Source organism: Perca flavescens, chromosome 16, assembly GCF_004354835.1.
Source record: "Perca flavescens isolate YP-PL-M2 chromosome 16, PFLA_1.0, whole genome shotgun sequence".
Lineage (NCBI taxonomy): Eukaryota > Metazoa > Chordata > Actinopteri > Perciformes > Percidae > Perca > Perca flavescens.
Window position 1 is genome coordinate 24,352,299 of NC_041346.1, and position 144,179 is coordinate 24,496,477.

A 144,179-nucleotide genomic window follows, 5' to 3' on the forward strand; every position below is an offset into this window, starting at 1 on the left:
ATTGAAAGGAATGGCTGAGCCCTTGTTAGTCGGTCCGTCATGCAGCACCACAGATTCATGTTGATCACATGTGTCCAAAGACTCATGATCAATTTGAGAGTAAAATCAATACGAGCTGAGTCTCCCAGCTCTGCCTCCCTAAACATTGGGCTCTGCAGGCGAAGAGATCAATGACCACACCAGAGGCAGGTGCATGGTCCAATTACACCTGCGTTGCAGCAAGCATCCATCTTGCTAGTTGGCATGCACACAGGAGCATTAATCCCCTTCACAAAAATCTCACACAAACACAGTGATGGGAGGAGAGAGAGAGAGAGAGAGAGAGAGAGAGAGAGAGAGAGAGACCCTAGTGCTTGAGACTCCCAGTCTCATCTGCCCCTCCCCCATTTTTTGTAGCCTACAGCCAGGCAGCTGTCCTCTACAGATGTAAAAAGATGCTAGCACGCAAACCAGCAGTTGATATATGTCAAATCAAGACCACAGTACAACAATAATTTACAGTACGCATGCTAAAATATGTATTAGCGACAGTGTGCCTGTGAATATTTATTTTGCACAGCACAGACATTTGTCATTGCTGCATTGTGCAATGTTCAGATTTTGATGAAATAATACTGGCATTGAAAATATCTATATATTTCCAGCAGTAATTTGTCATCATTAAATACTAAAATCTTTTGAGCAAATAAAAGAAGATATTTGTTGAGTATTGATTGATTTTGTTTTAGCACTTTGTTATGCTTTTTATGCAGCTCCTTTTTATATACTTCACAATTATTCACAAATAAGCACTTTGTGATTAACTGAATCAGTTGATTGCACAATGCTTTGTCAGTCATTGCTACTAAGACCAGTATGGGTTGTTAAATAAATAAAAAAAATAATTCAGCATTAATGCAGCATGCCAGCAGATATACTCTCATCTAGCTTGGGGTGTCAAACTGTTACGATTACTCTATAAAGTCTCTGCCTCTCTATTATTTCAGGAGGCTGCACAGTGAACAGAGTAAATCAACTTAACCCTGCAGAGCTGCTTTTTGACAACACATCATTTTTTTCATTTTACAGGAGGAAGTTGCGGGTCTCTTCCTGACATCTTTATTTATCAGTGCGGTCTTTGAACACAGTGCCTGCCTGAGTCAGATTTGTGTTGACAGATCCACATCGTGTTAGAATATATGATTTTAATATATATATATTGCTCCAACTGGACACTGAGTGAATGAATTGTATTCCATCTTTCCAAACGCACTCACTATTCTCTTTTGTGTGATTGTGTTTATTTGATGTGTTTGAGAACAAAGCAGAACAAAATTGTTTTGAGATGAATTTGAATGCACATTTTTGATGTGCGTACACAACCCAGCCCTAACTTGATTCCCAAAAGCATGTAATATTAAACTGCACCAACACTTTTCTGAATGACTCTGACACAATACGCTCAGCTTCTCCAGCTCCTTCAAAAAGGCAGCGCAGTCAAATCAGTGTTATGATGAGTGGGAAGGGCACTGTAGACTGCTCATTTTGAATTAGAATTTCTAATGTAATTTGAACAAGCATCTGCAGGCTTCATCTGGATTTCTTTCTTTGTTTGATTTAGTTGCAGTGGTATAAGAAAAGTAATTGTTTGCAAATGAATTTGAGGCCTAATGTAGAACAGAATTCCATCCAAACATCATTAGGTCTGAGTTTTCTCCTATCTATTCCAGGCGAAGCCAGGCAGTGACTATGAATGAGTAATTTGCATCACATTGGGCATCATTAGCAGCCCTTATGAATCTTGAGACAGTGGGTGTTGCTACTTTTTTTGATGACACAAGCACCGTCTTTCTCCCCCAAACTCTGCAGGCAGGAAAAGAAGCAGTAACTTCTGTGACAAATAAAAGGTCTTTTCTCAAGATCTAATTTCAGCATGTGAATAATTAATTATAGTAAATATGGTAAATAGGCTGCTAATGTTAAAGTAACACCCATTTTGTGTAATTGGCCCCTTGCTCAGCTCAACCCCCCCCCACCCCCCTAAGCTACTGTTGCAATGTCTTTTAAGTTTCCCACTGTAGCATGACTTGTGTGCAGTTTACAGTGGCAGATTTACCATTCCGTTTTTGGAATAATAGTTCCCGGATTTCAAACGGAGGTAAAACAAATAAATGTTGCTGGCTGAAATTACAACAATAAGAAGCAGATTTAAGCTCTAGCTAACCGGCTGTTTAGCTGGGCCTGTCCTTCAACATCCTGTCGGCTTCTTCTAACGTAAATTGAATCATCACCAGCTAAATTATTCAGTTGTTGAGAAGACACAGAGGCTTCGATCTGGGCACTTCTCAGATTGGACAGATAGTCTAGCTAGCTGTCTGGATTTACCATGCAGAGATCTGAGTAGCAGTTAACCACAGTCTTCATAAATTGACTGGAGTTGACTGGGCTAAATGAGTGAAATCCCGCAGAATTTCCAACGCAATGGAGCAATCCCCAAAGTGGAACGTTGAGGCTATAGACTATACAAAAGGTAATGGTAGACACACTTTCTTGAGAGCCATTTTGATTTGAAATTTAGGGATGGCCTCACCTGCTTGGAAGTCCATATAACCAGGTTGGCTCCTGTCCTTGTGTATTTTCTGGAGCTACAAAGCTGGCTGTGGGAGATCCAATACTATTCTGTTGTTATCAGAATGAACGGCTGGTTGGAGCCAAAAGTGCAGGTTTGTGCCTCATTTATCTCACAATGCAGGGCAGCTGCTACATAAAGCCACTGCTTAATTCCTTCCTTACAATTCTTTTCTTTTTTGATTTTGGAAAAGCTAAAAATCCTCATGTTAAGAAATCCAAAGCTTGGTGACAAACTCTGTTCGATGGAGGATTTTTGCAAACAGTAAGTTGTCGTAATTAAGTTTGGAGACAAATGTCCCTGTGTTAATATGTGGTGGAAACTCTGTTTTTAGATAAATAAAAAGTCAATTGTATAGTACATTTTATTGCAGAAAACCCTATTGTATGTATGTGGCCTCCTAACAGTCTGTCTTCTGCAAATACTCTCTCTGTGGCTGTCATGATAAGTAAACTGAACTGTTAGGATATCAAAATTGGGATGAGACCATCCTGTTATTGATTAACTAGCAGGTAAAGTAAAACTTGCCTCTTTTAAAAAACAGCCTACACCAGGAGCAAGGATACTACAACTATTGGCGAAGACACAGGGTCAGGAGCAGAGAAAGGAATCCCATCCCACTAACACAGAAATAACAGTACTTACTTTTGTGTTTCGTGCCAAATATTCAACATGTTTCCAATTCATCCCAGATGTTTACATCATATCCCCAACACACACTGACAGAAAGAGAGACATCAACACTTTTCTTTAGCCAAGCAATGGGGCATTTGGCAAGGATGGAGAAGATGAGGGTTTGCCTGGAGTTAGAGTGGACAGGCTATTCTCTGCCTCGGGGTAACTTGAGATTTCCTTCTACTGTAGATGCTCCAGCTTTTATCCAAGTAGTCTAGGAAGCTGCGTTTCCCCACAGGAGGATACTCTGCCTTCATTAAGCTCGATTGTCTGCTAATGTTGCTTTCAGCTGGCTAATATAGGCAGGTTACATTCCACTGGCGAATAGTTCACACTGCCTGGAGTTCTGCTTGGGATTGATAGAACTGTGATCTAGAAGATACTCTATGAATAAAAACTGAGGCTTCCTCTTTTCTGCCCAATAGGTGTATGTTATTGAACTGCTGAACTTGCGGCCGGTAAAGTTGTAGTGCTATGTATCAGTAGAAAATGATAGGTCTGACAACACCACCCTCTGGCTTTCTCTCCGACTCCATCAACAGCAAAAACTGGTCAACAAATGGTGAGTTGTGGCAGTTTAGGGATGGGGTGGAAGGGGGGTTGGGGGATGACAGCCAGGATATGGGGAAAGAGATGAACTGTAATGATACAAAAACAACCATTCTGGTTTATAGGATATACAGCCTTGAGAGCATTTCTTTGCCTGACATACTTTTTACCTTTTGACATCTCTGATCTGTGTTTCCTCTTGCGGTCCATTAGTCATAAAAGTCACCGGGAGTGCTTTTCTGCAAGGCATGCTGAGCCAATTAGGTATCACTACCTTCATAGCTAAATAAAACTTTTATAACTCTTGACACTGGGCGTCAGCCAGGGTTTGAGAAGGATTTGTCCGGAACTAAAAGTGCTTCAATTTGTCCCGTGGAGAGAGACAGAGAGATGCTAAAGTAACACCTCAAAAAGCCTTCATTAGGCAATTTACTATGCCCAGTCTATTCTCTGGGCTCAGCAAAGCATCTTCACAACATCAGCAGCCTGGGCAAGTTAACGTCTGAAACTGACAAAAAAAGCTTCTTTCTATTTTTACATGTAGCTGCCATGCTTTTCAGGTCACAAAAATTGAATTCATTGTAACTCAGCTGTTTTCCCTTTTATTTAAAAATGTCCAACAATTTATAAATTATAAATCTAGATTCAACTTCTTTTTGTATTAATTAAAGTATCATAAATCTTGGCTATAACATCTTGGTTCCCCGAGACATGAAAAAAACCTACATCAGGAGAAAGGACAAAAATGTTATCCAACCACACACACAGATGCCTCAGAAAATCACAGCAAGTGATAGAATATAAAAGAGGAGTGAAAGAAAATTGTTGGTTGGTTTAAAAAAAAAAAACTACAGATAGGGAAAGTAAACAAAGAGTCAGAGAAAAGAGGAGAATATGCAGTTCAAGACAGAGAGTGGGGATTTAAATTCAGCAAAAACAATACATGTTCACTGAAAGACGAAAATGAGAGCCAGAGGAAGTGGAGGAGGATGGAGGGACGGCATGCGCAAAGATAATGGGGAGGAGAGGTGAGTGACAGGAGTAGATGATGTCACTGGGAGCACATCTCTACCTTTTCCTCTTCTTTTTCCAAAAAGTGACAGATTTGCAAACACACCCACACACCTACGCACAAAAAGCCAAGACAGGGATGAAATTAAGAATGGTGGAATGGTGAGAGTAAAAACAAAGACCATATCCACATCCTCACCCGTTTTATAAAGTAACAACTTGAAGGGCACGTGGAGGGCGCAGACCTCTGCCAAAGCCGTGCCCCCTGATCTCGTAATTCCAACGAAAGTGAAAAATTATTTGTGTATGTAAATTTCATGGGTTCTTCCTTGGCCCATGCACGCTACACCCTTCCACCAAGGTTAATGGAAATCGGACCAGTAGCTTTTCTGTAATCCTGCTGACAGGCAGACAAACAAACAAGCCGAACCAAAAACACAACCACCTTGGCGGAGGCAATACATGTGACATATACAAGTTGTTAATCAGTCTCTTTCTGTCTCAGCAACCTTTTGTATCTCTTTCTCTATTTTATTTTTATTCTTTTCTGCCTTTGTTCATTTTTTTATTATATTCCCATAAACGAAAGGACCATATCAGAAGTAGCCTACATTGACTGGAGTACACACTGTATTCCAGGTAACAGCTGTAATACGTCTGTGGGCTGTGTTTTCATTAAGGGTAGTTGTTTGGCAGCTTATAGTCTTGGAAATCAGTGTCTGTGAATGCTCCAACAAGGGGACTTTTCAAAGCACTCAAAACTGATAACATACCTCATACTGTGATGGATTATCTATTAAAAGCCATTTTTAATTCATCTCTAGGTTAATGAGGTTCTCTGAAGTGCTGAAATGAAACCAATGTCTGGAAACAAATGGCTGCCTGGAAGGAGTGAAATCAATCGAAAAACTTCTGGTATGCTTTGGAAATTGGTCGACAGCAATGTTGTGTGTGATGTGTAATGAATGGTCTTTAACATCCAAATCCACCAGTATGGACCTTTATTTGACTACTTCAATAAAGAAAAAACATTGGGCGTCTCGCTCTGTCTCGTTTCCTTTTTTTCTTGTTTTCTTGTTGTTGTTTGTCTAATTCAGCATCTCTAATTAGAAGGGGGATTAGATAGCGAGGATAATGTGTTATCACCAGCTTCTGTCTGCCCATGCCTTTATTGGCTCTGCTCATCATTACGGCTCACGGAAGAGTGGGGAGACAAATCTAAGCATTGGTGGATTAACACTGCCCCAGAGAAACTGGGGAGCTTAAGCAGGGTACGGCTAATACCGCCGCACAAATGTGAGTGTAATGTGAAAGTTATTATGATCCTCAACCTACAGTAACCAGCTCTGGGACGTCGGCTGACCTCATCGGCAGAGGAAGTCCAATAACTTAGAGGTCCATGACGTTTGACTGGAGGAGGATTTGGAACATGGTGGGCTAGGCGTGATGGTCGCTGAATTTGAAATCTTTTTTTCACATCCTCATATCATGACAAATTAAATGGCCTGTGGACCGAAACTGCAACTAGCCCCTGACAGCTGTTTTGGCAATGTCTCATGATCCAATGTCTCATGTTCAGTCACAGGTTTCATACAGAGACTTTAATCTGTATGAAACATTGAGTTTCTTGGCCACAGGCCTAGAGTAACACTGAGACATGGCTGTGTGTGTGTGTGTGTGTGTGTGTGTGTGTGTGTGTGTGTGTGTGTGTGTGTGTGTGTGTGTGGTGTTCTTCCGCCTCTCCCTCTTCCTCTCTGTCTCTGTGCGTGTTTATGCCATCGTGCTGCAATTCTGCCATCTGTCCTAGCTGAGAATCAGGTACTGAATGCTTTGTGACTTGGCTTTCGGCTAATTCCATGTTCCCCAGCCTCATTCTCTCTCTGAGGCCAATTTATGCCTAAATGAGCCCAATTGAAAGGATACTGGCACTGAGCTGCACAGGTCCAATTTGCATCCTGGAACCAAGGAGTGTCAAAATGACGATACTGCAAACTCCCACTGTCACTACTGAGCCAAAATGACAGCATTTTGTAGTCTATTTGCTTCCATTTTCTTTCCCTTCCTCCAGAAACGAGAAAGACAATTGAAGCACAAGAAATGAATGAAAGGTGGTGCTCAGTGAGGACTCAAACAGCGGTTTACCTATTACGGTAAATAACTAACACAATATTAATAGTATCAAGCTGTGATCATGAAACCTGGTTGCCTGAGCATCCTTGGTGCCAAATACAGTATTTATTTCCTTTTGTGTCCCAGCCCATCCTCTACTGGACACTTGCAGTGTTATCGCAGCACAACATCATTAATAATGCACTGACTGAAAGAGCCATGTGGGCTGCAGTACAAAAGCTATTTCCGTGTCAAAGCAAATACACTGATCTGTCTTTTATTTGCAGCAACAACAAAAAAAGGCGAGCACACAGTAGTTATGAGCCTTCGACGTTTGGTTTGTTTGTTACAGGAGATGATAAATAACCTAAACTAAAAGAGCTCACACAGACAAAGGCAGAAATAAATACAGATATTGACATCAATATGAAGACTGTCTTGCATTTTTACAGGCGTATCGTCAATGCAGATTCATAGTTCTGGCAGTAAATCACACCCTCACAGTACGCTGCTCCGTTAGTTACTGCCACCTACGTATAAGACCCTGTTGGAGTTTATGGCTCCTGCAGCCAGTTGTCGTGTTACACAGCAGCTCAGCTGTGTTCACTGCTCTCTGTAATGAGTGGTACCACACCTCTCTCCACTGATCTATCGTAATATATGACATCACACGCCCTCCTCTCATTCCCTCTAGATCCAATTTCCATCCTGTGTAACCCCAGGGTATCTGACAGCCGTGCAACTAACTCCCACAGTCCTGTGCAAATCATTTCGCCCCCTTTCGTCTTCCCATTGACTTTGGCATTAATGAGTGGATGCCAGCACATTGCATCAGCCGCTGTGGACATAATCAAGGAGAAATTGTAAATTATAGAAAGAGGAGGAAAGACAAAAGTGGATTTATGGGAGAAATGAAATGAGTCAAAAAAAGACAGATGACTGGAGGACATGCCTATGTCCAGAGTGATGCATTAATTGCAGAACAGGCTGCTGCTGCTGTTATTATTGCTGTGTACTCCAAGTGCATTGGTGAATCAATCCCCTTTAACCCTCCCTCCTTTTTACACATTTGTTTTCTGAGTGAGACAGATTGTACATATGATATTTAACATACAGGCGTTCACACGTTGTAATACTTTATGTCCACATACAGACAATATAAAACAAAGACGTGGTTGTCGTTCAGAAATAACCTGATCACAGATGTATAATTTGTGAGCAATGTAAACTCACCGAGGGCACCTGAAGCAGAATTTCCTTGTCTGTATTCTGTTCACACACGCTTGTCACTTTCTTGCCGAGAGTTCGATGAGTAGAACGATACCACTCTCAATTTAATGACTTTCATTCAGCAAAAAATGTCTTCCAACCCCAAATGTCCTCATAAGACAGGCTGTGTTATCATTCATATTACAATCAATATTAAAGTAAAGAAATAAATTCAACTCCACGTCTTGCAACTCTCATACTCCTTTGACAGTTGCTGCAATGTAGGATGCTTTGCTGAGAACATCCTCATAACAGTGTTTGTGATGTCTGAGAGCCCGCTGTAAAAAATTCTCATGGTCACAGCCTTCACTCGCCAAGCTCAAATTGAGTTTAATTCCATCCTGTCAGCAGTTGCACCCCAGTGAGGGCTGTAGCTACCAGCTACTGCAGGAGACGTGGCTCCCATAATGATCCCCCCCAGACTGCTGCAGGGTTTTGCTCTCCTCAAAACAAATACAGAATCCCCCTACTAAAGATGGGCGCAGGGTGCAGAGGAGGCCTAACGGTTGTGAATGAACATGATGCCAAGCTATGTATCCAGACTGTTTGTGAAACCCTAACAAGCAATTCTTAGACAGGTGGAATCCTGCAAATTGCCATAAGGAGCTTGTATAGTAAAGCATCCAGAGCGTCCAGCCTGGAAAAATCCTCTTTTCCAGGCATCTGGGTGTAGGTTAACACATTGTCCTCAAATTTTCCTCCAAACTGGGCCCCAACGTAATTAGTATTCACAGCGGACAATCTGCTTTGTTTTCGATCCTCAGAGGTCATACATCATTTTTCACTTGTTCTAGAAACTGCTAATTCACCCTGTATCCTAAGTAAAATTGCCCGACCTATACACATTCCCTAACATATTTTGTATTGCTATTAAAACGCAGTAGAGTGATGTCTGTGTTTTGAAGTGGTTAGTGAGATATCAAACTGAGTTTTCAGCTGTCAGAGCTGTTTCTGCGTGAGACTCTATAGTTGCCAACAGCACACCTGTGCTGGCACTCGGTATCATCTACCTGTCAGACAGGCAAGACTGCACCCTTCTTTGAAAAACTGAATTTAACAGTTAATGACAACAACAAATGGTAAGGAGGTGTGGAAAGGCATAGAGAAGCATCTGGATTTTGATGATAGTCTGCCACTTTATGACAAGTGAGTGGTCGACTGGATTCCTAGTTGAATGTTAGCACCGTAATTAGTTAAGGAAAAGCATATGCTCATGATACTTATCCCCTTTTTTCTTATGGAGTTACAGAAGAAGGGAGTCAAAAAAGCAAATGTGCGTGTATTTGCAATAAAGCAGGAAAGATATATCTTCTTGACTTATCATCTATAGAAAATATGGATATGTGTGTGTCAAAAGAAACCGAGAAAGGCAGCTATTTGTAAAAAATAAATAAAAAAATAGATATGCGTTAAAGCAGGATTTGGAGGGTTGTAGATTCAGGTGCATTTACTGTAAGAGCAGGAGACTGAACTGAAAGAGGAATAAAAGTGGAACCAAATCAATTTAGCGTAAATAAGTGCATTAAAGAATCTGAATCTGACTGTACTGAGGTGCTTTTATCTTATTTGCCTCTGATCTCATTAAATTTATATCCAAATCATCCGGTATCTGATGCCTAAAGAATGAATGTAACCTAAATTACCGTAAAGTATACCACAGGTGTATTTTCTTATCACCATTAATGCCTGTAAAGATTCTAAACCCATGATTTATTTGCCACAATGAAGCGCTACTGTCTGTTGTAGGTGTGCCTTACCTGCTTGAAGTCATATAGACTTATATTGTTTGTTCAAAACTAAATTAAACAGCTTGTCATACTGTTGCCTTGATTAATGTAATACATCATGTTGAACAGCATGTGGCTTCTGCTTTTGCCATATCGTCTTTAATAAACACAGATGTTGACTCGGTTCCTTTTATATGAGGGCTTGTGTTGTGGTTTGACGCCAGATTTGTGTGTTATTCCCGTTGATCACTGAGTAAATCAAAACGACATGACATCACATTATAACGCTTCCCGAGCAGCATGGCCAGACTAACCTGCTGGGGGACAAAAAATGAGATGTTGGTGGGAACCTATTAACCTCTGTTACTGCCATTCTCTTTTTGTATGCTGCAATACTACCTGGCCTCCAGTTTGCTTAATAGTAGGAATTTGCACATACATTTTGAAATATGAAATCAACGTTTGCGTCTGTATCCTCAGCAGGAAGGCAAGCGGGTTCTCAGTGGGTGTTTGGCTCGGCAATAATTTAGCTTCGCCGCCTATTCTGTTTGTGATTGTCATGGACAGAATCTCAGGGTGCGGGAGGGGGTGGAGAATGTCTGGTACTGGGACCTGAGCATTGCATGTCTGCTTTTTGCGGATGATTTGGTTTCTTTCGGCTCCATCGACTTGTGACCTCCTGGGCACTGGGAAGGTTTGGGATGAGAGTCAGGAGCTAGAAGTCTGAGGCTATAATACTCTGCTGAAAAACTGTGAAACAGCTCACCCTGAGTGGGGAGTAAGTTGCTGCCCCAAGTAAAGGAGTTCAATTATCTCAGGGTCGAATCTATTAACTCAGTAGGCCAACCAACAACCGTCCGGTTGAACCGACTCTCGTAAAAGAGTTGGTTGTCCCATCACTAGAGTTAACGACCTGTCTAAAGAGGTCAGACATCCGAGGGGAACTCGGAGAAGGAACGCTCTTCTTTTTTGTGGAATGGAGTCCGTTGAGGTGGTTCACTTAAGGTTCTGACAAGGATTTCTCCTGGACGCATTCCTTTAGAGGATGTCTGGGCTACCCTGTTTAGCCTTCTCCCTCTGTGACCTGGACCTGGACAAAGTGGATGGATAGAATCATCAACCATACAAGAGGAAGATACTCAGTAGCCACAATAGACCAGAATGCAATAGATACCACTGCAAGACACTTCTTTTTGTATTAAGGGCATGCCAGTAATAATAGACACTCACCAATGTATGTGTACTAATTGGCAAGCTCACTTTATTTATATGTTCTTATTCCCACCTTGGAATAAAAGCTTCTTCTTTTCTAGGGATCTTTGAAAGCCTTTAGGGGAACAGGAAATCACAAACTGAAATAGAAGTCGAAGATGGTTGACATAAGTGTGCACCATAGACGCACCCTACCAACACTCATCACAGGAGTGTCACAGCTTGATGATAACTAACAGTGTAAGAATACCGAAGGGTGGATTATTCCTTAAAAACCTAATGCTTCCTGATGCCTGCCTTGGCGCCATTAAAGATGCATCACCCAAGTTTATTTGATCCAGCTCGGTTTTGATGATGAAACATCTTTGTTGTACTTCTAGCAGCGTGTGCTTGGCGTTTCCTGATCCAGCTGTCATTTTGGGTAACGTTTGATGACACCTCGCACAGACAAAAGTAATGTGAAGTCAGCCCTTAAACAGAATCAGTTTGACTGAATCGGGGGTGATGAGAGCCGTGCTGCCGAGGCACAACAGGTAAAGACGTTTTCAGGTTCCAACACTTAGTTCGAGACTAAAGAGGTTTTCTATTTGTTGAGAACCATTGACAGCTTGCTCTATTATTTTCCACATGGTATGAAACATATTGAGTTTAATAGATTTACTCTTTTGCAGAAACTACGAAATAAGTATACTGTAGGAGTGAGAGAAAAAGAGAAACCAGTTGGGAGATGTAAAGCAGTTGAGGGGGAGAAGTTTTCCTCCTGGACTTTATGTAAATACATATATGCATTCTTGTTTGCATTGATGTTGGAGTGTGTGTGTGCGTGCATGCGTGCGTATGTGCATGTGCGTGGGAGAGCCAGCAGTCTGGGCTTCTGCTGGTACCAGGGGAGATGCCTGATGACAGCATTGAGCAGCGTCAACTTAAAACTATTAAATGAATTATTCTCCCCATCACTCAGTCTGGATCTGGACAGTGTAGGACTATAGACCTTTTTCACGGCAGACATGTTGTGATGTGTCATAATAGGAAAAGCACAAGTGTATTCAAAACCATTACTGATGGCTGCATTCCACTTAGGAGAGACCCTGGTATTGTGCATGCTGACTCACTGAAATAGCTTACTGGGACACTTGATGGAATTGAGCCATTATTAAGGTTATCAATTTCAGCTGTGCTTTTCCTACTAGGACAAGTCAACATGTCTGCTGTGAAAAAGGTCCATAGCACAAGCTTGACAAACTGTAGCCAGTCCAGTCTTACTGATGCCAATATAATGCCTATAAAAAGTATTCACCCCCCTTGGATGTTTCACCCTTTTGTTTCTTTTCTACATTAAATCATATAAAATATAATTAGGCTTTTTTTACAAGAATTCACTAAAAATAACTCTTTAATATCAAAGTGAAAACAGATTTTTACAAACTAATGTCAATTAATAAAAAAAATATAAGGTAAAGAAGATGATTGCATAAATATTCATCCCCTTTAAAAGTGACTGACCTAATTCAACAGAAGTCCAGCTAGTTGATGCCAGCAGTGTCACACTTAGTGAAATGGAGATCACCTGAGTTCAGTGTGTCAGTTGATTTTAGTATAAAAAACACCTGTGTCTGGGAGGTCCAATATCTGGTTCATCAATATTCCTACTACAATTGCAACATGAAGAAAAAAAGAACACTCCAAGTAACTCAGAGAAAAGATCATTGAGAAGTACAAGTCTGGCGATGGCTACAAAAAGATTTCCAACTCACTGGACATTCCACTGAGTTCAGTTAAATCCATCATTCAGAAATGGATGGATTTTGGCACTTGTTTAAATCTGCCTAGAGCTGGCCGTCCTCACAAACTGAGTGATCGGGCAAGAAGAAGACTGGTGAGGGAGGCCACCAAGACACCTACGACCACTCTGAAGGAGTTAAAAGCTTCAGTGGCTCAGATGGGAGAGACTGTACGTACAACAACTGTTGCCCGGGTTCTTCACCAGTTGAAGCTGTATGGGAGAGTGGCAAAGAGAAACTCCAAGGTCAATTGGAAGAAGGTTCTTTGGTCTGATGAGACAAAAATTTAGCTTTTTGGCCATCAGACTAGACGCTATGTTTGGCGAACACCAAACACTGCACATCACCACAAACACACCATCTCCACTGTGAAGCATGGTGGTGGCAGCGTCATGCTCTGGGGATGCTTCGCAGCAGCAGGCCCTAGAAGGCTTGTAAAGGTAGAGGGGAACTTGAATGCAGAAAAATAATCGCCAAATCCTGGAGGACAATCTGACTCAATCTGCAAGAGAAACTACAACTTGGGGGAGAAGATTTATTTTCCGGCAAGAAAACGACCCCAAGCATACAGCAAAAGCTACACAGAAATGGTTCAAAGACAACAAGGTGAATGTTGTGGAGTGGCCAAGTCAAAGCCCATATCTCAATCCAATCGAGAATTTGTGGCTGGACTTCAAAAGAGCTGTTCACGCACGATCCCCGAGCAACCTGACAGAGCTTGAGCTGTTTTGCAAGAAGAATGGAGAAAAATAGCAGTGTCCAGATGTGCCAGCCTGATTGAAACAGACTCAGTGCTGTAATTGCAGCCAAAGGTGCATCTACTACTATACTGACATGAAGGGGGTGAATATTTATGCAATCATCTTCTTTATATTTTTAATTAATTGACGTTAGTTTGTAAAAAATCCATCTTCACTTTGATTTTTTTTTTTGTGTGTGCAAATTCCTGTCAAAAAAGCCAAATTATGTTGACCATGATTTCATGTATAAAAGAAACAAAAGGGTGAAACATCCAAGGGGGGTGAATACTTTTTGTAGGCATTGTACATGGAGCACAACAAAAGATACTGCATGTTGACAGTGTATTTCACTTTAGAATAAAGTTATTTTTAGTTGTTTTTATATAGCATGGTCACAATATTTGTTTGCCATTTTTTTAGTTAGGCTCAGGCTCAGTAATTTTACATCATACCTTCATTAGCTTTGTTACTCAAGGTGTAGCCTGCTTCCACAGGAACATGATCTGAACTAATCCTTTTCATGCTTATTATGATGATTCAAACTGCGTAACCAAATACATGGATGCTAATGGAAAATGCATTTTGTGAGGACTGATAATACTGAAAATTGACATAAATCACATAAATGTATGGTAATTGTGCTTAAATAGGAATTTTGTAATACACTAAACTCAATTTAAATGTTATGGGAATTGGGGTTGACACATAATAACATAATACAATCCAATATAACAGCCCTGATGGCTTTGCAAAGCACACTCATCATTTCTCATTGGGATAGAGGTGCTCATTCAAGTCAACTGTGATTGTTGATTTTTGTATTGAAGTGCATCATATAATAAGGTTACCATAGACCCTGAAAAAAGAAGACAAAAAACAAATCATTCACAAGGTTGCAGTTTTCTTTGTGGAGGAAAAGAGCACTCAGAAAAATGATGTTAAATTGCTGTGAGCGACATAACCTCATTATAATTAAATCTTTCTCATAGGATTGGATGAAGATGTTTAGCTGACTGCAAAAATCCTCCTGCAGGCCAAAGATGCTTCACTGGTTTGATTCTCCTTGGCACTGCTGTCTCCACTCGATGTTTAATCAGAGGAAGCTTTTTGACTTGCCGGAAAGGTGTTGATGTTGACAGTGACAGTGATTAATTACCTCCATGTGCTGTGACCTCAGGTGGTACATTCACACTTCCATAATTTCATATTCCCTTTTCTACAAAAATGATATGTATATATATATATATATATTTATTTATTTATTTTGGCGGAATGCGGTGGAGGGGGATGATTCGAGGTGACTCTTATCAATACAAAATCAAGTTTGGGCAAGTTGGTTCCCTGGTGTTTTTCAAAATTGAAACACCAAAAAGAAAGTTATTACAGGGGCTCAGGGACAAAATACAAGAATTGGAGCAGAAAGGGTCAGATATCAACTGGCAGACACACACACACACACAGACACACACACAGACACACACACACACACACACACACACACACACGCCCTGCATTGTAGGAACAGGATTGCAAATCATTTAAATGGCAATTTGTATGACACAGACTAAAGTATCACAGGCACTGAATGTGGTCAAGGCCAGTCCAAGGAGCCAACCAGTGGCTATTTTAGTGGCTATTAGGGTCAGTGTCTCAATCTGCAGAGAGCTACAGAGAAGGGCCTTGGTTCTTCTCTTTTTAATATATAGAACATAAAACACAATGTGTCACATTGTGATATACAAAGCCAGTATTTGTAATCAGTGTGCACATGCAGGGGTATGCATAAGTCTCTCTATGCTAACTCATGCATATGTTTTAGTGGCTGAATTTGCATCAGCAAATGACAAAGCCTGGATTCTATTTGTCATTTCACGAATGATTTAATGGCAAATAAAAGCGCAGGAGAGGAGTGTGAGATCCTGCTGTCGATAGCTTTTGCCAGTATCATGAAATATGCAGTTGAGTTGCACTGAAATAATTTTATCACCTAATTCTGTTAAACATATGCTGATGGAGATCTGGGAGATGTGGTCTCCCAACTGAGAAAATACGGTAGAACTGATGACTGAATCAAACTGACATATTCATAATAATATCTTTCCTTACATTGTCAAAAAAAGAAGCTGATAAATGGTATGCAATAGATGCTATTTTGACTTTAATCTATTCACTGTACAGTATAGACCTTTGAGCAAATTCAGAACTAAGATTTTATGCATATAGTTAAAATTAGTCATGCATATTTTTCCTAAACCAGTTATAAACCAATATGATCCATATTAAATCTAGATAAAAAATATATTGCACATAATTATATACAACTATGATCTCAAATAAGCAACCCATAAAAGAGATAATGAGCCCAAAATGTTTGTTCAAATTACAACTGTTGGCTGAATCCTTAAAATACTAATGCAACCACTCAGCACAGAGCGCACTTGCATGATAAACTGCACAATGTCGGCACTGTCTGCTTTTCACCTCTCCCAAATCCATTAACAACTTCACATTTGTTTCCCAACTGTACTTGACCAATTCATCAGCAAAGATATACACCATCTGGGAGGAGAGGGGAGGGGAACACAGCGGTCCAAAAAATATAAGAAATTGACAGCTAACAGAGCCATATATAAAAAGCTCCCAATTTAATCAGAGCAAACAATATTGATTTCTTTGTTCATCGACCTAGTAAGCCCTCTTCAGTATATATATTTTTTCTTCCTTTTTGTCTCCAAATGTCAAGCCATACAAGATTTTCATCTCCTCCTGCCACTCCACCAACAACCTTTCTCTCTGTGCACTGGAGAATGCTCCTCAGGGAAGTATACCATGATACATGTTCATTTCAATCATTGGCCCGGTATTGTCTTGGCTTCTGCCCCAGCAAGTCCTCCAAACCATACAACAATATAGGTTGTTAATTCCTACCTTTAAATAAGACCCACAGGAGCGTTTTGGTAACAACCTATCCTTCCTTACACGGAATTGGGCACCCTCATACTTCGTTACTTCGTGCTTTGATCCCGTAATAATTACGGGAGGCTACTAGAGGGCGGCGCCACTATAAACTTGAATATGAGTTGTAATTGCTGCTTGAGCAAACAACCTATGAGAGCGTTTTTCGGGGGAGGACAGTGTCTTCTGCCCAGATAAATGAAGGTGTGCTGGTGTAAAAGGTTAAGTAAATTCCCCGTTGTACGTGGTGGCTTGTGAGTGGTTAGTTTCCCTGTGGTTTTAGTAGACGGATGACACTTCAAAACCATGGAAAGCCATTTTCTCAATCATCTTTTTACTGTGCAACCCATTCTAACTCCCAACTCGTTAAATACTGATGCTTGATCAGTGGCTCTCAGCGTCACATACTGATGTAAAAATCTCCCTTTAGCGTAGTATTAACAGCGACAACTGTAGCGTTTGGCATAAAAGACCGAAAATCTGCATGGGGAGATTGGGCTGGGGTGGTGGATAGGTCAAACAAAACAGGACTTTCACACATGAGACTGGGGTTTGTGTCCCGTTCATTAACAATGTATATTTCATATTTTATATATTATTACTGTACATTTGTTTTTATTATATGTTAAAAGTCTTGATAATATATGTTGTTTTTATTTGTTGTTTGTATACCTGGAGTGGTAACAAAAATAATTTCCCCCTGGAATTATTAAAGTATTTCTGATTCTGATTATGATTCCCGCATATCACTGAAATGTACATCTTGTAACCCCACCCACAATCTTTTCCTGAAACCTAACTGTTCTGTACTTCTGCCGCATGTGAGATAAACATAGTCCCGACACAGAGCGTCAAAAAGTGACGCTTGGTCGGGTGCCTTTGAAGTTTGTTACTGACGCAAAGAATCTCCTTTAGCGTCTAGCCCTTTGGTGTCATATTTAGAGAATGTGTTGTACTGCGAGCAATGGGGGTTCTACATGAACTCCGTTCTGCCAAAGTTTGAACAGTTTTGGTTATTTTACGTGAGGCTTTTTGTACCTGTGGTTTTCCCCCGTTGTCTCGCTGGTTTAGAAGTGGGTGAGATGCTGCAAACCTTGCACCAATATGAGTTTAACAACAATTGTGGTTGTTTTTTTTGCTTATGCTGCCAGCACTGTCAATCAAGTTTTTCACCATTAAACTCTTGAAAAATTTCAACAAATATTTTTCCCCCCAACTTTGTTGCTTGCTTTGTAAGCATGCACCCATGCACTTAATCATGCAGTCAGACGGCAGGGTATTTTAGCACAATTTTCACAAAAAAATCTAAAAGTTTGTATACTGAGAATTGCAGCAGGATTGCTCACACAACAGTTTTAGCGAAGAAGTGCATAAGGCTGCAAAACTAAGACACAAAACCAATCGCAGAGCCGACAAGCGAGTTATTTAACTGAATAATTTACCCTGTCCTTGTTTGTCTCTCTTGAATGACATCAAGGGGGGAAAAAGCTGCTCTCACACTGTGTCTAGGAGAAGTAATTAATGCTGTTAATATGGCCCGTCCTTGGCTGCTGTTTGGGTCCTGTACCACACAGGTCTGTTTGACCCTGTCTCTCTACGGGGGGCCGCCAAAGTGTGGAGGAGAGGCCCGCAGCTTCAAAGCTGATACTCCGGGATCCTGAAAATAGAACAGAGCTACTGTATGTGAGTGAAGGGGGGAAAAAAAAGTGCAGGACCATATGCTCTTCCTTCTGGCTGTGAAACAAGATGATCTAATTAAATCAAGTGCTAAGTTTTACATGAGTGGGACAAAGCTTCTCCTGCTGAGAGAAGGTTCAAAGTCGTTAGCTATTCCTTTTGGGCACAGAATTCATCACATCGATTCAATGCCAAGAATTATTCCTTAAAGCAATCTTGCATGTTAAGTTCTCATCCAACTACACGGAAACACAGTATGGAAAATGTGCTATGTATGTTAATTTGGTAAACTTTAATCTTAACTCTTTTTTTTTTTTTAAACATTTTTAATTCCGGAGACATCTGAGAATCTTCTGAGGAACTGAATGTATCGTCATCTCAGCTGTTTGTACCTCTCATGACAATAGCAACGAGGAAGCACATAATTCATTCTCCGCATGCTAAGGATGTCTGCTGACACCTATTTGAATATGATTCTAAATATGAACCAAACTCATGTGTTATTTACCTGCATTTCTGCAGGGAAAACATCACCGGCTGTGTGGCGTATTTACACATCAAACGTCTCCCTCGCTTCCCCGCCACTGCTTTTTCTAGTTTTCCTACGATTCCCCTCCTGTCTACTCTTATCTCTGGTACTACCTCCTCTCAAAAGGACGGAATTATCTTATGATCTTTGTTTTATCAATCTGAAAATAATAATCTTAAAATCATTTGTTATGCTCCACTGTTCAGAATTGAATGAACACAAGCTTACAGAGCAGACGGACACCGCCGATGGCATCCTGAGCTAGCCTCGTGAGACCGTCCTGATCTCGCGAGCTCCAGTTTTCCACTCGCAGATCAGTCTGGCATCTTGAGGTAGAAAAAATTTGGAGCCGTTAGCCAAACGACCGGGCCAATCAGTGTTGGTTTTGAGGTGGGTTAGGTGGTGATAGACAGATGGTTTATCCAATCAGCTAACCAGTATTTTCAGACAGCGGTAGCCCTAATTCTGTTAGCCGCTTCTCTTGGATCTTTCTTTTGGAATATGGTCCGGGAACCTGAAATGGTGCCTTTTATTCCTAAATTCTCGTTACACAAACGGCAAATCTCCTTTACCGACATGTTGCTTGCATGCTGAGCTAACGAGCTATGCTTTGCCTGCAGCAGCAGGGGCGGGCTTGTGGTTGTTTTTTCATACGCTTCGTGTATCTGATTGGTTGATTTGGCCCGTCTATCACCAACATAGGTGATAAACAGATGGTTCATCCAATTAGCTAACCAGTATTTCCACCCCTTCCCAAAAGTTCTCCAACGGAAAGTTTCCAGATGGATATGCCGAGCAAATGCGAAGCAATCCATCTGGCGGAGTCAGGTTAATCCTCCAGCCTCTCTGCACACCCGCGCAGAAGTTGTCACTTAGCTGATTAGACCTGCGTGGGCGGGTACACTTTGCGCTTGACTGACACCTGCCCAACTCTCCTGGCGATCTTTTGAGCTCCTTTTTAGATTCAAATATCAGTGAAATGTATTTGTTTTTAAGTGCTTGGAGGTTTGTGTCCTCAGCAAGCATGGGATTTACCCAATGTCAACCTGAAAACATTTAATCAGCCTTCATAACTGAAACACTTGTGTGGGTGAGCGGCGGGCTTTGAAAAAACAACTTAACTGAAGACATGCCCACAGCCTCCTTTAATCTGGTGATGCAAAAAGCACGTTCCCTGTACACTTAAACTTCCGACGTCCTAGTACAAGTATGCCGTGTACTTCTGAGTATCACTTCTTGGCTATTTTATAGGATGATTCTGTGTGAAATGAATTGTACCGATGTGGGATTTGTTATTACGTTCAAATATTCTTCATAAAGTATTGTTTTACGCGACTCCCGAGAACAAGCCCACGGGTCGTTTGTACAAGCAGCAGTTGTTAGCCCTCTAGTGGCCGTAGTAATTACGATGGGAGATAAGCAGGAAGTCAAGTTTGTCCCGTTTCAAATCCGTTTCAAAAATTAAAAAAAGAATTGGCGAGTCAATTTAACTAAACAACAGAATTACGTCACCTTTTGAGTCACATGCGTCATTACGTCGCGTATGTAAGCACGGAAGTGAACTTAACGAATGTACTGATTTGAATCCAAAATGCTATCTTTTGCTAAACTTAACCAAATAGTTTTGTTGCCTAAACCTAACCAAACTGCGATAGTTTCACACAGTAACAACGTGTTTAAGGATGGAAAAACGCATTTCCTGCCCCCACTAGGGTCTTATTTATGAAACACTGGGTTGTACTAGACGGTAGGATCAAACAACCTGTGTGGTCTTTTGGTTTGGAGGACTTGTTGTGTTTTACATACACAGTTTCATAAAAAAAGTGTGCTTTTAATTTGAGGGGTTTGCTTCACTGGTTGAACAGATTGTCTCACATTTGTGACTTGCTCTGTGCTCCTTATACCTTTTGCATCATCTAATTGGATCAGCTAATGACTTAGGGCCTGCAGCTGTGAGATGGAGGGTGGAGTCCATCGTTACAGCACACTGACAAGATGGCTTGAGGCTGGCATGTTTTTTTTTCTCTGCTTTCATTCTGTCTTTGCTACTAAAATATGACAAAAGGAATCGGAGCTCTTAGACCAGTTTAAAGTGCCCATAATTATGAAAAAAATTAAATAAAAATGTTGTGTCTCTGGTGCTTCCACACACATACAAACATCCATGCTGTTTTGAGTGAGATACGGGTTTCTGAATGTGTCCTGCCTTCAGTCTCTGGGTGAGCTGTTCAAAATCTGCACGGCTTTCTACGTCACTAGCCGAAACGAGGGGCCTAGCATGCTAGCTCGTTCTCAATGGCAAAACACTGCTACAACACACACACAAATTCACCCTAATCTACAACATAAATTGTATAGAACTACTTACATGTCCCTGTTGTGCAGGTATTCCACGCAAAGTTGGAAGTGCGCCCTCGTTTAGAAGAAGTCTCCCGGCTAATCCTACCTTGTACAGGCCGAAGTTGGAGAAACAGCTAGCTAGCTCATGTAATCCTTACCTAGCTACTGCGCATGAGCGACTGACAACAAAGATGGTGCAGAAATTGAGAGGTCTCACTCTGTAGCTAAAACAGAGACCTGACACAGGGTAAAAAGAGGAGCGGCAGCAATGTGCAGTACAACAAAAATATGGTGTTTTTTTTTAATTAAACCATGTAAACCTATTCTGATACAATCTCAAATTACAATTATGAACCTGAAAATGAGCATAATATGGCCACTTTAATGAGTGCAGACTGTCTTCAGTTGATGTGGTTAGATGCATCTGACAGATTAAAGCTGACACAATGCTGTGGATGGTTGTGAGCTCCTTAAATCCATCAGGTGTGTCAAATTACAATCTGCTTAGCAATGTGCGTCGTCACTCCTTGATACAAAATGAGAATGGGAGCCAGAGATCATAGCTGCTAACCATCAAACAACATTTTTGTTTGCGTCAAAAAATGGAGACAGAAGTGTTTTGTAAAGTTTTAATCTCCAGTGTAAAATGATGTAGATAAGGCTCCAATGTAACACAACAGCATACAAACACAGCAAGTGATATTGGAGAGATGCAGCCATGTGTAATGTTTGGGTGGCCAGCCTCTAATCACATTAGAAAAACCAAGCATCTTGAACTTCAGCCACTCCTCAATCTCAAAGTCTATTAGAGCGGAAAAGCCTGTTATTAATATCCCAATATGACAGCCCGTGTTGTAACACTATCTCGTTCTCTCTCCCCTATCTGATTCATATGTAAGTAGGTCAGTGGTGCCGGGGCCCAGCTATGAATGGGCTCTGTTAGCCGTAGATCCACAGGCTCAAAGCAATTACACATTAACACAGGGCTCCGTCCCAAATTTCCCTTTTAACGTATTGACACTTTATCCCTTCCCTAACCAGCCCGGACCACACATTAGCACTCCTTGACATTTAATATGTAGACTTTTATGTACTGTATGTGTGAATTGATATAATACTGATATATGTTAGTAAGTAAGGTTTATTTGTTTGGCACCTTTCACAATTACAGAATCACAAAGTGCTAAACATTTAACACAATTACACAGTATCATGTTTCTAACGTTCCAAGCAATCACAGAATGGGAGAAGCAAGTTGTCAAATAAAAATACGTAACAGCAACTGGGAACAGTTTGCTACCACAACAATGACATCCAGGAAGATATTTACAGTGATTTTAAATCTTGACTGGTTTCCTTTTTAGTTGGGATATCTCGGAAATTGCCTGCAGTTATCTCAGAAAGTGACAGGTCAATAAATCCATGGCACCCATATTCCAACAAACATTCGCCCTACTGTTCCAGCCCGACTCGCTGATGTGCTCATATTATGCGTTTTGCCTTTTACCCTTTCCTTTATTGTGTTATATATCTTTTTTGTGCATGTTATTGGTTTACAAAGTGAAAAAGCCCAAAGTCCACCCCAAAGGGACTAACCATCTCCAACAGAAAACACTGTTCATCAACTGCTCTAAACAGCTCTATTGTAGTCCTGCCTTTACTTCCGTGACAAATGCGCGCCATTTTGCGTCACAATATAACACACGTTATAATGCTCGCCTAGCTGCTAGTGCCCTCAAACCAAGCTAGTTAGAGCGGAGGCCCAAAGAGTTCAGATAGTTATACAGCCATGTCCACAGTGCAGAATTAAAACGTTCCGTATGAAATACTAATTTGTTAACATTTAAATAACTTACCACTCTGAAACGTCTTGCTCCAGTCTAGGTTGCGAAGCTAGTTCGGGTTGTTCTGCCTGTGTTTCGGGATCAGACTCGGGTTCGAACACGTACGGCTGAGCCAAAGCCATAGGTTACCGGCCGGATGGGGTTTGTTTTCGATCACACTAGCTTGTTTGTCAGGGCCCGCCCTACTCTGCTTCTGACTGGCTAGTAGTCCTTACCTAGGTACTGCGCATGTGCGACTCCCAACAAAGATGGGATAGAAGTGAGATGCCTCACTCTGTAGCTAAAACAGAGAGCTTAACACACAGGGTGAAAAGAGGAGCTGCAGCAATGTGCAGTACGACAAATACATGGTGTTTTCTGAAAATTAAACCATGTAAACCTATTCTGGTACAATCTCTAAATATAATTATGAACCTGAAAATGAGCATAATATCAGGTCTTTAATCCAAGTCTTCTTCATTCATCTTTTCTTTAAATTGAAACATTCATCTACAAGGTTTACGACAGACTCAGTCTGTATTTCCTTAGGGTTAGTCTCCCATGTCTGGAAAATTAGTCTTGACAAAGCTGCTGTTCTTTGTTAAAGACTGGCCCTGCCACATTTCTTACAGGATGTGAGTAATGCTCTTACATGTATTTGCAGTAATAAACAATGAATACAATAATACTTCTCTAATAATACTTCACAAAGGAGCCATTCTGCATAATGAGTAGGTTTTACTTTTGATTCTTCAAGTACATTTAGCTGATAAAAAGCATACCTCTGTACTTTTACTTACTAAGAAAAGGATCTGAGTACTTTATAGTTTATCCTCGAGCAGCTCAGATATGCACACTTCAGTGTCTGCTCGATACATTTTGCTCCGCTATAAATTCACTACTTTGCTCCGAGCACATTTACATGTCCAAAAGTGACCTCTTCACACATCCAGAATCTGCTCTTCTAAAATGTTTCACAAGCTTATTACACTTAGGTGCTGTTGTACTTTTGACACATCACCTGTTGACATCATTGGACAGAGCTAAATCCCTACCTGCTGTTATTTCTTTTTTTTCTTCCTCTCTTCGACCCAACTTTGATGCCCCACTTATCACCCCCTGCATTGCAAGTAGGTCTGTGTTTGGATTAGGAATTAGCTTTCACGCTTTGGTTTCTGCTTTACTCACCCAGGATGCTGCCTCAGTAGAATCCATGCATTCTGATCGTCCTATAGCCCTCCTGTAAACACTGCATTAAATATTGATCATGGCATCATGCACAACAACTTTTTTGTTTGCTTCGCTGTGCTAGGCTTAATGTGCACCATGTGAGGTTTACTGCTAATGAGACAGCTGAAGTGCTGCAAGTCATCTTCACCACCAAAGATTTGATCAAAGCTTTACAGATTACAGATATTGAAATTAGTGGTTCACGAGCGGGTTAAAAAGCAGAATTTTGTTTTAATGATCACCGAGGAAGGTTTGCATGAAATACACACAGTGGAAGAGTTAGCACACATCACATTGTACATATATTTGCTGCCTTATCATAATGTGCTGCAGGCAGCGTAGAAAAATGAGCATGGAGTGATAAAAGTAGGCCTATGTACAATAGCTGTCCAAAAATGCCTAGCCAGGAAGATTCTTTAAGCAGTCTTTTTTGTTGTTGTTGGAGGCATAGGCGGATGACTGCGTGTCCTATCACGGATGCAGCCTGGGAACTTTTTTCTTGTGGAGAATCTGTGGAGCAGTTTCACACTATTAAAACATACTGTGGTAATGCAATTACAGTAATAGTAGCCTTACCTGTTATGCAGCAACAGACATCCACTCATTTGTTTAGGGTTTAAATAGTCTAAACCTTCAATATACATTCTCTCTCTCTTTCTCTCTCACACACACACACACACACACACATACACACACACACAGCCAAGAGGTTGTTAACATGAGGACTTTATATATATGTTTAAAAGATGCGGCCGAACACATCCTGAAAGGCTCCATTAAAAGAGCTCATATGTTGTGTAAAATAGCATGTGGTAAATGAATAACCTTTTGACAATAACGTTTGTTTTCCTGTGTGCATGTAAAGAGGGGGCCTCTTACACTTACACACTATGGTATCATTTAACATTTATTTTTTTATTTTAAATAATACAATAAATATACTACAAACGAACATTGGCTTTGGTAGAGTTACAAGTTCATCATTTTGTCTTCACTTCACAATTGTGGACATGACCTTTTACTCATCTGTAGCATGGAAAAAAACAGATGTATCCTGATGAATAAAACGTGGACTGGAGAACATGTCACTCTACAAAATTGCAACAAGAGAAAAAAACTTTACAATTTCATGCATACAGATAGGTTTTAATGCTTCAAAAGACATACAAGAGTGGATGGCCACAGTAAACTTGAATTTATTGACATAAAAACCAATATAACTTCTATCCTCTTATCCTTACACAGGTTTGACAAGACTGTGAAAACAAACAAACAGACAGACAAACGGAAATCTACAAGATAAAACGAAACAAAAACAATGGCAGCATCACTGCTGGTTCTGGAAATTTACAAAAAATTGTTTCTCCTTTTTATTTGAGAGGAAAGTGTTAAATTTGGGTGTACTGCATCACAATGAAAAATAAAGCCAAAGATCTACAAGCATGTTATCTTTAACAGAAACGGTTCAAGTCACATATTTGAAGATACAAAATAAAAATAAAAAAGGAAACAAAACAATCCTATGCATGAAGGGCTGTAAGGATTCTGTGGTAGATACTAGTGGTCATAAGCAGAGAGAGTGCATAGTTTGAACAAAGAGCATAATTACAACGAGGGCAAAGAAAAAAAAATAGTAGACCAACAAGCAACTGTTGACGCTGCATCAGCAAACGCTTTCATCTGGCTAATTTAGTGACCTGCTTCTACTGTGGCAAAATCAAGAAAGTAAATACTTTCCAAGTTGGTTCCCACACAAACAAAACGATTTCAAGCCTCCGTGGCCCTTAAAGCTAAACAAATACCTGAAAACCTTTGGTGGAAAGGGGTTAGGATTTCAAACACCGAAAACAAAACTTTGGACTATATCCTTTTCAGTTGCTTTGGCCCAATCACAACATGTCCACTTCTCAACTCCCATCACGTTGATGTGGCCCAGATGATCCGACAGCAAGAGCTATAATGCAGCACCTTAGAGCAATGAAATGCAAAGCCAACAGCACCATCTTAGTTTCCTCATGTCATTCCAACATTTGGTACAAGTTTCTTATCCGTGCGCTCCGCTGAAGCAGAAGATAACATACGCCGCCGTGCTGCACTGATCTGTGAGTGGATATGTAGAGAAATGGCATTCAAACATCACCAATGGACATAAAAAAAAAAAAAAAAAAAAAAAAAAAAAGGATGCAGCAAAGATCCACCAACGTTGGATGTGGTGGTTACGAGAGTCAAGGGGCTGCTGGTGATGGACTATCATCACCACAAATTTCCTTTCATTCAAACAACACATACTAGAAAAATACATAGCACCACAGAAGAAAGAAATATAGCACCTAGGTTTTGATTTCTTTGTGTTTTCATTTAAATGTGACATCATCTCCCATTGCATAGTCAGATAGATGTGTATTTGAGGGAAAAAACAAACAATAGAAGCTGTTTATTAAGTTAATGATATTACCACTGAGGTGGGTGTTCTGTTCAGAGGGCACAAAAGGAGGAATGTATTCTTTTTTTTTGTGGTTTGTTTGTTACGTAAATCAAACTGTCACATAATATCACAGAGCTTGTTCTCGTCTTTTATTTCCATTCTGTTCTTAAATTACAACAAGGTGTGCTCCACAACTGCAACAAGACAGGACTTCCCAATTAGTTTTTTTTGTTTGTTTTTTTCAATTTACAAGTCGAATTTCCTCAATTTCGATATAGTTCTACAATTTAGGTGTTATCGTCTGCTACCTCAATTCATAAAGTCACATGCATGTTTTGAAGCCAGAAGCAATAAACATTACCAGGAAAAATATACAAAATGTACTTACAAACATAAAAATTATTTATATATATTTATATATATAAGGTCCACTCAGAGGGAATGGGGGAGAGAATTATGCACAAACAAAGCTCCCGTAGTGAATGAGCAAAAAAAACAAAAAACAAAAGACAAGTGGAAAAGAAAGCCAGGGAGATGAGGGAAAACATGAGATCAGAACTTGAGAAAAGAAAAGAGCCAAATAAGATGGAGTCATTGGCAAATACTGCGACCGTCTGGAACGGCTGCAGCTCTCAGGGTCGCCTTCGTTGTTTGGGTAACAAAAACAAAAAAAAAAAGTCTAAATCAAGTGTGATGACATGGGGCTAGGGTTGCATGTGTGTGTGTGCGAGTGTGTTGTGTAGGAGGCGGGATCTGACATCCAGTTTCAAAACGTGCATGTGATGGAGAAGGCACACTGAGGTTTCAAGGTTTTTTCATTTTCCTCTATTCCTATAGAATTTCACTGTATTCTCATTGTACTCATACTTGTTGCTTTATGGAAAAAAAAAAAGTTTTTTTTACAAATAGAATTGTCCTATTCTTTTTCAATTGTTTTTTTTTTTTTTTTCTGAGAAAACAAATATATGCTTTTCTTTCTCCATTTGTTCAGTAAACAGTCTTAGCCGACGAAACAGACAGGGCCCACTTCAAATCCAAACTTCTGCGTGGAGCCGCCAAAATCGTTGAACATGATGTCCACAATTGGCACCTGTTCCACCTTTGGTGTGTTGATCTCAAGTACTGTCTTTTCATAACCCCTTTTCAACTGTGGGAGAAGAGAAAGAAGAAGAAAAAAAAAAAAGACACAGCAGGGAGGGAGAGTTAGTGTGTGAACAAAATATTCTTCAGAAATAAAAAAAAAAAAAAAAAAAAAAAACACATCACACACTTCTGCAGGGCTCTTATTGACCGTGCCACTACAAAGGCAACAGAAACATCATTTTCTGATAGTGTTCATCAAAGGAACCCCGCCGACCTACACACACACACACACACACACACACACACAAACACCTCTTTGACTTACCGCACAGCCATCGACCACGGCGCGGACATAGGGGTTGTTATCGTAGGACATCTCCTCATCGTTGGAGCCCAGGAAGCGGATGGCCTTGTCGTAGTTGTCCTGTTCCTGGTCGTGCCAGGCCACCGACTGGTAGCAGTTGTATGTCATGTTTTGTCTGGCGGCCGCGCTCAGCAGCCGCATGAAAGTCATCTGGACCACGCTGATGGGGTTGCCCTCCGCATCCACGTAGGAGAGCTGCAAAGAGGAACGCAGATGGAGTTGAACATCCAAAACGTAACACCAGGAGAAAGGACCGGTGAAAAAAAAAAAAAAAAAGAAGAGTAAACCGAGAGGACGAATATCCTGAATATCCTATAAAGATTCACCTAACATTCATATCTATACAGTGCAGTGTTTTTGTCTCCTGGGAGCCATGTTGATTACATTTATGACTGATTGGTATTCCTGTTTCACCGATGGGTTTGGATTTCTAGGGTGTTTCTTATTGAAAACAGTGTTAGAAAATGGAGGTGTTATCCAAGGATGCAGAGCTAATAAACTTCCATGCTCTGCCATCAGAGCAAAACTAACAGAACTTCATTTGCAAATTCTGAAAACAATACAGGACAGCATTTTGACCTCATAATTTTTATTATTGTCAAAATAAAAAGGCCAGAACCAACAATGTGTGAGTTTGTCTCTCAATACTCTCCAACTTACCTAGCCTGTGCGTGGCACTCAGCTCCAAGCCCATTCATTCCTACTGACGTTCAAAAATATTTATGTATTTAAAATAATTTCCTTTAACAGTTGGGCACTGTAGATTTAGCAAACGTTACTCCAACAGGAGGACATATTGCATTTGTTTGACTATTTCAACCCGTGGATGAATACATATTTAGTTTAGTTTACTATTGAATATTTACAACAGAATAGTGTATATAGGATTGACTATGTTCACAGTAAAGGAACATGTCAGCCAGTGCAACTGTGTGGCTCACTGATGTTTTTTTTTTTTAAATAGTTTTGGAGCTCTCGTACCATTAGTAGAATCACTTCATAGTTGGTTTTGGCCTTTTCCTAGGGATTTGTTGACAATAGAAAATATTGAATATTATCCGCCTTACGCTTAAGAACTGTAATGTGCAAATATCTACAAATGTCTCCAGGGTGAAGATGAGCGTGGAACAAAGTCCACATTAACAATGGATCAGGTGATGATACTATATGGATTGTAAGAAGGGCTCAGAATATTTCCAAGGTCTAATGCCTGGAAGCTGTGCTGATGTGCAATGCTTAATGTGGAAAAAATATGGCATCAAAGTACAAAAAAAAGCATAACTAAACCCCTCATTTAAATATTGATTTTGTAATTATGTAAAATATGTAAATATGTACCAGTCACGGTACATGAAAATGTAATTATCTTAATAGGAAATATGTTGTAGTAATGATTTCGTTAATTGCCTGCTAATTAACCTAGAATTAACCTAGAATTTAGCTTTTTCAGCCCATGTTACATAAAACAGAGACATGTTCAATTAAGCTGATTATTAGCGCTGTGTAATCCTGACCAATAAGATGGCAGGCTTGGAACCAGTCACGGTTCAGTTGAATGTCCGTACCTGACTATCTACATACCAACCATCAGGAATCCATTAGATCCACACAGTCGCTTCGTCTTTCAGACAAACAGGACTTACTGAGAGTAGCGCGCATGCACACCATGCAGCCAGAGCAGCAGACCGTCTGTGAGTCTGGATGTGGTCTTTCTCGACTTGTTGTTCTTGCACACACACAAACACACACACACACACACACACACACACACAAACACACACACACATGCACGTACAAACCCAGAGAGTGCCGACACTCAAACTTGACATTAACAGATGGAGCTAATCATCTTCTCCATCTATTTGTGCAACAATTTAGCGCCAATGATTGATTAAATTAGCCAATTAATCACAAGATATAAACAATGAAGACTTTGTTCTGGAATATGTCTATGAGTGTCGGCATCGCGGCTCAACTAAGTGCCATGGTTCTGATGTTTTGATCCTCAAGAGTGGCCGGGTAGTCCCATCATGCTTTTCTTGTTTTACCCCGCCACTCTTCATCCCCCCTTTTCCCCCGCCCCCACGCAGCGTGTGGATCCAGCCCGACATCGGCAGGGAAACATTACCTCTTCATCATCACAGCCGCAAGTCAACAGTGACTGAGAACCCAGAAGCCCCTGGGTGGTGACTGAGTGCCTGACCTCTTTGACTCAGAGCTACTCTGCCGGATCTAAGTAATGTTTAAGGGAGACATTGGGAATGTGAGTGCAGCTGAACGGCTGCAGCGGAGGAGAAATGATACTTATTTTTCCCTCCTTGTGGAAGATAGATGACCTGCTGAGGCATGGACTAAAAAAAAAAAAAAAAAATGTCACGTGAAAGAAAGAGAAATGTTAAGTGATGTATTCACTCTCAGGAGTTTTTGTCCAAACTATTAAATCAGCTATGTATGGATATTGCTTCTTGAGTCATGGGAGTGTCAAGGCACACAGTCAATAGGGGATGCTCTCTTAATGTAGCAGAGGTGTCTTAGACTGGATATATAATGAAGAAATTTAAACAGTGAAACAGCAGTACATTGTTTTCCATTTTTTAAACTCCATTAGATGCCAAATTATAAAGCTTCACCGCGGCAAAGCTTGCCTGTACTGTCCACAAACCTCTCCTCCATTTCCTTGTTAAAGCATCAACCATGTTGTTGGACTGTAGGCGAGTGAAGCTCGTGCTGAATCATGCACCACATTAAAGCAACAACAGAAATGCAAGGTGCCACCGCATAAACATAGCAGAACCATGCAGAGCCTCAGGCACACAGAGTCCAGGCCGGAGCCAGGACTCTGGGACCACGGGCAGGGCCACTTACCAGGGAACCTCTCTTGTAGTGACTATACCATGTGCCTGGCGAGTCTTTGGGCCATTTTGCCATTTTGCTCTGTAAAATATAAGAGGCATTCAGGGAAGGGAAAAGGACTTGGGGAAGTCGGGAGTCTGGCTTACCAGTTTACCACGTTTGAATTCACTGAACCAGGAGCCAGGATTCTCCTTTACCCAGGATGTGAGTCTAACCTGGGGGCATGGATCGACAGAGAGGCAGAGGAGGGAAAAACAGCAGTGTTAAAGGAAGGAAACAGATCTGACAGACACACATCCCATCTTCTTCTTTTTTTTTTCTTCTTCCCCTCTTGCTCTTTCTGTTTGACCGCTGATGAGGTCTTCCAGACCTGAAACAGTATCCAGTAAGATCAACCAGACCAACCGGTCCAGTGCAGAAAGTTTTAGTAAGCCATTATGCCATTTTGTACAGTACAATCTGTAGCTGGCAGCTAATTGCTGCTGAAAAATTCATGAGTACACAGTGATTAATTACAAAATGATCGCCTGCAAAGAGCTCTTATAGCGAGGCCTCTATCCCTGCTGTGTAGTGTGAGTGCTGTACAGCCATGGTGCACTAACTTTGTTATGCCATTAAAAGCTGTGGATCGGCCAACAGGGCACAGCTCTAATGATCTCAGCCACGACAATGATGAATTTCTCTATAATTAGGTGGCCCGGTTTGATATGGAACTGTCCTCAATAGCTTAATGCGTTAATGAATGATGAGCCGGAAATCACTTAGTGCTGGGAGATGGCATACATTAGACCCATGCTGCCTCGAAGGTGACCTGCAGTTGTTTTCACTGGGAGGAGTAAATATATTCTTTCTGTGACTTTCTCTTTTTCCAGAATCCATGATAGTGTGTCGGTCTTTGGGACTGTGATTCTGTACAGTGCGTGGACAGTGTAACTATGTGCTCTTATAATAACTGTGCCAATCTAAACGCACGTGGGTGTGTTTGTAGTCTCTACACCAAGACCGTCATCACAGGCTTTTCTTTTCACCCCCGACATAAACCAGAGCAGCCCATCGCCAGCACTCTATAAAAAGTCTGCTTCATTATTCGAAGCTTAAGCTAAATCCTGCTCCTCCGAGGCTTGGTGAGTGTCATCATTAAAATGGCTGTAGCACTGTGCTATTACACAACCCCGACTTGTCAAAGACAGTGTTCCCAATGTTTCACCACCCTGCTACTCTCCTCTCCTCCACACACTCATGCATAATGAAGTGAAAATCTTCTCAACGTGTCTGCCTCCTGCCAAAAGGCTTTACAGTTCCTTAATGGCATTCAATCTAAAATCGGCACTGAAACAATAGTATGGACGAGAAAATGCGTTTGAATGCGGGAGTTGTCTCCCTGTGGTTACCAACTGTCAGAATTAAACTGAGATTAAGCATGTTTATAACTTCGGCCCCTCAGGGGAAATGCAGGGAACCTTGTTGCGTCATCGCCCACGTCTTATTGGTAACAACACGCAAAGTAATCTCATGGAGGCTAATTATATGGGTACATGAGCTACAATAGAGTTACTGTTAAACTAGCGCCGTCTTGAGATGTTCGGGTAATTTATACAGTATATGCACACCGGTTAGTCCCAGATGTGAGGAAAAAAAACAATCATTCACTTATCTGGAGTATTCAGCTAATGTTACTTTACTGTCAATCAAATCCACATTTGGAGGTTGGAAATAGAGGTATTAATACCACATCATCTTGCTAGTGCTAATCCCAACCTTTCCGCTTATTTTTCCTCAACCTGACTGTCCATTGTGCGCGCGCGTGTGCAAGTGTTTGTGTACACGCGGCCAGACTTACCCCTTCAGACTTCTTATCTGGGAAGATGCAGCTCTCGCCACCTGCTGTGAAGTTGCAGTAAACTTTGAAGGAGTCCCGAGAGCAGCCCTGGTTTGGATCAATCCAGTATTCACCTGGAGAAATGGAGACAACAGGAGAGCAATTAGAGAGTGGTATATATGATTTGAAGCCTATACTATTCTCCCTCAGGCCAAGGCAGTGTCTGACATTATATGGCCAGTGCTAAAAGTATCCTGTCTCTACGGCTACACTTTCAGTCTGTGTTGAGCCTATTTCATATTCTGAGATGTTGTACAAATAAAAACTGTTTAATAATGCCTTGCTTGAGGCAAACATAACATAACTTGTGAAATACAATATACAACACAAATCTTAATTAATAGTGTTGTCTATGAAAATCAGCTTTAAAAGGGTGGACACCCAGTGAGAGACATTTAACAAAAATCTGCCTGATAACATCATGCAAAGATGGAACATTTTACAGAAATAGAAATACTTGCATTAAAGGGTAACTCCCATTTTTTTCAACCCTATTTTCCTATGTTTTTGTGTCTAAGTGACTGATGGGAACACCGATCTTTGACATCGGTCCAGTATTAAGCGAGATCGCTGCAGTCGGCAGCGGCAAAACAAGCTACAATGTACTGTAAGTTAATAGGGCAAAAGTTCCCATTTTGCCACTGACAGGCTCAGATTAACATTGATTAACAGGATCCCTTCAGAAATAGACCTTTAAAACATCTTTGAGACCTTTCTGTTTAACCAGAAACAGCTCTGAAGTCGCTAGCACTAAACCCACCAGACTCCATTTAAAAAAGCAATACTTTTAGCGTGTATAGAGCCAACATATGTAAATTGGTAAACTATGCGTTTATTTCAACCAAAACTAGAGTTGTGATGGTTGGAAATGTGGCTTTTCACAGTTTTATTTTGTTTCTGTCGACTTTGAATGAAGTGTATTTTACAATGCTAAAATTACTGTTTATTTACATGGAGTCTGGTGGGTTTTGTGAACACAATTTTGCAGATGTTTTTATGTTTATAAAAAGATCTTACTTTTTAACAGAAAGGTGAACCTCCTTAGAAATCCTTTCCATAATGTTGTCAGACACTTTTGTTTTTTGTGCCTGTCAGTGGCAAAATAAATGCATGTAATGATGATTAGCTGGTTGATTCTAGGGCTGCAACTAATGATTTATTTCATTATAGATAAATCTCTATTGTTATCTAATTTATTCGAGTCGTTTGGTCTATAAAATGCCAGAAAAGACTATCTAAAGCCCAGGGGGACGTCAAGATATTCTGTTTACTATCACATGAAAGACAAGCTGGAACAGGAATTACAATCTGTGGAGAGGAAGGATTAGCCAATAGACCTGTTGGCTCATTTCAGATAGAGTGGAACACAAACCATCGGGGAAATCGGGGTGGCAGAGCTGCAGGTCTTTGCAGGTACGAGCGGGGTTGGTCTGTGTGCCCAGCGGGTGCTTCATCTGCTCAATCTCCAGTTTAAGGGAGTTGAGTGAGCCAAAGATTTCCTCCATGCCGTCGTCGTAGTCCTTGTAGTTGGCATCCGCGGCCGTGTCGTCCATCACCTGGCTGGCATCGATGTTCCTACGAGTTCGGCCCTTCACATTAGACATTATGGGGAGTGGGTGGATGACATCGCCGGGGGGGCCCTGTTATGGAGAGAGACGGATGCCAGTCAGAGATAAGGATGGAGATTATGACTTGGAAGGATAAGACACAAAAAGGATGATCGAGTAGAAAAGTCTTTGACTTACAGGAGGGCCAGGAGGGCCAGTTGTACCAGTCTCTCCCTTTGGTCCAGTTTGACCCTGAGCAGGACAAATTAAAACAATGCTTGACCTTAAGCGACAAATTCTTTCAGAAGTGTCGTTATTGATACTTGTTTCTTATCTGATGGGATGCAGCTGTCAGTAAAACACTTACCGATGAACCTTTAGCTCCTTTGGGACCAGGGGGACCCTAAAGGCACAAAAATGGCAAAGCAATCAATATTGGCTTAGACATTACGCGCTATTTGGTTGCACACATGCTGAAGCACAACACATATGATGAGTCTTACAGGTAATCCGGGAGGACCAATGGGACCAAGTGGACCTGAAGGACCAGCAATACCCTAAAGGAAAAAAAGAGAGCGTGAATCCATAACTGACGTCTGACAATAGGATTTAAATAAGTTTATTCCTGATGCAACAGTTCGGGCTGGGCAATATAACAATATTATATCGACATCGATATATGAGGCTAGATATCGTCTTAAATTTTGGATATCGTGATATGACACAAGTGTTGTCTTTTCCTGGTTTTAAAGGCTGCATTACAGTGATGTCATGTTCTGAACTATACTTACTCGCTGTTTTATTATTTGCCTTTACCCTCATTATTGGTGATTATTTATCAAAACTCTCATTGTGTTGATGTTTTGTGAAAGCCATACAATATTGACGCAATATCGACATTGATGTATTTGGTCAAAAATATCGTGATATTTGATTTTTTTTTTTTTTCATATTGCCCAGCTCTAGCAACAGTATTGACTAGAATGAGGGATGTAAATACTGGTGACTACATTTGTGCCTGTACAAAATAAAAAATAAAAAACACCCCAACGCAGAGGATTATCAAACACTTTCAGTGGGCTGATTATTGGCACAAATACTCTTCTACAGCACTCCCAGTCTGATTTTGGCATACAGAATTTAAAAAAAAAAACAACAAGCGTGGGCTTTTTAACATGACTCCAGTGTAGTTGTACTTACATTGTCTCCTTTGAGACCATGTGATCCTGGTGGACCAGGAAGGCCTCTGTCACCCTTCTCTCCCTGTTCACCTGGGGGTCCGATAAGTCCAATAAGACCCGGATGGCCCTGAGGGTGGAGAACAGCACACAACATCAATATCAATACAACAGTCAATAAACATTAGGGTAATGATTTGATGGGTGGAGGCAAACAACAGATCTAATCAATCTGTTAGGAAATGGGTCCATTAGTCCTAGTATTAAGCTACAGTAATGCTTTACATCCAAACATTCGGCTGGGGAGTTGGCTCACCTTTTCTCCTTTGACACCAGAGTCTCCTTTCAAACCGGGTAAACCAGGAGGACCCTGTGAGAGAGGTGACACATTGGAGATTAAGGGTGTTGAAATGAATCACTGCAGACAGACCATAAATCGATCATTGCCTGCTGATGTTGCTTGCTGATTTTCCAGTCGCTGCTTTTTTTTCCTGTTTGCCTTTTGTCTGTTGTCTGCTGTGTTCAGACTCCGCGACATTCAGGAAGTGTCTTTTTTTAAGAGCAGATACAATAAAAAGGGGACTTCATATTTATATCTGACTGCTCGAATTTGTCGATGAAAACCACGTGTAGCAATATAGAAAAACATTGAGGAGGTGACGCGTCGTGATGCATCGGGACATCAAAGCGATATCAAATCGTTGACTGGATTATCGAAATCAAATCGACTCGTGACACCAGTGAAGATTCACACCACTATTGGAGAGGGGGATTCAGATCAGGTCGCACACATTACTGCATGCGAGATACTTTGGTTCAAAGGGCCAAGAGTCACTTCTACTCACCATTGGTCCGGGAGGTCCGTCCGGGCCTGGAGCACCAGGTAGACCTTGCTCTCCCTGCAAAGAAATACCAATTGGACAGTGTTTATTACCCCCCGGCTCATAAGAAAAAACGCGTTTCTATAAATAGCACGGCTCCTTTATGTTCAACAGTTAATTGAAAACCATCGATGTGCACCTGCTCTGTAAGCTGTTTTAACAATGCCACACAACACCGAGACATGACTGCGATAAATTGCCGTGACGGTACGAAACATTTTACTTACAACTGGGCCAGGGATACCCCTGAGGCCTTCAGAACCGGGCTTGCCAGGTGATCCTTGAGGACCAACAGGACCCGTCTTTCCTTGGGGACCTTCCAAGCCTGACTCTCCCTTTCACACACAAAAACAGCGTACACACAAACCATTAGATTCTTGCTCATTTGTTGGGGGCATGATATTGTTGATGTACTGAGTGAAGAGAAAATGTGCATTTGCTGGATGCATTACCTTGGCTCCCTTCTCTCCTTGTCTTCCCTCAGGTCCCGCTGCTCCAGGGGGGCCCTATTTAAAAAAATATATATAACAGATTAATATTGTGGAATACAAAGAGATAGACAATGATAACATTTTGAAACGACAACGACAAAAGCGCTCAGGACAGAACTTACTCTCTTTCCTGGTGGTCCGGAGGGGCCAGACTCTCCAGTGGGTCCAGGAGAACCCTAGGTTGAATTGTAATTAAATGAAAGTCAAAAAGTATTCATTTTGTGATTTAAATTGAAATTTGTATCCAAAAATAAATCCCTTTCAGCACACAGAGTTGTGGTAGTAACACAATTGGTACACAACACTCACAGCTTGACCGGCCTCTCCATCATCTCCCTTGTCACCAGCTGGACCGTCTAACCCCTGCATAGGAAATGAACAGAGCCTCAGTCATGCTGCATTGCAGCCAAAAAACAAACTGTAAAGAACAGAGTTTGCACAATGCATTCACTCATGCCATACGTACAGCGGGACCGGGCTCTCCAGGGGGGCCAGGGTCACCAGGGAAACCACTCGGCCCCTAAAAAAAAAAAAAATCAATAGAACTTGCATTACTTTCTTTTTTGAGAAAAGAGATGTAGTTTAAGGTCACATATGTCCTTTTGTGAGAGGTGAAAGCGGTGGCGAGAGTGCACTTATTTATAACATAAAATGTATTTTCTGAAGTCGAAGGTGGAAAAAGACCTACTGGGCTGCCTTTGGGACCATCATCTCCAGGGGGACCTTTAGGGCCGGGAGGGCCAGCTGTACCAGCCGGACCGGACTCTCCCTTTTCTCCTCGCTCTCCTCTTGGACCCTGGAACAATACGCAGTAGGTATGTTATTCTAATTCAGAGATGGTTGTAGACAACAAGTTAAAAATGATGAAAGGAAACTTCAAAGCAAACTGTAACAGTCTCATTATACGTTGTGGTCATAAACTGATTTGTAGTCCAGCTATTGACCAACACTGATTCAATTGGTGGTGAAATTATTGTTGGTCCTTTCATCCTTTGTTGGTACTTATTCATCTAAATATTGTGGGAAAGAAAACCAGATTACTCACTGGTGGGCCAACTTCTCCCTGAAGACCGGGCTCTCCTGTTTCACCAGCATCACCCTGAAAAAAGAGAAAGATAGAGAGAGAGAGAGGGAATATTAGAGGGTGAGAGAGGCACATATATTATCAGAAAGTTGATTTGTTGATCCAGTGTGGTTGTAAAATTCCCATCATTTACAGCAGCATCCGCTGTCCTGGCGCCCTTGTCACCCAAATGGGGATAGAAAGAGATGACACAAGAGATTTCAATCCATCAAGTGCAGACAGATTGGGCGCTGACCTCACTCTTCTCCCTGGACCCTGCCTTTATATCTTGTCCTCCTTCCCCTGACTTATTGGATAGTTGCCCTGTTGACTCACCTATACACTGGGCACTATCGTTATTCACTGTCACAAAAGCCTACCATCCTCCCTGTTGGGGTTTTTATTGCAGATGCAGCCTGCCACACCTGTGTAAGGGACAACTATTAGCTTGTGTCATATTTGGGAAACGGGGAGCCAGTGGATCGCACAGCACTGCAGAGCCAATGCCAAGCCATGCAGGGATGTGTTATGATGATGAAGCATGTCCTGAGTCTCTCTAGCATGAACAACAGGATTGCTCTGTATTGTGAAGATCAGCTGATCCTCTAAATTAGTGTCTGGCTGTCTTCCAAACCTCTTTGCTGCTGTCAAGAAATCCACTCTAAGCAGTTGACATGTCTTGTTTAAAAGCATGACTGATCCTCCTGTATTAGGAGCAGGTCTTAATGCAATGTTGCATTAGAGAAGCCCTGCACAGGCCTCAACTCCATCCTTACAACAACCTGCCTATGTTCACCACAGGGCTGCCTGGAAAATCTGCTGACAACAGAGAACAACCAAGAGCATGAAAGACAGGCACTCATCACAGATACAGTATATGAGAGATGAGATGAGATGAGAGAAGAAAAAAAAAGCCTGAGGTCAGTGGCTTGCCAGCTCCCAGGGCTGGCCAATAAAATGCCAGATCAGCTCAAGAGCGATTAGCCAAGAGAGCGCTGTGTTTGTTTGCACAGGAGAAGGACAGGCTATCCTCAGGGACAGTATAAAGGTGATTCTATTGACTGGACCAGATAAAACAAATCACATCATCGCTACGGACAAAAAGTGATGAGAAAGTGCAAAGCGCTGCAGTCCAGCGGCGGCAAAAGCTGCCAAAGCTGGCCTTTCATAATGAAACGGCAGCAACAAATAAGAGATTATATGAGAGCCCCATTTTAATAATGTATTCATCATCTTGCAAGTGCAGTGCCTTTGAGTATTAATTCACACTCTCTCCACCCAGCAACAGTGCTGTAGGGGATGGCAGCCCGTCCACTAGATTTGCTGTGCATCTGTCACTCTGCGATGGGAAAGAAATGATCATGTCCAATTTAAAAGGGTATCACATAAATAGGCTTGGGAAATATTAATGGCAGCAAAAGCCTTTTAAAGAGGTATCATTCACATTCTTTAGCCCAGAGCACTCAAACAAACTGCTAGCACACCCAATCTGTCGCTTCCAAAGTGTTACAAAAACCAGTCAGCCAGACAAAAACTGAATCACGTATATCTTATACAGTAGGGAGGTTCATTGAAACAATACATAATCAGGTGCCATAGTGGTCTGGGATCTATAACACTGAGACATTTTGGGACCTTTATTGTGTTGTCTGCCTCTCTGGTAAAACTGCGTCATCTTTACTTCTCTAGATGTGACTAAATTCACATCTAAAGAGACATGGCACCCAGTGTTTTTGGAACAGGACCAGAGGTGCCATCTGGAACACAAAGGCTGTACAGTAGCATACATTGTCAATTGAAAGAATACTGGTCAGCTGGTTTAGTGGACTCCCATGATAGCCAATAACAACAGCTCCTTACATCTACTTTAAAAGCCAAAGACAATTTCAGTCCATGCTTCTCCAAGCGAAAAAACTGTTCTTCTCTGAGACGTGCAGAACACACGATTATACTGTACTGCAATCCAAATACAGTATTTACATGGGTGAATGTTGTAGGCAATGATCGAGAATGAAATCATGATTTCTGTGTGTAATCATAGTAGTTTGTTTAGACAAATACCTGTGAGGGTAGGGTGCAGACTTCATATCTGATTTTACTGCCTACGTTTTTGTTTACTGAAGTGATTACGTTGTCCATTTACCTAATTGCCTACAGGGTAGATATACTTAGCATCAAATGAAAATAGGCGCAAAACAACATAACCAAAAGGAGTTCATGTGACTTTGGAGATGTCTGTGTTTATACTTACACCAACCAAAAGGAGTGGTGGGTGTAATTTAAAAACATTTCCTGCCAAAAAAAGCCAACAAAATGGTATGATGCTACATAAACTGCTTACACAAAACCTCAGCTGCACCAATTTACTCTCACACCAGACATAGAAGAGATGTTTACCTTTTCTCCAACAGAACCAGGGTTTCCAATGCCACCGGGAGGCCCCTGAGGGCCATCTGCTCCTGGGGGTCCTGAGGGGCCTCTGGGACCAGGGGGGCCGGGTGGACCCTGCACGCAAGAGAGAAATACAGTCTAATGAGCAAGGACCTTTTACATGCAAACTTCCTGTTATGTGATGTATTGAATGATGACAGTCACTTACCATTTGACCAACGTCTCCAGTTTCACCTTTCTCACCAGGTGGACCAGGCAAGCCCTGAGGAGTGTGCAGAGGGTTTAATCATATAGCCTCAGTGCAGTGGTGGAAGGTTTTTTTTTTTTTTCTTAACATGTTCAAAATAAACTAAACTAAAACCACTGCCTCAGTGTTTGTTAATGATAACATTTGACAATAGTTTATATGTTTCGTCCTTACCTGCAGCCCAACTGGCCCTGGAGGTCCGGGGAATCCTCTGGATCCTTCGTCTCCCTTCTGGCCAAACAGACCCTGCTGCCCTCTGGGACCAGGCTCACCATCTGCACCCTGCGACAGATGAAAAGGGGGGGTCCCGATCAGGAGATACAACGGTCGCTGCTACTGTCGGCCTAGCGGATACAGTGGATGAGGCGTTGAGTCATCTGAACACTTGATGCAAAGACGAGACACTTACAGCAGGACCGGGTGCTCCAACGGGTCCTTGCGGGCCGGTGGGACCAGGTGGACCCTGCAGAGAAGAAGGAACACGTCAAAGGGTCAATCAACTCAAAACTGTCAAAACCGATGAATTCACAGTAAAAAAAATAAAATAAAAATGGATCGTACTAAGAATCTCAGGGAGTGAAATGATACATAAATGATTGTACTGTATTTGTGATTTCTGTAAATAAACAACTTACATGCTCTCCTTTGTCCCCCTTGCCTCCTTTCTGGCCTGGCTCTCCAAGCTCTCCCTGTGAAATGACACGATCACAGTGTAAAACCAGGACAGATAAAAAAAACTCACAACTCAAGACAAAACACAACTAAGAGAGGGGAGATGAAAACGTGACAGTGAGTAAATGGTCATCAAACACGCCCCAGGACAGAAACTGACATATTAAAGCACAAAAAAACTCAACTATATCCCACCTTTATATCTTTCCTTAGAGATCTGTCTATGGAAATTTCAATTAAATCTCTCCAAATGACAAATCAGGACAAAAACAGTGGTTATCGTGATGGCTGAGTCACTGGGGCTACGGGCAGCCAAAACAGAATAGATAATTAGTCCTGTCTCAACCTGTTTGCACCATTATTCTCAGAGTGAAGAACCTTGCACCGTTCTTTCAAAGCCTTCACATGCTGTTGGCGTTTGGAGAAATAATGTTAATATCTGCCAAACCCAAAGCAATTTACTTTTGGTTTGAGTCACACAAGGCTCTTTGTGAGGCAGTATTAGTCTTAAAATAAAGGCCTTGGAGTTATTCCTTCCCCATGGATAGGACTTATAATGGGAAAGTGTCTGAATGTGTGTAAACATTAGCTTGCGAGATCCTTTTTATCTGCACGGCAAATACACTCTGTATTCTCTGTGTCCGTGTGCACCGTGGGGACCAGTGTGAGGCCGGTTAAGAACTGAGGCATTCTTCAAAGGATAAGAGATTATCCTCTGAGTATCTCCGAGGCTGATCTTTCTGCAAATGTTTTTTTTTTTTTTTTTTTTTTAGAGCCGATGAGGAGTTGTTCTCGCTTCTGAATACTAAAGGGTCACTTTCACACATTCTGTCATTGCCACAAAATTCCTCCCTATCCTCTGTCTTTTTGTACAGAGGAGTACAAAGCTGCAACGAGGCAGGTTGACCTTATAAAGTTCTGTTCATCTATGAAAACTCTGTTGGACAAATTCCCCTTAGAGCACTTAAGGTCACAGGGAAAGAGACAAGAGAATATCTGGCTTAGAGCTCAACTGTAAAGTTTAGTGTCTTTGTAAGGTGGTAAGTGTGCATGTGGTGTATGTTAGTGTGTGTGTGTGTGTGTGTGTGTGTGTGTGTGTGTGTGTGTGTGTGTGTGAAGCAAAGTGCTCAAAAAGTTGAAAGCTTTACTGGATTTCATCATATCTCTCTTCACGTGGACGGCGAAACAAGACATTAAAAAGTAACCCACCTTGTCTCCGTCCTCTCCAGGTGGTCCAGGAGGTCCTCCAGGTCCTGGCAGACCCACGGGTCCCTGAATACCGTCTCTTCCAGCTGGGCCTTGAGGTCCTTTTTCTCCCTAAAATTTATATTTTTCAGGATGTTGTCAGCCATGCTTGATCTGTAAAATGTGCTATGTTCTAAGACGATGTTCTTACCGGTCCACCTTTCTCTCCTGCAGGCCCTGGGGGTCCCTGGGGGCCAGGGCGTCCAGGAAGACCTGTAGGTCCGGCTGGGCCAGCAGGACCACGCTCACCAGGTGAACCCTACAGCACAGTAATGTTAGTAATCAGAGTAACTGAACGGAAATATCATATTATATGTGTGTGTGTATATTAAGTGTTAACACTGAAACAAAGTCATCACATCAGGCACATTTACCAAATAGGTCAGACCTCTCTTATGTAAGCAGCAAACTGTGCATATCATTATATTATGTAAGAGACTGGAAGAACTGAGGGTGGGAACTTTGCTATGAAGACAATTCCCAGAGGCCAAGGCCGAGACCATGGAAGGTGAGAGCGAGAGTGAGAGAATGAAAGTGACAAAGTGAGGATGCGGATTCAGTAAATTGCACTCACAGCCGGGCCAGGTGGGCCATGAGGTCCTTCATTCCCTTTCAGGCCGTGAGCCCCCTGCAGAACAAAATAAAAAGAAGGCTTCAGAAAACAAACATATCGGTTGGGGGAAACACATCCTGCTCTACGCTGGACAGGCTCAGCGTGAGATGGAAAACCTCCTGTAGTCCCCAAAGTGGAGGCTGAGAGCAGCCGGGGAGAACAGTAAAAAAGATTTGCAGTAAGAAAATAGTGTGAATTGCATAACTACCAGGACATGACTTTGTCAAGTTAGAGTAGAATAAAAAAACAAAAAACAAAAAAAAAACAGCCTAGAGTACACTGTTCCTTATCTGAAGCCCACTCAGGGATGTGATATCATGTAGGATTCTTGAAGTTAACTACAGTGATTTAATCGCCCAGAACGATTACGCAATAACCAAGCTGTGAGGTGTATTGAATTTGTGAGATGTTTTTGTACTGAGCAGAAAGGAATACTAACCACAGGGCCAGGCAGACCTCTCTCTCCAGGGAAACCTCTCGGCCCAGGGGGGCCATCCTTACCTGCTGGGCCAGCAGGACCAAAATCACCCTGTGGGTCAAAGCACAATGCCATTAATTCTATAAATACAGTGTTGTTGTATGTATGCTCCAAATTCCACTAAGATAAGTGCAGTTATATCATCTGACAAAACAAAAAAATCTAGATGGGATGGGAACAATGTTATTGCAGGTATGATGCTGATTGGGTGCTAAAAAGATACAATATTAAATAGATAGCTTCAGGATTCACCTTAGCTCCTTCTTTCCCTGCAGCTCCAGGTAGACCCTGTTCACCAGGTGGGCCTGGGGGCCCAGGATGACCCCGATCTCCCATTGGTCCAGTCTCACCGGTTGGTCCCTACAATTGAAAACAAAACCCCGGAAAGTAAGACACCACAGCTATAAAAACCCAGTTGCAATGGAGGCGTGAAGAAGAGCAACTACTGTAAGAGGATCACTGTGAGCAAAATCAGTAATTCAACACAAAAAAAAGATCCCACAATTTCTCCATCTCACAAAACACGGCGTGGAGAAGCTGTGTGGGAGGCCCACTAGTCATTAAGGCCACATACAGCTCCATTATCGCCAATGTTCTCAGCCGGCATTAGCAGAGCGGCTGGGGGGGATAAAGTCTGTTAAATGCTTATGCATAATGGATGAAGAGCCCGTTGCTAATATGGAAGAGAATAAACAACACTCATGGCTTGTGAGATACAGGTATGAGGATTAATCCATGTGTTTGCCGGAAAGACATAATGTTGAGAGCGTTCTGGTAGCTTTACTAGTGCACGTCTCAACGATCACAGACAGGTTTCTCTACAACACACAGTGTAACTTTGAAAAAAAACAAACACATTTTGAAATGAATACAAATACATATTTGTTATTTTTCAGGATCTTAATGGAGATCTGTCTCTGCACTAGGGCTGTGCAATTAATCGAACAGTACTCGCTATTTCCATTTTGGCTCCCAACGATCACAAAAATAATGTAATCGAGAGAAACGATTATTTTTCACATTGCATTCTGCTGTAAACTCTTATTTTGCCTTGTGTTCTGAAGGGGAATTCAGAAGGTTTAACGGTGAAAGTCCTAAGGGAAATTTCACAGTTTACGGTGTATTCACTGTTGAGTTGCTTTACTGTTTCACTGTTTTTTATGTTCAATAAATGCAGCATCTTCCCAAAAGTCAGTGAGTAATCGTTTTAAATAATTGGGATTTCAAAACTGACCAACATAAATTGTCATTTTTTTTTCTCCATAATCGAGCAGCCCTACTCTGCACAAAAGATTACACTCAATGTGATGATACTACTACTAGTTACTGATAATACATATAAGGGAACAACACGGCAAGATGGCCGGTGACTGTGACTCACCTGTGGTCCAACCACGCCTGGAGGGCCAGGAGGGCCAGTCTTGCCTTGGAATCCCTGTTTATTACAGAAGAAGAAAAACAGAGTTACATGATATTTAACTGACGCTGTTGAATACAGATGAAGAGCTGAGCATTCAAACTATTTTACTCACAGTCTCTCCTCTCTGTCCGGGATGTCCAGGCAGTCCATCTTTCCCTGAAGGTCCCTGAGAAATACATCCAAATCTATGAATGCAAGTGTAAAAAATGCCAAAGGAAAAGGAACGATGGGTTTTATTACACATGTGTGTCGTGTTATGAGTCTGGACTCACAGGTGGGCCCTTTGGTCCTGGGAAACCTGTTGGTCCTTGAGGCCCTGGTAGACCCTGCAACAAACGACAAATGATTCCGGGTCAATAATCGGTTGGACTCTACGTGTTATGAGAAGAAAACGACCCTCGATGACAGTGTGATTGTACGTACCCTCTCACCGGGAGGTCCTGGTGGGCCGTCATTTCCTGAGTTACCCTGAAGAGACAAAATAAGGAGTGAGTGGGCATTCACGCCGACTCAACTTTTGGAGAAAAAAACCTGCAAGCCCACGTCCCTTGCGGTGGCCAATCATGTAACCGGAGATCAGACTTGTCAGTCGGTTTTGTGGCGGTCTGAGAATCCCGTACTGTAAACAGGAGACATCACTGCCTCCGTCGCTGCCACAACAAAGTTTTTAAAACACGAAACACAAGCGCCGAACTGCCCAGGAGTTTGTGTAACAGCTGAATGTTTGACAAGCAACAAAGCACACTCGACCCGTCTCGCTCGCCTCTTAATTTCTTTCTCGCTTTCTGCCTTCATTCCGGGAAATGATCCTGCCTTCAAAGTGCAGTCGGAAACGTCACCACCATCACCGGATGGCTTATTTTGGTCTGAATGGGCACTAAGTGGTGAACTTGTACCACTAAAAATACACAAGAAAGTGGCAGTGAAATATTTGACTCACCTTTGGTCCAGATTTTCCTGTTGGTCCTCTTGGTCCTCTCTCTCCTCGAGGCCCCTTGAGGGAAAAGACAAAGTGATTAAAAATGATAGAACGGGGTCCTAAGACATATTTGTGACCTGAAACGGTTATGCTTTCCCCGGTTGAATCAGTGTGGGTTCCCTACAATCATGCCCAGGTTGAACCTCCAGTTTCACTGTGCCAAGCTCGCCATCTGTATACAAGCACGAGTCTGCTGAGTAAGACTAACCGTTGGTCCTCTCTGTCCGCGTGGGCCAGGCTTTCCTGCTGTTCCCTGTGGACACGAAGAACACAAACAGTGATCAAAGGAGTCACCTCCCCGAGAAGAATGAAGAACTAATGCCGGCAGTCAGTAACATTTGCAAACAGATTTTAACAGATTTGGGCAAATTTAGAGCTCTGACATTTTCTTTAATCATTAATTAGGAATTACCAGTTTCAAAAAATACAATCAATATTTATCCTGACTTACATTATTTAGAGTCCTATGTAAATAGGACGCTAGAATTATCAATAATGCACAATACAATGATTTTAAAGCGATATTACAATTACAGTGGCTGCATAAATTTTAATGAAAAAAACAATTATATCTTTTGTGAGGCTTTAAAAAAAAAAAAAATAAAAAAAAAAAATCTGGTGCTGTGAAACGATGCTAATTGCCCTATTATCCCTTTCTGTCTGGGAGCTTGGTCTCATAAACTTCACAAATGTTTTGTGAAGATGAAAAGCTTTATGTGCCCTGCTCGACTCGCGGTGGCAAACCATTACTCTTGCAGGCAAGCTAATGGCCCAGCCCTTAAACAAAGAAAATGAAACATCGCTCAAGTACCGCAAAGTGATAAACAATGCATTTGGTGGTTCGAAATGAGTTGTGTAAGTGCTCTTTCTGTCCTTGGTAAAAATCTTTATTTTAGAGCCATGCAACTTCCTCTAGGTTGATAAATCTGGAGCTAGGACAGAAGCCTGTCGCCAGCACTACGCCAGTATTGATCCAACCCTTCTTGTAGCAATGAGAAGAATAATAATAAGTCTATTTGACATACCCGAGTTCCTTTCTCTCCATTGGCGCCAGGGAAACCTTGGAAACCTTGAGATCCCTGTGTGAGAGAAAGAGTAATTCATCATTTCAGAGACAAACCTTAAATATGAGTTCCTTTGTTTATTCCCTGAGATATCCCTAGCATATTAAACGCAACAGAAGACAGGTTGCACCATAAATAAAAGCGGTGTTTTATTGTTGTCGTATTATAGGAGCTTAGGGCTGACACCAAAAGGCATATTCAAATCCCCGGCTCTTTGATCAGGGAGCTTCAAGCATGTCCACTTGTCAGACTGCGGCTTTGCCTCCGAGAGGCTAAAGCGAGAGCCATCAAATGTTCAGCAAAGCCGCCCGCACATGCACGCGTATGAAATTTTCATTGTCTTTCAAATACACAGAGAAACACGCATGTGTGTAGAGACACTGTGGCCACATGAATTGTGTCTCTTATGAGTAGGGTTTCAAAGTTCCTCTACACTCATATCAGTGAACTAATGGAAATATTGTTATGCAAGACATGTGCGCAATTACCTTTGGTCCTTGTCTTCCTGGGTATCCTGGCAATCCGGGAACTCCAAGTTTACCCTGTAAATGAGAAGAGCCAAATTTAGTTTTAGATTCACTTTTACAGACTTGAAGTATTGCACTTCCATGAAGTTGGGGGACTCATTTAAGACAGATTCAATGACACAACAGTGCAAACTGATTATTATACAATTTAGTCAAAAATCTCTTTTTTTGGGGGGGTCCATTTCCACATTATGTAATCCTATATTACCTGATGCTTGTGATGCATACACTACATGTTTAAGACACCTAGTATTAATGTGACTTTGTACATGAAATGTCTTTTGTTTTTATGGCGTTTAAGTAATGCAAAATAATTGCTTTGCAACGTTGACTTCCTAACGAGTACCTTGCCAGCCAGCCTAAATGCCATGTAAGCAGACTGCATTATACTACAGTGGTACAGCTGTAAATATAAACAAAGTAGTAGTGTGTTATTTTAGTAGTAAAACTTCAATAACATTTGAACACCTGCTAAACACAGCTGCATTTATTATGACTAAGCTGAGTGTTAATGTTGGCTGCTGTGCAGGCTTCCATCAAATATATGAAAATGAGTCTGCTGTTACCACATGTGTGATCCAGATACAGACCAGTGTCTACATCTGTAATGCAGTGTTACTGTGATTATGCAAACATATGTACAATTCAAACACTTTAAAGCTAGAGTGTGTAGTTTCTGTCGCCCCCATGAGGAATTCTAAGTAATGACAACAACACTGTCGGCACGTCCACATGATACAAGCCTTCCATGACCGCGCACCCCCTCCCCTCCCCCCTCCACGCAGTTGCTAGTAGCCAAGTAGGACACGGAAAATTAAAAAAACATGATGGAAGAAGAGGTCATTATCTTCACTCGAGTTTCTGCGCGGGAAAGTCACCGGAAGCCACAATCTTTTGAACATAGCCATACTGAGAAATCCAGAGAGAGTTGTGTGGAGCTGATAGTCTTAATTAGCTTTGTAGCAACTCATTTGGCGATGGCTTGAATGTAACGGATGTTGATTAATGTCAAAAAGTTACGCACTAAAGCTTTAAGCTTGGATACTAAACAGAAGCACTGTGGTTACTGTGGAACACAACCACAGTTTCGGCTCGTACTCTGGCTGATGACTTGCCAAATCAGATTTTGTTAGCACAGTCTAAATGACACGCAACGTTTCGAGCCTTTTGTGAAAGACCACAGACAGGCTGCTCTAGAAAAGACTGGCGTTTCTTTTTTATGCAACAAAAATGTCAGCAACAGTTAACCCAGTGTTCACTTTAACAATGAAGAATGTTAAAAACTGAATCAATTTTATTCTCCCAGCTGGTTCAAGAGCAGCAGCAATGACAAATAGGTTGCTGTTAGGAAGAGAACGATCGGAAAAACTATTTTCCTCGTCAAGCCCTGCTGAACTATCATCCTGGGTCAAACTGGACTGATGATACAAAATTTCAACTTGTTTTTGATTCTGCTTTATCCGTCAGTGTTAAATTTAGGCAGAGGACATGGTGTCTGTTGGATCTCAGCGTGTTGGTTGTGAAAGCCAAACTAGAAAAAAAAAAGGAGCTTACCTTCTCACCACCTGGTCCAAGAGGACCAGCATCTCCTGGGAGACCTGAGCGACCCTTTGGTCCCTCGGGACCATCTTCCCCTCTGGGTCCTGCTGGTCCAAGCTCTCCCTGGAAAGCATCGGAACACATACTTTTTCATACTTACAATTTATCATTTTCCTCAAAGCTACAATGTGGAGTTTTCGTGTAAAACATGTTGAATGTACTGTATTTCCTTCACCATAAACCATAAAATAGTTGAAATAAAAATAAATTAGCAAAGCCAATTTTGTTTAGTTTTTGTATATTTGTATACCTCAATCGTTTAGATGCATACACCAACTAGCACTTTTCTTCTTCCCTGCCTTTTGCATTTGTCGATCAGTTGAACTGCGTGAAACAACTACATTACACATTTGCATTCGTGCCCTCGACAGTGGGCAGGAATGTTAATCCACCTTTATAGACCCAGAAAACCAATTTTCTCAATCATCTTCTTAATTGACAATGTGCAATGGACACAGAAACGTGCCACTTTTTCTTTTCTTGTAAAGCAAACAAGTCAATTCATTCTGGGTAACTTGGGTCGCCCTTTTTAAACTGTTGTGAGTGTAAAGTTGCTTAAAGAATCAAGTAAAGCTACTTTCCCTTGCCGACCGCGACTCAAAGCAGTTAGCGATCCTATTATTGCTTCTCTCTGTGAGCGTGCTCCCCTTCTAGCGGGACACCCACTTAATGACAGAGTACAAACTCGCTCTGACAACCAGTCGCTGCTGCGGAGACTCAGCGGTGTGTGAAAAGGTATCCAGTTAAAGGGCCTGCGCGGAGCTGAACAAGCAAGCAGCTGTCCGCATACGCGCACTCAAGTACACATAAAACGGCATCAAGTAAACTGTACTTGACTCACGCTTGCAAGCTCATCAAAGAGAACACTTGCAATTGAGCACAAACACGCACGCACATTTTTCACAGGCCTGCTTAAAAATTAGTCATTTAGATTCTAGTCCATGTGTGTCTACTCCAGAACAGAGGGATGCCTCAAATCCTTGCTTTCAGCTGGATCTGCTGCGTCTCCAGAAGAAAACAGGCTGGTGCCCCATGTCTCTCTTCCGGGTTTGAAAGCGTTTAGAGTGCCATTGATTTCTCCTTCCTTTCTGTACTCAGCTATAGACAGCCTGGTCAGGGATTGGGGGATTGATGTTTGAAGTGCGGGTTGGGGCAAGTTATGTTTCTCACTGCAAAAGACTGTTTTCCTGCTCCTTTGACATTGTAAATCCCTAAAGCAGTTTGTTCTGCTGTTCCCGGGATACACCTGTCAAACCTTGTGCTTGACTGGAAAGTAGCACACTGGATAGAAAAGGAATTGGAAACTGCTCGCGTGAACACATTGCATATGCACACGTGCTAACAGCTGGCAATGGAGCAACACCTTATGTTTGCTCATTACCCCACCTCCACAGTAGTCAAAGAGGCTTAGGCCATAAGGGGGCTAACTCAGGAGTGGTTGCTGCTTTCACTTAGTTCGGGTAAAGGTCACCCCAACAAAACTAAGCCCCCAAAACAACGTTGAGTACAGAAGTTACAGTTGGCTAATTAGTGTAAGTTATTTGAATTGGCTCCACCATATGAGGAAAATATGTGATAACGTTGTTGAACATCGCGATAACGATATGACTTGCGATAAATAAACAGATATTAAAGTCCACTCAGTTTGGCTGCTTTCAGTATTCTGCTGAAATACAACAAATTGATAGCCTAGAAATCTAGACGCACCCTAGCGGCAGCAAATTTAATTTGCAGCCAGGGGGGTCTAGGCACTCTCCGTTGGCTTGCTAACTGGAAAAACCCAAATCTGGTCAGGCCAATCACATCGTGAATAGAGTCGGTGGGCGGGCTTATGGCTGCTGCTGCTCTGCTGCTGCTGGGAACAGCGGTCTTCTGGAAGACTTGGAGTTAAGCTTTTATTTGAGAAAAGAACAATAAATGGCACTGAAATCATTCTTAAAAAAGGAAGATGTGTTCAGAGTTTTGCCGACCGGATACGGCAAAAGTTTCATCTATCAACTAGCTTCGCTACCTTCTTTGTTGCTCTGCCTGGTTGTAGCGCTATCCTATTGCGTGCAGAGGGAATTTGAAAGACAACCGTTTATCCCGCCCCTCGCATTAAGCTCCGTCAATGGTGAGTTCCCAGACCCAACATCTGGATGTGGGTCTGGCTTGCCAGGCTAACAAATTGCTTGAATGAAAGGAAATCATTTCTAACATACTTGTATTGAACAAATTGAACATTGAACTGAGTATAAAAAGCACCACTGAAAAAAAGTTATGATGTTTTCCAATGCTCAATATGTGACTGACACATACTGCTGAGTTACAATATAAACACAGGAGCCTTACCCTGTCGCCCTTGATACCCATATCTCCCTTGAAGCCAGGGAAGCCGTCTTCTCCCTGGTAACAGAATAAAGGAGACAAAGAGGTGAGGATGTAATGAAGGAGAAATAATTGGATAATGTAGATGTTGAAACCATTTGTGTGGTATTCATACGCATAGGCACCCTCAAAGACGAGCACGCGCACGCGCACACACACACACACACACACACACACACACACACACACACACACACACACACACACACACACCCGGAGTCTTGGCAAGTTCCCTTTTTTCCTTTCTGTACCAGGATCAGTTTTACAGGACTTCATTGAGATTATCATTAGCATGAAATACAAATGTTCAGTTATAATTCATACAAATGCTACAATTTCTCTGAAGTCGCTTCCTTTCACACAGAGACTTTCTTAGCCAATAAGAGCTCTCTTACCTTTTCACCCTTATGTCCTTTAAGACCGCGTACACCGTCGGCTCCCTGCGATGGAAGAACAGACAGATGTTACAGGCCGATAGGGTGCACGTTGGACAAAATGGAGGAGTTAATTTGTAGAGTATGCAGTCCCACAATCAGCAATACACGTATTCACCAATGTAATTAACACAGCTTTTCTAAACTGAGGCAGAAGTCATCTGATGTAGCTGATTGTCACTGTTTTTTCCCCACCCGAGTGTGTCAAACAAAAGGTGCTATGGAGGCTACACTATGTAATCGAGGCATTAAAATGTGCTTTGTCTGTAGTTTAGAAAATAACTGGAAAAGCATTTGACATCCTACAACTACTTTTCTTGAACATCCTTCACATCTTCCCAGAGAGAGCAGACACTTCAGACCTCAGCCATGTAACCGAGGTGTGATCCCCTCCCTCAGTGGAAGCTTTACTGATTGGATAAGTCACCCCCTCTTGCCAAGATTTCATTTGATGGGATTGCTTTCGTCTCTAGCTGCTGATGAAGGGCTGTGCGCCTTGAGCTGTCATCTGCCCCTGTGACTAACCTCAGCACCACATTATGTGAGCAAGGTGATGTAAGATTTGACTTTCCCGTCTTAATCATTGCATCACTAGGATCGTTTTCATGAGGCCATTCCATTCTAGACAGTCCCTAAAAAATAAGCAGTTAAGCAGTAAACTAGGGCTTTGATTTTGGTAAACAACAGCTTTTTACAAAATCACACTTAGTTGCTGGAAGAGCCTTGGAAATAATAACATTGTTTTTTTTCAGAGGCATTTTGATGAGCTAATGTGCAACTATTAGCACATAACGGTTGTTAATTGCAGGGTACCACGACCTGATGTTATCACAAAATGGATTTATGAGTGGTTGATAATCATCTCACCTTCACACCTCGGGGCCCAGGATAACCGATGGGTCCTTGAGGGCCAGCAGGACCCTGGGGGGAGATAGATGTTTAGTAAGAGCTTGTAGCACGCACGCATGCACACACGCGCGCACACACGCGCGCACACACACACACACACTATAACAATACACACATGGACCCACAATGCAAATGTTATCTACATTAATGAAAAATGTTTTATGCAAATGTCTCTGAACTAGACAAAGGGAGGGGAAAGAAACTTAGAAAAGCTTCAAATAAATTCAGAAAAGAATAAAATGCAAGCTCCAAATGTAAGACAAAGAAATAAAACCTACCAAGTGTCCTTTCTCTCCAGAGGGCCCCTCCTTTCCAGGGTGACCCTGTGAATTATTAGGAGAAATATTATTGCATCTCATTTCAGGATAATTACCACCATAAATACTACAAAACCCTCTATAACTGAGGGATTTGGTTATAAAACTGTTGGAGGAAAATTGGAATAAGAGCCTTTAGATTTTTATCTCATGGATTATAAATTGGAATTAATACACAAGTATTATAAATGCACTACCTGCTATTACTGGGTTCTACAAGCCAAGACTGCCATTTTGGGACTTCACAATACATTACGCACATACTGTACGTGTATGTGTGCAAACACAAAAGTAAAAACACACATCTAATATGGATGTCTGGTAAAAAAAGAGAAAAAATTGAAGCAAATTGATTGTGTTCTCATGAGACAAAGAAGCTCTGCCAAGCCTCTGATGGGTTCATAGTTGTTGTGAGAGAGGATGGAGGAGGAAATAGATACTAGAGAGTAGAGAAATGAGGGGCACGGAGGGAGCATTGAGGTTGAGAGAGAGAATACCGCGGATGATGGAAGTTGCAACAAATGGATTAATAAAAACAAATAAAAAGCTGAGAATGTAAATGGCGGAGAGCTATTTCCACTCCAAAAAGAACCTGAAAGCCATTGAAGCACCAGGGGACATCGTACGCTGTACGCTCTACGCTCTCCTCCATTTCTTATTCCTCTCTTTCACCAAATCCCTCATTTTCAACACTGTCTCCATGTGTCTTTTTATCTCACTACAGTTGTTTGTATTTCACAACCTCCCTCGCCTGGGTCTCTCTCCAGTGCACCAGCCCTCTAAGACACACCTGCCATTAGCGCAGGTGTTTTCTCTGCCGTCTGTGCCTGTGATGGGACAGAGAGTGTTCGCATGTGTGTGGGCGGGTTGTTCCACTGTTACACAGCTATGTTACTGTGTTGTACCATACATATGTTTCAGACAAATAATTAACTGTGTTAAGTGGTTTCTAAACATCAAGATGTGACGTACTGCTTTGTAAGTGTTGTTACTCACAGTTAACAATTATGATTTGCAAATTGTCAACATCAACAAAAACTCCTTTTACAGAGCGCGCAAGAGAGAGAGAGAGAGAGAGAGAAGCTGTTTCACTTGCGTAGGTTTCTTTGGACGTGTTGTGTATGAACTCACCGGTGGACCATCAGCTCCTGGCATTCCCGGCAAGCCTGGCTTTCCAGTAGGACCCTGGACAGAAGACAAGACGAGATGTAAAGACATCGCAGAGTAAGACAACACAAGGCAGTCGAAGGTTAGAGGTAGGCACGGGCCGGTATGAGATTCTGACGGTATGGTAACCTTCAGCAAAAATACCATGGTTTCACAGTATTGCGGTATTGCAATTACAGCTTTAAAATGTATGATTATTGAATATCTTTGAATTGAATATTATCTGAATATATTTTTTTCAGTGAATACAATGTATTTTATTAACACAATGCACACTGGCAGGCAGAGGGATTTCTAAACTGCACTTTCTGTCCTTGATGACTCATAAAAAACTAGAAACTTTGGTAACACTTTACTTGAAGGTATCTACATAAGAGTGACATGACACTGTCATGAACACATGAACCCTAACCCTAACCCTAACTTGTCATGACAAAAACCGAATGACACTTAATGACAGAAGTGTTATGTCATAAACGTTTATGACTTGTTTATAATGTTTATGACCGTGTCATGTCACTCTTATGTAGATAGATTCAAGTAAAGTGTAATCAGTTAGTGGTTTTCAAACCGTGACTTTATCAAACCACGGTTTACCTTGAAACCGGTAACTGGCCCATGCCTAGTTAGAGGTATCATAAAAGAGTCCAAAGCCTTGCTGGCAGCTCCTTGATGCTGTACTTAGGCCCAGTGGTGCTTGGAGCTAAACGCTAAGTTCAGCATGCTAACAAACTGATTACATTTCTGCAACTCCACGGTGGAAAAAAAAACTGCCAACTGGATAAAATGTTAATAACCACAGACTTGAAATCTATAAAATTGTAGTACATTGTCTCGTTCATTTGCATGAGCTGAAAGCCAAGCTGCTATCTTATTCAGTTCCAAATGCTTATCACACTATTATGCAAACGTGTCCCCATCACCAACGCAGGGCCAAATAGTGCCTAGTAGACAGTGCAGAAAGATTTTAATCCTGATACATTTTAATCCAATTTCAGATAAATCACATTTTCCAGTTTATATGGAGGGGTATTCAGCTTATTATTGAACAGTTGGAATTTGAGAATGAATAATGTTTGCATTGTGTTTCTCCTGATTATAAATGAAATATTAGAAGGCTGTGGTATTTGATGTAGCGAAACAGAATAAAGAATACTTTATTATAAAGTGGTTGAAAGAAGTCGTGTTTCACAATAAGTTATTGTTATTCAGTGATCTTACCTTCTCTCCTGGAGGTCCGATGGCTCCCTGGGGCCCGGCGAGTCCCTGCGGAGAGGACAAAAAATGCTCAGAACATTTCATTTGATGGATGAGAGAAAAATCAAATGTCAGGTAACCTGTTCATCACCGACCTGGGCGCCTGGGTTGCCTTGCTGTCCAGGAGGTCCTGGCTCTCCTTGAGGTCCCTGAAGAAAACAAGTTCATTTTATAAGTCTCATTACAAACACAAAGATTGATTACTTTATTTACTTGAGTAAAACCTCCCAAGTGAAGGTAAGAGTGATTAGTTGCTCCATATGGTCCATTAAAAGTGAAATGCTGCTCTCAACAGGTATAAATCAGAAGCTGATACCTAAACAGGCAAATAGCACAACATCATGCTTTGGCTCAAGGTATAAGGCACACACACACACACACACACACACACACACACACACACACACACACACACAAACATACACATTCACACACCTACTTTCCTAATGACTGAAACTGCTGAACAACAAACACAACACACATCAATTATGTTGAAGCTGTTGATCTTCCATTTCTACCTAGTTGGAACCTTCCCAACAGAACAGACGAGCTGCTCCAGGCAGGTGTTCTCTCATTATGGTCAGGAGCTACCAGAAATTGACCTGGAATGATACAACTGGCCGTGGTGGACTGCTCAAATGGATCTAAACGCAGCCGACCTATTCTTCATTATCTGGTAAGTATCCTCTGATTGTACTGGCGTGTTGTGTGTGTGTGTGTGTGTGTCAAGCGAGTGAGTTCATGAGGCAATACCGTGGATTTGAGGATAAAATAGAGAGATATGAAAGTAGTGCATTTTCTGTCTCTGTGACAGTTGTGTGTGTGTGTGTGTGTGTGTGTGTGTGTGTGTGTGTGTGTGTGTGTGTGTATTGTGTTTTTCGGTGTCGTCTGGGTAATGGAGAATGCTGAAAATTAGCAATTTAATCAATTGCAGCTTTACTTACTATGTTTCCTTTGGGTCCAGGGTGGCCATCCATTCCAGTAACACCCTACAGCAGATGAGATGAACACAACATTTAGCACATATAAGGCAAGGCCAGCACATCTGTACAGTAGTACACTGAAAAGGGGAGTCCGACTTTTAGCTGCTAATTGTCACTCTTAGCTGTAGACAAATTGAAAAACCACACCTTGGCTTTTGCATCTGCATGCATTTGCATTTGAGCACATGATTTATTGTACGTTATATCGCTACACATCCTGCACAGGAATATCACTTCAAAATACACTAATTGATTGATGAGCACTGTCCATGTGAAATCTAATCTGTTGAAACAATATAAACATTAGGTTTAACTTTGCTCTGCTGTAAACTCAATAACCTATGCTACTCTTTGTGTATGCTGTCTGAAATATATTGAGTTTTGTATTTCCCGGTGGGTGTTGTTTGCAGTCTCTTTTGTTCTATGAGATGGTAAAAAAAAAAATGATTCTGCTCTCTAAACAGTAAATCACTTGTAACAGCGTGGCTATGAAAAAGTGAGAGGAGGGTATGGGGACTCACAGGGGGTCCAGGAGGTCCCTGAGGTCCTTTTGGTCCCAGCAAACCGCGGGGACCCTAGGTGGAAAAAAAAGAAGAAAAAAAAGAAAAAGGAAATGAGATTGAGAATGATATCACACCTGTGAAAGGATTGATGAATTATTAAACATGTTAAACAAGTTTCAAAATGATACTTCAGGAAACAACCCTGACTTCCCAAAAGTCCTTGAGGATATTCTGCCGAGTCAGATTGTGAGGAAAAGCTTTCTTTACTACATTTAATTCCCCACAGCTATGCCTCTCAAACACTGATTTGCATTTCTGCGCTTTGCCTCACAGCTACAGTTACCTAACGAGACCTATTGTCCTGTCAGTGTGAATTCAAACCAATTTGGCACACCCTGGTGGACAAAACAAGTCATAGCAGCAGCAGCTATAAAGGGTTTTCTGGTGGTTTCTTCTTCCCTGTCTTTCTCCCCCTCCGTGGAATATATCCTGATCTGAGAGAGTGGGAGGCTATTATATCAAGCTTGATGTGAGCTGCCTGCATTTCTCACCTCCAAAGCTCCCCTTATACAGATGAGGCACTAGCAAAAGCCTCATCAACATACACTTCCCAGCAACATAATGCTAAGAAAAAAATCTCCATTTATATGAATATGAACAGCGGCTGCCGTCTTCCGATGATATATGATATCATCAGATCATTTGATTGTTCGCCAACACAATGGCATGACGAGAGCGGGCCCTCTCAGCTCTGTCGTACTATCTCTCAGTGTAAGACCGAACAGTAATACGTGCGATCACTCACGGGTTCACCAGGAAGTCCTCTGGGTCCGATGTCTCCATCATCTCCCTGGGAAAGAGAGAGAACGGGTCAGAATGTGGACCAGACCGTGAATGATAATGGAGGAGAAAGTAAGAGCGTGTGTGTGTGTGTGTGTGTGTGTGTGTGTGTGTGTGTGCGTGCGCACGCGTGTGTCGACGGTGGAGAGATAATGGAAAAGCACAAAGAAAGAGGTGGGAAAGAGGGGATCAGGCTGCATCAGCTGTGTGTAATGAGGATGGTGAGGGAGATTAGAAGCAGATGAAGGTGTGAAGAGATCAAAAAAATATTAGGGGAGATAATTGAGTATGAGAGGGGAGACGGGGAGAGCAAGTGGAAGTGAGAATTCGGATGCTGACAAAAAAAAAGGTGAGTTTGGTAGGAGGAAGAAGTCATTTCTGTCGTCTGCAGCATAACATTAACGGTTAAGCAATGTGATACACCAGACACAATAAAAATCCAAATCACCACCCTTCTGTTTCTCTAGGAAATAAACGGAAAAAAGAGGTGTGAAATTCTAATTTCTTACCCTTTCTCCATCTTCTCCAGTACTGCCAGGAGGTCCAGAGGGGCCAGGTTCACCCTATAACAACAAACATTTAGATTTAACAATGGCACACATCAAATCAATATGCATAATACACTTTTCATAGCACCCCAAAACATCTTACTCTGTGTCCTTTTTCACCAGGAAGTCCAGCCAGACCATCAAACCCTCGGTCTCCCTGGAGAGCAAAGACACGTCAGGTTGCATACCACTTGTAGAGGATTGAAAAAACTGTTTTAAACAGGTATTATGAAATATGCTTATGAATTATGAATATGGCAGCAAAAGGTACCTTGGGTCCAGACTGTCCCGGCATGCCCCTGGCACCGTCAGCTCCAGAACGACCCTGTAAAAATGACGACAGTTACAAAACATGTCAGAAATCACTGTGACTGGGCGCCTGGGTAGCTCACCTGGTAGAGCAGGCGCCCATATATAGAAGTTTACTCCTCGACACAGCGGCCGCGGGTTCGACTGTGCATCTTTGCTGCAAACTCAGTGTGTGTCACGCTTACCCTTCTGCCAGGCTTTCCAGAGGGTCCTATAGATCCCATAGGTCCACGTGGTCCCTGAAAAAAAAAAAAACACTTCTATCAAACTCAGAATAATTTCTTTATTTGTCTTTATATTTCCATCTTGCAAATATCACACTAAAACAAGAAAAGTTGCATTCTACTCTGCTTCAAAAAGTTACAAAAAGAGTAAGTTTGAAGTCATGCAATGCTTCATTAGTGTGTAAACGTAAACAAATGAATTTTTTAGCTGTGGTTTGTTTTTGATTTAGTTGTTTCTGTTTGTCAGTAATAGATAATAGATAATTTTAAAAACTCATTTTCACATTCTTATTTCTCATACCTGAGGACCTGCCTCTCCAGACTCTCCCTTCAGTCCTGTCACACCAGGAGGACCCTGAGTAGAAAAACAAACAGAGATTCAACGGACACTAAACCAATACAAGTTTTCAACTCGGCTACAAATAGTTTTTTACAATAACTGTTGATAACATTTTTGACATTAACGTTTTTATTGATTTTGAGTGTGTGATCGTCGTGAGGTGCTTTGAAATACATACCAGAGGGCCGGACCTGCCAGTCAAACCCATTGGACCTGTAGGGCCGCGCATAGCCAGCTGAACACAGGAAGGAAAGGATTAGCAAAAAAACATAAAAATAATACAAATATAAAAAGGAAATATATAAAAGGAAATATATAAATGGATATAAGATTGAAAGCTAGTGCATTTAGCTGATATTATAACATGTATTTTCCATTTGCATGTGTGTGTGTGTGTGTGTGTGTGTGTGTGTGTGCTGTAAGTGGATTTGTGTCTGTTCATTTGTTCTCTGTGTGAAATTGTATATTAATTATGCATTCTTGTGCGCAACCACAGGGTAATAAAGTCTAACAATGAACTTTTGGTGATAAAGGAGTACCAATGATGTATGTGTATAAAGTGTATAGATACAAAGAGACACATGTAAAAAAAAAAAAATAATGAAAATATGGCTAAAAATAAGAAACAATACAAAAAAGACAAATTCTAAAAGAAGAAGCAAGTTAGGTGAATAAAGAAAAGAAAAAAAGCATTACTACATACAGTATAATATTGACTACTACAGTCTGCTGTGTATGTGTGAACTGTTACCCTAGCCTGCTGCATGATGGCCTGCATCTGGGCCTCCTGCGCTGATACAGCGGGTCCTTTCTGTCCAGAGTCACCTCCAGCACTCATTCTGAACTATGGAGGGAATCAAAGAATGGTGAGACTTTACTGCAATAAAGATGACACCAGCACACACAGGAGGCACTGGCACAAATCACAAAAGGAATAGCTGAGAAAAATGTGGCAGCGAAAAAAAAACAAAAAACATTTTAGTTGAATCTATTTACCAACAACATCTGCAACATTTCTTTAATATGGTGTCCCTATCTTGGAACTAGGCAACAGAAGTCCAACTAAGCATCACCCTCCAGCTGTCAAACCAGCACCATCAAGGTCTGCCTCTGCAGGCCACGAGCTTCCAAGTCTACCGGCATCTGGTGGCAATGAGCCGGCATTGCACCAGAGGTGAATAGCCAGGATTTGTGGTGCAACACAGGTTTGTTTGGGCCATGCATCTCGGTTGGGTTACAAAGCACAGTCCTCGGGAGGCTGACTGTCGGGTTAGTTTAGAGATGCACAGCAACACAACAGTGAAATACTGTGCAGGAACAAACAGTGTTACCAAGAAGCGAAAACAGTTGATTCAGAACATCAGGGCTGAGTCAGATCTACTGCAGCTCACCCACCATAAACCAAATGTCTCCAGAGCACAGACTTTTCACAAGTATTGCGCAAATCCTACAGTTTCCCAGAGTTTGATTAAATATTGGCCGTTCCCTTTGCTATATTGGTCACATTAAAATATATGCAGCTATTTAATTTTTCCCTCCTGCCAATCTGTGAGCCTTTTGGGTCTGTCTTTGATTCTTTCTCTCTTCAGCTTTTTTTCTCACTTTTTTCGTCATTCTCCAACATGCATTCCTATTTATCATTGAACTTTGAACAAAATGTTCTGCTACATCAAATTGTTGACTAGCGAGCCCAGAGCAAAAGAAAAACACTATAATGGGAACTACGTTATTGTTTTCACACAAGCCCTTACCAACTTATGGTAAGGCATACTGTCCACAGAAAACAAAGAGAAGATGCATCACTATTCATTGGACCCTTTGAGCAAAACCAAACCGTGTTAAAATTCACAATTTAACCCTGTTATGTTGATTCCGCAATTTTAACACTGAGCCAAAGAGTCCTCTGGTGAAAGAAGGGTGAAACAACAATGCATGTTTCCCATTAGCCTCGGAGCTCAAAGATCAGATTTCAAGCCAGTGGATACACCAGAACGACTTGAGTTCCTGTCCAGACGGAGCTTGCCTCATGGCTCACACAGACAGCTCTGTGGACCCCTGAAACCACAACTTCACATCTGCACAACTAATCAGATCCAACGGCAGCAGTATCAGACCTCTTCCGAGCACAAGGAAAAGAAAGAGGTACTTAAAAAGGTAGACAGCATAGGAAGTCGTTAGCACTGTGGCTGTGTAACTGTCGCAGTCGAGTCATTGGATGCAGCTGAAGCTACAGAGAGAGCCGACAGCGTTGCTTTGCTTCCTGTCTAAAGCTGGATGACTTCCTGGATGGACACACGATAGGACAACTGAAATGCTGGCTAAGGAATGTGGAACAAGTTAAAAGTATGTAGGTAGAGAAAGTCCTTTAATACGCAGATTTGAGTTTATGGAGTCAAAACAACTGAGAGTGAGCACTACAGATGATAGAGATGGGGGGGGGGGGGGCTATCTCATTTAATAAACGTACCACAAGGGGCTGCTGAAGCACATATTTACATTACAAAATATTTGTAAGCGTCAGGCCCATCAAAATCGGTTTCAAAGGAAATCCCCTTCATTCCACTACACTGTGTAAACCACATGTCAGAGTTATTGATAATAGAGAGAAAGATACGTCATACTTGGCTTTGAACAAGGACGTACAGCCACATGGAAAATGTTTTAGTGCTTTAGGTGTGGGTAAACATAAAAACACAGGGCTTTCTTTTTAACAGTTGTATTTTACTTACAGGCAGCATCAGGACAGTTCCAGGGGGTCCTGGCAGACCATCAGCACCAGGAAGACCAGAACGACCCGGAGGACCCTTAGGCGGAAAATAACACAAAAATGATTACGCACACACACACTGACAGAAATGTGGTTCGTTTTTTTGTATTTGTAGAGCTTTGAAAATCAGTGTGACATATGCAATTTATACCCACCCTCTCTCCAGAATCTCCAGGACTGCCTGGTGGGCCAGAAGCACCTGGGGGTCCGGGGAGACCCTATGATAAGCAAAAGATCTCATTTTACACACATCACACATGCACAATGCGTCACAAAGAAACAGTCACACTTGCTTCACTAAATGTTCTCGCCATTATCTTGCAAAGTGGTCACACATGGCAGAAAGGAATGCATGATACAATATGGGGCAGCTTGTTGAGTTGTAAATCCTTTATGAGGCGCTCTTTATTTGTCTATAGCTCAACGCTTGAATGGCTGGCCTCTGTGGGACTCCATCTGCAGTGCGTCGAGAGCAACTGTGTCTGAAAAAAAATCGTCCTAGATAAATAATTAAGTAGTTGAACATCTGGGCAAGTCCGTATCTCTTTGGGGGAACTGTTTTGGCCACTCCCTTTGCATTACAATTCAGGCATCCGGGGATTTTTTACAGAAAAGAACTAAAACTTGAATTTCCCTATCCATTGGACGTGGGATGCAGAATGGGTGACATAAACCGTTATCGGCTTTTATTTATACACAGAGATCACACAGAAAAATGACAAGAGGATGACGAGAAAAGAAAAAGAGAGGAAGTAAAGAAGGAGAGCAAGCTCGACTTACTGTTGGCCCTTCAGGCCCAGGCGGACCCTCCACTAACATTCCCTGAAACACACAAGCACAGAAATCACCACTTACCACAAGAGTCCCCACAACCATCTCAGGCCTCATTTATAAGTCTGTGTGCAATGATCTCACAGTGTACGGATGCAGCCGCGAGTGTTTTGTACTCATCAACACTAAAGGAAGTAGTAAGTGTACATTAATACATGTCCCAACACACCTGCCTATCAACCTTTCATCTCTAAGTCTTTGCTAACTTAATGTACATTCCTGAATGTCATTTCAGTTTTGCTTGCAATTAATCCATGGAAAAAAGGAGGATGAGTAACTACAGAGCCAGAAAGGCAAAGACGCCCTTAGGTGCTTTCCTACTTGGACAAAAGCAGAAAGTACTAATGAAATGGAAGTGATGATTAATTTCTTCACAATGCCAGATTTGATATTTGATCATGCATGTGATATAAAGCCAGTTTATACATTTGTCTATCCTTTGAAATACATTAAATGAAGTTATGGAAATGCTACCATACATATTCCTCCCTATCGCTAAAACCATCTCAGTTCGTGTGGACGACTTACAAGCATCTGACCCACAGATGCATTGTTGCAGCTCTGTGGCTGTTGTTTGTTTGCTCTTGTGGTACCATGCTGGCTTTCTGATTTGTTATGAGGACAGAAACCCACACGTTATCCAAACTTGTTTAAATGATGTGATGTTTCTCATCAATCCCCCAAAGCTGTACTCTTTGAGCATTTTCATCATACAATTACTGCAGTTGATCTTTGACACTCCCCAGGTTTTGCCTTTGTCTTGCCTGCCGTGTGTGTGTGTGTGTGTGTGTGTGTGTGTGTGTGTGTGTGTGTGTGTGTGTGTGTGTGTGTGTGTGTGTGTGTGTGTGTGTGAGATGGGAAAGGGGCTAGACCTTGGGGAAAAAAAAGTGTGTATGTGTTCATGTGTGTGTGTGTGTTTGATTTCCAGCTTTTTGAATGTTTACAAGAAAAAAAAGACACCCTGGGTGGTTGGTAATGAGTCCTCGAACATGCACACACACACACACACACACACACACACACACACACACACACACACACACACACACACACACACACACACACACACACAGACACACAGACACACACAAACACAAACATACAGTACACACACGGCCATTTAGGAAGTGGACTTTAACACACCCTCCTTTCTGCTCTCACATATAAACATGAAGACACTCAGTCACAGAAGGATGTATACTTAGTGGAGCTCATTGACATGTGTTTGCAGTGAAACAGCTGTAGCTGCTTTAGAGATATCATTTCCTTCTGTGTCTTATGTACCTTTGCAAACCAACATTTTTGGTAGAGAGGCAAGAAAAGTCTTTCTAACTCCCTTTTGTTCTTCTTGTATTCCTTCCCTCCCTGCACACTACCCACACTGTGTTAAGAGATTATTGATAATCCCTGCATGGCCACTGTCCAAATGTTTATGCTGTAGTCCTGATGACCAGCCAGGAGCCAGGCCTTGCCCACAGATGCTATGAGACAGGTCTGGTGCGCCATGAAGAGTGTGTTTGGCCTTGACTGGTGGATTGTGTTTAGATGCGGATCATACACATGTACTCGCAAATATTAACATCCCCGCACCCATGCGCGCACACGCAGCCTACATCTGTTGCTCAAGTATGTTGTTCAAATAGTGATACTCACAGGCTCAATAACAGCAGGCTCTCCCTTCTGTCCCTTCTCACCACGAGCTCCGTCCACCTGCACACCAAACACACGGAGATACAAACATCATCAGCAGAACCTCTCCTTCAACACCCTCATCGTGCTAACCGGCCTGATCTTCTAGATCAGGGGTGTCAAACTCAAGTTCCCTAAGGGCCACACTAGAAAATGAAAATCACATCAAGGGCCAGACAGAGTGTGTTGCTTTTATGTCACGGGAAAAGTCAAATATCTTTGACTGAATTATTGCATGTCTCATATAGTCTTCTCACTTACAGTTTGGTCGACAAAAATGTCGAAGGAAATGCCAAAAACGGTTGGAAAAAGCGTCACAAACACGTTGTGAAAAGTGACAAAAAGTAGGTGGGCCAAAATGTATTGTGAACCTAAATGTAGATAGGGGCCGGATCAAAATTAGCAAGGGGCCGGATTTGGCCTGCGGGCCTTGAGTTTGACACGTGTGTTCTAGATCATGTCTTTGCCAGTATGTCCTTCCAAATGTTTTTCACCTGTCCATAATACTCATCGGTCTCAGCAGGCAGCACTTTGCCCTCTTTGCCGTTATAATCCAGGTCTCCGTAGGTATCATAGACATCTAAATCGCCATAGTCGGGAAGGTTCTCCTCCTTGAAGCCGTCCTCCAGATCTGCGTAGTCGCCATCGCCTTCCAGGCCGCCGCCCGTTCCGGTGGCGATGGATCCCCCTGCTCCGGTGCCGGCGCTGGCCGACCCCCCTCCAGTGGCGGAAGATCCTCCCACAGAGACAGAGCCATCTCTGTCAGAACCGCCCCCGATGGTGATGGTAGAACTGCTGCTGCTGCTGCCTCCTCCACCTCCAATGTGGACTGTACTGCTGCTGCTGCTGCCTCCTCCACCCCCATCTCCAATGTGGACTGTACTGCTGCTGCCTCCTCCACCACTGACATGAACTGTACTGCTGCTGCTGCTGCTGCTGCTGCTGCCACCGCCACCAATGTCAACGGTGCTACTGCTGCTGCTGCTGCCACCGCCTCCACCAGTTGTGTAATGGCCGTCCACGTTATAGTCATATTCGTCGCCGTAGTCATCGTAGGAACTTCCTACCTATAAAATCGTAGATTTCGTTAATAGAGTGAAATTTGCAGCATTGCTTGTTTCAGTTGGAAGTAAGTGATAATGAAGAGCTCACTTCCTGTGTAAACAAATAACATACAAATGCAAGAACATTACTTTGCATTTTCTGACCTATTAAAATATACACATAGAGCACTAAGGCTGCATTTTAGGATTCTATTCATATTATATTCACATCAATCTGCAGATTATTATTTAAATTAAGTTTGGTCTATAAAATGTCATACTGTATAATCTCAAACTCCTAAAGCCCAAGGTGTTAACAAATAACATACAAATGCAAGAACATGACTTTGCATTTCTGACCTATTAAAACATACATGGAGCGTCCTAAGGCTGCAATTTAGGATTATTTTCACTATACATAACATCTACAGATTATTATTTAAAGTTTGTTTGCTCTATAACATGCCATAAAATGTCAAACTCCTAAAGCCTCAGCTGACATTTTGAAATGTCTTGTTTGATCATCAAAATAGTTGCAGATGTATTTTTTTTGTCATCCACTTGTCAATTCATCGACTAATCATTTCATCTCTACCACGTAAGATGTATTTTCCCAAAGCAGCGGTGATTGGGGTTTCTATGAAAAAAAAATGTATTCCTTCATGGTGGCATTTTTAAATACATCCACACTGGCTTTGCTTCCCCCATGTGGATTGGTGGATTATAACATGAGGAAGGGCCCAAAGAAGCCACTGCTCATGTATCCCGCACATAAGTGCAGGTAGGCCTTGCATAGAGTACGTAACAAAGTAAAGAATAGGATTTCAAATGTTCCAAACAGCTTAATACATTTATTAGACCTACAGGTCACACCCACAACAACTAAGTGAGGCTGTCAGGCAACGTACTGTCTTATTGCTGGAGATGGTTATAGAAGATCCTCCTCCGCCGGGGATGACCTGCCTTACGATTCCGCCACCTGTACCCAAATCAATCTTGCCCCCTGCTCCCAGATCCAGCTCTCCCCCGGTGCCGATGCTGGTGATGGTGAGCCGAGAGGTGTCGGCATCAGGCGATGCCGTGGCCTCGTCGTAGTAGGTCTCGTAGTTACCGTAGGTGTCGTAGCTGTCGTAAGGGCTGGTCTCCTCTCCGTTGGCGTCTCCTCCGCCAGCGGCAGTACCTGAGGAGCTGCTGGATGATCTGGAGGATATACCAGAGGAAGAAGTGCCAGAGGATGAGCCACTGGAGATGGAGGTCAACACTTTGCCGCCGGTGGCACCAGAACCGCCCCTCACAACCTCCTCAACTCGGGTCACCACGCTGTCTCCATCTGACCCCTGTAAGGCACAAAGGAAATGCTTACTTTGGTGCATTTAAAACAATATAATTGTATTTACATTAAGTGAGTAAGTAAAGTTTATTCATATAGTGCTTTTCACGGATACAAAATCAGCTTTTATAAGCTTTACCTAAAACATACAATATGATACATATTGAGACAAAGTACAATTAAAATCACAAGGTAATACATCAAAATAAAGGGCCTGTTTATAAAAGCTTTCAACGGATTTCTAAAAGAGTGCACAGAGACAGCAGGAGGCCGAGTGTTCCAGAGTCTCGTTGCTACCGACTCAAAAGAACGATCACCACAGGTCCTAAGCCGGGTGCGAGTCAAAAGATTGGACATAATGGACTTTAGGAAGCGTGCTGATAAATAAGGTTGCAGTAGTTTGCAGCCACATATGCAGGTGACTGTAGGCCTGTCACGATAACAAATTTTGTTGGACGATAAATTGTCCCAGAAATTATTGCGATAAACGATAACATTGTCGTTCTGAGACCATTTTTATCTAATATAATGATAACGGCATAATAATGCAGGTACACCTTTTCAAAGATCAATAAATGTTTATTTCTAAAGAATATTTAACACTGGAACTGTAATATATCCACAATAAATGAACAAAACAACCAAAAACAATATATAAAATGGACTCTCCGTCTCTGTTAACAAAAAATGCATGGAATTAAAACCAAACACAATCAGTAACAATATATAAAAAATTTCCGGCCGCGATAATTTCAATTTCGAGCTCATTTTTAGTTATCATGCGATTAAGTGATTAAGTGATTTATTGCATATTGCGACAGGCCTAGGCGACATGTGCAATGATCTCTATGTGAGAGTAAGAATATTAAACTGAATTCTATATTTGACAGGGAGCCGGTGGACAGACTGGAGAGACTAATACATGAAGTCCATTTGTGGCAAAACATATATTTGAGGACTACAGTACCTTGGCTTTGTTTGTGGTAGTCTCAGTATCAGATGTTGAATCCAAAGGCTTGCCATCCACATCCTCATAGTAGGGGTATTCATAATAGTAGCTGTCCTCCTCCGTGTTCTAAAGGAGAGAAACATGACACCAACACTGAGAGCGAATTTGACTGAGCGAGACAAAATAACTATCAGTTATTAAAAACGTGATTTCCAAACATGATCTACTGCTCTGCTGCTGCTGGGTCTGGCTGACTTATGCGCGACAGACTGGCCATCGATCAGAAGCACACAGGAATGCCTTCTACTCGCGGAAACCTCATGCCGCATCTCCCTGTTGCAACTTGTTACGAGTGAATGACAAATTGCTTTTCCAGTGCTTTCTTAATGAATCTGTCACACATCGTTAGAGAAAACACAGGTCAGGTTTTTGTCTACCTTGCAGGCATACTGACGGGCCCCAGGGCAGGGAAAAGGTCAAGAGAAAGGACTTCCTGTCCCTCTTTTAACCCTTCTCTGACACACCTTTAATCAGCATGCAGCGTTTTGGTATTCAGTGCAGAAAAGAACACAGTGCAGGGATGCAGGCTTAGGCAGGCACCACACCATTCCTGAACATTATTAACTATCTGCATAGCCTGATAACCCTGTTCTTCCCAGTCAGCACTTTCCTCTGGCAGAGTGCAGTTCTCTTGTATAAGCCAAGAGGCTCTTTTCAGCACAGGATCCAACCAAGATCTGATTTGAGTATTACAGACTTATTATGGATTAAGGGAAATGTACTTCCTTGAGTATGATCAGCTATGAGAACACTTGGTGGTTCTTTTGCTAGTTTCTACAATGTCCTGTATGCAAAACTCCACCAGAATTACCTTTAAGCTGCACAGTGAGCTCCAACGTACAAAGTAAAAAGGAACATATTTCGGGCTAATATGACATTTGACTTTAAGATGGCAGCGCATATGGACGCAGCGGCCCCTCTCTGTCCCGATAGCGTGGTGTTTTCCTTTTCAATATCTTTAGTATTTTCAAAAGGTTTTGTCTTTAGTTTTTTATACTGTTTGGTTTTGCCTTACATTTGCACTATTTAGAATGTATTACTGTATTGTACACATTACAGTCTTTTTTTTTAGATTATTTTTTTGGGCTTTTCCCTTTATTTTTGAAAGTGGATAGACCAGAAAGGGGAAGAGAGATGGGGACGAGACGCAGCAAAGGGCAGCAGGTTGGACTCGAACCCTGCGCCGCTGCAGGACTCGGCCAACATGGGGCGAACGCTCTTACTGGGTGAGCTAGAAGTCACCCCTACAGTCTTTTTTAATTGTATTACTTATCTTTTTTTTTATCTTATCTGTATATATTACTTATCTTTTATATTATACTAGGAGAGAAATGTATTTTTAATTGCTCTGTATGTCTGGCACATATTGCAGAATTGACAATAAAGTTGACTTGACTTGACAGTCGATTCATTTTTTTCAATTAATCCAAAAGTTGTTGCTCTATAAAATGTCAGGAAATGGTGAAAAATGGCGATCAGTATTTTCCAAAGCCCACTATTTTGTCCTCAAATGGCTTATTTTGTCCAGAACTCAAAGATATCCAGTTTACTGTCAAAGAGGAGGGAAGAAACTAGAAAATATTCACATTTATGAAGCTGGAATCAGAGAATTTTTACTCTTTATTTTAATTTATTTTTAATTTATTTTTTTATTCCTCAAACCGATTAATCGTTTATCAAAAATAGTTGGCGATTCATTTAATAGATGACAACTAATCAATTAATCTTTGCCGCTCTAAACATATTCAAATGATAAAAGGTCTGGCTACTCACATATTCATCTGTGTTGGGGTCCTGGTTCTGAGGCTGGTCGGGCACTGGCACTTCACAGTCGGGGCTGTAGTGCTCACAGTAGTCATAGGCAGCACGGTGGTCTGCTACAATCATTAGCTGCTGGATGTCTCCCTGGAAACCACAAGAAACAGGAAGTCATGAGATGCACTGGACATAGCTACAAGTCATCCATGTAAAAAAAAAACAAAAAAAAACCAAGCAAGCAAACAGCGACAGAGACGGTAGTCTCACACTCGGTGACCCTTGGGGGGAAATGAAAGCACATAAACAAATAAAGATGAGGGAGAACATCTGCGAGCAGCATTATCACACGCAGAACAGGCAGTCCTGAAACTAGGTCAAGCCAGGGGAATCTAAGGCTGACTAAACGATGAACAACTTTGTCCCGAGTTCAAGATTGTCGTTTTGCATCAGAGCTGAGCACCAGAGTGTGAGACAAAAAGCTTACAGCAAACAGAGTTACAAGAGAACAACTGAGACTTCATGTAGCTGGGGGGGGGGGGACAGACAAACACGGGCTCACATTAGGGCTGTGCAATTAATCTAAATTGTAATTGCGATTACAATTTCAGCTCCTAATGATCACAAAAACCGAATAATCAAACAACTGTTTTGCACGTTACGTTTTCCAAGTAAACTCTTATTTTGTGTTGTGTTCTGAATGAAAAAAAGAAGGTCAAATGGGGAAAGTATTAAGGGGAATTTCACGATTCAAGGTGTTTTCACTGTTGATTTGTTTAACTTTTCCCCAGTTTTTTTTGAAGTTCAATAATTGCAACATCTTTCAAAAAAGTCAATGAGTAATCGCGCTAATCGTGATTGCGATGTTTTCCATAATCGAGCAGCCCTAGCTCGCACGCACGCACACACGCACACACACACACACACACTAACACACAAGATGATAGATTTTGAAGAGCATACATTAGCCCTGCCCTAGATCTGAGGAAATGAGCGATTTTGCCTTTGAGCTGATTGTGTAAGATCAACTTAGCATGTGTGACTTTGAGAACATGAGCAGACCTTGAGTTCAAGTAGCAGACGTGAGATATTTAAAGAAAGAGAGATGGAGAATGAAACAGAGATTGATAGAAAAAGAGCAAGAAAGAACAAGAGGGAAAAGAGAAAAGGCTCAGAAGGATCCCCGGGCTACATAGGGAGTTGGGTGTGTGTGTTTGCCACATGTTTCTGAACAGAATGCATATGGCACCAAAAACTCTGTCCTGATCACACTTCCAAATGCAGTGAAGTCATTCCACATCAGGCAAATACAATGCCAACTAGCTGAAACAAATTTGGTTTTTTGGGGGGGGGGTATGAGAATCACGTTGTGACGCAACTATGGGAACAGACCGCCACAGAAGATGAAGTGTTTTTGATTATGTCCAATTGCTGAAAATCTGAAACCTCTCAACATGTCTTTCCAGCTGAAATTCTCCTCAGATAGCTGTCTTTTCTGACAAACATAAATGGATTGCATTTGTGGTCTAACCAGTGACAGTTCATTGAGGAGCACCAGTCCAACTTCTCGAACATTCCACACAGAACTCCCTCTCTCCTGGATCCTTTAGTAACTCTTGTAAAACACTCCACGAGATGATGTTTCCTGCTCCGGCCTTGGCTTGTGCTATCAGTGGGGCTAATGGTGGATGCAGGAAAACAAATAACAAAACTTTCCCCAAGACAAAAAAATTGGAGTAGCCATTACACTACTCTCCTAGCTATGAACTGGGAGCTCCCAGGAAACTTTCAAATGGCTACCTCCGTACCATTTGTCTAAAGTCGGGATCTGTAAGGAGCCTATACTTGGTATCAGTCTGACAGTCAGTCTTTCCCTTATCCTGGCAGGACTGTGTGTAACAGCTGCACAGAAAGGGGGTGATGGGAATTCAGAGTGTTTGAAATGAGGTCACATTCAATGAGGAATAAGCCCTCTGTTCAACAAAACAACCCTGCTGTCTGGAGCATCGCAACTGCTTTCCTATTCATAATATGCCATTTTTCTGCTTTCTTTTTTCTTTTCCTCCACACTCCTCTTTCTCCATCTCCCAGAGCAGCCAAATGAATGTCAGGGTAGATCCTGACCACAAGTGGTGTGATCCTAATTGTTAAAAGTTGAGATAATTAACCATACACCTAGGCATTAATGAGAACATCCTCACAGCATCATCATCTCCTGAGAGAGCATCATGGCAGAATGAGTTTAATGATGTGTGACAGGACTTTATCTCCTCTGCATTAAACTCGTAACTAATCAGGAGCAGTGACTCCAGTTGTAATGCCAGTGTCTACCTCAAGGACAATGGCCTTGCATGTCTTTATGGTGAGAGGAAACCCACGTGAACACAGGGAAAACATGCAAATTCCACACAGCAATGCCCAGCCATAACGGGGGATTTAACCCATTGCTCAGCAGTGCCTACTCGACCACTGAGCTACCATGTCGCCGCCGAAAGAGGTGTGTGCATGCCTAGTTATAAGGATCGTATTGAGGCTGCAAAAGCTGATGGCTGCTTTTGATTGTACTAACTCGGTAGCCAAAGGCATATGACAGGGGGGAAAGGATGAGAAGAAGCTGGACAGGGAATGGGGCCTGAGCTGAGCTGTGCTCATGCGTGTTGGACTATTCAGCACAAACAGTTCCAGCCGTCTGAAGTTTTATTCTGTGTTAAAAGTTCTGGACAAAAAAGGGAGGCCAGGCACTGAGCACTGCACAAAACCAAATGCAGATGGATCGGCAAAAAAAAAAAAATCAACAAACTATTTTTCACTTAGAGGGACATTCTAGCAACGTAACACTGCATTAAGCTTAATTCTGGAGAATGGTGAAAGACATAAGAATGGTCAAAACAAAATCACTTCTATTCCTTAGGATAGGTGAGGCTCCAAAACACTGGATCCTACAATTCCCATAATGCAACTTCATTAAATCTTCATGAGGCCCTCCGTGCCTTGTAAATGCAGACGTCTATCAACCTTAACACCAGTTTGTAACGCAAACCTGTTGTGAACTCATTGACTCCAAGCCCAATCCCAGATGACCCTGATGACATCACAGTGACATCATCAGGGGTTATTTTCTCAGACTTGACAAAGCTCCCCCAGTGCTACAGAAAACATAATACCTCTTTAATTGTTAGCCACAGTTGTATACAAATAAATAGATATAATAATTATGTATAATTATTTGGAAGTGACATCTGATTTTGATCAGATATAAACAATGATGAACTATATGTAAAATGGTCTGTATGTGACAGGCTTACGTCACAAAAATATGCTTACTTATTTTCTTTTCACCCTCCATCTTAACACATAATTTATTCCTGTGTTAATATAAAAAAAGGCATACGGTGCATTTGCTCCTATGAAACTGCACACCTTCACAGTGAACCTATTGTCAAAGTCTTGATCCACTGTGACAACCACTAAAGCTGGTTCTGATTTCCTTTCTTTGAGCCAGAGCTGCTCTTTTCACCACACGTCGCTCTACAGATTCTGGTGCCAAACGTTATATAAGCTGATGTTTTACAGATGTAGGAAAGCACTAAATATTCCTATACTGTACTCCAGCTGTATGCTAATGCCAAATTTCCCATTTAGTATTCTGGCGCTAAATAGTCAACTCAGTACAGAAGCCCATTAAAGAATGAGATATTTACTCCATTCCTGTACATGGAGGCAACTTCTCTATATTTTGATGACAGGGGACCGCACTGCAAGTACTGTATGTGCAGACTCAGGGATTCAGAATGTGATAACGCTAATTGGTTTAACCCAACACTTAAAAAGAACACAATATTATAGCTTATTCCTCACTTCAAGTCACATCAGCGGAAGCTGATGCATGACACAAAACCAGACTAAAATATATGTGAAATGATTAATATACAGCAACGCATGCACAGACAGACATGCAAGAACCACCAATCCCACACCCAAACAGAGCAGACAGAGAAAAAATGGAATTATACAATCACACCCAAACCTCTGGGGGGGGGAACCATAAAAGACATGCAATCAGCTTTCATTTTTGAGAGGGGACAGTGACATTTTTCACCCTGGAGCATCATGTGGTACATCAGAGTGGTGCTTAAGGCAGAAATTTCAGACAATAACAGGGTTGATGCTGTCAGCATCTCCCTGGACTCAGCTGAAATATGACTCCTCTCCTGGCCAATGCTCTGGTGGAAAAGCCATTGCCTGTGGCTGAGGGCGACGGTCGATCTCACTTCACATGCTTTGTGTTAAAGAAACTTCTGAGGACACTTGCATGCACACACAAAACATGCACATGAAATCCATAAGTGATTACAGGGCTGCAGTTTACGAGATTAGATTACAGAAAGTGGAACAAAGGCTGATCAATAACACTTACGATTGTTGAGATTCATCTATTCTTTTTGTTTTTTTATTTATACAAATGTCGCATCAACTTTTTTGGCTTTCGTTCCTGAACCTCACCCTGTTTGGCCCACACACATGAAGCCCCTCTGGGTGTTCTGGTTGTGTCCAGGTGGGGGCAGGAGAGTGCTCTAGTGAGCATGAAGCCAAACATTTGTCTCCATCTGAACCTGACCCACAATCATCCAGGGTGGACCGAGTTCATTGTGTTCCCCCGCTTCTGAATCTGGTATGAAGCATGGCATGGAAAGCAACATCGCTGCGGTTTCAAAAATCGTCACGACAAAATGGACAGCTAATGAATGGGGTACATTATTGCTACACAAGCGTCTTAAATGTCACAGAACAAACTTCATGCATATATGCTCTCTTCCTCTCTTTCTTACACAAACACATATACTTTATGCATGAGGTGAAGGGAGTCCAACAAAGACTTATTTCGATTATTTCAAGTATGGTCCTGAGATGATGCCAGGCGACCCCCTGCTGATCAGTTTAAGGGGGCTTGCACTTTCTTGGCTTAGAGCAGCATAGCATAAAATTAAGCAGCACAAACCAATGCTCCTTATACCTTCATATCCCAAAGGAACACCTGATAATGGCTGTGTTTAACTTTTAAGCCTCACACAACGCAAAGACAACAGCTTAAAGGAGAAAAACTCAAGTCTAGTTTCTCATCATTTTTCTGGATTATATGTCAGCAAAGGAAAAAATGGGTAGGAGGGCCCCACGGAGCAGGATAAGACTCTGGGAGGTCCACGCTCAGGCTGCATTTTAAGGCGAGCTACTTTCACAACCTAATTACACAGTCACCCCTGAGCTCTGAGCCAGGCCTTGGTCCCTCTGCCAGCCCACACCAGCACACTCGGCAGTCCCAGGGCCTGGGCAAACTCCAACCTGACCGCAAAAACCAAACAACACGTTGCAGAGGTCAGCCCGCCGCACAGAGGCCATTAATCAGCATGGACAACACACACAAAAATTGCACATGTACACATAAAACAAACTAGATATGCATTGTCTACATGGCTGTGTAAGTACATACATGCAAACATACACACACAAAGAGAAATTTCATTCAAACAAATCTACAGAATTCAGCTTTTACCAGACATCAAGTACAGTTTCAACCACATACACTTTCCCCTCCAGACAGTAGCTCAATCCCATTGCTCAGAGCAGCTGCCAAGAGCAACAGGCCTGTCTGCCACCCCACTTATCTACCGCACAGCCCCTTAACCATTCCCCCACCTCTTTGCCACTGTTCTGTTTTTTTGGATTGCATCTAGGCCTCACCATCATTTCAATCCTCAGCTTCCCAGCCCCCATCACACTCCCTACTGTATAAGATTTTAATGCTACGTCTTTGAGCACTATGGGAAGCCATATTCACATTTCCTGTTCATTTGGGGTGGGGGAAACCAAAGCAGCTCGCCTCATCTAACAGACGTAGATTCTGAGTGTTTGGCTTGGCCAATAGCTGAAATCTACATGAAAAAAAGTGCTGAGGGCACACTTCAGGCCTTGCTGGCACAGTAAAGGAATAACAGAGGGAATACGGGGATGAAAGACAAACATCTGACATGAGTTAGGGAAATTCTCTTAATTATCCATGGTGGAAACTCCATCTTCCCCGGGGCTACTGAAGTCTACGTCCCATTCCTCAGCCTGAAATGTATAGAGGTAGTGTGTTCTGACAGTGAAGCATGACCTATACCTTGGACAAGATAATGCAGATAAAGGGACTACAGTAATGTAAATGTAATAAATATGGATTTAATAATACGTTTTGTGTGTTTTAAGGTACATAGTTGACTACAACACTATGCCACAATATACCATTCAAAAGTGACATTATGGTTTCATTATAATATAACATAACATTATAACAGCGGTAAATTCTCTACTTTAATCTGTAATAATTCATTATAATCTGGATCACAACATCTGGATTACTGTATGCCTAAATCCAGCTGGGACAGATTGCAGTTGCCAGTTTCCCCCACTGACTTGATTTTCTTTGGGAAAACTTGCAGTTTGACAGACAAAAAACATACACATTTGCACTCAACATTGCAGCAAAATACACTAAGTAATCAGTTAATTATGTAAGCCTAGCTAAACCTAATATAGTCTAATACAACAGTACTGCAATAAATGCTACCTTCAAGAAGACTATAATGTTCAGTTGTTGTAAAAGCAGTTTTAGAAAGGTGTTAATTCATCTTCATGATCATTTTGGAGGCTATAGTTTGTGGTGCTGTTCATTGTATCACTTTGTCTGGGTGTTTGTATTATTTTGTCCATCCCATTTATATCAATGACCTATACACCTAATAAACTGGCAACTGAGTGTAAGATAACTGAGGTGGATTCGCAGCACCTTGCTGTTTGCTGTATGTAAATCAATCATGATTGGTGGTTCAAAGCTGCCAAGGACTAACTTGTGGCCACACCTCTGAATAGGCATTTATTGTTTTAATCTCAATGCATTCGCAACAATTTCACACTCAATTTATTAGACAGCGCTTTTCAGACCTGTTCACGTGAGATCAGATTTTAGTGCTTTGTGAAAAAAAAAAGCTAAACTATAGTATGCCCCCCTTCATATTTCTGCACCAGACCAATCAAGAAGACTCAAGCAGGGCATCACATTTCCAGGTCTCTTCTAATAGGGGTCCGTTAAAGAAGCCATTATCTATCCATTTCCCATCCAAGATAGACCTGATAATCAAAGAGGCTAGGTACATTTGTGAATATTGTTGAACTGTGGAGCCACTTATTCAGAAGCTTTACTAGAGCAGTGTGTAGCTAATGACAAATAATAAAACTGAAGACCAGTCAAGGCCTGGAAACATCAGTCAAACCAATGTTACTACTACCTCAGACACTGGGCCAAAAAGGGCTTAAAACAGATTCTGAATTTGGAAAATCTACTGTAAATATGGAAAGTGGGGTCAACCTCTCTGCAAATAGTCAAGATGTAAATCAGGAGAGCCTCTACAAGTGAATACATATTTACCTTAGATGACTGGAACGTGTGAACTAAATAAAATAAGGAGTGCTGAGTGAAGTGCAGGAAAAGAAGAAGAAAAGTCCTGTGGCAAAGATGGAAACAGGATGTGTAAAACTCATTACAATATTAAAGCTCTTAACAAGCATCAAGCTCATGTGTTGCATGTCTTTACTACTTTTTCCGTGCTCTGGTTGCACCATGGGAGCCACACAACTCGCTTCATCCCAGCCCTATTAAAGGCCTCCCAACTCTTTGAGCTGCTCCCCTTACTCTTATCATATTGTCTTTAACTCCCCCACTCATTCCATCTCTAATCTTTTATTTCAATATCTTTACCTCAATCCTCCTCTTCCGAAGCACATCACGCTTCCCTACCTATCCTCCCCAACTTGTCACCCCCCACCCACACACATGCCCGTCCACCCCCGACCCTCCCCCTCGTTCCGACCATCAGCCTGGGACAGCCTATCAGCGGATACCAAGGAAACCTCTGGATGATGTCATGTGGTAGGGTTGCTGTTCCAAGACTGACATCAGCGGGGAGAGAGCGGAGAGAGCTCCTCATTCTTTCCAGAGAATGGCCCAAAGGTTTTGGCTCCACTACCCGAACCTACTCCTCCACACTCTCAATTTTCGAACATCTTGTTCTTCTGATCTACTCTGCTCCAACTCCCTAATATGCCAAATTGATGTCTCTCTGTGACAAAAACTACACTATATGATCGCCCACATTCATACTGGACTCAGATGCTTTCGCTCTGCCCAGACTGCAACAATGGAGGCCAGACAACAACTTTTGTGTTTGCACAGCTCCGCCTCGGCTACTTCGATTCACTCAAGTCCCTTGTGGACCCCTCTGAGTGAGGCCAAGCGGTCCATCTGTCCCGCTTGTGTTCCCTCGAACCAACCACAGCCATTTATTTCACTGAATGCTACTTAGAACCCAGGGATCGGCATTAAATTATCTCTGGTTTTTCTTGGCACGCTAACAGAAAAAAAACAACTGTGAACCGTGAACACGGAAATCAAGGGACACATTCTGCGGATGGACTATGTCATGCAAGGTCCTAAATTCTGAACAACAGAGATTAAAACACACTGGGAATACACACATGCTTTCAACAGCCATAACCCTACAGTCACGAAGACAAACAACATCACAAAAAAGTCATTAGCCGGACTTTACTTAAGATAATGGTTCTTAATGACAGATTTGAACATGTGCATTACAGTCATTACAAGGGAGTAATTACTATTTCATTTGCAACAGATGAGCATTGATTAGCAGGTAAAATACCTGTCTTCTGATATAATCATCACCTTAATTACCTTCATAGTCTTTACTGGCACACGCTACAGTACTCTTATGCAAGCTACTAAGGGAAAAAAAATAACATTATGGTACTTATAGAGGGTAGACGCTGTCTCTGTGACCGCAATAACCATGTTAGAAACCAAACCACAAACCACCTCAGCATAGAGTAAGTAGTACTTGCCGCCTGACTGCTGTATGTAAAGAAAGGGAAGAGGAAAAAAAAACACACTGTTCACTTTAACTCAAAGGTTTTAAAAAATCAGATTACCTGTCCCTCCTCAAGTCTGTATGCAAATAATATTTATTTATTATGTCTTCTTTTTCGGGGAAATTCTTTCTTAGCAGTCATCCTTATGATGCAAGGGAATATATTGTGACTCCAAAGAAAAACTTTTGAGAAATCAAATCAATGCTGTCAAAAACAGCTCTCTCAAATTGACAGTTCAAAAGGTGTTTTTGCTCTGTCTTATTATTTCCCCTTTTACATGCTGTTTTTCTAAAGAGGTTGACTGGAAATCGTAGACTTTTAAAGTCAGCTGAATTAATTGGCTTCCAGGTGAAATCGCATACGTTTCTTTGTTGGTTTTTTTTATGCTCACCACTCTTGGTGGTAACTGACTGGCAAAAGTCAACACAGGATCAGACTAAACTACAGAGGGGAGAAGGGAGTAAGAGGAGGAAGGGAGCGCAGCCTGAGCATAATTTGGAAACTATGTGGCATATTTTCCGTTTTCTGCACACACTGGAGCCTGTCCTGTCTCCCAACGGGCAGACACACAGCAGGAGGGCTTTAAACATCTCACACAAAATATCTGTCTGTTCCCACGGTAACCATTGGACTGTTACCGCAGCTTTGATTGCTGGCGAAGATTTAAATTGTTCCTGTATCACCCCAATCTCATGACGAGTATGCTACGGGCAATATTAAAAATTACAGCAGAATTACAACTGTACCGGATAAATGCAGTCATCCTGTTGCCAACTGGAGGAATTTACTAGTGGCCATTAGGGCTTAGGCTAAATAATAGCTATAACACATACACACAAACACACACCAAAAACATCTGTATGTATGCCTCATTAAATAGTTTGAGTCAACAAGTTCACTGTTGTGTGAATGTGAACATAATCCCTGTAATATAAAACAGTGTTGTACTTCCCTGCTTCACTCATGAACCACATCTCACACTGCTATGGAAATAAATGCTTACATATACAGTACAGTGCTGTACGTATTGTCGTTCTTGAAATATAGCTTTGGTTGCAAGGCTGTGATTAATGGTTTTGACAGAGGGAAAGAAATTAAGTTTTGGTTTTATATCCCATCATATATCTATCTCCCCTATGGCTTGGCAACTTTAGGGATTGTGAGGGGGGGGGGGAGTGATGTCATATTTCATTTTTTCTTTTTTTTGTCTGTTCTCGCTGAGTAGCAGTGAGGTCAAAGGTCAGCTGGCTCAGCATAAGTCACATCAGTCAGCTTCTGTTACTAATTATTATTGAGGGCCTCAGCCTCACAGACTAATCCCCCTTTAAACAAGCGCAACTCTGACGGGACAAAGACAACACTATTCCTTGTGCCTTGTGCCTCCCTGTGTGCCTTTTTGTGTTTGTGTGTGTGTGTCCCTCACAGGGGTCATGTTTAAGAGCCACAGATATCCACACAAAAGCCTGTTTAAGGCACTATCGAAACAAACTCTGATTCTCCACAGTAGGTAAAAAAAAAAAAGGTATTTCATATTATGATGCACATCCGGTATCTCTATCTAGTTTATAAACCCAAAAAAGGCTTCCTTTCACTAGTCAGATTAACATCCATCTTTCATCTCCAGACACAAAGCTTTTCCAAAGATAAAAAGAGTAGAAAGGAAGAAGTAAAGCCCTCATTCTAATAATGAAAACCTGTCACCGCTTGTTAAAAACCTCTGTAATCAAAAAGGGTGCAGCCAATTCAGGGAAACAGTTCAAACATGAAACCACAAACAGAAATATAACAGTTTGACTGGTAGGTTTTAACTGCTTGGTAGCCACAATGAGGCAAAACTTTAAAACATCAACAACAGATGCAGAGTTGGACGGCAAAGAAATGCAGCACGGTTGGAACGGAACAGAATCAGGCGACATTGTGTTTTTGTGTGGAAGTAGTGGAATATATGGCACCTTAAATTAAATTTGATTTGCGATTGTGTGAGTGCGTGACAGAGGTTGGGGAGTCAGAAGCTGGGGGTTCCACGAGCTAAATCCACACATATATAGAGGATGCGGTCGCGACCACAGTCCCCACTCCGGGCGCCATGACATGCAGAATGGGGATTGGGGATGGATGACGATGACCACCAGCTGCACCACGGCCACATGTGTCTGTACTGAATTTAGAATGGGGAATCATTTTCTTTTATCTCATTTGCCTAAGGATTTTAAATCAAAGTCAAGTTGGCCTGAGTATCGTCCACAGAAAGGGCTGTTGTACTTACTGATGTACTTACTTACTTACTAACTTACTTACTAAACTCGATTAGTACAGCCTTGAAAATAGCATCTAACAGGAGATGCAAAAATAAGCATCAATTGTCAATCTACAAATCTACAAATTGTTGTCTAACACTACAAATCAATTCATTCATACCACTTTGGCACAATCAATTCACACACACACGTACCAAATTGAAGTAGTTGAGTGGAAAACTAGTGTGCATCTGGTAAAAATGACACTGACTCAACATACACACAGTCCTAAATAGTGCAATAATAGAATAAATGAATACCGTTTAAAACATGTAGATTAGGAGTTTGAGTATAATGCTTACCTCAAAGACTTCTTCATCAAGTATTCTAGTTCCAAATACTACAATTCCCTTGGTATCGATGATGGGGTTGGGGCTTCGGAGCAGCTTCTGGGTGGTCTTCTTTTTACAGTCCAGAATGAGGGTGATGGTCTGCTTGTGCACACTGATGGCCACTCGATGCCATCTGGAAGGGAAGGTGAAGTTAATTCACACACTTACTGGGTTACATGCTGCCCGCTTACACGCTACTAAAGGCACTATTAAAAGCCCCTTTTGTGTTTGGCTTCTTGTTCAAATTCAAATATTTCCCATAGACCTTTTTCGCGGCAGACATGTTGACGTGTCATAGTAGGAAAAGCACAGGTGTATTCAAAACCATTCATGATGGCTGCATTCCACTTAGGAGAGTCCTGGTATTGTGCATGCTGACTCACTGAAATAGCTTACTGGGACACTTGATGGAATTGAGCCATCGTTAAGGTTATCAATTTCAGCTGTGCTTTTCCTACTATGACAAGTCAAAATGTCTGCTGTGAAAAAGGTGAAATTGTGACACAAACACAATTCTACACTGCGCCTGCAAGCAGAAGATCCACATTTGAAGACACTGCAAATCCACATTAAGCGTAAGGAAACAAATGAACAATATTAGAGATGGTCCGATGCCAATACCAGTATCGGCTCCAATACTGCCTAAAACGCTGGTATCGGTATCGGGAAGTACTGGAGTTTATGCACCAATCCGATACCACGTAATAAAGCCCTAAAGAAAATCTACGTTAAAGTAGTTTATTTATGTTCTTTTTCCATTATAACTGACTGTCAAACTGCATAATAAAAGAAAGTTCTGTGGCATTCATTGTTTGTGTTTGTTCATGTTTTACAAAGAGTTTAACCTGAGCCAGACAGACAACAAAGATAGAAATCATATCACATCCATACAGGGATAGTAGTTTACAGTTGTTAAAACATAATAAAATATATGACACACTGGTATCGGATCGGTACTCGGTATTGGCCGATACGCAAGTTCAGGTATCAGAATCGGTATCGGGAAGCAAAAAATGGTATCGGGCCATCTCTAAACAATATGACAAAAGAAACAGTGACAAGATTGCATGTCACTAACAAATCTGTTGCAAAAGGGACACGTGGGCCAGGTGCTGCTTAACAAACTAAACCAGCATCAAAGCCTAACACTTCCACCTGGACTCTGATTAGAGGGAAAGATGCATTAACAAAATGCATAATCTAATATGCTGTTTATATGAGTGTACTGTACAACTGCTGGATGTTCATCGAGCCGTAAGCAAGTGCACCTACTTTCCGTCAGCTAGGTTGACTCCTCTGAAGAGGGGGTAGTCCTCAGGGCTGGGTTTGCCTGTGTGGTCCTCGTACAGGAACACTGGAGAGCGGCCCACTTCCAGTCCGAGCTGCTGGATGCCTTGTTCATTGTACACAGACAACAGGAAGGACTGGCTGCCCTTCTTAGGCTTCACTGTAGCCATAATGGAAAAGTCCTCTGGGAACACATCACCTGGCAGGACGAATGGCGGGTTGGACAGAAGGAGAAAAGTTTTGGAGAGTTATAAGTAGCAGGAACGATTCATCATCATAAGAGGAATGACATTCTATGTTTGTGTCCAGGATGTTGTAACCGTATTATTATTTCAGGAGACAGACTGTGCTCTTCTTCGGTGTCAAGAGGGAGTATGAAAATTATTACTTTTGAATTCTAATGAAAAGAAAAGTTAGAAAAACAGACACTTTAGATTGGAAGAATTGGGAAGATGGGATTTGAGCACTGAAAGAAAACCCCGGTGATTTGTAACGGGATAGGATTCATCTGAAAGGGATGGCTGTCAGAAGAGAGGAAAAAAACTAAACGTTAGAAGCAGAAGTGCAAAGTCGAGAATTTCCAGCGCAGCACAGGATGAGAAGCATAACGACAAAAGCATGTGATCCTGGGAGACTTTGTCGAACTATCCTTCAGAACCCTCCACTCCGCCTCTCTTCTCCCGCAGCTGATCGATCTAACAGACACTGAGACGTTCCAGCAGAGAACTGGAGATGGGGAAATGGGAAAAAAAAAAAAAAAAAAAAAAGAGCTGGTATGGAAATGGAAATACCAATAATAATCTGGTATTTAAACACATAAAAGTTGCAGGAACAGACATAAAAAGGATGTGTTTGCCTCCATCTGCATGGTTCCACTGTGCGGCCTCAACTATTTCCTCCATTTTGCTAAAGTGTGGGGCCCATCTGCCAGACAGATTCAGGACCCCAGAAAGAGGGCGGCCTTTCCAACTACCCGAGGAGACTGTTGCTCACTAATGTCGAGGTCAGACTACACTTGTGGCAAACAAAGCTTTCTGATCTTTTAGTTTGAAAAAAAAAAAAAAAAAAAAACCGCAAAGGCAATCTGGCTACATTAAAACCACTACTGTTGAGAAAAAACAGCTATCGGGATTATATTTAACATACTGTGAGCAAAAAAAAAAAAATGCTTGGATTCCAGTAGCAGATCTTTGCTCTTCAGTATATGCAGAGCAGAGATTTCCAGACGGCCGGAAAAGAGAGGGGCAGGGTTTGTGGTTGCAGTGGTTTTGTAGCACCTTGTGCAGCCATCAAATCCCCTTACTCTGTCACCTCTTACAGAATAGAAGGAAAACGCGATGTTGAACTGAGCCAATCGGAGGCTGTGGACAAAAAAAATCCCAGTCCCGGAGGGAATACGGTGTGGAAACCTGAGGTGAGGAAGAGATAGTGGAAAAGGAAAGAAGAAAAGAGAGACGCTTCACCACCAAGTTTAAATTGATCCCATCATCCATTCACTTTATTCTTACTTTTTTCATCGTCTTTCACCCAGTCAGCATCTGGGTTCCTGTCTTGTCTTCCTGCATTTTTCTATGATTCCTCCATTAATGCCAGGCATCAAATCACATCATGCGGAGAGCACATGCCTTGGCAGTGTGCTCCCTCAGGAATTCAGCTTGGCATCATATGAGAAAGATTGCTTTAATTGACAGATGCTTCGACAGGATGGTGTAAGGCAGACATCGAGAGAGGGCGAGCACAAGAAAGAAGGAGAAGAGACAAATAACCCTTCAGAAACCATCGTATGGACGAGTTTGGTTACAGATAGATACATGAAGACTAAAGCGGGCAGAATATTATGAAATGAAAGAGTTATGATGCGGAAAAGGACGCTGGGAAAAAATCAGAGAAAAGAAACCACATGCAGGAAAGTTTGTCAATGCATCCTGTTGCATGAGCCACGTCTGTCGCAGAGACAATGACTCAGCGCTGGCTCAGGACAGGCTGTTTGTGTCGAGGTCAAGGATCAGCTGTGGGGCGAAAGGGACACCATGGCATAGAAGAAGAGGGAGTGGGGGGAGCAAAGAAATGAGAATGACTCATTTTCAAATTCATACTTTTTTTGGAGGGCAAAAATTGAGAAATAATCTGACTCTGAATTGAATTGTAGTAGCATTTACTTCTCATTTGTACATCTATGTTTATGCAGTGTGTCCTGCCCCCCCGCCCCCCCGCCCTCACACTTTGATTTGAGGTCCTGAGGGGGCGTTCAGAAAAGCTCGGGTTTCTTTTGGAATGTGTCTCTCAAACCACTACTTCGGGCCACCAGATGAGAGATACTTCATTCCTCATTTAGTGTGTGTATGTGTGTGTGGACATGGTGGGAATGGAAAGTCTGTGATGCCAGAAGTCCTGGGAGTTTACACTGGCAGCACCATCATCGGTGTAAAAAGGTCTGGGAAAGTCAAAGACTCAAAGACAAGCCCAGACAGGCAACCACACGCGACCCAACAATTTCCTCCAGATTAAATAACCAATAAAAGTTGCCTTTTATATTTTTTTATAAAATATCTAAAGTGTGATATATCTGGCTTTTCTTTCACCTTGAATGGACTATTCTCTAGTAGACCTACAGTACAGCTTTAGACAACAAGTAAAAAGAGACGGAGAGAGTGGTTCGACCACCCCGTCTCCAATTTCACACTGAAGACATTTGACATCTAAACCTAAATTATTCTTCTTTATCTACCAAATTTACAGAATCTCTACAGACGCCTCAAAAGTGAGGGAGGGGGTGTGGCCCGGGTTAGCTCAGGGGGTAGAGCAGGCGCACAAATATAGAGGTCTACTCCTTGACGCAGCGGCCGCGGGTTCGACTCCGACCTGTGGCCCCTTGCTACATGTCATTCCCCCTCTCTCTCCCCTTTCATGTCTTCATCTGTCCTGTGGAAATAGGACCCCCCCCCCCAAAAAAAAAATAAAAAGAGTGAGTGAGTGAGTGAGTGAGTGAGTGAGTGAGTGAGTGAGTGAGTGAGTGAGTGAGTGAGGGGCAGGCGTTATGCCAGCACTTTGACTGATCCTCTCTCCCCCATCTGTTATTCTGCATACGAGCAGGTAAATGGGGTAGAAAGTCTTGTGTCCTGTAATTGGTCATTCAGTCATCACTGTGTCCAAATCCCACCCCCCCCTTCTGTATGAGACAAGCAGCATTCCAGTGGGATTGCACATTGCTGCAGAGACAACAAGTGTACCTGTCTGTTGGTGTGCAAAAAAAAGGGAGAAACACAAGGACAAAGAGATACACATGGCGAAAGAGAGGAAGATGGATGTGAGTCCAGCATGTACGCGGCTCTAATGGAAAAGGGTAGAACTAGTATGTGTGTGAGGTTCAAGGCACAAATAACATCAAGCAACTCAAGCTCTGTAGTTTAAGAACAGCCTGAGAATGTTTTGATGGATGGAGCTACATATAATCACATTGTCTTATTGTCTGTCATTGTTATTGTCTGTGAACAACTCACTTTGATCAATAGAAGAGGGAAATTATTTTCCCTGATCCAACTCTGATTACTTCAGCTTCTTCAGAGGGCAATGGGAATTGAATCACGAGTGATAAATGTCATATGATAAAGAAATGAGAGGACCAGTGCAGACTCTAATGTTTTAAATTGATACCACAGAGACATCCGTAGCAAACTACTGGTATTATTATCTGCATCAGCTGTAGTGATGATAAAAAAAGATTGGTTCTCAGGTTTTGGCTAAATGTTCTCTCATCGTGCATCCTCACTTACTAACTGCCATGTAGAATCTCAGACTTTGTAATCATTTTGTCAATCATGTTTTGGTTTTATAACCAACAAAAAATGAATTTCTAATAACATCAATCTCCTTTCAAGTGTGAATGCCAAGTGATAGCTAACCCCATTCAGAGGCAATGTAAGAGCCACTGCATCACTCCTTTTATTCTTGTTTGTCATAATAACGACAAACAACATGGAAGAAAACTCCTCCACTTCTGCACAAATTGTCAAAGCTACAGCCAGGGATTTATGGCAATAAGAATTTGTGTACGTACTTGTACATGCTATTTCTCATAGATTTATCTGGATACAGAGGGAGTTACTAGACGAGGACAGACTATTGAGACATGGGACGTGCGTCGTATATAAAAATTAAAAAAGGCCCGGCGGTTTATTGCCCGGATTCCTCACTTCTCATTCACATCATAAAGGTAAGAAAGGACCCTTCTGTTTTCAGGGCCTCTGTACTTTCAAATGAATCATCCCTTCCACATGTTTGCCTAGTGATTGCATGTCTGCACTTGCTCTTTTCCAACACATCATCACAGTGTGGTTACGGGGTCACAAGCTCAATCAGAGCTACTGGGGTTTTTATTACCAACATTATAGTCGTAACAAAAACAAGCACGTTTGCACACCTTTGTTTTCTATATGTGGTATTTCTTTTTTTTCTAACCTTTAGGAGGGAGGATGCTGTGATGACAATTTCAGCAAATTGTACCTCCAGGCTTCGGGCCAAACTCATAACTCAGTAGCAAATTCACTTAAAAGAAAAAAAGAGATGGATAAAATGATCTCACAAGTTTAGCTGCCCTCTGGAACATATTAGCTGTACATTCTCTTAATGTCAAAGCGAGACGGGGACCACGTCACAGATGCTTCGACTACATTTTAAGGCCTTCAAACCACAGGCGGCTAGTTCTTCTGTTTGCACCTTGAGACTATGTGGTGCCTGTTATGGAAAACTCCTCCAAGTTGGTTTGTTTTATGTAGACTGTTATTTCAGATGATCCAGAGTGGCATGTGTGTAATTATAGCATGTGTATCTAAACAGAGACTCATATGGGCTCTGCTGTCACCAAGCTTCAAAGTGAACAGTATTTGTTTGATTGGATAGCATGATAGGGCACGCAGGCCACAGGAGCTCTGTGGCTCTGCTTTAAGCCCCAAAGAAGAGCCATGACATCGATCAAAGGTCCAGCGAGGCCAATGCGACATCTCAGAAGCTTTGTGGAAGATTATCTTACAGGAAGGGTTATTATTCCTCCTCTGTTTTCTGAATCTAGACCACATCATTGCTTTTTTTTCCCCCCCGTTGTATATCTTTAAGCTGCAGGAAAACCAATCACAGTAATTTCAGAAATTGGTTGTCTGGGTCAGAGAATTATGGTTTTGAATTTCTGCACTGTTTAAAAAAAAAAAAAAAAAAGTATACAGAAAAGGGAGCCTAACATGTTACCAGAAAGTGTAGATGGAACACAAAGGGAGAAAACACTGCGAGGCAGCAGCAGTCTAGAAGAAATGATAGAGGGAAAAAAACGATGGCGCTTGAGGGAAAATAAAGAGAGAAGGATGGAGAAAAGCGAGGAAAGATTGCCTGAGAAGGAGGAGAGAGAGCAAAGTAGTACTGCAGCGCACCATAAAGCACTAACCCAGAGCCACGTCAGCACAATAGAACACGGCTAAAGTGGAACCCCAGACTTCCCTCCCCTCTACCACCCCTATTTTCACTGCTTTTCCATCGTCCGGCTCCTCCTAGAGCATCAAATATTACAGTGCTGGATTTCTCATGCATCTGGTGTGTGTTGTCAAGGGGGAAATTAAGGCGCATTATCTTTATCCATCCCTAAATTATCTTCAACGTGTGAATACGTGTGACTAAGCAACCGGACTGACTCAATTACCACAACTGTCCAGATACGCTCTCATTTCTTTACATGTCCAAGTCTTCCAGTAATGGCTGTTAGACATACAGTATGTGTTTTGGTAAGGGGTAAACCAGTTAAGACGGGAGTGAAAAAATTTAACCGTGTCCAAAAATCCCATAAAGCAAAGGTAGAATTGACATAAATAATCAAGTTACAGGAGCAAAATAAAACTGATGCATGGAGGGAAATGACAGAAGCAGGCTAGATGGGAGCAAAAACAAATTTCTTTCCAGCTACCTTTTAATGCTGTATAGCTACCTATGATGAGGGGTGAAAGGTCATAGAGCTGACCAGATGGCAAGACTGTGTAGCAGAGACACCTTGTGAGATAAGTTAAAGATCTTGAACAACCATCTGTAGTGTTGAACCTAAAGCAGTGGTGTGGGAAAATGATTTGAAAGTGGCTTTGAACTGGTTTGGTTGATGTCTCGAGAGAAAAAAAAAAGAAAAGAAATGCAAGGGGTGATTGTATTCATTTGTAGAGGGAGAGCATTACTGTGTGTCGAGTCAGATACTCACCTGGATACAGCTGTACGGTGGGGGCGCTGAGCTGGGCTTCTTTGGATACTCTGTAAGCCACATCGGGTCCTTGTGTTGACCTCCGATGTGAGCAGAAACCTGTTGTTTTTTTAACACCCTCGGGTAAACTGTGAAAATCTAAAATCTTCAAGAGGTCTGCTGGTTCCACTACAGAGAGAAGGAGACACAAAGAAAAAAAAGTTGTTAGATTTTATTTTTAAATGGGTTAAAAAAAGGCGGTTCAATTTGTCCAAACTCCGTAGTACACATTGCTAACTTTACAGCCCAATGTATCATATTGTTTATACAATGCAAATACAGATACTACTCTTTAATAGGCCAGAATGTCTGTATATCAGATAAACCCTAATTACCGGTATGACCATTTCCCTCTGTGTGCTATCTTTTGCAGAGTCAGAAGCCTTAGTTACTCAGCAGGAGATCACAGTGTTGTGGTTCAGAGAAGATTTCAGTTATCCATTTAGGCGCTAAACAGAGATGTGCCCATTTATAGATCACCATGATCATGGGTTAGGGCTGCAGCAAAACCCATCCTTCCATCCATTTCCCTGCAATGCTAAATCTACCGCTGCCTCCCTTCGACCACAACCATGCAATTAGCACACTTTCAGGCCGGTCGTCCCGGCTGTAACCAGGCCACCGCAGAAATACACTGGGTCACAACAATGTGACATGGGGTTTGACCCTGGACCGCACCCTTGCATGCCAAAACCACCCAGGACAAACAGCTGTTCGTGCAGCCAGATGCACACACAACAAGCTGCACGATGACACCCATTAGCATCCAGCCTTGTCCCAGCAAAGATCTGGACAGAAAAGGGCACTGGGTCATGTCTATAGGGACAGTCGCATAAGGAACGGGTGGGGGGGGTGGCTGTCAGGGTGTTTTAGAGGAGTGCAAACACTAAAGTAAGGAAGCAAACTAAATAGAGGACAACAGAAGGATTTTATGGCACAGGAGTTACAGAATATAAAACAAAAGACAAACGCAAGCATGCTGTGGTATTCTGCTGGATGCATTTTTGTGTTGTTATGGTGAATGTGGACTGTCAAAGGCAACCCCCCTCGGACAAGAATAAAAGCATGCACATACACCCACACACAGGTACAGAAGTCCCAGTGTCAGGCTACAGAGACCACACACACCGTTCAAAGAGTGAAAAAAAAAAAAAAAAAAAAACGTTCAATAGCCCCATCCATCTGAGAGCGAAAGGGATGCTGGGAAAGGTGGAAAGGCGAATGGGCAGAGCGAGAGTGTTTGTACATTCTGCGTTACCCCTGCAACAACCTCCAGCTGGATGTCATTACACACGGCTCGCATGCAGCGCACACCAATTTAAAAGAAAACACTCGACATTCTTAAACAGAGGTCTCCATTTAAGAACACTTTGGCTGCACGTGTTTGTCCACAGGTGTACAGTGATGGTGGGGGGGAGGGGGAGAGGGGAGGAGGAGGGGATGTCCTTCTGATCAGCTGAAGTCTGATTGCATGTTGCCCTACATGATCTTATCATCACAGACAAAGACCCAACTAGAGAAAGCACACTGTTCAAGACCAAGAAATATGTCAAAAGTAACCAAGTTCTTTGATTTACAAAGCACAAACACATAAACTTCCGTTTGCAGCTGCAGCACAGACATCAGCCAAGAAGTAACTTGTTTCGATTACGCAACAAATAAACTAAGATGTAGCCTAAACATACTGGTTAACAGTTTATACCTTTTTAATACACACTATAGACAATCTGGAACAAGTCTGTGTAGAGCATTTTGAGAGGAAATGTGGGATTTGAGCGAGATACGTTTGGTGTGTGGCGATTTCCTAATCAGGATGTTCTCATCTCACTCTTTTCTATCTCTCTCCTAAGCCATCCCACTATTCCTGTCTTGGAGGAAGTCTATTATCCAATCCCAAACTCTGCAATTACATTTCTGCAACATGTACAAGTGGAACCCTGCACATTTGCTTATGGGGACACATTAGGCAGAGGCACACAGATCTGTAATAGCTATAGAGAAATGGATGAATCCAAGCACCACACCCATCTGTTTCAAAAGTCCACCAAGCCCAGCATTTAAGCATGTCAAAAGGATAACTATATTCATATTCCTGGAAGTGCACAAACCACAGGATGACAGAGGCTCTAAACAGGCGAAGGGTCTAAACAAAAAGACAGCTTTGTCTGTCACCAACTCATAATGAAGAGACAGACAGACAGAAACTCTCCCACGGGCCAGAAAAGATATATCATTCACCATGAGGCGATGAGGGAGGTTTATTTAATGAGCTCGTCTCTGAGCGCTCTGCAATAATATGGCAGAATGTCAAAGTGTTGGGAAATGTAGTTCTGTTACAAATGCTCTTATTGATCCGTCAATCAAAAATGTGTTATATATAGCGTTTGCACTTATTGGTCTGTAAGTGTTAGACTGTGGGAGCTGATCATGTGATATAACGAAATAGCATGCACATGATGCAAATATCTCCGTTCACACTGGTCGCTTAGCAACTAAGGCATTCAGGGGCCTGAATGCCTACAATAAACTTCTGAAAAGTTGAGTAAAGGTGTCAGAAGATACAGCATTGAGCACGGGGACCCTTGGGCGTGCAGAACTTATAAGCACCCAGGAAAGCATAATACATCTGCATCTGCAGCATCTGCATTTTACAACTGACTGACTTTTAACTGTCCGAATAAACATGTTAAAAAAAAATAACATTGTAAACTTTATTAGACACCCCAATTATTCGTTAGAGAATAGTATAGTCCTGAATTCTTCATCAATGCAGGACACTCCACAATCTTCTCTTTTCCCCCAAACTCTAGAAGTTGCATACATTTAGCATCTTTTAGACAAACTTCATGCAGGATTCTAATATTTAAAAAAAATCTTGCTAGAGCTTCCTTAAAATCAAAATCAGTTTCAGTGAGACAGACAGGGAGTTACTGTTTCTCAGCTACTAACATGAGAGAAGAAAGTGACGCATTAACTGGCACATGAAGCGTTTTTAACAAGGACCATGGCTGACTAAAAGCAAAGCTCATCGTTTTTTGCCCTCGTCTCAGCCGGCCACAAACGTACCCCGTTAAAGCCACACGACACAGTCTGCTTTGACGCCGCAGTAATTCCCTCGGACCTGCCAACATCACAGCAGCACGTTATTCCCTTGGGAAATAAATCAATCGATCACTGACAAAAAGGAGTCCATACAAGGCATGGAAAAGGCTTAACTGCCCCACCAATTAAACACAGCGGCCACTGTCTAAATGATGGAGCTTACATGTCACGTTAAACCCGAGCTACAGTATTAAGGTCTGATCACGTTCATGTGGAGTTAGACTGTGATTCTGAGACTAGAAAACTGAATAGCCAAGACTAGAATAGCCTCCCTTTTCCATCTCCTCTTGATTCATCGTCATGTAGTCTCTCCCTACCACACACAGCCTCCTTATATGGACACAACCTTGCATATAAGCCCTGCTGCTAGAGACTGGCGGTGACAGGTACAAACACTCGCTTAAAATCTGACCTCATATAACCGTAATACTCATATAGGTGTACTTCAAGATCATCCTGTCAACATGGCGACACGTTTACTGCCATCTCAGTGTCACTTTGTGTGGGAAGGTGCTCATAATGCTGTTCTTTTGTATATCTATTTGTAGAGTCTGTCTTCACACATTAAGACAGACATAAACGCTAACAGATAAACACCAGCAGTGGCTGATCACAAACTACCACTGATCAGATGTTTCCAACCAGCCACAGCCATTTTGGGGTGAATTATTCAATTAAGTTCCTTTGGCCAACAGTTGCCTACACTCACAGTGTGCATCATAACAATATGGCTGTCATAATAGCAATAACAAGAGCATAATAATAATGACAGCCAGCTCAGCACCACAGAGAATGAAGAAAAAGGGGGGAAGTCTGCGAGAGCATCCAGTCGATGCTAACTGTGTCACGACCCCTGCTGAGGAGTGTTGCTTTTGCTAATCCACACTGACACATACTAATCCCATGAAGATCAGCAGCTTTTTGGGAAGGAAACAATTGTCATCGGGACGTCCCAATCATTCCACACCTGATAAGCGCTCGTTTCCTCCCATCAAATGGAATCAAACTGTTCCACTTTCTCATCTCCCATTTTTCCAATTTCCTTTTTCCTCGCTGCGAAATCTGTTTTATTCATTATTTCAAACTGAGGTTTTTACATCCCCCTGATGGATCTAAAAGCGACCACTTCTGGGCCCCTTCTGGGTCATCTGGAGGTGAGCCAGGTGGAGAGGGCCAATTAGCAGCTTACAGGAAAAGAGATGGAAGGTGAAAAGATAGCACAATATATCTCCGTCCGGATGCCAACTACAAAAACAATAGGCCTATCGAAAACCCATCTGAGGACAGCAAATGTCTTTTCCAATAAGGCTCAATGATGGCTCACCTAACGCAAAGAGCCATTTCCTTAGTGACAGTCAGATAGGCACTTCAGAGAGTGTATCACACACGCTCTATCAGCTCTTTTCCCCTCCCTCTTTGACGTATCCTTCCTTACACACCTTCATTCATGAATTTCTGTCAGCGGCAGTCGACCTTCCAGCGGAAGCTGTCCTGACCACATCCGAAGCCACAGGTGTGGGTCTCCGTCGCACCTTGTTAAGCTGAGATGTTTACCCACTTAGCATGGCAGTTCCCTCGAGAGACAAACACCTCTGGCACTACATGCTAAACACACATTTCCCTCTGACCACAGCCCCTCACATCCAAGAGGCAGGTCCTCTGCAGATAAACACAAACTGTTTATTTTTCCTCTCTGCCAGTCTACCGTCCCTCTTTACTTCTGCTGCTTTGACTGCTTTCATGCAACGGCATGAAATAAAAGATCAAAGCTGTAAATACAGTGCATCCTTTAAGCCTTAGAGCTATTTGGAAGTGTGCAAAATAAAAACATCTCCTTTCCTTTTGCCTCTCATGTTAACCCATACGTTGCTTCGATCAACAATCTGGGGGAACTTTTTTGGATGCCTTAAATGCTCCGATCAGCCACAGGGCCTCTGCTGTCCACAAGTAAATGCATTTACAACACAATTACAAGAAAAGGACATGTTTAAGGAGGATTAAAATAAGGAAGCTGAGCTGTTCCTTAAGTGTTATGTGGTTTAACAATGTTAAAGGATTCACACAGGATCTAGACTTTGCTGATGTAAACTCCAACTTGTCTTCCTCAAACTCTACACAAACACAAACGTGTTTACTGCTATGAAGCCCTCATCTTCAATGCTTCAAAACTATTCACACACTACATCCACTTCTACTCCCACAGTTAGGTCTTCCTGAGCCATGTGCCCAGCGGGAACACTGTAAGTGTTATGTACAAAATTAGTAAGCAAAGTGTTGTATCCTTGATGTGATGTGCTAAAAGAGGAGCGGTTAACTTAGTCTTCGTCCTTTTACGGGTTTGTTTGTCTGGCGTGGGCTGGATGAGGTTGCGGCATAGTAAAGGATAATTTATTCCTAAAAGTATGTAGTTTAAGTGTCAATTAGTTGAAAATGTGTGGAGAAACTTACGATTGTTGAAGAGATGAGTGGGCATGGTGTGGATTTGCAAATACCTTCCCCTCCCTACCCCATTACACTTTCTTTCTACCTTTTTTCTCTCTTTCTCTGAACAGTAGCTTGAGTGCCGGATACATAATCCTGCTCTCGGCTCAATGCCAAGACTGTGGTGGATCCCATTCCCCTAACCTATCCATGTACCCTCGATTTCCACAAATGCATACATACATACACACACACACACACACACACACACATATCTGCAACAAGACTGTGACTCCAGGCGGCACCATTTCATTTGACAGGAGTAGGGGTGCCGGACCAGTGAATTAGGACTTTTTCATGGGGGGGAGATTAACATTCTTGCCTCTTTCCCTGCCCCCTATCCTCCTCTAGCCCTTTCTGAAGTGAGGCCTGACTCTCCAGACACATGCTTGACCTGGTGCTGAGGACAAGGAGTAATTAGCAGCCATAAAGAGGACGCTGCCTCTATTGGAAACCAGCACAGCCGAAAACAAGAATGCCCAATGAGAGACTTCCGCCTCCTAGAGCGCATCACAGACAGGGATGGTGTAAGAGGGTTTTTTTTCACCTGATTCTGTTATAAAACTTTAACTGAAGCCAACTATTGTGAAGCTGGAGCCTCACTGTGAATGCAGCAGGTTACAATTAAGGCCCTAACTTTAACTACTTACAGCGAGACTACTAAAAGAAGTAAGACATTTATCCTTTTACAAATGAAAAGTAAAATTCATACGCAATAAAAATGCTTTAGCTCAATTGAATACACTTATGGGTTTGCAGCTACAGCCTTATTTTGGTCTATCATAACCTGTACCTGAGATGCTAAGCCTCCTGGATGCTGAAAGAAGGCCTAACTAATATTAACACCCATTAAATATATGGCATTTTCAGTGTAAAATAGTGCTTTTGATGTTTTTCCTTTAAAGGTTAATGTTTCATCTCATAAAAGTGTATAAACTTTTATTAAGTTTTTGCAAAAGTACAGCCCTCCTCTGCTATAAAACACAGCACAAAACCTTCAAAACACAACTCCTGCAAATATATTTAAGCATCAAGATATAAGAATATGATTAAAAAATAAAAAAAGCCCAAGACACACTTCTACTAACATTGACCTCAAGTTGTTGCTTCTGGAAATCATGTGACCGGACCTGGAAATCATACTGCAGGCATTACGTTTGCTAGATTGAACGCATTACATACACTGCATGGAGTGGACATCCGGTGAGAGGACACACACTGACATGCAACACATGAATAAACTAATGCCAGCACAAAACTGAATGGGATGTCAGTTAGCAAGATGGCGAGCAATCACACACACCTTTGCACCTCGGCTTCATTTTTCACTGCTCCTATACACGTAAGCTTTGCAGTGAGGCACTAAGTAAGGTTCAAGTTGCACCAACACGTGCAACATACTGTACTACTCAACACAAATTCGGAAGACAAGATCACAGCTACAGTAGAATGGCGTACAAACGTGAATGCTAGTGGAACAGCTACTGTAAAATCCTACCAAGGGCTGGGTGGTATGACCAGAAATCAATCATAATAATAATAATAATAATAATAATAATAATAATAATAATAATAATAATAATATTAATGATAATTAAGAAAATCATACATTTAATATTGATTAAACAAATAAATAAAACGTTCAAAAATACTAATATGTATGTAATTGGGGCTCCCTGAGAATATGGTGTAGAGTGAGATTATGTTACTTTTAAAACACAATTCTTCCTCAATGAAAGACACTCATTCTCAACTCTATTCTGCTACAGCCTTGCTTGGTCTGGTATGATCAGTGGTTTATGGTGGCTAATGTTAGCCAACTTTAGATAGATATTGCTGTGTAACTGACAGTAATGAGTCAGTTCTCTGACTTTACTTTCTACTTTTGCCTGCCTATTAGGCTGACCACTTGTCGCCACAGTAGGTGCTGTTCAGCAAAAACCGAACTTACTTGAATGCAAAATTATTAGCATAAGCAATCATCATGTTGGCAGCTGCTTTTGTAGAAAGATGACGAACGAATGAAATTAATCAAATAATCGATGCATCGAATCGTGGACATGGACGATGCTGCAACGATATTCGGCAGGCTCATAATCGATTATTTCTGTTTACAATTTAATGTAGGCCTAACAACATTTCTGTTTACATATTCTGTTATGTTTTGCACATTCAGGAAGTGCCATGTGCTCAGTGCTGTAGTGTTATGTATACAATTTATTTAGTATTAGAGCACTGCAGAATGCTTTGTTTTTGAAGCTTGAAAAGCTATGAATTAAATATCCTACATGGATTTAATAGAAAAATGTATTTGACGCATCGTGATGCATCGTGATGCATCGAGATATCGAATCGAACTGAATCGCTGACATGATAATCGTAATGGAATCGGGAGATCAGTGAAGATTCACGCCTCTAACGGCAACTGAGGCCGGTGTTTACACCAACTAATTAAGTCTGTAAATGACCTCACATGCCAGTACGAGTTAAGTTTCATTTTGTCGGCCAGCTTTATTGCAGACATTTCAGGACACTGACCCAGTGACTGGGGCTGAGAGCTGCACGTGAAAGTAGCAGCAGGGAGGAAAAGGCAAAGCAGGAAATCAGAGAGTGAGATTTCTTCGTTGTTTATGCGCCTAATGCCTTCATTTCCCGGGTCATTATCAACTCGTTCTGACTCATTCATAAGGAGACAGTCAAAGTCTAGCCTCTAACTGCAAAATTACACAAAACACCACATGAGATGAATTTAGAAACACAAGAAACGATAAGCAGTCCGACACAAACACATGTAAAAACAAACAGAAAAAAATCGCCCAGAATTCTTCCCGACATAGTGTTGCATATTTACACCCAGAGACGTTCTGACCTTCACACACACACACACACACACACACACACACACACACACACGCACAAAGCCACGAGCACACAGACCTGAAAGATTATCCAGAGAACAGAGAGGTTTTTTTTTCTGACCAGAGCTTCTCTTGTGTACTCTGAGGCTCAGTGCTTTAGCCAGACTCTTATTGCTTTAACAGAGGGAATACCAGATGGTTTACTTCACTGTCTCCACGCTGCAGCTCACAGCAGTGAGGATAAATCACTGTCTGCCGTCCAACCCAGACTAAGATGGAAAAACTGAGTCAAGAGATTCCAAGGCGCAGCTCTGAATGCTCATTTTACAGCAAGAAACTGCAGGAATGGTACAGGACATTTGAGGCACATGTGTGATGGCCTACTCTCATCATCTCTTCTTCTTCTAATTCCACCCTTTTGTAGTTTTGACTCTTTTTGCACTAAAGCGTCATTCAGTTTTATTGTCTAACCTCCATTAGCAACTGTATTTCCCTCTGCCTATTTTATCTTTACCTCATTCTGTCTCTACAGCAGATATTGTTTTGATGGCTGACTGCTGTGAAATGTATGATAAAAGAGGGCCCTTTCAGCACTGACATTAAAGAACCATTTCCTCTCACCCAGCCTCAAAGATAACCATTATTCCAGCACCAAACACACCGACACAAAGCAATGAAACTGAATCTAATACAAATGAAATCCTGCACAATAATGAAACTTTTGGCTTTGTTAAGGACTATCTAGCACTGGCACATGAGTCATCAAACCTAAGTGGCCCATTTTCGGTGCCTCTTAAGGGAATCAATCCAAATATGCGATGCTTTCTCACAATGGAAGACTTTCATCAGCATTAGTGAAATGTTTTTACCCAGTCCAAATAATCAAAATCTTGACACCAATATATGATTTACAAGGATATCTTATGTCCAACTACTTTGTAAAATCAAAATTCCCAATTAAAATCCAGAAATGCTTCTAGACTCACACTGTTTCATTAGAATGGGGCATTACTAAATACTGACAACCTGAGACTTTAAAAAGGAAGTGAACATACACTACCGGTCAAAAGTTTCGAAATTTCCATTCCACTCCATTATAGACAGAATACCAGCTGAGATCAGTCGCATTGTTTTTTTTGATCAGGGCAGCAGTTTTCAGATTACATTATGTGCTTACATAATTGCGAAAGGGTTCTCGACTGTTGTAGAAAGAAGTGGCTGATCTTTATTGCAATATCTAGATTGCCCATTTTCAGCAACCATTCATCCAATGTTCCAAAGGCACATTCTGTTTACTAATCTGATATCATTTTTAGGGTTGGGTACCGAAACTCGGTTCCAATATGGAACCGGTTCCTATGCAACCGGTAGGAATAGGACCGGATTAGAACGCAAATTTCGGTTCCTCGTTTCGGTTCTACCTAATGTGTTGACTGAAATATTTTCCCTCTGTCGCTCCAAAACGGATGTGAAAATATCACACTTTCTCTGTAGTCTACCGTTTAGCTAGCTACTGTATATGTAGGCTACTTTTAAAATGCCATATTTTCCCTCTGGGCTCACCAAAACAAACGTGAAAGTATATTAACCATTAACTGTACGTGATCGCTAGTAAATATATTACATCTTTGATGTCATTTTTCAGTTTTTCAAGAATCGGTTTAGGAATCAATCGTTTTAAAAGTACCGGTTCGGCATCGGAATTGTAAAAATCCAAACAATACCCAACCCTAATCATTTTAAAAGGCTAACTGAGAAAACACTGGAGAACCATTTTGCAATTATGTAAGTACATAATGTAATCTGAAAACTGCTGCCCTGGTTAAAAAAACAATGCAACTGATCTCAGCTGGTATTCTGTCTGTAATGGAGTGGAATGGAAACGTCTAAGTGACCCCAAACTTTTGTAGTGTATGTAATACATCAAAATCAGCCATTTCCTGATGCATGAGCAATCATTTTGCATCAACAATGTCTAAAGGGAAAGGAAATCACAAAGACAGGATGGGCAGAGTTAAAAATAAAAAAAGTGATGGCACAGCTGCAGTGAGGTGTGGAAATAATGACACAACAAATAAAAAAAAAAATAAAGGGAACATTTAGGTTATCAATCATTGTTCTTGTGGTAGTGATAAAAACCAACAACTGTAATTGCAGCCTGGAGCAAGGAAAGCTTGCCATATCATGTAGTGCCAAAGATTTAGCCCCAGTGCAATGACAGCCAAGTCAACCGTCAATTCATCTCCTACTGACACTTTAACTCGTGTCGTACTTAAGCAACATCGACCCTGTGGGTGAACAGACGTTACTGTGCGAATAAATTGCCTGGCTGACAGTAAGATAATTCACCTGAGTCGTCAACTATGAATCCTCAAAACCAGCTTACGACTTCATATCCCTGGTTAAGTTTGGTAATATAAAAAATAAATAAATAAAACAAAGACATTTTAAGAGAAGATGGAGAGCTGCGAAACTAATCTTGTCTCCTAGAAATTTACATTTCTATACTACCACTCTTCCAAACTTTGTTTTAACAATTAAGTTTCATGAGGAAGCATAATGACTTCCTGGATTACTGTATGTTCCCTGGCGTCTATTTGTTTTTGTGTGCGTACAAAGTGCAGGACTTTGACCCATCCCGAGTGCCGCTTGTGGTTAGCTTTGCGCAACAAAAGCCTTTTGGCTAAGGTTAAGAAAAGATCGTGGTTTCGGTTAGGCTACGTACACGGTTAATACAGTCACGGTTGAACTTTTCAAGATGCAACCAAGATCGCAGGTTTTTTTTCTCCTAAAACTGTTATGTGCTCAAAACACTTATTTTTGCTTTCTCCATTTTGTCTAACACATTTCTTTCAGCTCTTCAGCTTCACCACAAACTCGTGTTTGCGGTCAAACTCTTGCTCGGTCCCTTGTTGCAACAAAACCAAATGAATGAAGCCCAAGGCGTAATTGCAAAATACTGCTGAATATACAGAAACTTGAAGTCTTCATTTAATGCTGCCTTTCCATTCCTACTCATTTCATCACCTAATAAAGTAAAATAGAATACAGCTGATGACAGTGAAGTTTCTGTAGTGACCAGCATTGCATTTCCCCTAGTAGGAAAGAAATGCTTACACTCTGTATTCCTACTGCCCTGGCTGTGGCTAAGCTCGGGCTGGGGAAGGGGGAATGGGGTTGGAAAGGATGAGTCACACATTGCTTTCCATGCTCAATGATTATAATACCCCATTACACAAAAAAGCACTGTTTCCCAGCTGAAGTGAATACTCGGCGTGTGAGCCTGGACCAGACTTAACTTTGCACTCTGCCATGAACTACGCTGCAACAAAGCATACTGTTAAAAATGAAATGCACTTGTGGGATCATGAGGTAGCACATCAAACTTTTACATCACTGATGTGTTCGTGTTGACACTGTCAAACACCACTGCCTCCATTTGGTTCCCTTTTTTTTTGTCTGTCAGGGAGTAAAGAACAAATGATCTATCTTTGTATCTTTGAGTGTTTTTCTAGCAGATACTAGCTTTGGGCAAGCAACACCTAAAGAGAAAACCATCTGTGTCTGGCTTCAAATCAAGCACACTGTGTCATAACAGAGGACCATTGAGCAGTTGAAAACAATTCTTTGACCCTTAATTAATTAATTAATCTGGAAAGGAATAGACGATACTGTGGCAAAAATATGCACTATTTGTGCTGCACAAAGGATCTCCTTAACTCTGACATAGGGTCAAAAACTTGCCCTGCATATTTTGTTTTATCTCCCATGTTGTTATCAGGCATTAGAGCTGATTTACAGAGGCCTTATTCACAAAGCCTGCATTTACAGGCTGAACTGCCAAATGCAATTGCAGGGTCACTGCTTTCCTCCACAGTCCAACTAACTCAGATTCCTTCCTCAGCGCCATGGCAATAGGCACACACAAGAAGCCACTTTTTCTCACCACCACTTATCTGATTGAGTAGGACATGACCTCAGCATTGACCCTTATAGGTGAGTAAGAAACATCCTACAAAAACCCCATGGAAGAAAAAGAAAAGAGAGATGATTATTGATGGAACGAGTGATGCCTCATGGCTGCCATGTATCTTGGTGAGATAACTCAAAAGGCACATCTGTGTCTGCCTCTCCCCTTGAAGTTGGATTTTGACAGATCTCACCAAACTGTTCTAAATGGGAGAAAAAAAACGCACAACTGTATCTCTTCGCACAGTGGAATTTATGGAATCCAGATGTGAATGTACAACTGTATCTTTGTCCTTTCATTCAGTCGTATAAATGGGTATTAACAAAATGAAAAGGACCTTATTCAATAGCATCATTTAGGGCAAACAGATGTTAGCATCCTTTAACATTTACAAATCAAGCACACTGGAATATATGTTATGCAATTTATTACATTTTCCATGGATTCAATCACCTCTATGCAATTCTCTAATTGGCCTCATAAAGAACTTACATACACAGTGACAAAAAGGCAAGATTTACTTAAATTCCTTTAGATTAGTTGCTGTCCAGATATAAAGAGACTGTAACTGACAAACAGCTGCAGACCAGCTGTATTCAACCTTTAACCCTGTCATAAAGTTAGGCTTAAACAAAAAAGAACCTTTTAATGACCCTGGATGTGTGTGTGCAAACCTGGCACACTGCTATTATCTTTACAAACTCAGTTATAAGGCTGCAGATGTTATGTGATTAGGAACTTTCTGTTAAACCAGCACAGAATAGTGTATTTTCTTTTGAAAAATCCAACAGTATATTTTTTTCATGGTCCCCTGTTCCACCAAGAATGGGAAAAAAAACATCTGGAACACATTTTTTCTGGGGTTTTGGAGGCCTTAGCAGACAGCACAATGGAACTTATCAAATCCAGATGTGGAGGCGCTCAGTGAAACAGCAAGGCCTTCTTCTGTTTATCCCTTTAAAATGTACATAAGGATAAAACAAATGCCACCTCCTAATATATAGAATAATTCTTGAATCATGTTGAATCCATATTGGCTTATTCCTTAGCATATCCGCTGATCCTTTCAATACTGTCGTCCATCAGCATCAGTAGCCTTGGCCAAAATCCATCCTTGTTTTCATTTGCACAAGGTATTCAAAGAATGTTATTTCAGGATTTTTGATGACTAAAGTACTCTGCACAAGTAGGTTCTGGCGCGAATGTTTGTTACGGACCAAAAACTTTTAGTTAATTAATGATAACAAACCACTGTGAAAAGAGTCAAAACTAACTTTCGGAGACCTGTGAAAAGAGTCCATTGACTCTGATTGAGGAAACTAAGCAGAAAAAGCAACTCAGCAGAAACCCAAAGGAAACCATTTGAAGAAGGTAGATTTGGTCTACAGTACAGCAGGCATGCTGATCATAAAACTACAAAACAACTGAGGTCCCACACCAGAAGGCCAGGGTGTATATTACATTTGAATGGATGTAATTTTTCAGTCATCTGAAAACATCAACAAGTCAGAAACAAGACAAAACACCTTTATTACCTCAATCACTTTTTCTGCATCCAAGTTAAGTACAGTGTCCGAAAAACTGTAAATTGATGCAGAGATTATATTCTTCAAAGTCATTTAACACAGTCTTCAAATGTATTATTACACAATCTTTGACCTCCAAGAGTCAGAGGATCTGAATGAAACAAGGAGAAGTGGGGCTTCAACAGCAAGAATTCTTTCTTCAGGCTATGAAACTGTAAACCTGACAGCAGTGGAAATCCCAACCTTCACCTTTGAACTCTGACCCCCTCTGCTCATTCTTAACCTCTATGTCTTATAGGCCTTCTGTTATTACCCCCAAAGAATTTCTAATAAGGGAAGAAGTTCCTCTCTCTCGATACTTCCGGCTTCTGAACTGGTTTCAGTTCCACTCTGGTTCCACTATAGGGCGCTCACGGGCGAGTGCAGAATGAATGGGACTCTATAGAGCTATACCCCTCAAAATCCACTTTTCTCAGGATATCATTTTTTTGTCTAGTAATTTGAATGTTGCATTCGAAAGGGGAGGCAAAGAAAATACACACTGCTGGGCGACAACACAGCTGACAGGTTAGGCTCTCCCTGTTAATACACATGTTAGAAAGAGGTTTGCTAATGTTTTAAAGACCACGCCGAAATATTCACTCTGACATTCTGGTTCTGCTTCGGATGCCGTAAAGCGGGATCTCTGGTCGTAATCAGTCCTTCACTGACCAATCAGCATTCATTAGCAGAATGCTAGCGTGTTATGGGCAACAACGACTCAACCTGTAAGAAATCGAAAGGACATAAGTACTCGCTCATTCAACTTTCGACCTATAATCCATGTTGAACTTGCAAAAACTACAATCAAATCTGAGATTTCTCAACGGCAATCATGCAAAAGAGACAAATTTAGCCGTCTAGCTCCATAGAGTCCCATTCATTTTGCACTCGCCTGTGATCACCCCCAGTGGAACTCTGGTGGAACTGCACCCAAATTCGGTACAATGGGGCTAAATAGGAAGTGAAAAGGCTTTCCGTAGACAGGCTTTGTTACCACTTTTCACATAGGTTTAAAGTAAGGTTTTCTCATTAATGCCAAGGCAAGATGCCCTCCCTGAAGAACTGCGGACTACCACTTCACTTAGTCTCTATAATAGAGCTTGACCTAAGGTTGCCTATAACTTCAAACAATTCAGTCCAAATTGTTTTTAAATTCATACACTTTGAGAATATACTGCATACCTAGAGGCATATTTAAATATTTTGTATCTATACTGTTAGGTTTGTCAGTACCTAAAATGCTAATTCATCTCATTTTAGCCAGCTAATTGTTTAACAGGCTAACGAGCTAATTTGACTGCAGACTTATCTTTTTTAGCAAACCTGTACAATAAAGCTACACCAATTTTTTATTTTATTTTAAATGACTGTGGGTTATGTGAAAGGATTCCCTCATGTGACAAAAACACATTATCACTCAACTCTACAGTTTGCCTCAGCTCAGAGCTATTAGCATCTTTCTGCTAACCGTTTTGGTTTTACAGCCCACAACTTTATTGTTTTTATTCAATGTCACTGTTCTCATCAATCTGGTTTCAAGCAGCAGCAGGCAGCTGTTTTCAGTGAAAAAAAGCACAGGTAAACCAACTGTACCCTACCTCCGCAACACCAAACAGCACAGACAAAGTTAGCAACAAGTTAGCCAGTTAGCACTGTGGAGCCTTTAGCAAGCTAAAGACCCAGATATTTTCCTCAGGAGTTAGTTGAGACCAAAACAGAGATAGAAGGAAAGTGAATATTAGACTTACATTTGCCAGTCGGACATACAACCCTAAACGAACGCTAATGTTGCTTTGTGTCTGCTGCATGTGTACATAGGCAACAGTTTGCTAACACATTGAACTTTATAAAGTTATTGTCAGTGTTGGGTTTCCAGCTTGATCTGCTGCCTCCAGGTGGTGAAAAAATCACCGAAATGAATGCAGCTTCATAAATTAAAACTCAAATTTTTACATTTTAATGACTAAAGGTAGGTTTTGCATAGCTAACTGTACACAGTGCTATTAAGCTAAATGACTACCTTAAGGTAGATAAAAATAACTATAAATCAAATGTGGAACTAGTTACTGGATTAAATGAAACAGTTGTCCAGGTTGTAACATAAACTCTATAAACTGTATACAGTCTTATTATAGTTGCCCAATCACTTTCCTTTTAATTTCAGTGGAATGTAAAAATATATAAATACTTCAGTTATCTGCATCTTATTGAAGTATAGTGTGTATAGAGTTGACAAGTCTCAGAGAACCAGAGCTGGTGTGTCTGGACAGGCCTCTGCATGCTTTCAGATAAATGCATATCCAGGTCCTCCCTGAGGCTAAGAGGTCATGTTTTTTGGGTCAAGATGAATCTTTAACTGCTGACAAATTACTGTCTGTATAAATAGATGGGACAGATACATGCAAAAATGTAATATTTTTCCATTTTTCGACATTAGTGTGAATTCACATTTATATTAAAACAAGAACTGAGTTTAATCCAATACTATACAGTACTTAATGCTTAACTGAACATGATGAGCAAAAAGATGAATAAAAGTGAAAATCTTAAACTTCAAGAACAAGATAACTTGTTTACAGAAAACTTGCATGTAGTTGGCATGTTGCTAGTCATCAAGCATTTCCCATTCGGCATGTGTCAAGTGTCAAGTTTCAGGAATTGTACCAGGGCCCTTGACGATCACTTACAATACCCTGGTTTCTCTCCATCGGTATAAGGAGCTGATTAAATCCAGCTTGCAGCATCAAAATGGAATCAGTCCCAATTTCTCTTACGTCAACTCAAGTCCAACTCCTCCTCTATCATCAAAAATGACCCATATCTGGATCCAGCCGTTATACAGTGACCTAAGTTGTGTTCAGTTAACAACCAGTGTTTATAGGCAACATGAAAATAAACAAGCTGCAGTAATTAATTTATATATTTAACAGTATAGTATATGACCTCGTAAAACCACTTCAACTGCATCTGGTTTTCATTAGAATCATTTCAAATTTCCAATGGCTTTAGATTGAGCATCTGACTCGGTGAGGTTTAGATTGAGCATCTGACTCGTGAGGTTTAGATTGAGCATCTGACTCGGTGAACGCACAGCACCACATTCATAGCATCAGCACAATCTTGGACACTTTCTCACTGTCCATGAAGCAGACAGAAGAAGCCACCTGTTCACCTTAAAGTCCTGTGTCAGAGCCTCACAGCAGACAGCAGACCACCAATCATGCCAGGCAGTCTTAAGGTGCTAATAATACATGTAGACCAGACCCCGCTACCACAGCACTGTGTGACCTCTGAACACCCATGGGACACAGTGCCACTCCAAAGTGTCTAATGATAAATTAAAAAAACAAAAAAACAAATCCTCTTGCTACCAGTCTATATGCGGACTGGGTAACTGATATTTAAGAGAAATGCCAAACTTTTACATTCATATTTTCACACTCTGAGTTATACAACTGTTACTAAGAATTATGTGGAGATTTTGTAGAAAGCAACTAATGAAATATATGGGGTTCTGAGACTTAGCAAAGGGCCCTGTGCTTTAGAAACTGATGTCAGTCTTTAAGGCGGCTCCACCCTACCACTTCAGATGAGCTACAGCCCCTCCCTCTTATGAAAATTATGCTCATCCCTATCATCAGGGTTTTTTTTAAAGCTAAAGGGAAAAAAAGCCTTTTTAAAACTTCCTTGAACTGCACCACAGAAAATTTGCGATTAAGGCTACAATTTAATAATAAGTCTGCAAAATGCAAAACACGAATTTGATACCTTCTTAAAGTGGCATCTGAAAAAATACATTTTGTTTGTAAGTCAGGGACATACTGTACACTATCCTTTAACTGTCTGCATGTAAACTTTGCCACAAGAAGCCATTAAGATTATTCGGGCATTACATTTTTATTAATCAACTATTGGGTGTTTTTTTCAGTAGAAAAACTTTGCACAACTTCAAATTAGACCAGTACCTCAGAAACAATAAGTCGCCAGTTCCATATGAGCCTTTCTCGAAAGAAAACGAGTTCTCTCAAAAACGTGCCGTCTTTTGATACTTTGACAAGTCCCATAGTTTCGGACAGACCAAGCTGAATACATTAAGGCACCAATAAATGCACAAAGATGAGTTTAGGAGGAGGGGCGGACATCACAGTGATCCACTATAACCAAAGAGAAAAACTTTTTTTTTTTGTTTCAGTTTCCAAACTCCGTCCACAAATCTCACAGCTGCATCTTCTTACCTGAACTTGCTTGCGATGTGACAAAAAGCAGAATCACCGCTAAAGTGATTTGGGCGTCCCTTATCCTCCGTTTAACTTTCCATCTTATATGGGTATCCATGACCGCCAGAGACGTCCACGGCAAGTGGATTCACTTTTCAACTTGGAGCAACTAATTAGACTCGCAACAACTTCTGGTCAGGGCGACACTAAAAAGCAAAAAAAGTCCCAGAGAAAGAGAAAAAAAGGGGGGGGGGGTGTATCGTTATTTCTCAAGCAGCCATAAGGGTTTGTTAGTGTGCGTTCCTCCAGCTAGTTGACGGATGGGCAGCCGTCTCTCCCGCACAGCTCCTCTCCTCTCTGCTTTTCTGAACTGTCCTGCACCACCGCGCCTCCGTTCAGAACTGCTACCCACTCTTTCAGTCGTCACGTAGAACCCCTTCAAGTCCAACGGAGCAACACTAAAGTCTCCCCCACCCCCAGGCTGTCACTCACTCCGCGGACAGGAGACTCGGGCAAATCAGAGTAGTCCATACATAACAGCCAGCCCTGTTATTGGCCGTGGGTGGGAGGAAAAGTTGAGGGGAAAGTTTCACGCCTACAATTCTTGCATGGAGTCCACTACTTCCAGAGGAGAGGAGACAGGCAGAGCGGGAAAAGCAAACTGCCCCTGAGACAAATCATGGAGAAAGGCATGCAATTTAATATGCACGGTTTTGTTTTGTATAGCAGGCCTATAGTGATTCTCCAAGCTGGGTGTGATAGTCAGGGAGTCGTGATGAGATTTTGTTGTAGCCTATCAACAAGTGGGCCCCACTTAAACCAGTTTGTCCATACTTCCACATTCAGCCAGTATCCTATTGAACATTACTTTTACTGACACGTAATTCAAATGATGTATGTATTACATATAGCCAGCCAGGTCGTTGTTTCAATAACAATGTAGAGTGGTCCACTAGTTCACTATACCTCACAAGGCTGGATTAGGCTGGATTAGTCTGGATTTTAACTTTTTCAATAACTAACTTTAACTTTATTATTTAAGGTTATTAATTTAAAAGAAAAAAAATACCAAACCGGGTAACTGGCAGACTAAAAAGTTCTCTGCTTGTCAATTGGTTGTTGATGCATTTTTCAGGGACACATTAGGCTGGAGGATGAGTAACCTTGACTCCCAACGGACAACTGGAGCACACCAGCAATTACAGACATGATGGATAAACAAGTGATGATCACCCTCTGGGCAAGATAGTCCAGCTTTTGTCAAGGACAGGCCCAGTTTAAGAAAAGAATAACAAGACAAAACTCAATTATTATTATTATTATCTTTATTAATCAGGCGTAACAGGATGCAGTGATTAGTTGGTTTATCAACCAACTAATCAATGTGTAAAACACACATAGTGTGTGCAGGTGGAGTCCAAACAACTGTACAGTAAGTGTTATTTTTGCTATAGGCCTACTGTGAAATGCTCCTTTCAAAATGTCTATTTTATTAGCATCTATTACAGAAAGTACACCTCCCAAATAACAAATATTTTGGAACTTCCCAGATCCCATTTGAGCTTGAAACATTACTTTCTCTCTTGTAATACAAAATTGGAACATGAGCTTTAAACAGTTCATCAGCCAACCAACCAACATTCAAAGCACACTGTACATGTCACTGTTACATTTCAATGAAGAGGAATAGTCACAGCTGTGAAAAGCAGCTTATATGTGACCTAATCACAGCAAATGTATTAACCACATTGAAGAGCGGTACTATTTTTAAAACTTATTTTGAGCCACAGTGAGATTCAGACACTAGCTCTTGCTGACGTTGTTTCAGAAGCTGTCTTTGATAAGCTGTCATATGGTTCTTCCAGTGGGGGGCAGACTTCCAATAACTGGCCAGTAAAGGTAGGTTTTAAGCACAGTAAACAAACGGCCACATATGCCACTGTGTCACATTGTGAGGTGTTAAGTTAGACCATCTTAAAACATGCGAGTGACCTTTTAATGTTACAGACTGGACAATGTCAAGAGGAGCAGCCTTAATATCCTGCTGTTTGGATAGTGAAACTGTTAAAAAAGCTTTGGAGCATATCAAGTTAAAGAAGAAGACCAAATGTAACATGACTGCTCCACATCCGCATTCACATTTCAAAAGGCTCTTATGTAATACTCAGGCAGGGGCTACATTCCCTCACAGACAGCTTTTTTCTATGCTTTTGACGCTTTTTAAAATGTTTTTGTCACTTTTTTCCAACGCTTTTTTTATTCATGGTCAATAAACCTAATTTAAATGACCTAATTTTTGAGTTTAAAAACAGAAGAAATTCTGAATTATTTTGACTAATAGTTCATCAGAGGATGTTGAGTGAATCACAGTTTATATCAAAGTTTTAAAACCATTTAATTTTTTTTTTCATATGCTGTAAAATTGAATAAAACACTCAAAATTCAATGGAAGTAATCATTAATTTTACCTGCAAAGAATGTTGTATGGCTTCTATACAACATACATATTTCTGATATAAAAAACTTTGAAAATGGGTCAAATTTGACCCGAGGACAACACAAGGGCTAACAAAAACAAAAGTACACACCTTGAAACCCCTGTCAAATGTCATTAGTATACAGACTGTAACTATAATCACATTCAAACATATCAGACTTTTGCCTTCAGCCTTCACAGTAGTTTTACCTGAGGTTACTCCCATTGCCATATAGTTATACTCTCTTGGGTTAAAAGGCATTAAATGTTTGATTTAATTGCATCACATGAGTAGCTTGTCGTCAAAAGGGAAGAGGATATTTACATCAAGAATACACTAGCTTTTCTGAACTGACCACTTAGCCATATAATGGTTACGTGGTCAGATATATGTTTCAAATTATGGCCTGTGCCCTGTATTTAGGGTGGCTTTATACCTACACCACACTAATCTCAAAGCTCTCTAACTACTCATGTACAAGGCCTCCACTTGCTCTCTTAAACTGTCTTCTAACCAAAAACATAGTGGTTTATCTGACGCTGGACCATTCGTGGTTATGCCTCATTTGAGGACTTTTAGACAGAATAATATTTCACGAAAAAAATCCCAGTGAGAGAAAAGATAGGACATACAGTCTATAAAAGAGAAGAGAATTGTGATTTAGTGCTTTTCTGTTCAGAGCCATTTCTTCCGTCCCCTTTCTCTTCTTCCTATTTTCCACATACACCATTTCACCAGGTGTCAGACTGGATATGAAAGCCAGAGAGAATCTAATTCAATCCATCTTTATCATTATCCTCCACTGTTAAAGCAACACCTACAGATGACGGGACTATTACTGAAACCAGCTGAGAAATTCCAGTGGTCTTACACACCATGGAGCAGGTGGCACCAGCTGTTTCCAAGATCAAACTTTGCCTATAACACAAGTGCTAAATGGAGATTTACACGTCACTAAATTAAAACCAGTTGCACTATACACTTTTTTGTTACGTGGAGATTAGTTGTTGATTACACGTAACTGCCTGTTGCATACCTAATTGAACATGAAACTGACAAAGCTAACATTATTTTCCTTATATAAGACCTATTCACTGTACAATGAAGAGTAATAGAAGTAATGGCATAATAGTTGGCACATCTGACTTGACAGTTGGTGAAAATGCTTTTAAATGATGTAAATTGCAAAGTTTTTAAACTAAATCAGTTAGCTAGGGTAACATTGCTTTTAAACCCTCAATGGCCAATTGCTGCAAATTGCTTCATAATTCGTAACATTAACGTTCCCCCCATTTCTGAGTCATATCTCACTCAAATCTGAACACACAACCATGAAACACACCTGTAGATTCAGTGCAACTTATAGTCTCAGATGATACCATCTCCATCATGAATAAATGTGATCAGTCAGGTGCACAGTTAGCAGTTTATTTTAATACACGTGTCAAACTCAAGGCCCGCGGGCCAAATCCGGCCCCTTGCAGATTTGCCCGTATATCAATTTGGGTTCACAATACATTTTGGCCCGCCTAGTTGTGCACCAAACCAAATACAAAGTAAAGTGTTTCTTAAAATGCAATTACCTGACATTCAAAGCAGAATTTGGGCAGATTTGCCGACTGAGACTCAGAAATTCCCCCAGAAGAAGCAAAGAGAGTTTTCATATTCAGGCTGAGAAACAGGTTGTTAAAAAAATCATTGTTTTTGATTGATTTGCTAAATTCTACAATGGCTAAGGAACTCTTTTGATGACTTTTGTAGGGCTTCATGTCAACAAAAATGCAACAAAAAGCGTACAAATAATGTCGGAAAAAGCAACAAATTTACAAAAAGGTGACAAATGTCTGAGAAAGCCACAAAAAAGTCTGAACAAAAACAAATAAACTCTACATGTCTGGCCCTCGGTGTGATTCTCTTTTTCCAGTGTGGCCCTCTGGGAAAATGAGTTTGACACCCCTGGTTTAATATATTGTTTGTCCTGTTATTTTTTTTAACCTATGGCACTACAAATGTTTGCTAACAACCAATTTACACATTTCTTAAGTCGTTACTAGCTAAACTATTCCTTAAGTTTTAATGATGTATCCTAATTTACTAAACCAAAATTCTGAAATAGCTAGTAATTACTGTGGTATCTTTACTAGCGATGCTGAATACATAAATTGGTGAAAAAAACTGGTTCAATCCAATCCAGATGGGCCACCATAGAAGGGCATACACAATCATACAGTATACACACATTCTTTGAGTATTTTCTACTTCAAAGTCTGGTTTTATATATTTTTACTGTTTAAAGTTCTTTTTGCGTGTATTTTAAAATGTTGCAATGCATGTATTTCTTTGTATTTTTACTGTATACTAAGGTTTTAGCAGACAGTAGCATCTTAAAATATATAGAGGATTTTAGAAGGACATCTTTATGGGCAAGTCTGTAAAGAAGAGAAGACTACACAAACAAGAGCTTGCATCTGCATGTCTTCTTCCTCCTCAGGTTCCCTGTAAACTCAAAACTTGTAAACTTTGTACAAGTTGAATTACACATATTTAAACCTGCCTTTTAGACCTTTTCAATCATTTCCCAAACACCCAATACTTTTTCACAGACTATACATCAAAACATTGCTCTCCAGTGTTGTCATGGAGAGGATTACAGAATGGAGTTGATGTGGTTTCACTTTAATGATGAAGGAGCCAGAAGGAGGAAACTTAAATACAGCACCAGATAAATTGTGGATCCTGGCACTGAGCTGCTCTTGGCAGCTCCAAACACAGATTAGATTTTTACGCAATGTAGGATGTTGTGCTGCAGATCAAGAATCTGGGAGTAACAAAAGGAGTGTGTATTTGAAATACAGTGTGAGTTTGTATGTTACGTTCTGTTGTTTTGTTTGCTTTCTGGCACAGAAGAAAATCCTGGATTTAGAGGAGGCAAGTGCACTATCAGAAAGAGGAAACCCTAGAGCTGACTTTCTCTTTAAGAAATAATAATTAAAAAAACCCACTAATATGAAAAAAGAGACAGTGTGGGTCAGGTTTTATAATTTGGTCAGATACTAGTTTTATATTTTTTTTTAAACCACAATCAAATGGTAATTAAATTAAACAGCCATCTGAAACACAAATGTGTGCAATGTCAACAGCTTGAATTGCAGATGTTTTTTTTTCTTTTTTCAGTTTGTGGAGTTTTTTTCAGATGATCAAGGCTCTGCAGAACAAGCTGTTTTAAAAATGTATTTGAATTTTTAAGAATGAGTTTTTAACCTTGAAGAAAGCTGAAAAAACATTTGACAGAAAATGAACCTAATGCCTCCTCTGCCAGACGCACACTGGTGAAGTTATACATTGTTCAAGCCTGTTTGGCTCGGTGCACCGTGGCAGAACACCACATTTCCCATTCCACAATATGTTACTCCAGACTGTGCCATATTATATCATGGCAAACATCACTAAACACACCGTGGGGACACTTTGATGCATTAAGAGACTTGACTGTTAGGTGAAGAAAGAAAAAGAGTATATGTACATATACACTTGGAAAAGCAATGTCTGTCATCAGAGAATAAAAACACACAGGTGTTCAAGTAGTCTGTCTCACCTGTCTTCTCATGCTCCAAGCTGCAGCTCATCGACATTGGTACAGGAAAAAGTTTTTTAGAAATTTGCAAGCACATATTTCCTCTTGTACAAATACGCAGGGCAAAAACATTGATGCCAGGCATGAATCAATCAATGAGTATTAACGACAATAAACATAACAAGACAACCATGCATGCATGGCCTTGTACTGCATGCCCTGCAAAAATATGCGTGAAACCGGGAGGATCGGTGAGCATTATCATTTGTACTAACAGTGAACTGTCCTGCTCTGACCCTCAAAAGGGTGAAGACATGAATTTGTTATACAGCAACAATGAGTGTGGTTTCTAAACCATGTGGCAAACTCTTGTGTTCCCTATGATCCTTGAGTTCAGTGGGGCCGCCACCTTCCTGTTTGAACAATGCAGAGTTTGATCCAACTTGTGCTATTCAAGAAATGAAGAACATCTGCTTACACTCTTCGAAAGTGCTTCTGAGAACTCACTGATGCAACCGTCAGCCAGTTATTTCTCATTGTCAAGGTACAGTAGTGCCTTTTACATATTTTCTTCTTTAAATGTTTTTTTTGTAAAACCGTTGCCGCATTGATGTTCTCAGCAAAGAGGGTCTGGTAACCTTTTCGGTCGGCACCATTTATCCCCACAAGATGTAGTAAAAATGTATAGATTCTATATTTTTTCCTGTCTATTCTAATCGGGGTTGCATATGTAGAACAGGCACAACATGTTTTTTGGAGTGCTAATATTTGAGCGAAATAGGAATGATTTAATAAACACTGAGTACACTTTGGCTGTCTTACCACAACATTCAACATACAACATACAACATACCACTGAAATAAGAAAGGACATCTTTCGCCAGATTGGCAGATTGTAAATATATCACGTATTTCATCAAATAAATACATAATTATAAAACATTTCCTATGATCTATATCTATGTTCTATGACTTTCACCACAGATGAAGTGTTTTAAACCATGACCATGTGTAATCTGTAGGCTATACATGAATGACTGAATTTTTATTATATATATGTATATATAATATAAAAACATAGATGTGTCAAATGCAAATGCAGCCACAACTAAAAACAATACTTTTTAAAGTTTTCCTCTGAATAAAGTCCTGTATTGGCTTCTATCAGGTTTTAATTAATCTAATACTTTTTAATCAACTCCACAGTGGCAAAGCCCCAGGGATTGATGAGATCCGTCCAGAAATGCTCAAGTCTCTGGGTGTGGAGGGGCTGTCCTGGTTGACACGCCTCTTCAACATTGCGTGGAAGTCTGGGACGGTGCCAAAGGAGTGGCAGACTGGGGTGGTGGTTCCCCTTTTTAAAAAGGGGGACCAGAGGGTGTGTGCCAATTACAGGGGTATCACACTTCTCAGCCTCCCTGGTAAAGTCTACTCCAAGGTGCTGGAAAGGAGGGTTCGGCCGATAGTCGAACCTCGGGTTGAGGAGGAACAATGCGGATTCCGTCCTGGTCGTGGAACAACGGACTAGATCTTTACTCTCGCAAGGATCCTGGAGGGAGCCTGGGAGTATGCCCAACCGGTCTACATGTGTTTTGTGGATCTGGAAAAGGCGTATGACCGGGTCCCCCGGGAGATACTGTGGGAGGTGCTGCGGGAGTATGGGGTGAGGGGGTCTCTTCTCAGGGCCATCCAATCTCTGTACGACCAAAGTGAGAGCTGTGTCCGGGTTTTCAGCAGTAAGTCTGACTTGTTTCAGGTGAGGGTTGGCCTCCGCCAGGGCTGCGCTTTGTCACCAATCCTGTTTGTAACATTTATGGACAGGATATCAAGGTGTAGTCGGGGTGGAGAGGGGTTGCAGTTCGGTGGGCTGGGGATCTCATCGCTGCTCTTTGCAGATGATGTGGTCCTGATGGCATCATCGGCCTGTGACCTTCAGCACTCACTGCATCGGTTTGCAGCCGAGTGTGAAGCAGTTGGGATGAGGATCAGCACCTCTAAATCTGAGGGCATTGTTCTCAGCAGGAAACCGATGGAGTGCCTACTCCAGGTAGGGAATGAGTCCTTACCCCAAGTGAAGGAGTTCAAATACCTTGGGGTTTTGTTCGCGAGTGAGGGGACAATGGAGCGGGAGATTGGTCGGAGAATCGGGCGAGAAAGTTGCGGTATTACATTCAATTTATCGCACCGTTGTGACGAAAAGAGAGCTGAGCCAGAAGGCAAAGCTCTCGATCTACCGGTCAGTTTTCGTTCCTACCCTCACCTATGGTCATGAAGGCTGGGTCATGACCGAAAGAACGAGATCCAGGGTACAAGCGGCCGAAATGGGTTTCCTCAGGAGGGTGGCTGGTGTCTCCCTTAGAGATAGGGTGAGAAGCTCAGTCATCCGCGAGGAGCTCGGAGTAGAGCCGCTGCTCCTTCGCGTCGAAAGGAGCCAGTTGAGGTGGTTCGGGCATCTGGTAAGGATGCCCCCTGGGCGCCTCCCTAAGGAGGTGTTCCAGGCACGTCCAGCTGGGAGGAGGCCTCGGGGAAGACCCAGGACTAGGTGGAGGGATTATATCTCCAACCTGGCCTGGGAACGCCTCGGGATCCCCCAGTCGGAGCTGGTTAATGTTGCTCGGGAAAGGGAAGTTTGGGGTCCCCTGCTGGAGCTGCTCCCCCCGCGACCTGACACCGTATAAGCGGACGAAGATGGATGGATGGATGGATAATACTTTTTAACTACATGGATAAAGCCTTTGATGTAGATGCTAATTAGTTCAGGGTTGTCTGAATGTACTGCTGTGAATTATTTCTTGGCTGACTTAATTACACTTGTTATAACAATGCAAAGAGGGCCATCTCACTTATATTTGCAGATGTTTCCCCATATTACAAACACCAGTATATAAATTAGATATTCTAGGGCATTTCGAAGTTACATCTTCGTACTTACAGTAATTCCCCTCTCAAGCTAAGAGACCTAAAATTAAATCTCTCCGCCAAAACAGCAAGAAAAAAAAGTGCCAAAGTTGTCGCCTGTCGTCTAAGGAATTAACTAACCATGTCTCCTTCCCCACCCCTGTGAGCCCAGCTCCGCCCTGTCGGCCGTTTGTAGTGGTGACTGTAATTATGGAAGTCAGTTCATACTAGTGTTTTAACAAGACCCATTCGTTATGTTCTTCTCTCACTACTGCAGGCGGCTCGTCACATAATTGCTAAGGTCTGAGGAGTGACACTGCATAAACAAGTTGCTTGTCTACTGTAAGTCCATTGAGATTTGAACTGGAGTTCACTGTATCACAGGTGTGCAAGTCTGGTGTTTATGTAAAGAAATGTCAAAAGAAATATGCTCTTGTAAAATGAATGAATAAATCATTTTGCAAGTGGCCGAACTATTTTCTCAAGAAGAAGCTCCACAAGCTGAGTGTCTATAGCACTATGTACCTCAAATGTGAGGACATTTTGTCTAAAATGTTGCAAAATGATTCAAACGCGAAACTAAATTATGGTTAGTTGAACTCCAGTCAGACTCCAAGCTGCTTATGAAACTGAAATCTCTAAAAGTGGAAATAATCATATTTCTGTTTGAGAAGGCCAAAGTCAGCCCTGGAGAATCTGAAAAATGTAGACCAGTTTAAATTGCACTTTTTTTTTTACATTCTTTGACCACCTGTAATCTTGCACCAGAGCTCAGAACTGAACGGAAACACCTCAAATCAAAGTAACAATTGACTTTCTATCAGCATGATAAATAAGGGCTCTATCACACCTCAATGGTTTTTTCAGGTTTCCCTCCTATTTCCATCAAACATCTCCCTGCTTGATTATATTATCCAGAGTCACATTTTATTTTAGCCATACTAGCAGTGGGGCTCTAGGGATGGCGATGTTGGTTGGTCAGTCCACCACTTTGGTCCAGACTGAAACACCTCAACAACTTGTTAATGGATGGCCATGGACTTTTGTGCAGACATTTATGTTCTCTAGAGGATGAATCCTAAATATTTTGGTGATTCTCTGCTTTTTCCTCTTGCACCTCCATGAGGTTAACATTTTTAAGTTCAAAGTGGAATGTGAAACTATTGGATGAATTGCCATGAAATTTGGTGCAGACATTTATGGTCCCCTCAGGATGAATTTTAATAACTTTGGTCATTCCTTAACTTTTCATCTAATGCCATTTTCAAAATATTATTGTCCAATACTTTGGTTTATGACCAATTACCTGCAAAACTAATGACATCACCATAAATGAATGAATGAAATCTTTATTTTGAATATATATATATATATATATATATATATATATATATATAAATAATCAACCTCAATACTATTTAACAAATGTTTGCATGCTAAAACGCTACACGGTGATCATGATAAACATTATACCTGCAAAACAGCCATTGTGAGCATGTTGGCATGCTGACCTGAAGCACCAGTATGCCAACGTGGCTGCAGTCTTGTTACTCTTTAACTAATATGTCAATGACACACAACTTTTCAAACAAAACCAAATCTATTTCATGCTTCAAATAAATTATAGCATTAAAGGGATATTTTGCCAATTTTAATCCAGCTTTATGTCATATTTGTGTGAGCTGTGTGTTGAGATAAATGGTGTGTGGTTTCCCTCTGGAGCTAAAGTGCTTCAAGCTTGGAATAGCCGAGATCTGCCGAGACCCACCGGATGGCACGAATCATGTCACTGAGGTCTGCTGAGGTCTGCTGAGGTCTGCTGAGATCTGGGTCCAAACACAGTGCCCACACTGCCATGACACAGAGCTGGATTGAAATACATACATTTTATTACTTTTTTCTCCTAGATAATGCAAATACACAAATAATGTTCACTTTAGACCCAAAGCAGAAAAGGATCTGGTCAGATTTGTTTAAATTTTAATAATATTACTACAAAAGTACAGTAGACTGCTAATGAAAAAAATCCTATAACCTTTGCCAGGGCCTCTCTCAGGTGGCTCTCTAAAAACACGTGATTACAAAGTACTGTGCCCAACTTGTTAGGCATCACATACCATGGCATCCCAATATATCATTAGTTCACAAGCCTTCCACATTCTCTGCTCGCTGGATGCTGAAATCGTTCCTGCATTCAGAAGAAACAGCTTAGGGTCAGGGTCATCTTTTATGGGGCCTGCTGCTTCACGAACAAACAAACAACCAGTTTTTGCTGACATTGTAGACTTTCAACCTTTTGAAACTCCCAAATGGGGCCACCGTACAGTTCCCCCAACCATGGTTGAGTCTACACAGTCTGGATTTGGACCACATAATCAACTATGATACAGGCAAAACATTATACAGCATTTATTGTGAATTCCCTTCTTTCAGGCTTCTATATTTTTGAACTATTTTGTTTGGGAATGAAGGCACCTACACTGTATCCACTAGTATATTTCAACATTAAGTTGCCATATTATGTCAGTGGGATGAAATGAGACTCTGCTTCCTCTTCAAAATAAAGGTTTCAAACAATCGCTGTGTTGTGTGTGGTTATGTTAGGACCCGTCTTCTGCCAATCACAACCAGGTCAAGTCAACAAACAAATCAAACCTACATGCTTTTATCAGCTAAAAAAAATGTCAGAATAGTGTCTTAAAATTTGAAGCTTCTTCTTTATGTTACTATATAATTAGAGAGAATTTGCTGCATTTCAAGATATTTACTTTGTAATTAAATAAAGGGAGGGGGGAATAAGAAGTGCAGAAAGCTAAAACTGTTTTTTTTTTCATTTGCAGGCCTAGAAAGACACCTACACAGACAAAAATAAACTCACACAAAACACCCCCTCCTTTGGTGTTTCTTTTGTTGATGTAGATGATAATGATCACGATGATGATGATATGAGTGCTTCTGACACAGAGAGTTTCCATTGGCCTTTAGTTGGCAGTGAACTAATATAAATATTATTATGAGTGCATAATACTTGTGCACATGTGAAAGTGTTCCGCAGCTGCTCACAGGAGAGTAATACATCAGATTAGACCATAAAAGCATAGATACGCAGAAACTCACACACGTTAGTGTACGCACACACACACACACACACACACACACACACACACACACACACACACACACACACACAAACACACACACTACACACTTGACACGTTGTCATGAACTCACCAGCTGCCAGTTATCAATTGAGTGCAAATCCCCAATTGGCAGGGATCCCGTGGCCTGCATGTTTGCGGTGTGGAGGAATACCTCTCCCTTAAGCTTGGAGTGTTATCCTTGTGGAGACAATTTTTAGCACATAAAACTTGTTATGAACTTTTATGTCAGTAGGATAAAACTTTATGTCATTGTGTATCTACCTTTTGTAGGCTTTTGTACACACACCGACTACTATCTACATGTGTTTTGCCCACAAATCATGCATACTTTTGTTTCATTTCTCAAAGCATAATATACCTTTAAACTATAACTATTAGTGTCCTATGTTCATGGCAGCCATTGATTTCTATCAATTTAACCTAGGGCTGGGCGATATGGAGAAAATCAAATATTACGATATTTTTGACCAAATACCTCAATATCGATACCGCAACGATATTGTAGTGTTGACTATTGGTGCTTTAACAAAATATTTACACAATGAGATTTTTGATAAATAATCATGAGTAATGTGGATATAATGACTAAGTGGGTAAAGGCAAATAATAGAACAGTTATAACAGTCTGGTAAGTTCAGAAAATGACATCACTTTATGGTAATGCAGCCTTTAAAACCAGGAAAAGACACCACTAATGCCATATTACGATATTAAAATATCCAAAATCTAAGACAATATCTAGTCTTATATCACAATTTCCATATAATATTGATATATTGCCCAGCTCTAATTTAACCACACACACGCAACTTGGTATTTGTTTCAATGTTTCATCATCATTTTGTGGTAAAATAGTTGCAAGCTTGGACCCCAACCCTAACCCTAACCCTCTAAGATATTGGATGCACCAACTATGAGGCCGGTTACACACTGGAAGCGTCGCGCGAGCGTGTCAGCCGCGTGGCGTGTCCGTTTATATTTCGGCTCCCATGTTAACAGGTTAGAGCTTACAAGCTGCCGGCGTGACACGCACGTCTCACGGTACAGATCCAGATCCACTTGTCCGTGCGACGCTTCTGTCGTGCCGCGCTCCACTTTATTCCTATGGGTGACGTCAAGTGACTTCAACGTGCACGCAAAGCATTCCGGGAAGGCGGTGCTACATTTGAGAAAATGTTGCGTGTCAAAAAGCTGGCCGATGCCCAGCTTTATGCAAATGAATCCGTTGAACATGACGCGACTATCCAATAGAAGTAGAGCACAGAGGAGACGGGGAGAACGTGGGATCCTTTTTCTGCTAGACGTTGCAAAAATGCTGTAAATTGAGGAACGCCCATCAACGTACAAATGAGGGGAGGCGTTGCGACACCATGCGTCAGTCGTGTCGCCAAAGTGGATCTGTACCAGCTCGAGCCGCACCTGAGAAATAGAACCGACGCCTATTTTTCATGCGAGACGCGAGTGTGTTGGAAGCGATTCCAGGCAAAATAGAATAGGAAAATATATTTATATGTCATTTAGACACCAATACATATTAATAAATGACATATTGATATATGAATGTAATAAAAAAAAAAATCTATTTTCTAATATTGCACCTGTCAATACAGAACGAAATATTCTGTAGCATATTTTGCCGTCAATACTGCCGACGTTGTCTTTGCTGTAATCAAATCAATTCAATTCAATTTTATTTATAGTATCAAATCATAACAAGAGTTATCTCGAGACACTTTACAGATAGAGTAGGTCTAGACCACACTCTATAATTTACAAAGCCCCAACAATTACAGTAATTCCCTCAGTATATATTTATGTTTAACATGGTATTTCATTTTATCAATGGGAAACATACATGTGTCCAGACAAGGCTAGCAGCAGCAGCGCCGCGTCAGACACGTTTCTGGTGTGTAAAGACGTAGAAAAATCCACGCAGCTGACATGCAGCTGACATGCAACAGAAACACCATGCTCACGCCACGCCGGCAGTGTGTAACCGGCCTGAGCAACTAAAAGCAGTCCCTACAAAATGCTTTAATCCAATTTTAGGCTCATCATTTCATGTTTTAGAATTTCCCATTTGGATTTCTTTTTGTTTGTTTGTTTTGAAACTCGGTTTAATTGTATTCACAAAGGTTTTATGTGGCTGGATAGCCATAAATAATTGTGTTTCCTGCTGCAGGAAGGCACAGTAAACTGTTTACCGTTCATAGTTTACAGTTCGTAAATTATTCTTGCTCAAGCACCTTGCAGAGTAAACCTGTACTAAATGCACCTTATTCAAATGCACTTTATAGACTACATAAGACACTTTATAGGAAGTTGCAATAGCACAAAGTCTTTACAGCTTTTTACTGGTTTGAAATGACTGTATATGCGATTTTCTTTTATGTACTGTATGTTCCTGTGTATGTACTGCCTTTTTTTAACCTGACTGGCACCAAGACAAATTCCATTCAACTGTGTTGACATGGCAATAAAGTATTGAACTTGAACTTGAACCACTCACAAAATGCCAATTGACTAGAAAAATGTGGAGAAAAACATTTGCTCTAAAGGTGTGATTTTTAAAATAAATATCCCTATGATAAAAAAAATAGTTACAGTATTACGTTATTAGATTATTCCGCAGTTTCTATTAGTGAACTGCCATCCTTGATTCATTACCATTAGTGTAGAACCTTATGTAAAGCACATATATCTTCAGATGTTTTAAGTCGATGTTATGTTTATGATATGATGATAAAAAGATTTTCTTTTCGGTAAATAGTCCTTCATGTCTGCTGATTTCAGCTGGTCGGATGGTTATGAAAGATTTGAGATGTGTTTTAGGAAGGTTTTTTCTGGGAAAAATATATTTGTAGGGATCATGAGAGAAGACTGTTCTTTGGTTGCAGTGCAATATTTTATGTAAGAAATTATGTCCCTTTCTTGGTTCACCGCTGCTATATATTTGGTGACTTACGCATGCAAGCCCATGTGGGGTGGTTGTGTATGTTCATGACAGAAAAATGAACAACAACCAACATATAAAAATGACATGCTTACTTGAAAGATATCTAACCAATAGAGTTGGTCATGTCATGTGTTTTGTGACCACCTGTAACTGTGCCTTGGAGGAAAGTGGGTTTAGCATCACTTGTATGTAATTTGAATGACCCCAATGACTCTGTCAACAGCTGAGAAACAGCTTGGATTGCTCCTTGCCCCTGGGCTGACTGCCCACTCGACTCTGCAGGCAACTAACCACTCAAATACAGTACCTTGGTCTCACATGTGGCATGCAGCCCCTGTTCTTGGCTCACATTGGTCCTGCTGTTCTCTGTCCCACACTGTATTTTTTGTACTCGTTGGAGAGCTGAGGTCATAAATTAAACATCACATACAGGCTGTAATAATTAAGAGCCTAGAGGATATTCTAATCAGAGACTCCACTAAAAGTGGAGTTGAACAGTGGAGATAGAGCGCAGGCCAGCTGGAGTCTGGGTGGGTGTGGGTCAGTTCAGAGCAAAATGTGCGCATTAAATATCTGTAGTGGTGGGGTTGAAACATATAGTGATGTCATTTGGGGTAGGAAGGGGTTGTCCCAAAATCTGGATCAAATCTTTTTTTATCGTCTCTAAGTTTCTGTTGGGTTTGTTGTAACTTTGATGGGTTTTGGATGTTCCAAGAGGTCTTCTTCGCCGATGGCCTACCAGATGATGAAGATTAAAATTCCTCATAAATGCTAAATTGGAAGGAAAAGGTTTGGGGTAAAAGACGAATTTCTGGGTAATTATAACACACATAGAGTGCATGCTGGGAGATTTGCTAATTAGGTGACAAATGTTTCTAAAGAACTTAAGTTGTTGAATTAAGTGGGTTTGGGTTAGGGTTAGTTGGACATTTAGTCAACATTTGCATACATGCTTACAATTTAGATTTCTAAATTTAAATCCCTTTCAATCCTTATTTATGCTAAAAAATATATAAATTCGCAAATTTAAAGTAAATGGTCCCCAGAGGATGAATCCTCCTGACTTGGGTGATACCCTGACTTTTCACCTAGCACCTTCAGCAAGTTGACATTTTAGTTTTTTAGTGAAATTTCAGCTATTGGATGCCATCAAATTTGGTACATTGGTACATTCATTGTCCCCAGAGGATGAATCATAACTTTAGTAATCCACTTTCCTTGAGCAGGTTAAATGATCAGTTATCCAGTGAAATTACTCAACATTTTCCAGATGAATTGAAACAAAATTGTGTATAAACAATCGTGGATGTACCATATAGACTTTGGTCATCCCCAGATCTTTTTTTCTAGAGCCAACATGAGGTTGTCAGTTTTGGTTTTGAATGTAATGTCTCCACAAGGATGGGTTGCCATGGAATTTGGAACAGACATTCATGTAATGACTTTGGCGACCCCTTAAGCTTTCATCTAGCACCATCATCAGATACATTTTGATTTGTCCAATACTTTGGTTTATGACCAAATACCTGTTTTCTATCTAATGCCATTCCCATTAGCCTGAGCTGTACTTCGTGTTTAGTGTGAATAAGCAAATGTTAGCATGCTAACACAAACTAAAATGGAGAATATATTAAACATTATACCTGCTACATCAACATGTTAGCATTGTAATTGTGAGCATAGTAGCATGTTTACTGTAGCATTTAGCTCAAAGCACTGCTGTGCATCTTACGGAGGTTCTAGCATGGATGTAAACATCTGGCTGAGATCTGCTATCAATCAGAGCCTGACCATCTCCAAATGTGCTCTGGCTAATCAGGTTGGTTTCGATCCCATTCTGCATGCATTTACACGTGGCATTAACATGCATTTTTCCTTATCCAGATCACAATTGAATGCCTCTCTTAGAGTTTAACCTCTTAGTCAGAGTTTCATCAGATGTTCTATGTATGAAGCATTGTAAAATATTGGGGAAATGCTGGAAACAGTAAGATGTGCTGAGTCAAGCAGCCTGTGGTCATCTTTTTTTCCCTTAACTGGTCATGATGCCATTGGCTCAGTTACCTCTCTAACTAAAAAGGCCAATGTGTGGGTTTGGTTTCAAACTCACAAAGAAGCAAAACAATAACTTTTTGTCTGTTTCTTGCCAGAAGAAATGTTTTGAGTTTTTCCTTCTATCATAAGGTTCAACTTTAGAAACTTTCCTACTAAAGATACAACGTTTACAGAAATCAAGGACTGATGGACCCTAGCCTTTCTCTAATCCCATCCCGATCTGCCCAGCAGATGTTCTCACATACAAAAAGACCCACCCTATGTAATATGGCGAGGTGCTGCTGAAGTTAATGGGCCTTCCTGAATTCCAGGAGCACCCGTCTCAGACATTCAAACTATTTCCCTGTGGTGTTTTTAGCCCTAAGGGATGAATCCTTCTCACCTCATTCCTCCTTTCTGCTGGCTAAGAAAATCCCATGTTTATTGTATGCATGGATGAGCATATTAAAGAGAAGTATTAACAGCCAGGTGAAGCTGCATACAGGCAGGAGGACCTGAACTACTCAGACTGGATTTAAATTCACGAATCATCCCCATCCCCCTGCTTTACTTCAAAGCTTTACACAGAAAGAGTAATGTATTTCTGGGGATAGCGCATGTTTATACAAGCATCCCTGCTCCTTTGTGAATTGTAGCACGCACGTACATACACAACCACAACACCACACACACACACACACACACACACACACACACACACACACACACACACACACACACACACACACACACATTTACAATGCATACATGCACACAACTGTTCCATCACTCATAATTTTACTGGTAATCTTCTTGCTCAGCCCTGTTTAATACACTTTCCATCTAATGCGATTCATCACAAACATCTCGTTGAGGTTTGGCAGCACTGCTGTGGAAAATCTTAACACTGCACCCCATGCCAAAGTGCTCATTGGTCTTGATAAACACAATGTCGGGAAAGTGGACTTGCAGAAAAGTGGTGACTTCTTGTTGTGAATTTATTGCTGTAGTATGTTCGAAAATCTACTTTTTGTTATCAAAGCTCAGATGAAAGGAACATAAGGGCACAACATGCCCATTCATTACACGCCTGTAACAGTAATGTCACTCTTTGAATGTCTGTCATTTTATGGCTGCTACTTGCCACTTCTCTCTGTTAGGCCATAAAAGCTGGAGCTGTTACCATGTAATGGCCTGTAGTTGAAATCCAGATGTCTGCTGGTGAATGCACAGTTGGAAAAAGATACCGTAGAGGAGGTAGAGAGTGTGGAGGGGGGGTCGTGAGGGGATGCATTTGTTGAAGATAGAAGACGTACAGTGGGGAAAACCCATATGGTTTAAAATTGTTTTGTTAAACACAGATGGGCAAAGACGATACAAAAAATATGCAGACAGCCACAGATCATGACAGTCTGAACTGAGTGGCACCAGGGGGTACGTCAGAAATCCCAATGTGCTGGCTGTTTCATGTGGCTGATGATGCACTCACATGCCCAGACCACAAAACTCTGAATGAACAAAATAATGTCTGTAAAGATTTTCCTCTAATATAACTCCAGACTACAACAGACTGGCACAGAGTTAAATCATTTACTTTATAAACGAGACATAAACTGTACATGTTGAAATACTGATGGGCACATAATGGAGACAAAACCATCCTGAAGCATTTCCATGGTGCTCAGTGGAAGATTCTGCCTACTGTCTGTAGAGTGTCTAACTTTGATTCAGTCCAGAACTTTCATTCAGACCTCCTCCCTGAGGACTGGAACCATTGGCGAGGGAGGGAGGGAGGGAGGGAGGGAGGAGATGTTTGGAGGCAAGCAAGGAGGGGGTACTTTCCCACTACTCACTGGGAGCTACTCATTCGCTGTGTGTACGTAATATCCTTTGTCTTCTCTCTTTCTTTTTATAATTCTAACGCCATGTACCCTGTCTTGTTCAAATGTTTTTGGGACTTTTAACTGTTTTGACCTAGTTTCTTTAGGGTGGCTCTTGGGATACTGATGCCTGTCTGTTGGTCCAGACTTAGGTATCTCAACAACCATTGGATGGATTGTCATGGAATTTTGTACAGACGATCATGATCCCTAGGGGATGCATCCTAATGACTGATGTTACAATAAAATGTTTGACAAATGTTAATAAAAAGTCAGAATACAAAGAGGAATGATTTACCTTGTTTGAAGTTGGACATTAAATATATTTACATGTACTAGACACATTATATTGAAAAAAATTATATGCAGACAAGCATGGACCCCAGAGGAGGAATCCATTGACTCACTTAGTGATCCCCTGACTTTTTTCTCAAGCTACCGGCACGTCAAAGTTTTCACAAATCTCTTTAAATAGCTCAAGATCTACAGTACTCTGTGAATTAGCACATTTGGTACATGCATTCATGTTCCTCAAAGGATGAATCACAATGGTGATCTTTGACATTTCAAATAGTGGCACTATGAGGTTGACATTTGATGTGTTGAGTAAAATATGTCTACAACGATTGGATAAACCTCTATGTAACTAAAACGTGAACTGCCATCCCCTCGGGGTCCACGAATCAGGTCAAAATTTAAATTTGCTGTTGTTACCAATTATCTGCAAACCTCTGCTGTACTTTGTGTTTAAGTTTAGGGTGTGCCTAAAGATAGCCTCACACAGCCACTAAGGTGGCTGTAGAGGCTTGTTCTTTCACCAGTTCAGGCATGTGAGCCCATAAAGAGCACATCAATATAATTAAGATCAGTCTCTGTTGTCAAAAGGCAGTCATACAGTCTAAAGGGGGACGCAAAGATGGAAAAAATAAATAAACTTAAGAGAGGAGAGAGGACAAAGTGAACAGAGGGGAAGTGGATGGTGTGATGGGGAAGAGCGTGTCTAGACTGTTCCTGGCCGGCCTGAGCTCTGCTCTTTGAAGTTTTCGTTAGTGATGCGTGCTGCTCTCTCAGGGCATGTGTGCAGGGCTCCGATTAGGCTTATTCTAGATCTTCTGTTTTTAGACCATCATCTCCAGGGTTATAGTCTTTGAGCCCATAGTGGTGTGCTCTCTCTTCTTTTCCCCTCCCATTCATATTACTTTCACTGATCTCTTTCCCCTTTGTGTCCCCCCTCTCATCTCCCTTGCCTTACCTCACGCCATGGCGTTGGCGCTGGCCCCCACCACATTCCATGCAGATGTTAGATGTTTGTGCCTATATGTGTGTGTGTGTGTGTGTGTGTGTGTGTGTGTGTGTGTGTGTGTGAGAGAGACACAGATTGTACTTTTCATCAGATGCAATGACGGGACTCATACCTGGGTGCTTTAATTGATTTTCTGTCTGATCTCCCCAGAGGGCAGTAACTCTAAAGTCAACCATTTTCTCTCAAAATAAAACATGATGGTGGTAATGACTCTACCAAAGCACTGAAAAAGAAATTCAGAGTATTGCACTGTAGTTGAACACGTGAACCGGGTCTTAAACAATCCAGTTTTAGTAGTGGTGGAGCATTTCAGCGAGTCACACATAAAGTATTGCCCTGTATAAAGGGGGGTTTATAGAAAGTGTGAGGTAGCACTTTCCAGAATCTTCAGAAAATTACAAGAAGGGAGGGAGGCCAGAGGGAAGGAAGGGGGAAGAGAGGAAGGGAAGGTACCATGGAGGTTTGTCTTCTCAACTGGGAGCTGCTGGCAGTTATTAAGCTATACAACCCACTGAGAAGAAATGTACACTCAGAAACTCGTTAAAAGGGCAATGGCAGGCAAAATGTGTCTGTAACATGCACTTTGAGAAAGAAAGGGGAAGAAATAATGAGCTAATTGAATTCAACAAGATGACTTAACATTTTCTGTTTTCTTCTAATTTTGTTGTAGTTTGGCATCTTTGCCTCTCAGCGTTTTGAGCCCACATGAGGGGATTTTATGTGATGTCAGAACACACTGGAGTGATCGGATTTTGGAGAAAGGATAAAGGAATTAACCCACAGCACCTTGTAGAATACTGTCAAAATGAATGACAGATGACTCAAACTGAAATGTTAAACATGTGTGGTGTGGAGGAATGGGAGTGATTCGGTTAAACATGACAACAACCAGTAGTCCCCTTATTAAAAAACCCAATGGAAGAGCACTCAGATTTAGCATGTTTACAGATAGGTAGATAGACAGAAAGATAGACCAATTATCTTTTCTGGCACAAATCAGTGCCTGAAGTGCTGCTTGGCACACCTCAGTGGAACTAGCTGGTAACCGAATGAGCTTCATTACGTTGACAGCATGGCATGAAGGGAGGAGGTCATTGAGTCAGTAGTTTCGCTGACATCCTTTTCCACACCACTACCTCCAGGGGGTCCAGGCTCAGTCATTTTTACCAGCATGCCAAATGCCCAGATATGAGCAGCAAATAAAACTGGGTTGTTGTAGTTGACAGAGCATATTAAAATGATCGAAGTCTAAGGAAGAAGCTGATCTGTCATTTCATGTATAAATCATCCGTATTACAAAGCATAACCCCCAGAGCCAATATTTACATCCAGTGCCAACATGTAAATAGAAACACAGAATGTAGTGTTCCTTTTACAGCATGGAGCGAGGTGGAAAAGCACATTATTGGTTTGGAGGTCAGGGTGTTGAATGGACATTTTAGCAAGTTGACTCATAACTGTTAACCTTTTACCTAACAATACAAAGTATTTTATTTGCCTAACGATTAACCATAGTTAATTAACCATTTCCAAGATTCTTCTTCCGTAACCTTAACCATACTGTAGTTGTCGTGCACAGAAATTGTTGAAAGCGAGAATTAAAAAAATAAAAACATTGCAGTTGGATGTCAAAAAACAAACCCATTGAACATAATTTAGGATTATTTTGCAGAGTTATCTAATATGATGTTCCTGTCTGGCAATATGGTTATAACAATTATATTCACAGTTAATAGATACCTCAATAGCCCAGCTGTCATGTAGATCCAGTAGACAAACATGACAGTTTGAGTTAATGCACCTTACATTCCAGGAGCTAAAACTTTTGTAAGTGATTAGCAAGTAATATAAAATCAAAACTTTTGAGGGTAAACAGGAGAAAGAACGGGAAGTCCTCTACCCAGTGCTGGTAGATAACCCATCTATCCAAAGATGGAGTGCCCAGTTTTGTTGTGCAACAAACACTGTTTGGATAGAGTCTCCCTTTGTTCTTGTTCAAAGTGTCTAGGATGTTAGATAAGTTTTCAGAAATATTCAGATCATATGTGAACAATATAGGTTTAAATCCATGATTCTCATTGGACAGGACTTGTATGATGGTGCTTTAGTTAGATCTTACCAGTGCTGCAATAATCCTGGTTGTACTGTTAGAAAAGGTTCCACATTCGTGTGTGGTTCATTGACACTTCTTTCACCAACTGACCCACAAACAAACTATGGAATTCCAGTGAAGTGGTGAGGACACTTCTCTATGGAACCAAACTAGACAATGGTGATTCGATATTGAACTCAGCTTGAACTCAGCTTGAACTCAGCGAACTCCGTTTCTCCACCATATTGTAGCAGGCAGGTAGCCATCAAAAGCCATGGAGCCACAAAATAAAAAAAAGGTGTGCTAATATAAGACTGTGAGCCACCATGACTGCCAGAAACCTGCATCACACGCTGGCATTGATTCCCCGACCATCTGGACCTCTAGTGGAGGAATGCAACCCAATTTCCAGGATATGGCATCATTTGGTGTTCTCTTGATGGGAACTGCTGGGTCAAGTGCCACTCCAATAGCACTGATTTGAAGAGGTGTACAAACGCCCTGAAATAGCCATCAGCACTGTTTCTACATTATGTGAAAGCAATGACAAAGTAAAGCCAAAATCTCTAGCTGAGGCAGATGGAAGCAGCAGGGAAAAGAGCAAGCATAGCTGAAAATCAATAAAGGCATCAAAATAGTGTCATTCGGAGCAGCAAAGATTTGCAAAGCAATGGCCAGCTGGCTCATTCTTTAACTCCTGGTCCAACATTTTTATATAGAAAACCATATGTCTGGCATCACAACCCCTTAACCACTCACTTTTGAGACTTCTTTTTCAGACTGGTTTTTAGTGAAAGGGTTTCTAATCATAGATCTGACTCTCGTAACAATATATCAATGCAGGATCAAAATATTCTTTGCTGTAACTGGGGAGGCTGGGTGTTTTCGATTCTGCATTTTTATTCTTCAAGAGTGCTGTTGGAGTCCACGTCAGAATGGTACAACTTGTACATGTTATCACAAGCCGACAGCAGCATGCTAATGAGGTAGAACGCCAGTGGCGACAATGTTCTGGAGGGCCATGATTTTTCTTCTGCTTGCTTTGGTGGATGGTGCATCCACCTGTCTCCACTGCCTTCCACTGTTCACCATTTGACTTAAGCGTTTTTTCAGGTGTTATGGTAAGCCCCAAATGGAAAGTGCAGAGCCAACATTTTTCTGTTTAGATAGACTGATGAATGACTAAACTGTCATTTACACAGTGAAGCTTTGTATTAGAAAAATGCATATTCAAATGAAAGGGTCGCAGACGAGGGAGCAAGGAAGACATGGGATTCTGCACATACCTTGTTAATGTGAGAACAGAGAGAACTGGAGTTGGAGAAACCTAAAAAAACTGCTTTAGAATCACTTTCTTGCCGAAAGTACTTGATGTACTTACAGGACTCGCCAGTCATGTAAAGCTGGTGTAACAACTTTGTCTTTTTGATGGCATATTCAGTCATTACATTTTTATTTGGAGGACGGCTTCTGCTGCCAACCTGTTAACACTTCTCCTAATACCCAGGGCCATCATGGGCCCAAAAAGATGCTAGAATGAATAGCTGTGAATGTAGGGAGGGGCCCATAAAAACTATCTTTCTACAGGGCCCAGAATTTTGTGCTATGCCCCTGATTGGACCTAAACATCACCATTTAGGCCATATTTACCTGACAAGATTTACCACACAGAGACCCTACTGCCATAACATCCCTGGTAACAATCACAAATCAGACAAGCCCTGTATACTGTATGCGTTGTATGAGTGTCACCTGTGCATGGTGGTTCTCTGATGCAAGACAAAGATAGATAAAGAGAGAAAAAAGGGGTCACCTTTGATTTATTTAGGATGGTCTGTCTATATATAAAAAGCACTAGCTAAATTTAGAGTCTGCTGACATGGGGCACACATAACCCCTCTCTCCTTTTCACTGCATGTCTGTCACTTTACCCACCCCCTCCCACACACACACACACACACACACACACACACACACACACAAATGCTTGGTATGTTATAGCCCATTTTGAAGCACAGATATAAAGACACATTCTCTTTGTGCTTATGCATTTATATAAATATGTACACTGATACTAAAGTGTGACAAAAATCAGCAGTGGAATTTCTCCATTTCTCTTTGTCTCTCTCTCTCTCTCTCTCTCTCTCTCTCTCTCTCTCTCTATCTCTTGCTTTCTGTCTGTTTTGTTTCTCTCTGTCATATACAATCAGTCCCACACACAGTTTGTTTGACAGGCCCATCTGCCATGAGTGGATGTGATAAAGTATTTCCTCTTCCATGCCTCTGGGGTATTCAAACATTAAAGGATGTAAAGGATGTACATCCCCCAGTTTATAGATCAGCTGCTGCTAATGATTTAACTTATAGAAACAACAAGATATGGTGAAATACGGTAAGATAAGATAACATAATATAACATAAACTTAGCCTACATTTTCTTACAGTTGCTTTTAATCAATACTGTCATATTAACAATGAATCAAAAGACTATCTGGAATGAGTCACTCAAAGTGACTAGTAGGGACTCTCAGAGAATTATCAACTGACTCTGCAGTTCCCCTCAGCTCTACAGAGCATTTTATTGTCTTTCAGCACAATGTTTTGGTTTTATGACCCACAACTTTACTGTTTTAGTCTCATACGGTGTTGTTCTCAGCTGCAGCAGGCGACGTTTTTTGGTGAAAAAAAAAGTCTAAAACCCCACTGTACACTGCCTGCCTTGCAACAGCCAGAAACACAACTCCAAAAAATGCGTATTGTTTGTCTGCTGGATGTATAAATAATCGGTTTGGTAAAATCTCCATAAATTTCCATATGAACATAAAAGGTAATGCTATGTCAGTGCTGTGATCACAGCTTGTTTCACCTGCCCCAAAGTGACCAAAAAAGAATTTATTGCAGGTTTGACTTAACTTACCTTAATGTGAGACACTGTAATCTTAACGTTTGTTCTCTCACTGACTTAGTCTGGTATGAGCTAGATTTTGGTGGCTAATGTTAGCAAATGTTAGCAAACTAGATATTGTTGTAGGTTTACTGACTTTGTGACTCTTTCCTCTTTGTGGTACTTTTAATCTACATTTCAGTATTCATGTCTTAATTAGACTACCACTTGTGACCACAGTGGCTGCTATTCTGCAAAAATACATATGCTGCGTTCCAGACACAATTTTTAGCCCGTAAGTTACGACTTCAAGTCACGACTCACGATTTGGTAGCGTTTCAGGCAAAGTCACCACAAACCCTTCTAGCTAGCGTTAGCTAGCAGCTACCTAATATTGACGTTAGCTAGCACTAGCTGATAATAGCGATTTCTAGTCGCCGACAAATTTTGGGCTTCATTTAATAAACATAACCTGTAGTAGTACACAATTGTATGTGTATTGTTTTGATTACAATGTGCAGAATTACTTTACGTTGCCCATTTATGTCTATTTATTTATATTTCTCACCCTTAATCACCGGCGTCTATACAGCATCAACAGGGGTCGCCATTGTTGTTTATGTGTGTGTAACGTCAAAAACTGTAACTGGGAGTACAACAATCTGGTACTAGTTCACGGGTAGTAAGTCACGGCTTTGACTGCCGTTCCAGGGCACTTTCACGAGTAGAAGGTTGTGAAAACACGAGTTACGGGTTGCCTGAAACGCAGCGATTGTCCCTCTAACCTAATATGCTATAACTCACCTTTTATTTGACGGTTTAGATACAGTAGAGAGGTGACAGGGGAAAGCAGCGGGGAGAGAGGGGAAACTACACCACCAAAGAGCCAAAGGGTCTGGGCTGGAATCAAACAAATTGCAATTACAGTATATGTTATGCATGCATTTGAACCGCTGTTAAACCAGGACGACCCCATAACACACAACTGTTAAACCTCAAAGATGACCTCATGGGGTGACATCAGAGCAGCATCTTGTTGAGCCCCTTTCCTTTCAGCTACCACAACATACTTCACCAAACCCGGCTTTAACAGCGCTCTGCCAAACATCAGCATCATGGGACTAACGTGCAGATGACACGGTGGCAACATACCATTCATGTCATTACATGTATTTCATGTAATGACATCACCACGCTGTCATCACCTTAACCCTTGTAATATGTTAAGGGTCAATTTGACCCATTTGCGTTTTTGTGTTGACCAAAATACTGGTTAACCTATCTTTTTCTTCATGAATGACATTTCCTCATTTAGGGTCATGAACTTGTTCATAAAATCTGGACACACTGATGTGTAGTGGAATGTCTGTTCAGAGTTTGTATACAAAGATGATGTTGCGGGTTATTTTGACCCAGAGACTTTCAACACCCATTTAGAACCAGGTGTGTGTGTGTGTGTGTGTGTGTGTGTGTAAAGGAGGAGGAGCTTTCTTGCGGTTGTCCTCTTCTCTGTTGTAATGTCATCTCTTTGACACGCACACTACAAAATGAGCTCCAAAAGGTTTGCAACTGAAGACGTTTCAGCACAGATTTTTGATGTTAATAGTGATGTAGAGGAAGAGGTTTCAGAGTCAGAGGATCTTTCAGAGACCGAGAACAATGCTATTGACGATCCGGATTGTGAATTTTCCTATGATGAAGAGGATTCAGGGGACCAGTCTGGTGTAGTATACATTAGCTGAAAACAGGCAGCAATCATCCTCAACATGGACAGCTAAAGATGGTAACATAAAATGGTCAACATCACCACACTGACGCCAAGGCAGACTGTCATCAAAATGACTCCAAGCCCCACAAGATTTTCTGCCACACTAGTTAATGATATTCAATCACCATTTCATCTCTTCATATCCCAACCAAAAGATAGGATCATTGTGGACATGACCAACTTGTAGGGGAGGTGTGTATTTCAAGAGAAATGGAAGCCACTGGATCAGATTGACTTGCATGCATACATTGAAATCCTAGTCCTGCTGCGTCCGCAGCATCCACCCATGCTCTGCAGCGCCACGTTACATCCCGCAACACCCTGCTGTGATGTTCATACGCACAGAGTAGTCAGGATCCGGTATTGGAGACTGCCCTACTCAGGACGACACGATGTGCTCTGCTATGACATGAACTTCCATGACTACCTCGAAGTCACTGTTCCATTATCTCTAATGTGACTATTATTTGCCACTGTTCATCACATCCCCAACCGGCCCCGTCAGACACCGCCTACCAAGAGTCTGCCGAGGTTTCTTCCTAAAAGGGAGTTTTTCCTTGCCACTGTCGCAACAGCCACTGCTAATGCTTGATCTTGGGAGAATTACTGTAATTGTTGGGGTTTTGGAATTTATAGAGTGTGGTCTAGACCTACTCTATCTGTAAAGTGTCTTGAGATAACTCTTGTTACGATTTGATACTATAAATAAAATTGAATTGAATTAAATTGAATAGTATTAGCTGGAGTGTACAAGTCAAAGGGAGAAGCAACTGCCAGTCTGTGGAATGACGAGAGTGGAAGGCCAATATTTCTAACAACAATGACTTTGGAGTCAATTCATATGAAAGCTTCATACGAAAGCACAACACCAGAGCTGGTCGACGTGAAAGAGACAAACTAGCTGAGATCAGAGAGGTAGGGGATAAATGGGTCAAAATTGTACCTGTCTTGTACAATCCTGGTCCCCATGTCACTGTAGATGAACACCTTGTTCCATTCAGGGGGCCCTGTCCCTTCTGACAGTACATGGCCAACATGGCTGCCAAGTATGGAATCAAAATATTGGCATCCTAGGATGCCAAATCTAACTATGCATGGAATATGCAAGTGTATACCAGAAATATTTTCACTAAATAATTGGTAAAAACAGTTTTGGGGAAAAAAATCTTTGTGATGAGGAAAAAAAGTTTGTTTTGAGTGTATTTACAATGTAATTTTTTTTCAACATAATACGAGGGTTAAGATAGGATAACACTGCTATTGTGTAATGGTGTGTAAATGGTGATACTGAATCAGCTCAGTGGCATCGTGTGAAATTACCACATTTGACTTAAATGCTCAAATGTTGTCAAAATAAAGAAATATTCCTTTAACTACATTCTGGGACAGGTCTAGACATGTGGAAGACAGCTGTCATGATCTAAAACAGAAAAGGAGATAATGCCGCGGATGTGTCTGGCTCACTCTGAGGTTATACCGTCATTGTTCAGTCAGAGAAAAAGCAATAGCGAGGGAGGAGGTGGGACAAGGCGGGGCTCCTGAGACATGACTGGAAAACTTACAGGCGTACAGATACACTAGACGAAGGTGGAGCTCATTGTTGGAACGGCAGCTTTGTCGGTATTACTCCACCCCCTTCTCTCTCTGCCCCCTCCCAATGCACACACAGATACGGTTTTCCTATATTTTCTCCACAGCCTATCATGTAATAGTAGAAACATATGCGCACTGGTGTGCTGACATGTGCGCAGGCCCTGGGTCCACAGGGAGGTTGAGGGATACATGGTGCACTGAAAAAATGCAATTAATTCTTCTCCTTCTTTCCTTTTTTCTTTCTGTTTTCCTTTAGTTTCCTTTATGCTGTATTGTTTGTTTCGCATTTAACTTGGTGCATAACAATCCCACACATTCCCCTCCCAAGTTCTAGTTAGTTCCATATGTAACTGAGCTTTCTGATCTCCACTCTCCTGCTTCTCTGGGTCTCATTTCGTCTGGTCTGTCTCGTTCTGTTTAGTCATTTTCCCTTTTGCTATTTAGCAGCCCTTCTTGCTTCCTTATGCTCTCTCTCTTCTCACATTTAGTTTTCCTCTCTGACTTACATTTTTGCCCATTGTGTTGAAACAAGTCGCACAAAGACCAAAGATGTTTTTAAAGAACAAAAGTCCTTGACAGCTGCGCATTTGCCTTGGCACTTACTTTTGAGCAAATTCCATCCCGCCCTTTTGCATCATTCACTGCTCCGTCTGCCTCACGTTCTCACAGCTCCCACGTTTCGTCTCTACGACACTTTTTTTCTCCTTCCTCCACCCCCCTCCCCTTTCTCTTTCTCCTCTCAAAAGCTCCTCTCAACTCTCCCCTTTTCTTTTTCCCTACTTGATCCCTTCGTTCCAGATCCCTCCTTCCTACTTCTCTTACCTCTTTTTTGGTAACATCTCTGGTCTTATTCTCCCGCCCTCTCCTCGCTCTGTTACCCATCCTGAAGGTTGGTTTTGCTTCTATTTCGGTCTTGGATGACAAGATTGTCATTTACTGTGACCATGGTCCAATACCCTACTGTCAGCATGATTTAAACCAATCAGGGTGAGGCGTGGCGTGACTGTGACTCCACGGGAAAACAAGGAGGGAACAGATATCAACAATTAGGATAGACAATTGGGTCAGACACATATAAAGAGACCAAGAGATCTTCAGTCAGTTAAAGTAGTTCCTGTTACAGTTACAGTTATGTCTGACATAGCTGGATGGCTCATTCTTCTTCATGAATGTATACTTGGGCTGTGTGGGTGTTTACTGAAAAGGGGAGGATGACTCTCTTCTCCGGGATAAGAAACAGACATGGCCTCCGCTCGTTCCAGGAGGGAATGTAAACAGCAGTATTTTACAAGAGTATTATTTTCTCAAGACTTCCTCTCAATGAAGTAAAAAAAAAATCCCACTTCACTGATGCATTAATGTAGTTGTCGGATGTCCTCTGGGAGGCTTTGACCTCTTTACTGAAGTGGGATTGTGGGACAAAACTAAATCGCAATGAGAGTAATCAATAATAGCCCAATCTGAATAAAAACGTCTCATGTAACCTCTTCAATCGGAAGAGACCGGCCCAATTGGAAGGATTTTTCAATCAGGTTGAGAAGGGTGGTATAAACCATTGAGACCATTGAGAATCCGTTCACTAGGAAAATATTGGCACTTAATAACATCTAAACGCTTAATCTGATAAATATATTATTTTTGCGTAGGTTTGCCCAATGTGGGGATAACATAAGGTGAAGAAAAAAGGGCGCCCGGAATACTCAGTTGGTAGAGCGGGCGCCCATATATAGAGGTTTACTCCTCGACGCAGCGGGCCCGGGTTCGACGCCGACCTGTGGCCCTTTGCTGCATGTCACTCCCCCTCAATCTCCCCTTTCATGTCTTCAGCTGTCCTGTCAATATAGGCCTCAAAAATGCCCCCAAAAAAAAAAAAAAAAAAAAAAAAAAAAGATCTGCCACTGGCAGGCTGAACCCTGGCATAATTAATAAATTAGTTAATAGAGACCGAATAAATATCCTACTGAATGATTAAACTAAACTGATTGATGATGACCTGTCGTATGATTTATTTACTGAAAGTCTGCCTTAATGATAAGGAATAATTATATTTAAAATGAAATTTAATATGATACAAAAAATTACTTAAGTATTCTCCATCTTTAATAAGAGACAACAACCCCCGTCCCCCCACTCCATCTATTTAAGATTAGGTTGAGGTTGAGGTTTTAATACTACAACTACTTTTAGCTTCTGGAGTCAAACAAGATTCTAAATCACACTCTTGTGGATGTTGATCTTTAACACTGTTCTGAAGCTGTGGTCAGAGTAAATAGATGTGGTCAGGATGCTGCCTGTTTTGTTTTGAGCCACAGCTTTTGGTAGGTGACACTCAATTTAGGTGTCAGGTGATGTCAAATTAAAGTTGACTTATGGAAACACTGGGCCTGCCGAGAACATTTCTTTTTAGGTGGGTCTGACCACAGCTTTAAAATAATCATGTGAACGTCTTTTCACGCTTGCCACAGAAGTTATGAGAAAATGGATTTCATTCATCATGTATCAAAAGACTCTCCCTTTCTTCTACTCTGTCTGAGCTAAGATGGACCTTTGGATTCCTGAGCTTGCCTCTTGCCTCTCTATCTTGTCCTGCCCCAGCAACGCCTCAGGTCAAGCCGGAGCACAACAGGTCTGCAAGTGTCAAGTTTTCATACTAGCCTCACCTTGCTGTCCCCAACTTCCTCTGCTCCCTGCACCCACCCGCATGCATTACATCAAATCCTAGAGTGTAGTTTTCGTAAGGCAGTTCAGCCAAGCGTCAGATACCCAAAATCCCCAGAAATGACCTTAACGCAGAACATTTTCTCTTTTTCTTTTCTTTACTGCACTGACAAAAGTACATATTACTTTAAGTTTTAAAGCTTCAAAAAAACTGAGGTTTTCTCGGTGAAACCATCCTGCACTTAGTGGAAAACGATTACCCTGCAATAAAGTTTCTTCCATGACACAGCAAGCTGGATCTTTTCCATTAACAATCTAGTTATGGCGGTCACATGCAATCATTCAATAAAATAAACCAGTCAACTGGATGTTGCATCAGTTAGTCACTTCACGTTAATCACCTAAAATCTTATCAAATGTTCCGTAATGTTTTGTGCCCAATTTACCCCGTCTGCTACCTCTGAGGTACAGTGATGGGCATCTCGCAGCGACATTTCTTCCATATTTGTATTGTGTGATGTGGGTTGTTGCAGGGACGTTTTGCCCTCTCACTCTGAAGTTCTCCCAAGCTCCAGGACATGGTCTTTGGCGCCACTTAATTAACCTCAACTTCAGCTGCCTTTTTTTTATGTTATTTTTTTACAGCAAGCCGTAAAGCCAAACAATATAACATCATTAGTGTCTTTTCTCAGGAAATACATGGCCTTAGAATCAATTTATTGTGTAACATGAAAAAGGTTTGCATGTTGCATGTCTAAAATAATTGAAATGTGCTTTTGCCAATAATTAAAGGATATACAGTATATAATGAAGATATATTGAGGAAATCCTGTCCAAACAAGATTCCCTCCAGTCCACACTGATGGTTTCAAGTCGTTAAGTTTTTTTGTTCATTGTCCACAATGAAATTCTAACAATTTCTTTTTTGTCCTCTTTTGGTTTGTAAACATTTTATTAGCATCATCTGGTTTTTGGAAAAACATGGTCAAATACTGTGCTTGGTCTCTTTTTTTTGGTCTACTTCTCTCAATCTCTGTGTTTTAATATCTATTCACAACATACAGATGTATTCATTGGCATGTATTTCTGTTGTTGTCAAATGACATGCATTAAAATGATAACTCCTGTTATGAGTGATCATACAAAAATGGCATTATTGGAGTACAAAGTATAACATTTGGGGAAGTTTGAGAAGTTTTACACAAGAGCTCGGATTTCGTCATCCACAGTAGAACATGATTCTGGCTTTTTTTTTTTTTTTTTTTTTTTAATGAATCCACCCTAGAGAGTTTTTTCTGAAAAGCTTGGTTTTAAAGAAAAAGTTGCTTAGTGTGAATACAGATAGACAGTCATTGGTTGTTGGTCATACTATATGGACATCTTTAAAAGCCCTAAGTAGTCATCATTTAAAGATCAATATGTGTTTGTATAAAAATAAGTGTTTTACATCTTAGGAAAGCAGCATACTGGATACAGAAAGAAATGCATATAGGGCAAAAAAAAGAAGACGGATTAGAGAAAAGGGGATAATAATGACAGAGGGTCCCACAGGAGGACAGGAATCTGGTAGTGGGGTGCAGGGCTGAGTGTGTCAGGGGGCTGAAAGGCCCTGTTTACAGAATCCACAGTCTGCTAAAGACATCAGAGCCCTCTCCCCGCAGCTATCAACACTTCTCGGAAAGCTCATGCATAATCATGCTCAGTCATGCCACCTCAGATTAATTCTCTTACACACACTTATAGACAAGAAAAACTCACTTTAGCGGAGTAAGTACGACTCTTTCACTAATGTACACACACACACTGTGAAGTATTTAGAAATAAAATTCCTTTGGATTGCATTAAATGAGTCTTCCAGATAAGGAAAGTCAGTCCAGACTGTAATTTAAAGAGCCAATGGGCTTGTGGAACAGTGCTGACGTGGACGTAGAAGAGATGCTTTGCAGTTGAGTCATCCCAGGCAGTGGGAGCCATATCCTAGGCATGCTGGGCTCCTCTGACCCCTCCCTGGTTCTCCCCCGGGCATCCTCCTCTTTGCCTCTGATTTACACCATGTTTCCAGAGGGACTCTTAGTTGATACGTGGGATGCCACCCCTCCTGGGAGGTCATCCCAAGTCATTACAAAGAGTTAGCCCCCCCCCAGTAAGAAGTTGGCTCCACGTGGAACTTGATAGGGCCCCTTTCTGGGAGATGGAGGCTGACCATTGGTTGATGCTGGAAACAGCAGACAGGTGTGGGTCTGTTCCCTATAAACGGCCTCAAACAGGGCCCAGAGACCCCCAGAGGAGGCCTGACACCTACCCATGTGTAACTGCAGACACACACACACACACACACACACACACACACACACACAAGGCTGGTTGGGTGGGCCTGCTGTTTATTGAAACAACAGGAAACATCACGGCTGTCAACATTTCAGCATTGTGATTGTTTGTTTCTGTGTTTTTCTGCTTTCGTTTTTTCTTTTCTTTTTGCATTAGCTTCACTTTTAAAGAAACAGTTCACCCGAATTACAAAAAAAACCTTTTTCTCACTGACCGAGCGGTACCCAATAATGTGAATAGTTTGGAAGCATTGGAAAATTGCATTCTAAAAATTCAACGTGTCTTTCCATCAACATTGTTCCCAATACTTGGAACTGACCCTCAAAAGCCTCAGTGATCCTTTAAAGTATTGGCAGGCAGACGTTTTTTCCATCTCCAAGAGGCCCCTAAAGTTCTTCGTGCAGAAGGCTTTCTCCAACCTACGCCATTTTTCAGTTTGATTTTCCATTGCTCTTGAATAAGATCTTAGATCTTAAATAATACATATTTGTTATGCATGTATAGGTGCATGTGTATATACAGTGAAGAATGTAATTTGTGTGCAGAACTCACAATTTAAAAAGGACCATATCAATGATTTTGGAGGTTTTTGTCCATTTACAGTTCAGTGCTTAAACTTGCAAACAAGCTGGTATGGTCCTTTAAAGCACAACAATTAATGAATCTTATTAACAAGTATTGCATGTGTATCCAAAGCCTGATATTGTTTGTTTCTCCACAAACACCAAACACACTATTGAAAACACACCAGTGAGTCACATCATTGCACTGAATGACATGTTCTTTTATTACAACAAACAGGCATTGTAGTTTATTTTGAGACTGTCCCACACACACACACACACACACACACACACACACACACACACACACACACTATCCTACTGCCATAGCGCACCAAATCTTTAGCTGAAAATAGTCCTGAACAAATACTCTTGTTACCGCAAACTATATGGGGCTATTGCTCTGTCACTTAACATCTGACTAGCTTAGCTGCGGTTCAAACTGCGTCCAGCTAAACCAAAACCTTTCACATTTCCACATTGTCATACAATCAGTCAATCTAGGTGAATGCAATTACACTGCAAGTGCACGATTATTGAAATTGTCACCCTTGACAGTGCTCTGATACCCTGATGCAACACTGCTAATGAATTTAGTGTCACGAGGGAATCACATTAAAAGGACCAGTGTGTAGGATTTAGTGGCAACTAGCAGTGAGGTTGCAGATTGTAACCTTCTGAATACCCCTCCGGAGGGGAACTTACGGTGGCCTTCAGGTAATAAAAAAAAAAAAGAAATGTCATAGATCCCATTCTAGAGTCCGTTCTGGGCTACTGTAGAAACATGGCAGTGCAACATGGCGAGCTCCATGGAAGATGTTCCTAATGTAAATTAGGGCTTATTCTAAGATAATGAAAACACGATTCTTAGTTTCAGGTGATTATACACTAATGAAAACATAATTAGGAATATTATATTCCATTTCTGCCAATAATGCCCCTAAGTCCTACAAAATTGGTCTGTTAAGTGAGAAACCGTCTCTCAGCACATTTTATTATTCACTGTTTTACTTTGGGACAGAGGCAGGCCATCTATTTCCACCTGTTTCCAGTATTTGTGCTATGCTAACTGTCTCCTGGCAGAAATATATGAAAGTGGTATCAATCTCTTTGCAAGAAAGTGAAAAAGTGCAATTTCCAAAAAATGTCGATCTATTCCTTTAAGGTTTTACCCAATTCCTTGAGTCTTAGGTCAGCAGTGAGCTGACTCATGCCATCTGTCTGCCATTCCTAACTTCTTCCATATTACTGCAAATCAGAAACCAAAGCTGTGTTCTAATTCTTCATGTCTCTTTGTGTCTCTTCTCTTCGTCTAAAATTCAAGGTTAAAATGCATCTTTTACACTTTTTCCTTCTTTTTCTGGCCACCCACTTTTGTCCTCCCTTTCTATCTATTTTTTTTGTGCCATTCAATACCTTTTCCATCTCTCTGCAGTTTTCATTCCCCTCCTCCCCATCCCCTTTTACTCCTCCTCCACTCTCCCTTCCTCCTTTCCCCAATGTGTAAATGGCGAGTGAGGGGGTTTGGGATGGTGGGAAAGCTGCTTGTAGGAAGTTTTTTCCCCCTCTATGTTAACGTGTTCACCGGCTGGACAGCACATTCTTTCCACCTCTGTCGGCCTCGCGGGTCAAGCAGAACCATACCTCCTCTCTCTCTCGCTCTCTCTCTCTCTCTCTCTCTCTCTCTCTCTCTCTCTCTCTCTCTCTTCCTCCCCTGGTTAATACACTGATCTGACTCTGCTAAGCTGCTGGAGTGGGAGCCTCAGATGTGGTGTGGGGGTGGGCAGACATTTTCGGTTGAATCACACTTTCCAGCGGTTTCCCCCTCCTGTGTTTTTCAGGTGCTCTCTCTGCAAAAGAGTTTTTTTTTTTTTTTTTTTTTTAAAAGGAGGAAAAGGTTTTAAATATAAACATATGTGGCACACCAGTAACGTGAGTGTTTCCATGCCAGACACTTGATGTTTGTCTGCCAGCTAAAACACAAGACTCAGAATAAAGAGGAGGGGGTGGAAGATGAGATGGATGAATGGAAAGACAGCGTGGAGGAGAAGATAGAGAATGCTCATTAGATTACAACAAATGCTGGCTTTTTTTTTTAAATCATGTCTCTTGTCTCGGTCACTCACACACATGCACATTGTACGAATCCTCTCACAGCTGAGCAGTCATTAAGACGTTCTGGAGAGTGTTGACCCTCTCCATTGTTAACATCTTTAAACATCTGTGTAGTCTGTGCAGCCAGTTGGTTTACTTTATTAGAAGTAGGATATCTCCCTATGCTTCTCATCAGCACGTACACAACAACTGCAGAATTAGAGCTATCATGAGACATCAGATAGAGATGTACCGTACACCATGGCTGCAGTGAAGTGCTACAGGAGTGACTCATAGGGCACTTAGGGAGACATTTCCCTCATTGTGGGTTTTAACAACCCATCGCACACAGAAATTACCAACATGCACTCAAGCACAGACACTGACTAATCCTGTCGAGAGGCGATCCAACAGCTGCCGCGTAGAAACTAGAGATGGTCCGATACCGATACTAGTATCGGTATCGGCTCCAATACTGCCTAAAACGTTGGTATCGGTATTGGGAAGTACTGGAGTTTATGCACAGATCCGATACCTCGTAATAAAACCCTAAAGAAAATCTACGTTAAAGTAGTTTATTTATGTTGTTTTTCCGTTATAACTGACTGTCAAACTGGAGAATAAAAGAACGTTCTGTGACATTCATTGTGTGTGTTTGTTAATGTTTCACAAAGAGTTTAACCTGAGCCAGACAGACA

General features: G+C 41.4%; 1 protein-coding gene across 2 annotated transcripts; it reads right to left on the reverse strand.

Moving 5' to 3' along the window:
* Positions 1–25,129: 25,129 nt before the first annotated feature.
* col5a1 (procollagen, type V, alpha 1) lies at positions 25,130–107,683 on the reverse strand. Of its 2 annotated transcripts, none has more exons than XM_028601455.1 (66): positions 107,237–107,683; positions 88,984–89,151; positions 82,740–82,953; positions 81,438–81,600; positions 69,875–70,006; positions 68,060–68,167; positions 66,671–67,099; positions 65,214–65,786; positions 64,684–64,740; positions 62,980–63,021; positions 62,355–62,417; positions 62,162–62,236; positions 60,184–60,276; positions 59,611–59,667; positions 59,394–59,447; positions 59,054–59,107; positions 58,831–58,884; positions 58,663–58,716; positions 58,521–58,574; positions 57,977–58,021; positions 57,190–57,243; positions 56,630–56,674; positions 55,781–55,834; positions 55,650–55,694; positions 54,393–54,446; positions 53,223–53,267; positions 52,903–52,956; positions 51,997–52,041; positions 51,566–51,619; positions 49,190–49,297; positions 47,597–47,650; positions 47,070–47,123; positions 46,253–46,297; positions 46,006–46,059; positions 45,489–45,533; positions 45,338–45,391; positions 45,178–45,231; positions 45,027–45,080; positions 43,898–44,005; positions 43,607–43,696; positions 43,129–43,182; positions 42,706–42,813; positions 42,519–42,626; positions 41,273–41,326; positions 41,047–41,100; positions 40,812–40,919; positions 40,599–40,652; positions 40,397–40,504; positions 37,982–38,035; positions 37,625–37,732; positions 37,403–37,456; positions 37,246–37,299; positions 37,059–37,112; positions 36,898–36,951; positions 36,673–36,780; positions 36,410–36,463; positions 35,881–35,934; positions 35,587–35,694; positions 34,890–34,943; positions 34,754–34,789; positions 34,585–34,638; positions 34,212–34,479; positions 32,801–32,913; positions 30,973–31,041; positions 28,069–28,302; positions 25,130–27,807 (listed from the first exon to the last, which is right to left on the reverse strand). In XM_028601455.1, exons 1-66 carry the CDS (start codon positions 107,334–107,336, stop codon positions 27,661–27,663), a joined length of 6,084 nt encoding a protein of 2,027 aa, XP_028457256.1. In that variant the 5' UTR covers positions 107,337–107,683; the 3' UTR covers positions 25,130–27,660. The 2 variants fall into 2 exon arrangements, with proteins under 2 accessions (XP_028457256.1, XP_028457254.1); XM_028601453.1 differs by lacking the exon at positions 30,973–31,041 and adding an exon at positions 31,107–31,175.
* Positions 107,684–144,179: the final 36,496 nt, after the last annotated feature.

Excerpts from the sequence above, each read along its gene's own strand:
- col5a1 (XM_028601455.1), bottom strand. The coding sequence starts at position 107,336 with ATGGATACCCATATAAGATGGAAAGTTAAACGGAGGATAAGGGACGCC. Across the intron at positions 53,268-54,392 it reads CAGGAGCTGATGGTCCACCG|GGTCACCCTGGAAAGGAGGG; the intron begins GTGAGTTCATAC and ends AATAATTCACAG. Across the intron at positions 37,733-37,981 it reads AGGGAGAAGTTGGCCCACCA|GGTCCAAGAGGAGAGCGAGG; the intron begins GTGAGTAATCTG and ends GTATTGTTCCAG.